We start from the raw sequence: 144,179 nt of genomic DNA, 5'->3' as shown, positions 1-144,179 counted from the left end.
AGTGTGTTTTGAGTGATGGAAATCAAAGTGAGTAAGAAAACAAGGTGTCTACATAGCTCTAGCGCTCTTATTTATGGGTGGGCTTGATAGGGTTGTATGTTTGGTTTTTAGCTGTCCTCGCCAGCTTATAGGGTTTTTCGTTGCGCTATGCCATTCAGCTTGCTCAGGGTCAATATGGGGTGTTACAACCAACCCACAGCACCAGACACACCAAGTTTGTGGAAACGCATTGCTGCACGATTCTTGACTATTCGACAGCCATGATTTCTAGGTCTGTAACTACCTGTGAGGCATTCGGTGGGTTCTTCCGATGCGGGTCACACGCTTCATTGATCGGGTTTTGTCAAATTTTTAGATTTTCTCTCTCAGGCTATGTTCGATTTACCAGTGTCTGATTCTAGGAATTAGATAGGTTGTCACAATCGGACAAGGTATGTCCGATCGGACAACATGGGTTGGTCCAATTTGGCTATTGTCTGATTTCCAAAATTGGACAAGGGAGCTTGGTCCAATTTGGATAGGTGTCCAATGGGACAGGTCACTGGGTTTGATTCCATGGTTCGATTGTCGCGATTGGATAGTCAAGCGTTCGATCGAACGAGGTGATGTGTCTGATATCTTCTTGTTCAATTCTCGGAATCAGACGAAAGTGGGGTGTCCTATTGGACATGTCCAATTTTCGTACATCTAATTCCCAGGCAGTCCGATTTTGAGTGTTTGCACCATGTTCAGGTATGTTTTACAACGGCAAACCCTAAGCTTTCCACTCTGATTTCTCCATCCTATCCTACTCTAAATGCAACAAATATCAAAATCAAAGTATTGAAATGGTTTCTCCTACTCAACTCATCATCAAAAACCAAAAATACTTACTTGAAGCACAGATTAAAAACCCAAAACCTCCTATCTATCTCAAGCTCCATTTTGGAAATGAAACCCTTACTTCGACGCTTGATTTAAGTGTGCAAGCACTCCAGCTTGAATCCATTAGTCCTCGCATCAAAACCAAAATGTAGAGGCAAGCTCAAGCTCAACTGCCACCCAAGACCCACGGACTGCTTACCTTCAAGTGTTTCAAACGAACACTAATGGCTACCTCTCACATAGTCGACGCGCTATCCCTCTCTAGGAGTGTAGTGAGCTTACCTTGATGCCCGATTGAGTTGCTTCCTCTCTCAAGCACTCTAATAGCTCCATGATTCGTAATGCAAGCTCAAGAATCCTCAAACCTCTTCCTCCAAGCTCCATCCTCCATACCTACATGCAAGACAAGAGAAGAGAAGAAAAGAAGAAGACTCAAGTACTCAGAAGCAAGCAAGTAAGAGAAGAGAAGGAAATAATAAGAAGAGTCCACTTTGCTACACACCAAAGAATAAGCTCTCATTCACTTTTTGAATTTTATATACAAAACCCTAAATCCCTTTTGGGTGGTCATCCCCTTATCCCCTTTTTTACATGACCGGCCATTGTGGCAAGGTCCTTTTTCCCATTCCCCTTTACTTGGTCTCTTTCTTTGATTTATGCTTGTCTATCCTTTTACAATTTGTACATGAGGGAACCTGGCGCTCCTTTTTAAGAATTGTGGGATGCCTTCTACTTAAAATTGTGCTTTTGCCTTTAGCTTGATTTTAGAGGCCATCCTTGGGCCTTCGCTAGTTCTCCGTCCTGCTTCTTCTATTCCTTCGTATTTTACTTCTTTTTCTTTCATCTCGAGTTGGGGTTAACATGGCTGAAAATCGAGTGAAACTCATTCAAACATGCAGACACAATCGTCCCTTTCTTCATGCGAAGGTCCATGAGTTATTTCAACTAGTACATCTGTAAAGCGCGACTTTGCTTATCATAAAGATTACATATCTTCTCCCTATTGGTGGGGGTAAAGGCACCTCCACCTAGCCACCCATGTATTACTACATTGACAATACCCACCACTGCACACTGCAGGTGGTAAAGGAATGCATGGCCACACACTGTGGTTGTTGGAGTTCCCACTTTTGAGTCTCTCTCTCTCTTAGCTCTTGCTCTCTCCATCTGCCATAGCTCTCACCTCCAAGCTTCTTCCTCTTGGGTTCCACTTCCCTTTCACTCCCATAACTGCCAAGCATTATCTTCAAGTGCCACAACATTGAAATAAATCAGTTTGATAATGTCAATATAATAGTGGATTTATATAGCTCATCCAATTTATCCCAAGTATCCTCATCAATGCCTTTGAACTTTACACTCTTGGTTTTTAAAGACCTAGCCTACTTTTTTTTGAATGAGTACCTGCCATATCTACGTCTTCCAATAGGTGGAGTTTATACCATCAAGCTTTTCAAGATTAAAAATAGCACTGTCATTTAAAGAACTAGCCATAATGATAGTATACCAATGTAAAATCCAAGAGAATGGATTGCTGCAAAGAGAGAGAGAGAGAGAGAGAGAGAGAGAGAGAGATATTGTATGTGGGAACTCCAACAGTCATGATGTGTAACTGGTCTTCCCCTATTCAAGTCACTGAAATAATAAAGAATAAAGTGATAGTGGTGAGTGCCTGGCACTTGCAGTATACACGTGTGCAGTCCTAATGTGTAAAATACAGGGCAACGTAGGCATAGGTGCCTTTACCCCCAACAATGCAAAGTAAACAATGTAATTTTTGTGATAAGACACATAATTCACAAGATTGCACAAAAGGCTAGACATAAAACCCCCTTTTTCGAAATTGTAAGTTGCAAGCAAGAGTAAACACATAATAAACAATTTTATTTTCAAAATGTAAGAGTTGGTATAGTGCTTACCTTTACCTACATGGCCTGGCCAAATGACACCAAATTGGAATGCCATTATATGGTTATTTGAAGTGCTTTTCTTGACATTGATTGTGTGTGAAGTGGTATGGCTAACCCCTAAAAAATTGATACATTTATTATAAAAAATGCTACTATATTTTGGTTAATGATCATTTACATGTATTTGAAAAACATGCTTTCTATATGCAATGATGAAGAAGATGACAATGTTGATGAAATGGAACCAAGTGCCTAGTCCAACACAACTTGTTTAGACATTTCAATGCATGCAACACATATTGTGTCATGCTAATTTTTAGGGTAGTGCAAAATGTGGCCATGGCAAGATGTGTAGATTTTCACTTTTTGATTATGCAAATCCTCAATTTCTTAATTGGTGGAATTTCTATGTGTGTGACAAGAGGAGATAGTGCACACTTTGGATAAGTTTTTTGCTTCTAGCACATGCATGATTAATCATATCTTCATTATCAAGACAAATGTTATTGAATGCATAGCATGCAATGATGCACTTGGCCAAGAATTTTAAGGAGGGCGTTGATAGCTTCCCATTGAAACATTTCCACCCTTGTTTCAAATGGCCAAAAGCATGGTCAATAACACTCCTATTAGAACTGACGAGGTAGTTATATTCTATTTTCAAATCATTTTGTGCCAGTCTATAAGGTGTCATTAGCTAGTCATGGAGAGCAAAACCACCATATACAATTATGTATTCCCTAATACTAAAATTACCTTCTATAAACTATGTTCCAAACAAATTTTACCCACTAAGTGCTCTTGTGTAGAAACCTAAATTTCTAAAAATATGACTAGTATGTGTTGCCCTTGGTCATATTGCATATACATATGAGAAACACAAGTCCATGCCCACAACACACTATAGTAACATAGATTAATTCTTGTTTCTATCAAACCACTTCACTACACTAATGTCTCTTAGCTCTTCCATGTTAATGTGCATAACCTCAAGTGCCTCATAGCAATTCAATAAGCCCCTAAACAAAAGGAATCCATCCTTGACTTTCCTAATCCTTTCAACATCCCTTGGCTAGTGCATAAGCAAGATCTATGCATCAATACAACATCCACAAACCTATGAACTGTCATTGGCACTATTGACTTTCCCACTTCAAAATGCTTCCAATTTCAATGTATCATGTCCCACTAGTGAGATGAAAAATAGAAATGGCTACCATCTTCTCAACAATGATAACTCTTCCACAAATAATTCTTAGAGAGAAGGAAATATTTGCTTCATATGGTTGTGTAATATGTTTGACAAGTGCATGACAAGGGATATTGGTCCTACATGGTGCAAAGAACAACTTGAAGTAAAGTGACATGAATACATTTTGGTTTGCCTTGTTGTCTCTTTCGGAAAGGTTTGTTGGGATGCTTGGCCTTATTTGGAACCATATTAATGCAATTTTTCTATTAATAAGGACATTATGACCCACTTCGTATTTTTAATTGGTTGTGGGAAAACTTCCACCTTTAAGCTAGTTACAATATACTATAATGTTTGTGAATATCAATATTTTTGGAAAAAAGAAAGATAACTTTGATTTCAAATAATGCATTATAAAAAAATTTGAATTAAACACGAGAAAGGTTACAAAGCTTTAAAGGAGATGAATAATCTATGGTGGGCATCTGTGGGGAGAGGATGGCACTAACTCGTAAAGGAGTCAAATGGATGCTACAAGCTCATGTATCACCTCATTTGTCTCCCTTTCATTTTGCCTACAGACTCGATCATTCTCAATTTTATGATTTAGTTGTTCTATTTGTATGGCAAGAGTCACCTTTAGGAATTCGTTCTAACTATCTAGTGAGGCTTGGAACGCCTCTCACTCCCATGTCATGTCTCTCCTCTACCTCAAATCAACAAGTCATCAATTAACGGGTCATCTCCTCTAAATCTCTTCCAAGGGTAGTCTAATGGGGCTCACGATCCTTGTAGCTTGTGAGTCAAAGTGTCTAGAGTAGGTGGCTCATCAGCAATATTGTCTCCTCCTTCGACAAGTGTCAAAGAAGCATTCTACACATTGTTTGGTGTCTCTTGTCTTGGTGAGGATGCTAGCACACAAAGGAAATATATGGAAATATGTTCTATAAGATTTGATGAAGTAAATGGTAATGCATGCTAATGTTCTTAGTAAAGGAAGAGACCCTAAATTTAAAAAGGTAAATGCAAAATTTTAAGGTCCCAACATGGTGCATTCGAGGAAGTGTCAATGATAGCATCATTGGGATCAATAATGTGCTCAATGGCATCATCGATGGTCTCCCCAAAAGATAAGGGTAGCTTTTTGGACTTTTCTCTAATGGTCATCTACTAGTATGAAGGATGACCAGATGGAATATGGTGCCCATAATTCTGAATGGTCTTCCACTCCTTGTTAATGGGATTCCATCTTATCTTACATTACTTAACCAATGGATGCAACTTGTGTAATATAAACTTCCATCTTTGACTTATTTGTTTGATTTTGTGGGGTAGTCTCCTAGTCTTGATCATGTTCTCTAGGTCGAGCTTGTTTGCAGTCAGTACTATAGTCTCCCTAGCATCCCATGGATCTAAGTTGGAAGCATGAGGGTGTTTGGACAAAGGACTATTTCTAGGCTCATTCATGCTACTTGAATACCTTTTTGCTGAAGCACTATCATCTACAAATTCATTGTTTCATTTTCATGAACACCTTGTATGTTTGATGTAGGCAGAATATGTTTCGAATTCAAACCTGTACTAGGGATAGAACTAAGGGCCAACACTAAAGACTAGGCACTATGTCGCCAAGCATGCATAAGCACCTTATTGCTAGCCTATGGGGGGAAACCCAATTAGAGGAGGGTTGACCATTTAATTTTTCACAGTAAGAACTGGATGAAGATATGTCTAATCCAATCTGTGTGAAGGGGAATTTGTACGTCCATGATAACTCGAAAATAGTGTGCATTTGCCTTGTATGTATAATGTGACCCATTTGTACAAAGGAAGGTAAAACTGCTTACACCATTAGGCTGACATGCAATGTAGTATTGGAAAAGCATCACCACAATTGGGGTGGATTCATTGGAGAGGGCCCAACAAAGAAAGGCACTGCAAAGAATCCAATATCAAATGGTCAAACTATAGAAAATGCAATGTTGCTTTGGCACAACAGTGCAAGGTGTACATTAGTATGGAAGGGCATAACAGATATGTAAGGAGAGGTGTTTGTCTCCTCTTGTAGTTGAGATGATGGCAAAGTCATCACCTTATGACCAGTCATGAATGCATTCTATGCACATAAAGTTCATTGGTGTTAAAGATTGGATATTAGTAATCTGAGATGCAATATATTTCTTGTATCAAAAAATGTATACACATAAGCTAAGAATACGATCACTACACAAAAAACAAAATTCTAATCTTGTGTACTCAATACATGAAGATGATCACATGATATACAAAAGGAAATATCATTAGAGGCCAATGCTAAATCAATATTTCAAGTACATGTAGTGGTCTTCAATTACACCAAACTATAAAGGCAAATCCAAGCAATACATGATATTGAAAACAAATATGAATAACATATTGAGATTACACCTTGCATTGCATTCTAAATGCAACTTGCTTTCATGGAAGTAGCAAAAATTTATTTATGTCCACAAGCACATAAGTTATTGTATAATGCACATTACTACAGTGATTATAATTGGAAGTCATAGCATTTGAACGGGTGAGTGGTTGTGTATGGAAGTCCACATGAGATTCTAGAAAATACAAGCCCTTTTATTTCTATCGCTAGGCTTCATTATACAACAAATATAAATTGAAAGAAAATAGTAGTTGAATAAATTGCAAGGAAGAACACAAAATCCACAAAGCTTGCATGATATAAGATTGGGTACAATCTCCCACATGCATGCATGAGCGCCTCCTCTATGCATGTATTTATTAATTTTATTACGCTTATGTGCTCAAAATGCATTTAAGGCATCTTTTTGTGTTCTTGCTTTTCCTTTTCTTGCAACTATTGCTTTTGGAAAAATAAATCTAACTACCCTATTCTAAATATTTTTACATCTAAAAATAATATTTTAATCCTTCTAATAAATACATCCAAAATAAATCAAGTACGCATATGTGCATGCAAAGTCCTTGCGCTGCACCTATAAAAATATAATATTTTCACAGTGTGTGTAGTATACAAATTTCAATAATATTTCCACACTATAAAGCATATAATTTTCATGCATTAAAATGTGCATCCCAAAATAATAATTCCACATAACTCCATCTAATAATCTACTCACCATAACATAAAACACATTAGTATCCTTATGTCTATCTACCAAGCATAATGTGACCAATATTACACGTGTCTTGTGTGATAATTCACAGATCATGCAGCAAATAAACAAAATTGATAATAAATAAAATAAAATAAACTTATTTTCATAGTGAGTTTTGATAGAACATCATGACTATAATAATTTAATAACATTTTCTAGGGGTTAAACACAACTGTCTTTAGTTGATTTAAAAAAAAAAAAACTGTAAGGGTGGCCAACCCCATGCTGGTGTTGCCTCATGCAACAAATCTCTACCTTCCTATGGAAATTCCATGGAGTTTACACAAGGCTATCACCTTCATATCATACCATCAAGATGAATGAGTTCTTTTCCTTGTGCTAGCTAGGATTAAGCCCAAAGACCTATTATTCTCAATTCATGACACTTAAAAAATATTCACTATCTATGAATATCACCCAACAAGTGACCAAAATTTGCCAAGGATTGAATCAACCATTAAACACTCATCTAGAGTTCCTAAGCCAATTGACTTACAAGACACTCTTATAGGAGCCAAAGCTTCGATTGGGCCTAATATAGATCAACTTCTTGAAGATAAGTACTTTCTATTGACTACCAAAGAAGACTATGATGGCTCAAAGGACCAAGGAAAGAAGTGTCATGAGTGCGCTGAGATGGGGGTGAGATAGGGCACATCCAAAAGAGATGATCTAATTGCCGATTCTTTCTTTGCAACAATGAGCTAGGACATATACAAGCCAATTACCTTGAATTGAATCGAGAAAAGGAGGAATCGGTAACAAAGCAAAGTTGCACAAGTTCAACATTTAGCTTCCTCAAGAATTGGGTAATGATGAAGATCTAGAGCCCACTAAAATCTTTGAGGATGATTAGAAATCCTAAAAAAACTATTCATGAGATGTAAAAAGCCACATACTTGTAATGATCCCCTATTATTACAATAACAGTTGACTTGTAATATGTTGCAATAAATTTGTCTTTGATTTCATTGAGCTATCTCAACATTTAAGCACTTATGCATAACCAAAGTAGTGCTGTGGCGGGTCCTAACCCACAGATTCTACCAAAGTAGTGTAGTAGAAGCTTGGCAGGTCCTATCGCATAGATTCTACAATCCAACTTACTTAGAATGCTTGTGTAGGAGAAGCTTGACAATTCCTAACCCACAGGTTCTACAATACAACTTACTTAAAAGATGATAAACCCTAAGTTCATGAGTCGAGGACATCTCGATTCCTCTAAGGGGAAGAGGATGTGATATCTTTGGCCCCTCCCCATGCAATTAGGGGCTTGAGGGAAAAAAGTTTATTGTAATTATTATATAAGCCTTAACCTTACCTTTAACTGGTCGTCGCCTACCAACCTGCTACCACCAACACGTCCAATCCATGGCACCCGCTCTCTAGTGATCACCGTCGTAGTCATCATTCACATCTCAATCCTCCCCCAATTTACTTTTACTTTGCAGACCTCACTCTTCTCTCCACTATGCAGCCTCACATAGGCAACCTCATAATCCACAAAGAGAGAGAGATAGAGAATGGCCCATTCTTTCACATAGAGAGAGAGAGAGAGAGAGAGAGAGAGAGAGAGAGAGAGAGAGAGAGAGAGAGAGAGAGAGAGAGAGAGAGAGAGAGAGAGAGAGAGAGAGAGAGAGAGAGAGGAGGGAGGAGTAAGAATACCCCTCTAAGGCTATAATAACCTCAACAATTAAGGCACTTGAGGGAATATTGATCCAAAGTGCTAAAGAGAGAGAGAGAGATAGAGAGAGAGAGAGAGAGAGAGAGAGAGAGAGAGAGAGAGAGAGAGAGAGAGAGAGAGAGAGAGAGAGAGAGAGAGAGAGAGAAGGGAGAGGTAGAAATAGAAAAAGAGAGAGAGAGGTGGAGAGTATAGAGAGAAAGAGAAGGCCTTAAGTTTATTTTCAAAGTACTTGAGACCTGATGGTTAAGGAATGAAGCTTTGGAAGATGGGAGTATTGAGCCAAGCTAGAGAAGTGCTTTGGGTCCAAAGTATCCAACTACAAATATGATAACTTCCTGGTTGTAATGAAACCCCAAGTGCTCCCTATAAAGTTTGACTTTCATTTACTTAAGTAAATTATTAGAAGGATAAGTGGTCCAAGCAAATGCTAGGCTAGATAGTACAATTTACTCAAATAGTAACTTAATATGCATTTACAAGGTATAACTGCTAGAGGAATTTACCTTAATGAGTAACACTAGGAAAAGTTACAAGTATCACTTTGAGATTGCACTCCAAGGAAGAATAAGTTATTGTGGATTGCATCTTCTTTGCAAAGAATCCAAAGGACATTATTTTAGTTTGTAAACTTTGACTTTTTAAGATAAGGCTTATTGATTTGGGAAAGGGATGGTTTCCCTAGCCAAAGATAAATTAGTTGAATCTTATAAAATAGTTAAAGTGATTGTTTGGTTGATAATATGGAAAAGTGATGTTTTCCTAGTTGTTGATGATCAACTGATTGTGTTGGTTGTGTATTTGTACAAAAGTTATTGTGTCCTCATGGACGGATTTCTAGTTACACATTAAACCTCCCTCAAGATTAGCGGTGGAAGCCCTTCGCCAATGGGATGATTTGACCATGCTAGAGACTAGGACTTGCCCCAAATGTGAGAGGTCTCTCTATAGGGAGGATGCTAGGCAAGTTTAGAAGGGTGCCAAGGGGGATCTAGCCCCCATAAATCCCTTGGGTTTGTTGAGGACCGGCCTAACCCCTACAAGCCCAAGATGGACTTCCTAAAAGGCCTCGATGCTAGATAAGGGTGGATTGGTGGATCATGTCCCATGAGATTTGGATACCAATCCTAGATTAGGGGATGGAATGCTAGGTTGGTATTGCATCTTGGAGAAGGTGTAGACAAATATTCTTATTTTACAACTATTTTCAAAAATGTTGTGAAATAATTTACTTGAAGGAGCCTAGTGCCCTAAAAAGTTAATTAAGGAATCCACCTTTACATGTGGAAACATATGCATGATAGGTAATTAAATAACTAAAGTTGATCCAAAGAGGAAAGCGGAAGGGCGGAACCCCCGGATGGAACCCTCGACATGTTCATCCTATAGATGGGTGGTCTCAGTGAGCTAGAAATTTTTCTTCAAGGCGCTAGGATTAGGAAAAGGATGAATGCTTGAGTGTTTAGTGTGTTGTCTTAGATACCAATCAATGTCATTTTAGGGGACTAGAATCAAGACTATACCCTATGGATAGAGAGGTCAACACGTATCACTCCCCCTCATTTCTATATACTATAAACCAAGTGCAGCATTGATTTGCTTCAGTTCAAGTTGACTTACAAAATGCAATGACTTGTAACTTATGCTAACTAAACCCTAAGTGACCTCAATCTACTCTAGGAATCTAGATTTAGGTCAATCCTTGTAGGCTATAGCTGGAACCTTTCATTATGAAGTGGACTCAAGTGAATCTAGCTGACAAACCTTATCTTATTCTAAGGAGTGATGGGAGGCATCACTTATGAATATCTCTTGATGGACCACTAATAAAATCACGTTTCTCTTTGTATGCATGCATAGAAATTCTAACCATTTGATTTTTGTGTTACATTAGATCTAATGGGTTGAAATGTAGATTTAACATTGTACAATGAAGGACTAGTTTCTAGTTGTAACCTTCTAACCAAATTTTTTGAAATAAAATCATGAGAACTGCCATTATCATGCAAAATAGTAACATCAAATCATTCACAAAACCTTTCATATTCCAATAAAGCATGTATAAAAATAGGCATACCTAGTTTCTCTTCACTCATTACTTCTTGCTACAATGTATCCATAATCTAATTAGGAGCGTAATTAAGTACTTTCTTTTGATATTGTGCAACAGAGCTGTGTTCTGATTGTTGTTTTCCACAATCGAATTGAAAATATCTAGGTTTTCCACAATGATGACGATTAAACTTGAGCTTTTTATTTTGAACATTAATATTTGCAGTTTGAGGTTTTACTTTGTTGTTTACATAACTTTGCACATTGCCACTTCTTGGTTGAAAGTTGGAAGACATGCTAGGTGGGAAAGAATTGGGATGATGAGACATTAAAAGTTTCTTTTGGTTGCGCTTGCTATTGAAAGGTTGAGATGGATGGGACCATTGACCAATGAAGCATTTGAGCAATGGATTGAAATTATTTTTCAGTATCATGCACATAAAAAATACCTTCATGAAAGAAAGTGGATTTAAGATAATTCACTTTAGCTTGGATGTTGGATTGAAGAAAATTATCGTATTTGCGTTGCAATGTCCTCTCAAGAACTTCCTTAAGCATGCATAACAACAAAAGTCTTTACCAAAATATTTCGGTAGCCACATTATCACCTTTTTGCCTAAATAAATTAAACCAATTACGTCATTCTTAAAGATGCCACTAAGACAAAAAGAAAATTAATTAAATTTTCTTGAAAATCAGACCACATCTTTAGCTCTTAGGTATTATGGTGAAGATGTTCCACCAAAGTGATGCTTTATTCGTCAAATAATTGGTTGCATACTTGATTTTATCCTTCTGAGAAAAAGTTTCTTTATCAAAATAATCATTGAATTGGCTCAACCAAGATTCCCAAAAAAGTTTTTAATCCTTTTTTCCATCAAATTCAAAAAATTGAAAAATACTTATAGCTTTTTTTTTGTCTTGCTTGGTTTATTGTGTGTCGAAAACACCTTTCAAAATTCAAGCAATTCGATTGTCTTCATCCAATACTATAGAATTTTGTTGTCATTCATACTCTTGAAGCACCTTCATAACTTCGTTTCAAATTATGTTGAAGAAGATCAATTTATTGTCACAAAGTAATTTTCGAGAGAGGCTATTCCATATTTTCCATATTTACTTCATCCATGTTCGATGGTATGGACATGGTGGTAGAAAATATTCGGTGCATAGGGATACCCCTTTAGAAGTCCCCCAAGAATAAATTCCTTGTGTGTGAATAGAAACTTGAGTTCCAAATATAAGCTGCAAATTTCGTGTGTGAAAATAGGGGCTTTGAAGAATCTTCTCGAGCTTAGAAAATAATGTTTTAGAATATCCACATAGGAACGATCTTGAAATCATAAGTAGAGAGATTAAAAACTTGTGTGAGAAGGGTGTTATGTGGAGTTGTGTGTATGTAGGGAGGGCTCTTTATAAGGATTAATAATTGCCCCCCCCCCCCCCCCCCCCCCCCCCCCCCCCCTCTCCCGACACTTAACAAAAATGACCATAAGATAAAAAAATAATAAGCTTCTAAAGCTTAAAAGCTTTGGTTTTAAAACGAACTATCACCCCTCCTAGATGATGAGGATAACACAAAATCGATGACAGCCATCCGTTTGTGATGACGGCACACATGGCAAATTTGGTGGCGAATTGAGGAAGTTTTGGAGAGGTGGGAGTAGTGGGATTAGATCAATGGCCTCTGATTAGCTGGATTCCTTCATGAATTCAAAACCACTCTCTATAAGTATATGGGTTTGATGAATGTTGTTGTGGTTTTGATAGTAAGGAGAAAGAAAGGGACTTTAAATGAACCTTTGTTAAGTCACGTTCACCCTTTGTTTTCTTGGAAGAATCATCCTTCAAAGTACTAAACTTAAGGCCTTAATCAACTGGGTAAAGCTTTCAATCAATAATTCTTTGATCGAGCCTTGTTGTTGATAATGGAGTAGCCTTACAAGATGGATGCATGCCTTCTCTATAATGTTGATGCATCCATTAATCAATGTGCTCTGATACCAATGTTGCTAGCCTTAGTCATACAACAAGCATAAATTGAAAGAAAATAGTAGTTGAAAAATTGCAAGGAAGAAGAGAAATTTCACAAAGCTTACACAATATAAGATTGGGTATAATCTCCCCCCATTTATGAGTGAGCATCTCCCCCATGTATGTATTTATTGATTGTATTAAGCTCTTGTGCTCAAAATACATTCGTGTTTTTGCTTTTCCTTTTCATGCAAAACTTGCTTTTGGCAAAATAAATCTAGAGTTGCCTAAATTCTAAATAGCTTTGCATCCACATTCATCCATGGCTTTGAACTTCTACATCTTTGGGATGAAGTAATCATTCAACTCTTCTTGTAGTTCCTCCCATGAGAAGATGGACCAACCTTGTTCTTTCTCTAATATGTACCGATTGGCTGTGTCCTCTTTGAGGTACATACTTGCTACTTCTTCCTACCTCTCTTTTGGCATTTCGGAATACTTCAAATGCTTATCTACCTTTACTATCCACTTCTTCAAAGCCAACCCATCTCTTTTTCCTTGTACTTGGTGGGTTGTGGCAACTTGAATCTCCCATACTGGTCTACAAAACCTCAAACCACTCCATCTCTCTTTTTCTCTAGGCCTTTTCCACACACACACATGCACACACACACACACACACACACACACACACTCTCTCTCTCTCTCTCTCTCTCTCTCTCTCTCTCTCTCTCTCTCTCTCTCTCTCTCTCTCTCTCTCTCTCTCTCTCTCTCTCTCCCCTTTTGTCTCTCCCTCTCATACTTTGTTGTAGCCAACACACCTACAAATTTTCATATCAGATTTCAAAGCAATTAGAGATATCAGTTTAGCTCAATCCATCAAACACACACATACCACATTCATATACTCACACACACTCTCTCTCCTCGTTGCCACATATGGATTACAAGGATGAAATTCATCATCTAACCTCAATCCTATAGCTATCAGAGGCAGAAAGTGCACCCTCAAGAGCAGTTTTTTTGTGGTTTTTTATATACTCCTTCCTTCTTCTTCCATGTGCTGCACAAGCCGCAATTGGTGCAAGGAATTACTTTTGAGATTGATGGGTGTTCCCTAAGCAATGCACATGCTGGTTTGAGCTACAGTAAAATATATGGATCTAGAAAATTGATGTCCGTGATGAGCTTTTTCTTAAGTGCTTTTAAATGCCATATGCAACATTCCAGCACCTTCTTTGCCTAGTTCTATCATATTGGTTTGTGAAAGGTGATGGTAACAAGGTCTAACCACCAATCAAACTAAAAAGAGCTCTAAGTTGCACATTGCTTTGATTGGCTCACAATGATTTTAGCTATCATATAGCTAACACCTTTGGCATTGGTGATGCAACAGTTACTATCACATCATTGTTGAGATCTTAGCTACCAATATTATATCAAGCTTCATTTTTGTTCCACTAGATGAGCATCTCAGAAAGATTATTGATGCTATGCGATTGATGATAGCCACATTAAGCTTGCCAAAAAGTCTAATATTGAGGACATTCTTGCCAAGTACTGGTGTAGGCACCATTTTCATTCTATGCTCCTCCAAGCTAAATGTGATGCACATAGATGGATTTGGGATGTCTATGTGGTGGCTTCAGGTGATGCAAATGATATTGGCCATCAGAAAGCCTCATACCAAATTGTAGACTTTGGGTATGGGGCTTGCAGGCATCTTATCACACCCTTCAAGGAGTTCCACCCTCTCGCTAGTGGTGATTAGAAGCTTTTTAATAAACACATATCTAGATGTTGTGTGTGCATTGAAAATACTTTTAGGATATTGAAGAACCGTTGGCACATTCTCAAAGGCATAGGTGTTGATCTATATTGAGTGCCCCATTGTCCATTGTGGCATTAGACAACTAAGAGTCCAATTGAGAAAATTTAGAATTAGGAATTTGGGACCACTTCATTATCCATTGTCGCATCAGACAACTGAGAGTTCAACTGTGAAAAGTAAGAATTGGGCATTTAAGGAGCCTAGAATGCGGAGAGAAGGCATGAGGGTGGAAGGAGGAGTTGTTTATGTCCATTCTACAAGTAAGCATGACGAACACGAACAAATTACATGAATAAAGTACTTAATACACAAATCTCATCATGAGTAACCGAGTACTTTTAGGATTATTAATACATGCCATGAGAAACTTGAACAAATAAGACGTGGCAAGAACATGAAAGAAATATTAGAATGAACAAGACTACATGAAGTTATTGTCTTGAACAAAGTTGCGATACCATGAGCATGGACTACACAATAACAACGGTTAAATAAACAATATTGGCTTTGTGATAAAATTAATTTCAATATAAATTGTTGAAGACTACATCTTCAATTGCATGATATATCAACCTTATTTGTTTCTGTTTTCTTAGAAATTGCAAATTATTTCATAGACTTAGGATCCATCTATCACCCATCTATTTCTGTTCCAATAATAGTAGGTGTTATCCCCCACAGAAGGGAGCCATCTACAATCCACATCAACTAGTAGAATTGAAATGATATTGATAGAGCTAGATCCTTTGTCATTGTAGGGATTGCAATAACAATAGTCATGTAATGTAATCTTCTGAATAGCTAACACTGTACAACTCACTAAGCTATCTTGGATCTTTCATGAAATTAATAATAACATATACCATTTAGGAGTATACTATAGAAACACTTATTATTAGCTTGATCTTGAATTGGATGATATGTTAAGTTTATTTCCCTCATTTTTGACAAAATGTGAAGTGACTGTAGTCTTGAGATAGAGAATAAACACACGATGACTAAAACAAATGAAGTTTTTCCATGCATATTCCAGTGATAGTGCATGTAATCTCCACTTGAGAGAAGGGATGCATCTATCAGCCCCATTGTAGAATTTCAGAAGGAATGAAATCAAATTTGAACCCTTCAAAACTTCATATCAATCCATAATTCATAAAGCTCATCCCATCACATCTTATACACAACTTAGTAAGCATCGATAGATAGTCTAAACAACAAACAAGAAGATGCAATGCAGTGAATGGAAATTGCAATTCCAGCAGTGAACAATAGTGTCCAAATCTATGTGGAGATGCTGATGTTGACAGGTTCAAAATGCCCAATTGCGTTAGTAAAATGTGGAGTTTGCAAGATGATCCAACATTGCCAATTGCAACCTACAAACAGTTTGAGAAGATCAACAACAAATTGAATTCTTTGTTGTATATTTGTCATTAACATACAGGGAACATGCATTTTCATTCTTGTGCAATATATCCTAGAGAATAGTGTATATCCTTGAGAGCCAGCCCCTCTCCTCGAGCTAAGAGAGATGATAGAAAATCTCATGAGGTTAGTACGCCTCTCTAGTATTAATCAACCACACCCAAGACTTGGTAGGATGATAAGTGATTGATTGATTTATGTTGTACCTCATGCACTCATGAACAATAGTTCACAACCTAGGATTTCATATATTGTTAGGGCCTTAATGGCCATATTACTTGACGAGGGCCAACTTCTGATATATGTTGCTAATGGCTAATCAATGCCTAGAACACCCTCGAGCCAATCAAAACTTGCAAATGGCTAGTGTACAGTGTTAGCAAGAACACAAGGAACAATAATGACAGCAAAAATAGGAGTGTTATCCACAATAGGCAATTGCAACATGCAACCTACAAATAAGAATGCTAAGATCAGTCCCAAGAGCAACAAACATAGAGCATTGTCCACATCAACAATTGCAATTTGTAGGATAAGACAACAAGTAAATGACTCTATTGAAGAGAATGGTTAGCGGTCCTCTCATGAAGGCAGAAAGGTAGAATGAAAGAGGACAAAGGGTGTGGTGTGATCTCTTGTGATGAGTTGCTTGTTAATGACAGTAACACAGGATGAACAATTTGTTGTGGCAATCACTTTTTCCGATTTCATAGCACACAAAACAGCCTTGGGGGGTGATCATCATCAGCAGAATCCCAATTGTAAAACCGCTGTGACATAGAGGCGACGGAGGTGCTACATACGGTGATGATATGTGGTAGCCTTATGGTGATCACTTTTCCGATGTGGCAGCCAAACTTCAGTTGAACTATTCAGTCCCCTATAACCATGGAGAAATCTTATGTTTGTCCTCAAACCATGATTCAATCGCCATGGTAAAAGAACTTGTTGGATTTTGGTTGGTTGTGGATTCATGACAGTCTATGATGAGGTTGACGTTTTTCTTTGTTCATGTGCGCAAACTCCCTTTGCGATTAGACTTTCTTGCCTCTACTGTGGTTGATCCTGAACACGTGATGTGCAAGGCACATGGGGGGAGGAAATTTGGTGATTGTGGTAGACTGGAATACCTATAGGCCAAAAGTTTCTCATTGTGCTAGATTATCATCTAGTGGAAATCTACCACGGTTACCTTTATGGGCCCAAAGTCGCTCATTTGCGAAGCTATCATATAGTGCATATGGAATATTTCCAGGGGAAAGAAGACTACATGGAAGGAAGGTTGGACTTAATAATGGCGTCACGGGCTTAAAGTCTCGAGGCAGTCCATGGCCATGCTCAGGCGAGCCGTAGGCTCACGGCCTTGGCTGGATCGTGTCAGAGGAGAAGGCCTTCTTAGAAGAGCCACTGCATCGCCATTGCTCCTAGATATCCAGCATTCGAGAAGTTTCTCTTCCTTGATCCCTTCAAACGGAGGAATTAGGGTTCCCGCATCACAGAATTACTGGCTTCCCATCGCTCCCGCCTTTCCTTACGCGCCCCGGCAAGTCCGCCATGTCTATGTCACGGTAGAAAACAATGATATAGATGCGGCCATCAAAGTCTACAAGAGGAAGATGAAAAACTGTAAGATTGAAGAGAAGCTCAGGGAAAAGCGGTTCTACAGTAAGCCTTCTGAGCAGCGGAAGCTTGCCAAGCATTTCAAGAAGCTCAACCGTGCCAAAAGAGAGCTCGGTGAGAAGGTCAGGATTGTGAAAGCCAAGATGGAGAAGATCAAGGAAGAGCGGAAACTTGCGAAGGAACAGCAGCGTGCAAAAGGTAAGTCTTTTGTTTTACTTGTTTCATCTAAGTGCGGTCTACTGCTATATGAATTGTGCAGTGATTTGTGTTTGAATGGGGATGCTGGATGCATTATACCCCAAGAAGTTTTAGACAAATTTCCACTATAATTTCCACATTGTGGATTATTTATGACATCATGAGTTCCTGCGAGGGAGGGATCACATACCTATCTAGGGGTGGCTGGGGCAGGGGTATACAGGCCTGTGGCAGTCCCCCTGCCCTCAAGTGCAACTATCCATCTAAATATCAAAGTATGAGCACACTTATAGCATATATGGCATTAGCATTTTAGCTACTAGAAGGCTGTCACAGGACACATGAGACAGTCCAAAGTACATCCATTGATTCATGAACCCACGAGACATTCCGTATCACTTCAATTTTTTTCATAAACATGTTGATTTTAGATGAAGTACAAGTTAATCACCGTCATGGGTCCTGCATAGAGACTTCTTTATATGACACTTTGTATGTTGCATCACAGTGCAACATCACAACATACTTTGTGTCAATGTACAATCGGGTTGGCGCTTTCGACTCACATTAGGGGATAGGGAACAATTGATGTGTACACTACATAAGATCTTATATGGTTTGAAATAGGCTCTCATGGAATGGTGTCATAAGTTTGATGCCTTTATGTGATCTTAGCAAAACATTAAATGTGAGACTGACTATCATCTATACATTAGGAAGGCTAGGGATAGCAGTCTTTTGATTTTAATCCTCTATGTAGATGACATACTAATTTTTGAGAAGTCAAATGCACTCAAGAAAAGCTTGTATGAAACCTTTGACATGAAGGACTTAGGGAATGTTGGTCACATTATTGGCATGTTCATTATGTAGAATAGAGATAAAAGGAATGCTCTATTTGTCTCAAGAGGATACATTGGGAAGGTATTGGAGCATTTCAAAATGGAGAGTGGAAAGGAAATCAATGTTTCCTCAACACTTGAAACTTATTTGAGAGTACAACTTTAATTCGGATGAGAAATAGATTAAAATGGATAAGGCTCCTTATGTGTCTACAATTGGTAACTTGATGTATACTATGGTTGCTACACATTTAAACATTGCTTATGTAGTAAAAGTGGTTGGCATATATATAGTAGACCTTAGTAAGAAGCATTGGGAGATAGTTAAGTGTCACTAGGTGGTGATACCTTTTGCAGGTGCTTTCCTTATTTATTTATATAAATATTTTATTTTTCTTTTCTTTAGTTGCTGTTGCTTTTTATCCCCAGAGTTATCTTGGATTAAATCAGGATCTTTGCATGGCCTGAAGAGGCAGCCATTGGGACAAATTGAAGTAATGGTTTGTCTGAGCCTTGGGACTGGTTCCATATTGAATGGGCAATGAAGAATAGAATGCCAGTGGTTTGGGATTGTGTGCTTAGTCACTGGAGATGGTGTAGGACAATGAGCCTGGCCAAGACATGAGATGCACATGTGAGAATGCTCACGGAATAAAAGTCACCGTAACTGAGCCACATTATACTTTTTGTCATTTGATGTGGTTGCAATGATAAAAGTTGCTTAGAACAACTTGAGGAATGCAAGGGTCACTATCTCTAAAATTTATGGAGTTACTATTTTTGGACCCTAGAATCTATTCACGTCATTATTATCGTTTTTGCACGAGGATTAATTCTCTAGTTTGTGTTGAGGTCAAATTTTGCACCGATCATGGAGAATTTTAGACCGGAAGGTTTAAATGGGAAAATTGTGACATGTATGCCATGTGGCACAAATTTCCGAGAGAGAGAGAGAGAGAGAGAGAGAGAGAGAGAGAGAGAGAGAGAGAGAGAGAATTAAAAAAAACGTAATAGGCATAAGGAGTAGATCTGAGAATGAAGTTTTGGGGAGCCGAGGGCAGATTGCCGCAAATTTATCAGCTATGGAGAGTACTTGGGATGTTGTTCTTGACATGCTGGACAGGAAGAACAGTGAATTTAGAGATCTGCAGCTGTAATTCTGCACATGAATCATTGAGTTTTGGTCATAGAAAATGCTTTCCTAAAAGGGATGTTGATCCGGTCATGCTGAATTGTCCTTTACTCAAAAAAGATGAAACCAATTGTTCACAGGTTATGTATTTTGGAACATTTCATTTTTTTTGTAAATTTTTATCTTTTAATTGATAAAGAAATACCGAGAGGGGCGCTGGTCTTTGGGGCCAATTTGGTGTTGAGCGAGGGAGTGAGGTCTTTGTTTGTGTGTGTGTGTGTGAAAAGACCAGGTATTAATTGAAGGAACTACCACTTTATGTGAGTCATAGACCAGTTTCATCAAGAGTATGCTGAGATACTTGAATGACACAAGAACTATGTGTATATGCTTTGGAAGGAAAGATGCATCTATTTTTTGACATATAGATGCTGATTTTACATATAGTTTCTCATTTTTATACAAAAGTTCTGATACACCCTAGTTCATACATAGTAAACCCTAATGCATGTCATACTTGAAAATATGGCAAACTATATTTCATACACTGTTAACTCCTAATGTATATCTTGCCAAAAACTACCTCTTATTGCATCCTAAATTAGGAGGCTGCAGCAATACATGACCATGCATCTTTTGCTTCCTTGTGTAGACCTTTGTAGGTAGCAATGTATTGGCAAATTGGCTTATGGACCAGCCTTGTACACATTGTAGCTGCTGTAAAACAATATATATGTCTCTTTTACATCCTTTTGATCTACTTAGTGGCAATAAAGTAGTGGTTTGAGAATGGTATTCTGCAACTAGCTCTTGGAGTTTGTACTTTAGTGTTGCTGTTTGTGGCTACAGTTTTATGTTATCATCAGTGGAATGGACTAGAATTTGAGCATATTTGACTTGGACCTTGCCAAGTCAGTTTCTTTTGCATTGGACAATGGCATTATTTAGGTGGATTGGTTCAATGCTCATAAGATATATAGGGTTTGAAGGTGTGTTGAGTGGAGGATTCTTGCAAAGTTTTGGGTGGAAACTATTGGTGGTTGCTTTTTCATGCTGTTGCTTCTATTACTTCAGGTTGGCACTCAAAGACCATAGAGTCTTGTTTGTAGGATTCATTTTTCACTTGTGTGTGCCTTTTGACATGGTTTGATCACCAAAATATGTAATTATTGTCACTTAAAAAACAATCTATGCTGTTCATACTGCGTTTTCAGCTTGGCAAGCCCCAAACTATTGTATTTGGTAATTTGATCAGGCAAACTTTATGGGCATTTGTGTTGCTAGGTGACCTATTGTTGACACCCATTTGCATGCCAAATCTGGTGCCCAATTTCACAAGTTGTTCTATGGTATCAAAAGGGTTTCAGTTAGTTGGGATTTTGCAGTTGGATGTGTGTTTTTTACCCTAGAAGCAACTAGTTGACCAGTGACTCCATTGAGTGAGCCACATATTTGTGTCTTAGCCACAAACGTTTCAAGACTACTCATTTTGGAGGCTTGGTCAATGCTCAAGTAGTGGCAAAATACCTACTTGTCTTTGGGTACATGGCCATTTAATTTTGAAGCTAGAAGCGACCAATTGACCAATGACTCTAGTGAGTGAGCCATATCATCGTGTTTCAATCACAAAGGTTTCACGACTTATCACGGGGAAGGTTGCCACGTGGCAAAATTGCCCCATGCAAGTGGGAAAAAAGTTTTTAAGTACTGGTGGAAGTCTATTCCAGCCATTGTGAGAGAGGAGGTTGTTAGAGAGCAAGGAGGGATTGCTGATGTGATTTGCAACCACTAGGGATTACTCTTACAGCATGTGATAGCAATCCGGGAGTAGGTGATAGTAGCCCATAGTATCTTAAAACACCGTTTCAGCAGCCTTGAAACGGACCGGCCGTTTCGGACCTTCGGGTAAGTTACTCATGAATATATCTGTGCATGACGTGGGTTCAAAATAAGGTATTTTTAAAATACAAATTTTATACATTTTTTACATACAAAAGGGTGTAATATAAAGGGGTTACTTACAGATTGAATAGAAAAGGGTTATGTTTTATGCAATAAAATTTTACAAATAAAGATATTTATAAAGAGGCCTTGAACGCACATGATGTAGAGGATATACATATAGTAACTTTCGTGAGTTCGGACCTGAACAGAAACGTCTGTCCATCATTTCGTGATCTTGCGGTTCGTTTCGGAGTTGGTTATCCAACACGTTAGATTCGCGATTTGAGTGCGGTTCAGAGACTCTAGGTCCTAGCAGGCAGCAGCGCGTTCACTCCAGCTCGAGTCCCGCGACACACTCTAGCTCCCGCCTCCTCTTCTTCTTTCTCTTATTCTTTTTCTTTATTTTCCTTCTTTTCTTTTTCTTCTTATTCTTATTCTTTTTTCCATAATCCATTATCTTCCTCTTCCTCTTCCTCTTCCTCTTCCTCTTCTTCTTCTTCCTCTTCTTCTTCTTCTTCTTCTTTTTTCCATAATCCATTATCTTCTTCTTCTTTTTTCTCTTGCTCTTGCTCTTGCTCTTGCTCTTCTCCTCCTCCTCCTCCTTGCTGCTGCTGCTTCTTCTTCTTCTTCTTCTTCTTCTTCTTCTTCGCATAATCCATTATCTAAAGGCTAATCATCATATTATGGCATCGGATTGGGATATGAGGGCTTTGGCGGATCAAAGAAGTGACAGTGCAACTATTGTGGATTGGAGAAATCGAGAAGTGTAACGTGCGTGAAAGACCACTTGGCATGCGTTTCCAACAAAGACATCGGGCTTTGTGCAAATGTGCTGGCAGAAGTAATAGTAAGTCTCCATCTTTGGCGTTGAAAGCGTATGGGTATTGAGCTAGAAGAGGATGAATTCTCTCATTCAACATATCGGGCTAATGAAGCAAAAGTGGAGTAAGGAGAGGCTAGTGGGTCTAGTGGCGCTAGCCAAATTGGAGGTGCCAGTGGCCCATAAAAAAGAAGTGCATTCATATTCGTATTGGATCCAAATATAAAAAGAACCCCGTTGCCATCTTATAGTGGTGGTGGGCAAAAGGGCTCCTTGCATGGTGCAAGTGTTCATGTTGCAGGACTTCAGAGGCAGGCAATTGTGGAGGCAACTAGAGAACTCAGACGCTTATTTATTTGGTGTGCTATCCCTTTCAATGTGGCCACTACACATTAGTGAAAGAAGACAATCAAGGCATGGAGTTGCATAGGGTGTGAGTGGGAATGTCTATCAGCATATGCATTTCCACACACGAGAGCTTCAAAGGAGAAAGTATCCATATAGGCTCAATTGGAGCCCTTGAAGAAGACCTGGGTGAAATATGGATGCACAATATTATGTGATGGATGGTCGGATATGTGCCGAATGAATGTTTACAATGTTTTAGTGTCTTCATGTAAAGGCACCATGTTCATTAAGGCCATCAATGCCTCTGTCTCAGGTCTTACCATCACAGGAGCTTTCATTTGGGAGCACATGCGATAGATCATCATGGACGTAGGAGTCCAAAATGTGGTGTAGGTGGTGACAGATAATGGAAGCAATTGTGTGTCTATGGGACGTATACTTAATGAGGAGATTCCTAGCATAGTATGGACTCCATGTGCATCCCATTGCCTTGACTTGCTTATTAAAGATGTTGGGCAAATATCTTGGGTGGATGACATTTTCAAGACAGTAACAAGCATGGTAAGATTTGTGAAAAATAGGCCATTTGTCACAAGCATGTTTCGAGCCAATAATATACTTGAGCTATTGAAGTTCTCTACCACTAGATTTGCTTATATGTTTATTGTATTGGAGGAGTTGGTACGGGTCCGTTCAAATTTGATACGGACCATTGCATGTCAGGAATGGCTCACATGGAGTGAGAGAGAGTCTTTAAAGGCTCTTGCTTTTAGGCGCAATATTTTAAATGAGAGTTAGTGGATTGAGGTAGAGGCATTGGTGAACAGTCTCACTCCTATTTACACTGTATTGCATATCACTGATATGGAGGGAAATACTTTGAGGCTTCTACATGAGTATATGGATAAAATTGACGAGGCCTTGCTTCGCAACAGCTTTTTGCTTCAAGACAAGTAAGTTTTGGTTTAACTTTTACGCATGTAATTATTTGGTATTAATGACTCCTTGATGATTGATCATTATTCCAACTTCTAAGTTTTTAACTTATTTTATCTATGATCCATCATTCTTTGCTTTGGAGAGTTGATGAGATTCGTGTAGTGTGGAATGCACAATGGGATTGATTCCATAAACCAATCTCTGCTGTCGCACAGATCTTGCATCCCCTTTAGTGCAGCGAGTAGTACACTAGTGAGGAGTTAGAGGAGGGCTTCATGGAGTACACGAGGCACCTCACGGAGGATGATATAGACATGAGGAGAGTAGAGGATGATTTGCTGGCATTCCTCCACAATCATTCTCTTCATTTTGACCGACCCACAGCTAGGCTTCAAGAGACAAAGCTTCAGCTTCTGTCTCTTGGTGGGAGAAATACGGCAATTGTGCCTCTACTTTGGTATGTGATTGGTGACTTTTATATTTTGAATCTTGATTATCTAATGCATTATGCAACCTAGGTAACAGGTTTTATAATCTATTGTCCACTCGAATGTTGATATTGCGGCTTGGATATTAGCAATTGCCAATTATTTAATCTCAATCTCTTAAATTTGAATAGAAACGCATTGCCATTTGGGTTTTCTCGCAAGATTGTAGTTTAGGGGTTGCCGAGAGGAACTGGAGTACATGGGTCCTCTTTCACATCAAAAAGTGAAACAAGCTCACAACTGCCCAGTTGGAGCGTTTAGTGTTTTGCCATTGCAATCTCCAGCTTCTTGAGAGGACCGCTTTGTCCCCCTGAACCTTCACAGGTAAATTGTATTGATTAGTATTCTGTATAATTAACTATTTAACCTTGAGTCCTTGACACTTGACATTGCTAATTTGCTTGGAAGTTGGATTGTAAATTGTGATATGTATGAACATTGAACATGCTGAATCTTCTCTCATATGATATATCTTTGTCTTGTTCACCTTTACAAGTGAATGTTGACGAGATTGATATAGAGAAGGTGTGTGATATTCCGCAGATACCATAGGAGGAGTGGGATATCTACTCTATGCTTTATGAGGAGCTATTGGCATTGGTGTATAAGACTCGTGCACAGAGGAGGGTTAGAGCGAGGGCCACATGTGGTCATGCATCACAGGCAGAGTCAGAGCTAGAGTCTGAGGTTGAGGTTGAGGTTGAGGCTGAGGCTATTTCATCAACTTCTCGTTCAAGGTTCTCGGAGTCGGACGAGATGGTACATAAATCCTCAGAGTCCGGATGAGTCATGAGTCATGACTCGTTCAGTAGTGTAGAGTCCAGACTACAGTTGCCATTTGTTCATTGATGTTGATACTTATAGCCTCACTGGACTTTGGAGTTTTGACAGATTATTCACATGACATAGTTACATGTATCATTATATCTTGATTTCACTTATTATGCATCTTGATTCTTGTTTCATTGTTCTTGATGTCAATCTCCACTGTTCTTGATGTCAGTCCTCATTGCTCTTGAGATCATAGATTATTCATGAGTCATAAATTATAATTCATTTTGTTGCCTTAAGTTTTGAAATTGAGTTTTAATTGTATTAAGCCATCTTAAGTTTTAACCATTGAGTCCTCAGTCTTGACTCCTCAATCTTCACTCACGAGTCGTGACATGTGTAATGAATCATGATTTCAATCATATGACATGAAGACTCAAGTTTTGTATGAAATTTGGGTACATGTTGTCATAGGCATTGATATATTTATATACCCACATAATACTGTATTTATTTTAGTGTACAATACAAAACGTCGTTTCCTCGTTTTCAAAATTTAGCAGAACCTCTAAAACTCCGGTTTTTCATGTTTCCGTCTCCCCTGTTTTTGAAACTATCCCGTACTATGATAACAACATAGTATTGGAGTTACTCATTGTTGTCCTAGAAGTGTCCCAACTTTCAAGCAAAGTGCATAGCAAAAATGTGCCTTGAACTCCTCATCAATGTGAAACTCCAAAGCAATCAGCTGGTTGAAAATAGAGTTAAACTCATTCAAATGTACAGACATCGTTGTACCTTCCTTCATACGAAGGTCCATAAAAAATTTCAACGAATAAACCTTGCTTGGTGCACTTTTTTGAGCATATAACTCCTCAAGTCTTTGCCACATATCATAGGTAGATTTCAATTTCTCTATGTTGTTGAAACTGAAAGAACACAACTGAGAGAGTTTGAGATCGAGCAAGAGTGAGCGTGAGAGTGTGACGGCTGGAGAGAGTGTGAGCAGAGTGAAAAGTCCGAGGCGATAAGAGTGTACCAACAATGTGTTGGTACACAAAGAATAAAATGTATTTATACTTAGAGCACGTAAAGGGTACGTTTACATCCACAATGTGCATGTACTATATACACAGAGGTTACCGGGCCTTTATATCCCAACAATCTCCCACTTAAAGGTCCGATATGAACCTCTAGCTAACCAACTTCCTCTAGTCGAATGCAATGCTCATGTTGAGCTCTGCTTAGACTTTTAGTGAGAACATGTGCAGGGTTATCTTGTGTTTTAATCTTGATCAATGTGATTTGACCATCTTCCAGAATCTGTCTGATGAAGTGATATCGTACATCTATATGCTTTGTGCATGAATGATACATGGCATTCTTAGCCAGATACACAGCACTCTGGCTATCACATTTTAAAACTGCAGTACCCATAGACATGGCGAGATCATCTGTAAGTCTGCTCAACCATATAGCTTCCTTAGAAGCTTCAGTAGCTGATATGTATTCAGCTTCAGTGGTACTCAATGCAACAATATTTTGCAACTTGGAATACCAAGAAACAGTCCCACCAGCAACTGTAAAGACATACGCGTTGGTGAACCTACGAGTGTCCAAGTCACCTGCCATGTCTGCATCACAATAACCCTGCAAACTAAGTGCATCCTACCCATAGCAAATGCTTTTTCTTTGTGTACCCTTAAGATATCGAAGAATACACTTGACAGCCTCCCAATGTGCTTTGCCAGGATTTGACATAAACCTGCTACAACTCCCACTGCATGAGCAATGTCTGGACGAGTAGCAACCATAGCATATATAAGAGAGCCACAAGCTGATGCATAAGGAACTCCCTTCATAGCATTTGCTTCCACGTCATCTTTCGGGCTGTTCAGCCATGTTAAATCTGTCCAGTACCTTTCCAATGTACTTTTCTTGAGATAAAAACAGCAATTCTGCATTCTATCTCTACGAATCCTCATGCCCAAAATATGCTATGCATTCCCCAAATCTTTCATGGAGAAAGCTGATTTCAGCTGATTTTTGAGAGCATCCAAGCTAGTCTTTCTTTTCCCAGCTAGTAACATATCATCCACATACAAAACAAGTATTATGGGGCTGCCATCTATATCCTTTTTCATGTACAAGCAATGATCTGCATGGCTGCGTGTAAACTCATGAGATAGCATAAAAGTATCAAACTTTTTGTACCACTGCCGTGGTGCTTGCTTCAGCCCATACAGGTTGCGTTTTAGCTTACACACCATCTGTTCTTTTCCATGAACTACAAAGCCCTCGGGCTGTTTCATGTATATTTCCTCATCAATGTCACCATGCAAGAAAGCTGTTTTTTCCATTTGATACAGCTCTAAATCCAAAACAGCAGTAAGAGCAAAAAGCACACGTAAAGTGGTCATCTTCACAACAGGTGAGAAGACCTCTTGGAAGTCAATCCCTTCCTTTTGTGCATAACCTTTGGCAACTAGCCTTGCCTTGTACTTGGGTTTCCCATCAACTGTCTTGACTTTGTACACCCATTTGTTTGGAAGTGGCTTTCTTCCCTTTGGTAATGACACAAGATCCCAAGTATCATTTGCATATAGAGATTTAATCTCTTCCTGCATAGCTAGCTCTCACTTATTTCTGAACTCACAAGACTTGGCCTCTTTGTATGTAAGAGGCTCACCCTCATGTGTAAGCGTCATATAATGCAAGGAGGGGTCAAACCTATGTGGTTGCCTTTTTATGCGTGTAGACCTGCGTACCCAATGATCAACATTGTCAGGAATTGGGTCTACATCAGGAGGTATATTATTTTCAGCATTCATTTGCTACTGTAAACCATTTTCAGCATGCTGTTAAAGCTGTACAGCACCTTCATTTTCATTTCCAGCACTTGCATTTTCATAATCAGCAAGCCTATCTTGCTGTCCATGACCTCCTTGTGCTTCTATTTGCTGTCCATCATCATCAGGCTCAAAAGTAACCGGCTGATCATCAGTTTCAGCTTGTGGTACAGTACCTTGAGGCTCATTTTCTGAAGTAATGGGTGGCTGCAAACTCTGAAATTTTACCTTTTTTAGATCTTCATTAGAGGCTAGAGTGCCTTTCAGCAATTTTGCCTCATTAAACACAACATTGCAGCTGCGAATAATTTTCTTGGACTGAGGTAACCACACTTTGTAGCCAAATTCACCCTCATCACCATAGCCCATGAAGATGCCTTTGGTAGATTTTGGGTCAAGTTTATTCCTCATTTCATTCCTAACATGCACAAAGGCATCACAGCCAAAAATGCGTAAATGGTCATATGAGGTCGATTTGCCAAACTAAACCTCCTTAGGGATTCCATTATTTAAGGACCTGTTTGGAGAGCGGTTGCAAATGTGAACCACGGTTTTGAGTGCCTCTCCCCAAAATGCATGAGGGAGATTAGCAGTGGATAGCATGCACCAGACTCTTTCACATAAAGTCCTGTTATATCTTTCAGCCACCCCATTTGAAGAAGGGCTGTAAGGGGCTGTAAGCTCCCTCTTAATACCATACAAGTCACAAAAGGACTTGAATTCAGTAGATGTGAATTCAGTCGATGTGTACGGTACCAATCCCATCAATGCTGCAAGCATGGTTATTTCCAAGGTACACCTTTCCATAACTGCCTGCATTGAACATAGCAAAACACTCCAAGCAAGGAGTTACATGGAAAGAGGCACCAGAGTCTACAATCCAAGTGTGAGTGACACCATCATCAATAGAGAAGAGTGCATAAATCACATCAGCCTTGGTAATCTGCATATTCTGCATGTGACATACAAGGGCATCATAATCAACTGCACATAATACATCAGCCTCTGTATGTGAAAGCTCCTCTATGACCACACTAGAGGCCACATTGGCCTTTTCTTTGCCTTTGGATGTCTCCAATGCATCTGTCTTTTCTTCTTTCTTTTTTTTTATCTCCTGCATTCTTCTTTCTCTCTTATTCCTTCTTGTAGTACCTGCAATTAGGTTTCTTGTGGCCCTTCCGACCACAATGATAGCAAGTAATGTCACTCTTATCCTTTCCTTTGCTCTTGCTCTTGTTTCTCTACCCTGCATGTGCATTTTTCTTTTCAGCCCTGTCTCTTACATTATAAGCTGAGCTGTTGCCTTCTTCACTAGACATACGTTTGATTTCTTCATTCAAGATAGAACCCCTCACCCCATCATATGAGAGATTGGGGTTATTGCTGAGTGAAACCACCAAGGTTTCCCACGAGTCCGGCAGTGTCATGATAAAAAAGATCGCCCTCAACTTATCATCAAAGTCCAAGTTTACATCTTTGAGCTGATTTAGAATCCTTGTAAATGCACTCAAGTGCTCAGCTACAGGCTTTGACTCATTGAGTCACATATTCACCAACTTGCGTATTAAATGCACCTGATTAACAGGTGTGGTGATCTCATAAGTAGTCTTCAGCTTCTCCATATTGCATAACCTGTGTCTAAACCCTTAATGTCTGTCAGAATGTCATCAGTGACACCCATCTTTATGTAAGCCACAACCTTTTTATTCACTCTGGCCCAATCTGCATCAGACATTAGTGCGGGTTTATCTTCCTGCAAAGCATCCTCACAATCCTTCAGGAACAAAATGCCCTGCATACGGTCTTTCCAAAGGTCAAAGCCATGACCATCAAACCGTTTGATCTCCATCAAACTCTTGATGTTTGAACTGGAAGAAGTTGCAGCCATTTTATCACGAACACAAGAGTAAATGCACTAATCTGCGGAAGCACAAGCTGAACTAGCAAAATACCTGCTGTTTTTCCTCAACCAGAAATAAATCTCTGCTGTTTGTACATTAACCAGCCACGGCACGGGCAAAAGATGCAGAAATTTACCAAATTCTGTGCAAATCCCCAAAATTTCAAGTCCAAAAATTGCATGAATGTCAGTCAATCTGACCCAGCTGAGTAAAGCTTTGCCAATACATGAAAAGCCCCATATTTCTGGGATTCAATGTCAGGAAATTTTACCCAAAAAGGCAAAATTTCAACAAAATTTGCAAAATCCCCAATTTAATTGAGATCACCGCTCGCGATGTCTGCAATTTCTGACTCAAAAGTCACTGACAGGCATGAATGATGTCAAATCTGGGAAAAGCCCCAAATTCTGTGGCCCGATTTGCACAAATTTTGAAACTGTGCCTTCAGTGTGTGAACACCTGCCAAGGCAAGTGGTAATGAGGGGATTAGAGAAAAATTTGATTTGTTTTTGAAAAAAAAAATGAAGGAACTAACCCGGGGGAGGGGGGGGGGGGGGTGTGTTGACCCCCGTCGTGTCACGTCGCCTGCCTGTCCATGTCGCGAACCGTCACACGACCTCGTCACATCTGACTGACACTTGCCCGCCGGCGCCGCCTGCCTGTCGCCCGTCACGCAAACCGCCCGCAGAGGCCATCTGCACGTCGTGTCGTTCTAATTGTCGCCTGCACGTCCCGCGCAGTAGCAGACGCCTGATCCATGCCCGCTGCCCAGTGCCGCTTGGTCTTGTCTGCACGTTTGCTACCAGTCGACTCTGCCTATCGCCCGCCTGCTGGAGGTCGCGTTCGAGTTGGGAAGCGTACACAGAACCTTAAGCTCTGATACCAGTTGTTGAAACTGGAAGGACACAACTGAGAGAGTTTGAGATTGAGCAGGAGTGAGCGTGAGAGTGTGACGGTTGGAGAGAGAGTGAGCAGAATGAAAAGTTCGAGACGATAAGAGTGTACCAACAATGTGTTGGTACACAAAGAATAAAATGTATTTATACTTAGGGCGCGTAAAGGGTGCGTTCACATCTACAATGTGTGTGTACTATATACACGGAGGTTACCGGGCCTTTATATCCCAACATATGTTGAAGAGCAAAGTATCTGACACAGAAAGTTCTATGGTAGAGCATGCAAGCTTATCTAACTCATCCCACTCATCTGGATCCATGGTTGCTGGTTTTACCCCTTTTGTCTTTATGGGCTTTACTTGTTTCTTTGGCACCAATACATTATAGCACTTCTTCTGCCATATAGCAAAGTTGTGTGCACCCTCAAGCTTCTTAATGTGCAAAAGATTGTTGGTATCACTGCTTCCAGCCATGATTTATTACTCAGACGTGACTCAAATGTCAACAAATGTGAGCCCAATTGTCACACAAATGACCAAGGTACAAAGCAAGTACCAACCAGCAATGAAAAAACAAGTAATTGTAGAAATTTCATATCTGCAAATCAATTTTCAGAGGCATAGAATGTGTGCTATAGCACACCACAAGCAATTACAGCTGTGCCATGGGCTAATACATCAATTTCATGAGAAAGCCCCGAATTTTAGCTGCAATTTCTGCTCCAAATGCATTTACGGGCACAAATTTGACTCACACGGTCAAAAGCCCCAAAGTTTCTCTGCTAAAACTGCTCAAATTATATCAAACATTAATCTTGAGAAGATTGCACAAGCCAATTTTGCCAAAATTTCACAAATTTTGCAAAAGCCCCAAATTTGTTGGGGTCCAATGTTCTCAATCTGCGTAGAAATGCACTACAAGTATATACCAAGACCAAATTTGACCCAAATTTTGCAAGTTTTGCAAAAGCCCTAAATTGTGAGGGGTCCAATGTGTCAAAATTTTAAGAAATTGTACCTGTCCCACTGCAATTTCCACAATTACATGAAAAGCCCCAATTTCTAAGACCCAAGAGAGTGCAAATTCCACAAATTTTACTTAGCTGAGTAAAATCTTCAAGCATACACCAAAAGCCCCAATTTTGGGGTGTAAATGCATACCCAATATTTCAGATTTGTCAAATTGTGCTTGTACACGTGTGACAGCCCGTAGACTTTACCAAGGATAAACCCCTTTAAAAAAACATGATTTCCCTTAGAAAAAGGAAAAGTTGATTGTTGACAGGTCGACGGCTGCACACGACTTGTGTTGACCTAGCCTGACTACCCCATAGCTTGTGCTGAACTGCACTGTAGCCTGTGCCGAATTGCCCTGTAACCTGCACAACACTTGCGCCGATGTGTCGCTCGACTGTCCAGCTGCACGCAACCTGCATTGGCTGCAACTGGTTGAAAGATTGTCGCCTGCCTGCCTCGTAACCTGTGACCTGTTGTGACTTGTGCTTGCACCTTGCAAGCCTGATTCATACTGATGACTTCATGTTGGCACAACTTGGACTAGCTCCGGAAGCGCGGTTGCGATAACTTTCAGCTCTAATACCAGTTTGTAGAGATGAGTGCGTAGTGGAGATGTGATGTTCAACCATGGCAATGGCACAGAGAGAGAGAGAGAGAGAGAGAGAGAGAGAGAGAGAGAGAGAGAGAGATGCATGATGTGTGGGTACAATGAGTTGTATCTCTTTTAGGTCTTTTTTGTGATAGTTATTTGTAAAGTACAAGTGCTAAGGGTGTGTTCACACCCAAGTACGTATAAAAGGCACGATGGCCCTTTATTCCCAACAACTTGTGCCTTGGCTCGTTTATCGAAAGGTGATTGGAGTCAAGTGGGTCTTCAAGACCAAGTATCATAATGATGACACTCTGGATAAGCACAAGATACGGCTTGTTGCAAAAGGATTCATATAGTGGCTAGGAGTGGATTTGCATGATACCTTTGTACCTACTGCCCGGATGGCTACCATCAGGACCGTTCTACACTTGGATGTGATGTGTATTTATAAGGCATGTATAGGATACATGGATGATATGTAATGTACATTTGCAGGTGATGCATGAGAAGTACATTTGCATGAGTTACATGTGGTTTGTAAATAATGTATGTTTTACATAAGTTTCATGTGGTACATCATTGTTGTGAGGCACTATTTATACTCAATGTATGCATTACCTTGCCTTGGTGGTCGGAAGAGTATTGGGTTTTGGCATGTGGATGCATCCCTTTTGGTTTTGATAGTGGTTGTGATTCATGTGTGTGGATCGTAACTAGTTTAAGTGATTGGAATTTTGACATGCAGAGGGCATGAGCATGGTTAAGCATTAGGTATACATGTTGTTTGACTATGATGCCCGCATGTATTTCCAATAGTAATTGATGCCTTTGTCTCACTGTAGTGCAATCAAGGACAATTGTAAGGATAAAGTGGGAGGTCTATCGCAGGGACATAAATATTGGACTTGATACTCTTTGGACACTTAATTTGGGACACTTAATTGTGCACATGTGAGCTCCACGAGAGATTAAGTTAATTGTTGGTCACGGTGACAAATAATCCTAGTCTTTGTAGTAGAGGACATTGGGAGAAGTTTTTGTGGATAGGTGTGAGTGGGATACCTAGGGCAAATCTTGGTCAAGGACATTGAATTTCCCCTTGGAAATGACTTTGGGTGTCATGGGGATTAGAGATTTAAATGATCTAATGTCCTAGATTGAGGTTTGTAGAAAGTTTCAACTCAACACTTTCAAGTTCAAGGAGGTTAGGAATTTAAAGTCAAGGTTGGGTAGCCCTCAATGTTATTTTAATGAGGACAAGGGCAAAGGGCTATGCAACTCATTTTGCCATGTGGAGGTCCCAATGAAAATTGAAATTTGCCAAATGTTAAGTTTGGATCACTTTTGGGCTACATGCAAGTGTATCTTCCATGGTGGGCTGTTAACCTTTTAAGTGCATTGCCATGCTTCTCAAGATTGCATCCAAGCACTTTTGAACAAGGTGAGCATGTGATAGATGATAGATAACATTTAAAATTGGAAGATAAGAGTCAATGAAAATAACTTAGATTGTTTAAAGAGGAGTGGTAACATTATCAAATGGCAGTAGCTTTTGTGTTGATATTTTGTTGCATTTTCTTACTTGCAAGAAGAGATTCTAAGAAGACATTACGCTGGAAAAACTCTGTCCATGTTTCACTCCTAGATTGATTATTCTCCGCACAAAAGAATGTGGTTGTTGATGCCTTGTCTTGACAACAGCAAGTAATTGCCAGTAGTATAATGCATTAGTATATTGTACTAGTGATTTGACTCAAAATGAAGGACCTTAGAAAAGTAATGTGGATTTTCAGCAGCTTCGGCAGAATGTGCAGCATAGAGTCCTAATTCCATTAAAGGTGAAATTTTGAAAAAGCAAAAGCAACTTTGTGCTAAAGACTTCTGGGAAAAAGTTGTGAAGGAATGCCATGCAATTCCTTGTGCGTGTGATATGGGAATCTCACCTACTACAATGATGTTGGACATACATTTTCTCTTAGCCTACTTTTTGGAACTATGTTTGGGGCACTTTCACTTGGCCTACTTTTTGGAGCAATGTTTGGGGCATTTGTCTGTGAATGTTTGGTTTTTTCAAAATTGTCGTCAGAGAGAGGTGAGCTGTTTCAGATATAAAAGGTTGCTAGTTTGCCCTCAGCATGCACATGATTCACGCTCAATGCATGGAGTAAAATGAACACTCATGCCTGCACACTTGTCCCTAACCTGCTCCAACAAGAGTTTTTGGCTTGCTTGATGTACACTAGACTCTAATTCTCAGATATAAGCTTTTTCAAATCCCTGTTTTGCCTATTACTACATGCAGGCTGTTATATGCTTACCCATGTGTGCACATGCACTTTTAAGGTATAAGAAGCTAACTGGACTTCGAGATTGCTGAATATGTATTGTATATGAGACTTTGAGAGAATGTTTGTCCAGTATTGTATATTGAAAGGTCGTTAGGTGGTGTTTGTCTTTTGTTTTTTGTAAAAATTATCACTTTATCTGATAATTACTAATAAATCTTTGGCGTCTTTGCCTCAAACCAGCTGCTGTAGAAGCATTGAAGCCTCAGTCACCTTCTCCTTCAACTAGGTTTCCATGGAGTTAAGTGAGAGAACAATTACTGGCAAACAGGAAAAATCAGTTGTCCTTGTGCTTTCAAAGATAAAATCTTGCAGTCTAGTTTTCTTCTCTTATATTTGCATTGTGAGTCTGATGTTGTGAATACCCTCTTGCAATCTTCTGATGCAAGTGACATGCAGTTTTTTGTGTGCTTGAGGGTTCACATGGATCCATAGAATAATGCGTCATGATTAGAGAGTAGTCTATTTCGATTAGTCATTCACGAGAATTTATGTGAAACAAACTATTTTGTCTGAAGAGCACAAATAGTTCAAGTATAGCAATACTTCATCCAAACAAAGAAAAGTGGCTGATCTTCCTGCTAAAAGGATTTTAGATTGATGTAAATGACTTGCTTAGTTGCTTGTCATCATGTGATGTTCAGTTCTTTGTGGACTTGGTTAACCTAGGATGAATTGTGAGGGAAGCAATGTGTGCTTTCGTTCTATTGATAGGGTGACAGATTACAATACTCACTTAAATGTAATGTAATAGAACATGTTTAGTGTAAAGATGCTGAAAATCAGTCATGGCGTATTTAAATAAGGGCATTTTCTGTTAACAGTGTTGTGTCAAAGAGGAGGTTTCATGAAATCGTGTGGAAGGTTGTAATTCAATTTCGTTCATGGTAGATATCCACGCTATGCTCTTTTGACGTGCCATAGGATGGCCTAAGTTGTTCTAGTAGGGCGTGTCATTCAGAAAACTGATCACTCTCGTTTTGGTCTAATGTCTCAAACTGCTTTTGCTCCTGATGACCTCTAGCATGACCCCCTCCCCCTCCCCCCCATTTTTTTTTTTTTTGGAAAACTGAAAAAAATCCCAAAATACCAAATGGTCCTTGAGCTGCAATTGCAAAAAAAACTTATTTGTACAATCAATAGTTGCTGTGGAACATAAAATAATTTTAAGTATTGTTTTGTCATGAGGTTTATGATGATGATGTGGGCCAAGGCAATTAAAACTCAAAAAGGTCATAAAGAAATGCCTAGTGTCATGCTATTGGAATGTTGCGACATTCTCTCGGCAATGGATGGTTGGGCTTTTTAATGAGGAGGGCCTCCTAATACGATTGTATTTTCATGATATAGTATTGAAAGGAAACTTTGGAAATGACTTCTTGGTATTAGAGAATAATACTATTATCATGGAAGATTGGAACATTGTTCATACTTCTACGGATACATCTAATGTGTGGCATTTTGTCTTACAATGGAACATGGGCTTGGGACAAGCTTCTGGGCTTGCATGAGCTGCTTGATTCTACAATGCAGAGGTGGGAAGATCAATAGGTTTATGTGGTGTTGAGAGTTGGAAAGCAACATGATTTTGTAGAATCTACTTTGTTTGGCTTAGTGCATGCAACCCTCTTCCACCTTTGATACCTTGCTTGATGAGACAATTCTGTCTACTTCCAATTGTTTTTCCAATTGTTTTGTACATAGCATGAAGATGATCCTAATTATTATTTCTTGCTATTCTCTTGCAAGGCGTTGAACATCGCTTGGCAAAGCAAAGAGAGTTTTAAGAGTTCAGGCAATAGGAACTTACTCTTGAATTCAATGTCATAGTTAGGAGATTGTTCCTCCTATTTGTTCTTTAAAGCTATTGATAAACTAGTAGCGTTGCAATGTCTTCTTTAATTAGCTTAAGCATTGTTGTGTCAACATTCGTTTATGATAAGAAAATTAAATGGTGTATGGAGGATCTGTTTTACACCGTCCATGGCAAACCATAAAGGAGAGCATTGATCTTGGACACCAACTTTTTCCTTCACTAAAAAAAAAAGTGGCTATAGCTATGAAGAAGAATAAAGGTCTTGATGGGTGCTCTTAGTGGAAATAAATGGAGGTCTCTTATTAGTCTATTTCATTGTTGAGCTTATCAAAATCATTTCCAAAAACCATTGGAGGAAGGAATGCAAGGGTTGAAGGTGAATTGAACATTGAATGTAACATTCAAGGTTTTTGTCAAGGCATTGTCTCTTTTTGTTAAGAATGCATTCTTAGAAGTGGTTCATGAGAAGCAATTTGTTTTTGTTCATAACAAAGAAATACATGGTTACTCTCAATGTAACTTCGTTGTAACTTGGAGAAAAAGTTTTGTAATGTTCAACCTTGATTTAGGAAGGTTAAGACTTCATCCTATTGAGATTGTTGAGAAGGAGGGATTTGGTCTTGTATTTTGCAAGATGGTTGGGGCCTTGTCCCTTGATGCATTTGCAAGGGTTTCTATTGTTGGGTATGTACAAAGCTTATCTTCCCTAAAAAGCTTAAAGAGGTAGGGTTATTTGTTTGCATCTTTGCTCTTTATTGTTTTGGATTCTCTATTGGGAACATGCATCATTTGATTTTGTTGTTAGTCAATAAAGGTCTTTTGCTTTTAGATATTGATTCCATTTTCTTTTTTGGAGGGCATATATGTTTGTAAATATCGAGGGAAATAGTGATGAGGAAGATGGTAGATATTGCTAATTTGCTTGGTCTCTATGATAGGTTCCTTGAAGTATGGGAAGACCCAACTTAGTTTCTATGATAGATTCCTTGAGTATGGGAAGTCCCACACTAAGGTAAAGTAAAATGGATGTACTTGGACTCATTTTTGAGGAGAATGCTCTTGTATTTGATAACTTTTAGTAAAGGATTTTGGGCAAGACAAGACTAAGAGATACCTTTGTTGACTAGTTGAACTAGGTTTTCCAAAAAGAAAAGGTTTGGTTTGTTGTAGAGGCCAATGATAAAGTTGAAGGTTGGAAGAATGCATGAGTGCCATTTGTTGGAAAGTTGATGGTGTTGAAGCATAACATGCAAATAGTTTTTGTGGTTTTCACTTTTACATTCTCTAGGTTAAAACCTTCAAGACTTCTTTGGAACAAGGATAGTAATGCTAGATGGTGTTCTAGTAGTTGGAACCAAGTCAATGCCTACAAAGGACTTGGGGCTTTTCTAAATCTTTATTAGATAGAGCTTTGCATTAGCTAAAAAATGGTTGAGACGTAGGGATTTGATCAACCATGGGAAAGTCTCTTATGGGATTGACAATGTACTCTTCAAATATGAAGATGAACAATTTATATCAATTTTGCGCGACCTCTAACTCAATGTCCATGATTGTTTGAGGATATTGTTAAGTATGAGGAGATGGGTCTCTGTACAAAATGGGAGTTTGAAAAGCTTAAAGATAGGCTTGGGATTTAGCACATGGAATGACTTCTCAACATTGAGCATTATTGAGTTCTCATGAAAATGACAAGATCAATTGTAAAACCTATCCTTATTTGCCATGATTCTAATGCCTTTGCACCCTATGACTCATCAACTTTTTTCTTGTGAGCTATATGCCTTTAAGGACTATTTTTTCCCATCATGGCAAAGGCAAACACTTACTTAGGTTTGGAAAGGATTTAGTAGTCATACAATAAAACTATTTCAAACACCAAGGGGCTATAAATTTTCACATGAATTTTCCTAAACAAAATGCATTTTCCCCTTTAATTGCCATCCAAATATTATTACATTATCTTCATGTGGCCATCCGTTTAGGTTGAATAATGACAAGGTAATATGCTAGAGAAGAATACATCTTTGGAAATTTTTGGCAAGAACCATCCACCCATGCACTTCAAAGCTCTTATGACCTATCCTATGTAGCATGGATATTGTCAAAGCAAGTGTGGGATCTAATAGTGGTAATGGAGCATTGAAAGCACACCTTACTTAGAGAGATAAGAAAGAGGCTTGATTTAAGTCAACTTGAGAATGATGTAGGTGATGATGATCATGGGTCATCAAAACAATTAAAGATCAATAGTGAGATTGATCCTCCTAAAGGGCCCTAGAGTCTTATAAACACTTTACAAATTAGTGTGACCCTTAATAAAAGGGAACTATTCAAGCCTATATAGGAACATACATAACTTTTTGGAAAAGAAAATAAAGTCATTGGTATTTTATGATAGAGTAGATTTTGAAGCTACCCTAAATTAGGTATAAGATAACCAATGCATTCATGCCCTTCATTTTAAAAACTTCATACGCACGATCAATTGTCACTTTGATACTTCTAAGTAAGACTCGATTAATTGTCATCTTGCTAGTTTTAAGAAATTTTAATTTGGGAGCTCTCCCTCTTAACGCACCCTTGTTTCTGTTGCTTTATGTGATGCCATATGAAACCTTGGTAATTGTGATTTTGAAGAAGCAACCGTACTCTATAAAAGTAGTAATTGGGTATCATGCTTTTGTGACCAACAAGCAAAGATGAAACAAAATTAGATCGATGAACCAAAGGAGTAAATATTTAAATAAAGCAAATCTTCTCTTTTTGGCTTATAGTGAAGTAAAGCAGATGATGTTGCTTGTTGTTGTGTTATGCACTTTTTAAAGCTTATCATGCCTTCAAACTTCTTCCCCATTATGACTTGATTTTTTGTTAGAATGGGGTTAGTACTTGTTGTAAGCTCCATCCTACCCATATATATGGTTTTGGTGTACTGAGAACATCAAGCACTAGGTGGTTTACATCACTTTGCATTACATCCTAAAAGTTTGGTACTGTTTGATATTAAGGGCCAAGATGGGAAGTGGATTTTCATTATTGTGCAATAAAATGTTATTGGAGATGTGTTGTCCAAATAGAAGAATGAGAAAACAAAGGCACCTTTGCTACATAGACATAGCCAAAGAACATAACATTAAAAAATCCTCACTATTTAATAACATTTTTAAAAAAATAATGTTCAAGAAGGTCAAATTTGAGTTGCACTGCATGACAAACAATTGATTATGATTAATAACATAGATAAATCCTTTGAAGTTGTTCCAATGGTCCAACCTAATCTTTTGGCATGTCACCACCCTCCATATCACTTCTTTCCTCCTTAAAAAGACTTTTCTTCAACATCTCAAAGGGATGGTATGCAAAGCCCTTAGGCTAACATGTACAAAAATAGACAAAGTTAGCAATAATATCCACTACATACACTATCAAATGCAAAAATTTAGAAATAGTATCCATTATACGCACTATAAAAGTTGTATTAATTTACTTTCTTTAGTGTTTGTATGCCTTTCAAGGATATAAGGACCTCAATAACACACCATGTTTTTGTCTTTACCATCAATTTTACTTTTGTGATTTTCCAATAGTTAAAAAACTAGTGAAACTTGATTTTTGTAGCCTTTTGTGTGAGAATTGTATCCCCTAAATTTGGTTTAAAATCTCTCATATTTCAACAAATAAAAATTTACCATGCTTATGTAGCCTTAGAGAAGATAGAGGTTGTGTAGGGCTAGTGATTAGGCATCACTAGGAATCTTTTCACAAACAATGGAACGTAGATAGAAGATATCATTAATCAAAGCTTCTAGCTATATTTGAATCAATCAATTGGCAATAGCACATGTTTAAAAAAAAAACTTCACCTAGAGGTGTTTAAATCAATGCATGGAGCTTGAGTCACCAAATTCTATTTTGAAGTGACACTAGTAGGATGTTGCACATGATAACAAGCACTTGGTCTTAATGACACTAGTAGGATGCTGCACAAATTCTATTTTGAAGTGACACCAGTAGGATGTTGCACATGGCAACAAGCACTTGATCTTAATGACATCAACAATGGCATAGAAAATTCCCCTCTTTATATTCTTAACATATTTATAAGAATCCCAATCTTTATGTAAAACTTGGCAACACTTCATTGACATCTTGAAGCTCTTAAACCTTTGTTCTAGCAACAAGCATCTAGCTAATTTATCGCTCTTTAAACTTGTTCTAATTCCTCTCATTTATCTTTTGAACACTTTAGCTAACTTATCCTCACTAAACCTCTTCTATTGATACTATATGCTTTTCATATATGAGAATCTTTGTTTGACATCTTGAAGATCTTAAGCCTTCACTCTAGCCACAAACCTCTCATGAAATCTATTCTATTCTAAACATCTTGAATGTCACCCAAGCTCCTTCCAATCTCAAACCAGGATGAAAAATTTGGAAATAACCCTCTTTTTCAAGCTCTAATAATCTAAAAAATATAGTTCCACACATAATTTCAACCTTGACATAAGCTTTTAGCTTTGATGATGTCTTATATGCCTGGGCATACCCACATATCCCACACCTAGGCAATAGTTTGTAGGCATGTTCAAGTGGAGGTATATTTTTAGTTGAGATTTTATGTTACTACATTTTTAATATGGAGTATTTTCGGACCTATAGATTACTTGTTTAATAATCAAAAAATAAGGTTGTAAAATGTTCATAGAGACTAGTTTACTTATTGATTTTAGGAGTTTAAGCTCTAGTTTTCCTAAGGTCATTGGATAGCTATTTATTAGGAAAAACATAGGTAACATGGGCCACATATAAAGAGACAAAGTGAGCAAGATGACCTCCTGAAAGCATTACACTAGGAAACACTCTCATAGGATGACTGGGTCTTGACCACTAAACATGGGTTATTTTCAAGGGTGCCATAGAGGGGAAATCCTTTGGGTAAGCACCCCATGCCACTATGGGAGGCGGCAAAATTGAATTGGGTGAAAAAGGAGGCCATGAATAGGTGGAGGTCTCATGATTTCTACAATTGTTGGCACAATGATATTTAGAGAGATTGCAAGCTTAGAGTAAAGACATGGTTACAACACAAAGAGTGTTAGACTCATGGATGAAATCTTTGACAACCTTGTTATCTTGTGAAGATTAAGGAATCTTTGATAACCTTATCATATTGTGAAGATTATGGCCATTAAGGCAAGTCAAACCTTTCTAGTAGAATATTTTTTAATGTCTTCTCTTGCATCTCATATGTACTTTATGTGGTATGCTAGAATAGAATAGAATTTATGTACAATAGTATTGGGTGGAAAAGGAGGCCATGACTAGGTGGATGTCTCATGATTTTTGACAATGTTTTGGCACAATGGTATTCAAATAAATTGTAACCTTGGAGCAAAGACATGGTCACAACCAAAAGAGTGTTGGGCTCATGGATGAAATCTTTGACAATATTGTCCTCGTGAAGATTATAGCCACTTAAGGCAATATGAAAACTTTCTAGTATATAATTTTTAAATGCCTTCTCTTGCATGTCATCCATATTTTATGTGCTACCCTCCTCGTTCTACAAAAATTCACATGTGCCATTGCCATGGAGGAGGGAAATGGCACATACCATTCCTTTTCTACCATCAACATCAATTAGTGCTATTCTTTGTAAGTGTCATCACTACCACCAAAGATACTCCTCTCGTGATGGTAGATACAAAAAGCAGATAACCAACAAGAACTCTCAATTGTTCCTTGGCTTTTTCATCTGTGGAGAGGAGGGGCCAGCTTCCAATGAAAATCTAAGTTCCTTTTTTGCTTCAAAAATGATGTGCTCCCCCTTCAGCTCTTTCTCCAAGAGAAGCGGATCTGACACTTTAGCGAGGTTACCTAATGTAGCAAGCACACACATTGCTCCACCACGCGTTTGGTCAAACAAGTAAAGAAGCTTTGACCGCTTGATTAGCACCACCTTCTCCAAGCTAGATGTCACAGGTATCGCTCGAAAAGGTCCAAACTTGGTCAAAGCTCTAATTTTCATGATTATTTCTTGCCCTCCTGGTGAGCACTTCTTATGGAAGACCACCAAATCTACAACAAGGTTACCAATATACTCCTTCAGAGCTGAATTCTTTCATCGATTCGTATGTCGAGCTCCTCCTTGCCTTGATGCAAACTCATCTATATACAGTATGTACTGAATGACAAAGTCATCCCCCATAGCAAGCCGACCAACATGGTTGCAATGCCACATGGTTAGCCATCCACTTAGGGGCTCAAAAAGGAGCATATCCATACATAACCGACAATGTCAAGTATATATATGATTAAAGAGCATTCTTGAATGGTATGAAAATAGACTGCATTGACATTCAAAGCATATGCTTGATGTCTAGTGTTTATGATATCAAAATTCATTCCAATGATTGAGAAAAATGAGCTTTAATGAATCCGTAGAGCATCCCCAAGTATCAATACATCATCCTAGCATAAAAACTTCAGTGAATAAGCATCAATGAAGCATAAACATTCAACAATTGCTTGCTCTACCAAGATAACCACTATGGCAATCTCAACCAAAATGATTTACATTGTTTACAAGCTGCACCATTTGAATTATAAGCAATAGAAGGAAAAGTTTGACTTACAACCATGTTGGTCAGTCATCTACTTAAAGTTGACCACCAAGATAACCATTGTGGCAATCCCAACTACCACAATGATTTGTGTACAAGCTACACCATTTGAATTGTAGGTGATAGAAGTAAAAATCTATGACTTGGAACTAAGTTTAAAAATAATAGATCTAGATTATTTAAAGGCTGAATACTTGAATTATCCAAAGCCAAAATTAGTATAGTGTTGAGACCTTACTTGGGAAAGTTTGTTGGATGACATGCTTATTTTAAAATGTGATCTTAACATCAAAAGTGAGATATTTACATCGCTATTGTAGCAAAAAAGTAACTCATAATGAGCTTGTTAAGCTGAGAAACAAGTATATTTTACCGTCTTTCTCATAATAACTCTCAAAAGCATTGCTTATCTAACCATGCAAATTATCGAACTTATCCAGTGGGCTTACAACAAGCTATGAAATTGATTTGAAAATTATTATACTTGGCATCTCATATTGCCATCAATATGAGACCAACAATATTTCGTATTGGGAAAAGTTGCAGGTGCATTCTTCCTTTGCATCCTAAGAAAGCTTGTTTCCAAGAAATCTTGTCATGAGTTCCAATTTGTCCTAGCCATTTTTGAGTTTTATTCCATAAACCTTTGATCATCCTACAACCCCATAACACATGATTGATTCATTCCCTATATCCTAGGCACATTGAGGGGACTGCTGCCCACTTCCTCAATCTATCTCTTAGGTAGCTTAACCAAGACCATCATAACTTGCCAAAACATGAAGTCGATTCTATTAACAATGTATCCTCCCAAAATTTGGAAACTACAATCTCATTGCTCATATGAACCAAACTACCTCCAATAATTCCCTGATTTAAGGCACTAATATCTTATTTAAGCATTGCTTTAGCCTTAACAGTCCAAAATTTGCATTTCAAATGAGTGACTAATCTAAGAGAAATAGGTCATTTAGTCAACTCTCAAAAGAGATTGTTATATCCACCAACTTACTTTTCTAAGATGGAATTGTTCTTTGATGTTCTCTAAAGGAAGCTAGTCCAACGAACCCTTATCCCAAACATCTAACCAATAAGAAATCCCTTTCTTCACAAATTTTTAAGAAAGATTTGTATTAAGCTTCACTAAAGAAATACAATTAGAATAAGTAGCTCAGTTGAGCCAACTACCAAATAACATGACACATTGCATGTCATTCTTTCCTAATCATCATGCATTAAAATAGGACCCCTCCAAACATTAATAGAATCTTGAAATATCCAATTTCTCATCAACTTTGCCCATAGTTGAGTAGTATCTAAGTTTTTCAAGATCTAGCAAATCAAAACCTCCATCCTCTTTTCAAGACTTAAATAAGTTCCATCCTATAAAAATTGAATTGATTCCATTGTACAAGTCTTTAATCAGTTCCATCTATTGCATGCTCTAAATTTTGTTTGGAGTTATGCCAAAGAAAGTTCCCAATAAAATTTCCATATCAATAGAGTAAAGGAGCTAATCATGAAAAAAAGACATCACACCTAAGACATTATGATCTTACATTTACGTATTGGTTTCATATTGGCATTTACTTACCATGTTTGACATTATTGAACTCCTATGCAAATGGCATCTTTACTTTATGTCATGAGCATTTTTGAACGTCACTACCATGGGGTTGGTTTGTTTTTGTTTAAACCCCCACCCTCAATTAAACCCTTGTCTTCCTTCTTATGAGTTCCCTTTATTGTCTCATAAACCTCACACTTGTATATGTTGTTCCCATGTTGCTCTCTCTTTATTGAACCTATTTAAGCCATTGTCTTCTCTACCATGGCTCCCCTCCAAATGTTTCATAAACCTCACAGTTGTAGATGATGTTCACACGCACGCACGCACACACACACGCACACACGCACACACACACACACAAACCCTTATTCTATTTCTCCTAAAGATATGAGGATTGAGAGAGACCATAAGAAGGAGAGCACCAGCTTGTTGAGGGCCTATCCAAAGACGACTCATAGATTTCTTCACGAGGAGCACCCAAACAACCTTAGTCTTGCATCCATGCGGAGTATCAAGGAGTGTCTCACACAACCTTAGCTTACATCTATCCAAGGACATTGATTGATTGAATAGTTCAACTAGATCCATCTAGGCATAGCCACATGTATTGCATGCTTTGGGAACATCAAACACTGCAGCTCATGCTTGGAATTTTGGCCATAGATTGGAGTAAGAGGTGAGGATATCATAGCTTGAGATAGGATATGCATGTATACCCATAGTTGAGGGAAGCATCATCATGGTCACCAAGTATAATTGAGTATAGATGTCATCATGAAATACCACATAATACCATACACATACCCGAAACATGATAAAGACTACCTTAGCATAGATAATAGTTCACCATATTACATTATTGAATGAACAAAGAACATTGAAAGAAAATAAATGAATGAATACATTATCAATGCAAATGAATGAATACCTTAGAAGACATTGCGATTAAAGGCACATTGCCAATTAATAGATCCAAATAAACATGACCATTGATACATGACTATTCATGACATTGTAACCACCATAAACCATCCACTTGAACAATCCTACATGTAGTGCACATTAGTATGGTGGTGGTCTCTAGAGATCCACAACTTGGAGGTGCTTGGGACTTGATTGATGGAAGGGTAATGTATAGGATAGGAACCGTTGATAAGGAATGTTAAGGATATTGAAGCTGATGGCTTTCCCAATCGGTCTTCACATGCACTTGCATAAGAGTGTGCTCCCCTTGGGGGTGTGCCTACCTAAATGTGTAGTGGAGTTGGCGAAAGAGCAAACAAAATTCGGAGATGGATCTAGTGGTGGAATGGGTGAATGGTGTAGTGCAATTCAAGGTGATGTGTATTGAGCAAGCTCAAGATGTCCTACATTGGATTTGCTCTAGTAGTTCCAAGGGTTATGAAAAGAGAAGGAACACTCAAAGATGGAGCCATGCTATTGCAACTTGGCCAATCTTGGCATTGGCATTTAAGAACAATAGTGATCGTGTGTCTTCATTGTGTCTTCATACAATATGGGCTTCTACTTTAGTTTGATGAGGAGCCTTGGATAGTTGTTGGTGCTGATGAAGGATGGATATGGGCAATTTTTTGATTTTTAGTGGTTTTGAAACCGCTATACTTTAGAACCTTCTTCGCACTCTTCTAATGTTGGGAGGTATGCTAGTAGTGGTACAATATGCACGTTGTGTCTTCACCCTCTTAATCTTAACCATCCTTTGGTACTGCTCTTGAGCATACATGGATGTATCCAATTCTTTCTATGGCACTTTTTCATGGTGTGCGTAAGATTCCTCATCATTCCCTTCTAGGAGTGACTTATGGGTCTTCATGTTAGGGTAACAGTGATGGCACACTTGGTGGTTCTAATGCTTCTACGACAACTCTTCATGTGGATTGGTTGGATGCTTGATGCCAAAGCTTATTGAGAGAAAGTAGTCATCCAAAACCCCATCTCCTTAAGTTCATGGTTACCATACCCTACAACCTTTAGTTGCTCCACTAAGCTTGCATTAGCTTTCTATGTAGGTTCTTTGATCTCTTGGCGAATTCTCTATCTATTGCCCCTTTCATGTTTCCTCTTCTATACTCTTAAGTGCTCCTACAAAGGCTATATCAATGGTGCTTTGTAGCTCAAAGACGGTTGCCTTTGGTTGTTGCTATGCTTAGTAAGTATCATCCAATTTTTTACAATTTTGATGACTTGGCCTTCTCTTGTTCCAAAAGAACAATGAGCTTATCCGTTGTGTTTCTTGCTGCTTCATATCTTATAGATCCACTTATTCCATTGTATTCTTCATTGCTTCTATCGTTTCCTATGCCATTTAGAGCTCTTGATGGTATTCTTCATTGCTTTTATCTTCTCCTACCCATCAAGAGCTCTCAATTATTCTTGGGTTGATGCGTGGCCTTCTCCTCCCCTAGATAGAGCTTCAACTCTTATCACTCTCTTATTGCTCCTTATTTCCTTGGCCTTAATACTTACCTTGCTTGATTTCATCACAAAGATTCTCTAAGGTCAATACACTTCTAGGAGTGCAACTCAATTTTGTGGATTGATCCAAGGACCTAGCAACAACTAACTCAATAGGTTGCATGGTCAAGGATATGGAAGTGATTGCCATAACCATCTTCCTAATATGTGTCATCTCTTCAACTCTTGTATGATTGTGAGCAATCATAATAAGTAGGTACATGCAACTATTGAAGGCTATTAGGTGACTTTCACAACTTGTTCCCTATCCTTGTTGCTAGGACACTCAACTATATTTTCTTTGGATAACACAACCTATAATTTTGTCCTCTGAGGACTCTTTTTGTCTCACCATGTCCTCTTCGAAAGGTAAGAGAGAGAGACTCCACATCAAGCAACGGATTTGGTTGACATAGGGAACAAAAGAAAGATCAGACGAGCAAATGGAAAAGCAAGCATTGAATTTAAGACATCAACATGATATTCCAACAAGGAATATCTAATTTTTTAGCATCAATCTCTAATCGCTCAACTACATAAACAAAGTGAACACGTTGCCTATTGTCTATGAATAGAGAGCATGTCAAGAAAAAGAGGAGACACTCGGCCACATATCTCTGCTTCAAAGTGACACCTTGTTTCAAGTGAATCCGTTTTCTTTTCATCACCTTATTTTCTAATTCAGATGTCAACTTTCCATCATTGATCTAATATCAAGTGAACTCCCTTGGCTCTTTACCAAAGCTCACCTTCTTATCTCATTTTTGATTCATTCTCCTTGTTATATGCATGCAATGTATCTACTTCTCTCTTATGATACTAGTGGCTAGTTTTTTTTAATTATCAACAAAGAAATGAACCAATGGCAAGCAACATGTGAGCCTAAAGGCTATGATTACAACAATTGTCTTTATTCAAAATCCTCAAAACCAAAGAGTTCAAAATTATGAAATTATAAAACAATTTTTGTTTCTCCAGCTATACAACAATTGTTTGCAAGAGCTTTGTATCAGGAAAAGCAAGCTAGTTGCTAGGCAATTGATGTGTCGTAGCAATGCTAGTAAATGTTAAAGGTCACATACAAATCGAGATTGATAATGCTGCCAAGTGCTTGGGAAAAATCGGTAAATAAAGCTCAATCAAGGCCTGAATGCAAGTTTAGAGCAATACAACATTCAAAGAAAACATTTTTGGTAGCACATACAAAACAAGGATTTTTGAATCAAAGCACACTTGTTTACCATTTTTATAACTAAGAAATACTTCTTTAAATGTTGAAGGTTTTTTTGTTTTGAAATTTTGGCTGTTCATTTTACATTTTACATGAAACCCCGGGCTTTTTAGTGAACAGTGGTTCAGTATGGAAGAGGTTGGGCATCACAGAGAATCAGTTTGCTTTGAAGGTTCTTCTGAATCTCTGATTTTTGCGAAGCACTTTGAAAAACTGCCAGGTAGCTTCAATTTTACAGCTTGGCTTGCAAATGATAACCATGCCAGCATGTAACAATAAAGACTCCGAGACCCATGGCTTCTTAGGCCTTCATCCATGGATCTTGCATTAACCTCTGAAAGGATGATACCCATTAACTTGCTTGTCCCACATGGATGCAGTGCCATCCAAGGCATGTGCAAGTATGGATGCTCCTGAAAAAGGCATTCAATATCAATGGAGAGCCACTAGCTACCTTTGCATACTCATTTTCCTTCAACTTTCAAGAGAATCACAAGTATAGAAATCACATAATTCTGCATAAGAACACACTAGCTCTTCCTCCTCCACACTAAACTTTTTGAACGGAAAGGTAAACTGTAAGAAAGGAATTAGAAGAAAAATGAATCCATCTAAGGGTTCAAAGAGAATAAGAGTATAGAAATCACATACATAAGAAGACACGTTCTTTTTCCCTCCACACTACTTGACTTTTTGAAAGGAAAGATTAACAATTATAAGAAAGGAATTAGAAGACAGATGAATCCATCTGAGGAACAGAGATGCATTTAAACTACATTGGGTGAAGGTAGGCTTCAGGACCTGCACTGGCTACAATTGAACTGTGAGAATAAAACAATTTAATCACATGCATGCCTTAGCACGAACCTGCCTTACAAAATCAAACCTAATCTGATGGTTGATCCACAAGCAGGGACAGTATTCACTATCAAGGATGCTAGCACTAAACTGGTGCACAGTGGGACAGTAGGTCTGAGCAGAGACAGCTCACAATCAGTCAAAACCCAGCAGTTTCTGGTCCAGACAGTAGCTGAAAGTGAGTCACAGCAATCAGGCAAGACACCAATATAGATAAAGAAATACCAGGAGGGGCACCAGTTCTTGGGGCCAATCAAGATGTCAGCTGTCCAAGATTAAGTGATAAAGTGTGTATTTCCAAATTCGAGTACTTAATGCCTTCTGCAATTTGAGTTAAATCAGGTTATCACCACCATTGCCAAAAAGGAAGGCTGGCTGCATGGTTTCATTGCAGGGACGCATCAACTCCCCTGAGTAGGTTGGACCGAAGCACTTGTGTGCAAGTCAATGAAGTTGCATATTGCTGAAATTGTGACTAACTTCTGTGCATTACAGCAAGCATGTCATCATATAGTGGTCAAGTCATGACGATGCTTCACCCTCTAAAGGTACACAAACCATTAAGGGAAATGCAATGCCTAACCTTGGAACAAGCACACAACATTGGCAGCAAGGAGGAAATGTGGGTTTAGAGCAAGAAGTGGGTCCCTCTACACCACAAGATGCTTATGACCAACAAGGAGATGAAGAATATGATGACCAGTTCAAGGCTCGGTTGAGGACAATAGCATACATCTTTGCTTAGTTGGCCAAGGATCCTTTGTTTACGCGATTCACTTACCAACGGACATCAAGGGTAAGAAAAAGATACCATCCTCTAAACCTTCTGGACAGTAAGAAGCTCCCAAAGAAGAACCACCGCAACCTCAAGATGCACCAAAATTTGGTGATGAGCAAAAGCAACTACTACGAGTGGAGCTCCAAAGAATGAAAGATAACGAATTAACTAATTGAAGCACAATAACTCAATCACAAAATAAGAGGCAATGTATTAATGAGCAAGAGAGAATACAACACTCAAGGCGATCAAAATGAATAATGCCACACTTATTTGCTAATGAGGCAAAAAGTTCTATTTATAGTAATAATGAAACCTTAATGGCTTAACCATCATAGCAAACCCCAAGTGAAACCCTAACCCTTATGTCACTTAGTGCCTAGGACACTAGGGACAACAACTACATTTAATAACAATTTAAATGCCTAGGGAGCTTGGATCATGGATCAAAGGGCATCAACATGTAGCCCATGAGATGGCCTATTAAACCCCTTCATAAATGGGCAGATTGATCTAGGAAGAATAACAAAATCCTAGAAAAAATGATATATATAGTCATGGTTACACGTTCATTCTAACGGATATTCCAACTATGACAATACAATGAATGACAGATCATGTTTTACAAGGTATCATGAGTAGAAATAGCTGAATAGCTAGAAACTCTAATGGAGAAATACCCTTCATAAAAAGATTTGTCAAAATGTCTTGTGAGAATAACCAACCCAATCACAATCCATGAATCCATGCATAAGTGAAGAAATAGCCTTGAAAAAAGCTTAAATCCTTGGTGTCCTTGAGGTAAGTGAAGACGCTTCACTATTTGCCAATGATTCACAAGAGGGCTGCCAATTATGATGCTTGATTGGGCAATTGAATACATTGTTGGTGATGGAAATATGCATCCCTCAATGGTGACAAATTGGGAAGCTACAGGTGAGTGAAAGACGCCAACATAAATGACAAGAAGTGGTTACCGGAAATGATGTTGTAATGCTCGAACATTGATCCCAATAATAAGCAAATCGTCAATATATGCAATAAAAATTAACAAATCTGAAATATGTAGCACTGAAGGAACATGTGCTGTAAAAAGATCACTCGCTGAAGAAGCACGATGAAGAGAAATTTCAACATGCTGTTGATCATGAGTATCAAGACAATAAAGTCTTGATGTGAGAGTGCCAATCAATACAATAGAAGAAGATACTCATAGTATCTTGGTTGCCCATAATTGTCCATAGTTGCTAGTAACTATGGGTAATTGCACACCGAGAGCCATCAAAGAGGGCACGGAAGCCTAAATTAGCAATGATTGAGATGGAAAGAAGGTTTTTCTTAATGCTTGGCACATAGAGAACATTCTATAATGTCATGAAGTGCAAGAAATAGTATTAACTTGCACAATACCAATGCCTTCAATTGCATAAGAGGCATAGTTTGCACACACGACAATCCCCCCTTAGATATATGAGAAATGGATGAGAATAATTTTCAACAAGATGTGATGTGCATAAAAGCACCATTGTCGAAATACCAAGTAGAAGCCACATCAATGATAAAAGAACAAGCATCATGAATAGAAGGGTTATGTTGACACTCCATGAAGAAAGTATATCCCTTTGCTTGGCAAGGTTTGCAGTCTCATTGGTGACAACAAAACCAAATTCCTTCTTTTTCTTCTCTCATGCAATGCACTTACGACATTCTGTGATATCATGCCTTGTCTTTTGATAGTAATTGTACCTCTTTGGTTTGTTGGATGTACCTTTGGAAGGGTTGTAAGATAATGGACTAGCGTGGGAAGGTATCTTAGAGGAATGATTTGATGAAGAAGATGAATGGCTAGCTTGGGTATTTGCTGGTTTTTGACCAGCGTGCTTGTTCTTCACTTGATTTTGACATTTTCCACACTGGTGGATAAAAAAGGCTTGTTCACCATGGTAGCATTGTGGTTGAGACGGCTTCGTTCTTCCTACAATAAAAGAGACACAAGTTGGTCGTAACTGTAGTAACTTGGTTGCCCATAGTTACCAACCATAGAGTGGTAGCAAAACTTTGATATGACTCCGGTAGGCCCTTTAGAGTGATAGAAACAAGTTGATTATCTACGATTTCTTTATCAATATTTAATAATTGTTCAATAAGATCTTTGGTGCCGGTGAGATAGACATCCATGTAACATCATGAGAGTCACCTCTCGATGTGGAGGCGGAAGGTGATGCCGGTGTTGGAGAACCCGCTTGATGCCGTCGATGGTATGCCATAAAATCTTCATAACAAGAACATGTCCCATCATATAAGCCCACATGGGGTAATTGGTGCCGTCAAGCCACAGCAATCTCAAATTAATGGCAACTGCTACTCTTGATGGTGACACAATGGCAGCACAATGATGTATAGCTATTAGCAGCCACAAGTAAAGGAGACAAGAGCCAGCGTAATAGCAATGGTTTTGTGTGGCAACCGACTGAGGTGCAGCCCTCAATGGCAATGGCTGCAAGAAAGATGGTTGCGAGCGATGGTGTAGGTGAAGAAGATAGAGTGAAAGAGAATACAATGCTCAAGGCGATTAAAATTAATAATGCCACACTTACCTCCTAGTGAGGCACAAAGTGTTTTTTTATAATAAAAATGAAACCCTAATGGTTTAACCGTCATGGGAAACACTAACTCTAGTGTCACTTACTACCTAGGGCACTAGGGGCAACAACCATATTCAGTGACAATTTTAGCAATCCATGCATAGAAAGCAAAACCTAGTGTATTTGGGCATAGCAAGTGGAATGCAAAACCCGATGTATGGTAGTATGGGCATGATGCCTACGGCACAAAATGGTATGTATGGTAAAACATCTACACCCCTTGATATGTATGAGGCTCAAGGAATGAATGTTGGTCATGCAAATGCTTCACACATTGTTGGTTATAATCCAAATACAGCAAATGCGCCCTTTTTGCAACCACCAATTTATGATAACTTCACTCCAAAAGGGTCAGTAAAAGACTATGATGAACTTGGTAAAGGGGTGAAGTTTGAGGCCTTTAGTGGTGCACAAATTAGATTGAAAGCCTTGACTTTCATTCAGTAGTTTGCATCTTACTTGGGAGGCAACTTCACCAAATCCTCTAAGATTCTAAAGGCAACCGCCTTTTTGAAGGGAAATGCATTGAACTAGCAGAGAACCCTCAAGATGGATACAATTTAAGCAAATTTTTGCTTCTAATTGGTTACTGAGCACCCTTGAAGTGGATATTATGAGTACTTTCAGTAAGTTGGATACATCACAATGCAAAAATATGGAGCAATATAATAAGTTTTGGGAGGCATTGTTGCCTCTTACTTCTTATCATGTTGGCTCCCTTCATGAGCAAACTGAGAAGTATTGTTGTGGCTGCCTAAAGGAATCAAGAATTTTGCATAAAAACCACCATGACTAGCATGCCACAACTCTCGAGACAACGAGTGCAGCCGATGCTTTGCTGCATGGAAAATATTCAGGTTTCCAAGTCGATGATGAGAGGCCGTCTAAGAAGTTTTCCAAGACTGAGTAAAGGGGCAGATCTGAAAATAGAGCTGAGACAAGTCAAAAACAGTAAGGAAAGACTTGGAAATCGGTTGCACAACACAAATAATTAATGGCTGCAAATAGATGCTTTGCATGTGAATAGGAGGGGCACTTGGCAAGGGGCTGTCCCAATAGGCAGCAAGCTGAAAAAGCTGAAATAAGAGAGATTGCAAAGGGAAAAAACCCAAAACTTTGGCTGGATTGGCTCCTAATATAGTGCCAAGCCAACCCAATGCTGATGCTACCAAGCTTTATAGAGCATGGGGCAAAATTAGATATTAGCATACATTGGTCTTCTTTGATCTGTTCAAACTTCATCTCTACCGACTTGGCTACCTGTCTTGGCATCAGAGGATGAGATGGGCCCATAGGTGAGATTGGTATGGCATGCAAGGGGCATACAGAGCCTGTCACTCCTATCATTGAAAAGCTGCACTTGCACATTTAGAGTTATGTGGATATCGAAGAGTTCTTCATAGAACCATTAGAAGAATGTCATGTATAGTACTTGCAATGCCTTGGTGCCATCACATGCATGTAGTGGTTGACACCCATGACAAAGTTGTAACTCTTCATCATAGGGGCAAAGCTCATACTTTGGATATAAAGTGAAAGGGGAATACTCCATGTTGTATCATCTTCAGCTTTAAAGTAACGAAAAATCATCAAGCACACTTAGTTTTTGCTAAGGATAAAGATAATAATGAAAATGTTGGCAATGTGTCTAAGTTGGATAAGGATCACATTTTATTTCCAAAAATGTATGCTGGTTGCTTTTTTCAACCACTTCTGGGGCAATTTTCAGCCATTTCCGGCTTGAGGTGAAGAGCAATTGAAGAAAATGTTGCTCAAACCCTAATTTAGGGTAGAACCATTTCCACAACCACATCAGGATCTATGCCCAAACTAAAGACCTAGGTACTTGGTGTAGCAGCTCAAGGCATTAATGTGCACCTAATCAGAGGGGTAGCCCTTTCTCAAATTATTGTGGCCCACATGCAAGAGATTGACAACTCAAATTGAGCTTGGATTGTTGTACAATCAAGGGGCAATTTGTTCCCAAGAGGTGCAAGTCATTTATTATAGCTGTTGCATTGAAGATTGAAGGAGATCAACTCATATCTCAATATACTTCAATCTTATAGCCATACAAATAAAGAAATAATGCAAGAGGTACCAATTGTTGGGGAAAATCGGATGTGTCAATTGTCCAAGATAAGTGGTAAAGTGTGCATTTCTGGATTTGTATATTTAATGCTTGTTGTAATTTGAGTTAAATCACGTTATCACCACCCTTGCCAAGAAGCCCAAGAAGAAAAGCTGGTTGCACCCACCTCTACCCCCACCTCCATCCCTTGACTTGACACACCACCCTCCCCCTACTATTGCAATTGAGATAGATTACCATTAGCTTTAATTAAACAACCCCAAAACTCAAGTTAATTAATGAATGTTATTCAACCATTCCTTATGCCCAACACATGCTGAAAATTACCAACCAACATAACATAACATAAGACTCACAAAGAATCTCAAAGGCATTGCTAGATTATCATTTGCCACGCCTAATTCTCATGAGCCCAACTCATTTGGCAAAACCAAGCCATAGCATAGTATGAACGAAATATAAACCATGGCTAAAATATCAATGGCATCATAACATATTCTATTGTGCACAAAACCAACTAAATACCACTGAATATTAATGATCAAAAACTGAAAACCAACATTCATTAATCAATCCCCGATGATCATTAACAATGCAAATGTACAGTTTCAAAGCTGCAATGAAAACCATGCCCATCCGTATACCAAACATAGTGACTAGTACACTGTTATAGATAACTGTATAGAGAGAGGATCTGAACAAGGATAGTCTCCTGCCATCCCGTCTTTGTTGCCTCCGTCCCCGTTCAAACTGCCACCATGCCAATCCTCCCCTCCCCCCGCCTTGCGCGCCAGCCATCCTCCCTCTCGTTCAACAACCCTCCCCCCCCCCCCCCCCCCCCCCGTTCGCCAGTCCCCCCCTTCCCTCTTGCCAACCCTCCCCCCCCCCCGCCATGCGGCCGCTTGCTCGTCCGCCGCCTGCCCTGCGCTCCCCCCTTTTTTCCCATAGCCGTATGCTATCCCCCCGCTGCACGTGCTCCCTCCCTAGGGGCTGGCCAGGCGGTCACACCACCGTTTGAAACACAAGATTTTCCCCTCCCCCCCCAGCCTCCAATTGCTCCCTCCCCCTGCAACAACTTCCCCCCCCAGTAGCAGCATGATAGGCAAGTTCCCAACAAGGACACACAATGGAAACCTTTGGTCAAACGCCGGCACATTCTGCGAGTGCCCCCCAGTCAAACGCCTTGCGCATCATCCTCTCTCACGAACAACTCTTGGCCGTCCGGGCCACAGAGCTGGAGTTGAAAAAAACAATGATCTTTGGTTAAGTCGTAGGGCACTCCCCATCGAGGGCCCAGCTGCGGGATTAGCTCCACTCCACACTGCGCATTGGCACAGTGCAGATCGTGGAGGCAGTCCTCATGGACCAAAGGATTTTCATGGTTCGACTTCTTTGCACATGTAGCTTGTGAGTTAGTGGAGAGCTCACCCTACGCCTCCACAAAGGGGATCATCTACATGGTTCCCTGGTATAACAGCTTCACAATGGAGACATTTGCGCTCCACAACAGATTTCTCAAACACCCAATCAACTTACTATTCCCCGGACTGGCGGTAGAGTACCGCCAGTTAGTGGAGGACTTTTGGATGGCTCTTCGGCACAATTCTTCCTACCTCCTTCGCTGATGCAGTGACAGCTGCAGGAGTCCCAAAGGTACGAGTGGCCATGAAAGAAACAAAGTGTATACCAAAGTTCATGGAGATCAAGGCAAGAGGTCACTACTTTAGGCAGGAGGTCATTGTGACTGGGCAACTAGGGCAGTGCTTCGGAGCCAAGACGGCTCCGCCGATAGGCCCGCAGGTGGACGCTAACGGCTTCACATGGGTCCAAAGATGACAAAGAGGGAGACGACAGGGGGGGCCGCAGCTAGCTCCTCAGATGCAATCTCGACAACAGAAAGCAAGAGGGCGAGCAACGCCCCCTCAGTAGAGCACTCCACAGCCCCCCCTATCCCCTCCCCACCCGGCAGGACCGCAATCTCCCACATCCACCACTCGGGCCACAAACTACCTCACATGAGGTCCCACAATCCCCACACCCGCCCCCCCATTGACCCTGGTGCACAACCCCCCCTTTCCAAGGCCACCAGCCTCCCCTCCACACCCGCCACATATCTCTGACCATCTCACCACCGCTTGATCCTCTTCCCCCCGAGCACCCCCCCTTATCCGCATCCGGTTCAAGTGATCCCCCCCAGACCCTAACCCCCTTCTCCCACAGGAGGTGACGAGCTATACACGCCTTCATCCTCCTCGCACCAGCAGTTTTTTCCCTCCCACACAACCACCAGCTCATCTGTCCCTACTACCTATCACACTTTCCCAAGACAGGCATAGCTGTTGCCACAGGATTTCTTCCACAGTGGCCCATGGTCCTATCTGAGAGTTGCAGAGCACGGAGAGTTCCCACTACCTCTAGAGGTGGGGATCTTCGTGGTTCGCAAGCCAAGGAGGGGCAAGATCCATCTACTAGCACCACCAGATGGACCAAACTACACTTTTTTTCTTTAGTTCTCTCACTCAGGGGATTGGACATCGACATAGATAGAGGAGTTGAAAAGTCAAGTAGCGCGCCAATCTCGCAATGGATGGGAGAAGAAGGACTAGCATTGTTTACACAGCAGTGGCCTGGTTGCATGATGCACATTAACTGGTGGGCTGGTGCCGAGGTCCCACACTTAAGCATTATCTTCGGAGCCCCTCCACAGTGGTGTGCTCCCAAGGATGTGATTGAGTGCCCCCTGCAACAGGCGACCCGTTTCTACCATTGCACAGAGGCACGACTCTAGGCATGGCTCATAGATGCATTGATAGTACCACCTAGAGCATCTATCATCCCTATGGTCCCAACCAAGAACCACCATGGGAGACTGGAGTTCGTCGTCCAAACCTAGACAAAGCGTACTTGCATGCCCCATAGTTTTTCCTCTTCATCAGTAGCCTCCACACCGAACATATGCATGTTCCGTCAGTCGCAAGTTTCCCGATGAGCTTACACCTTGCATCCTGAAATCTGAATAGCCTCCACTATAGTGGGGCACGTGGTTCTAGGAAGTTGATTGTTCAGCAAGAGCTACAACCTACCCTTGCCGGATGGATCGACATCTTACTTCTATAGGAGCACAAGCTCACTCCCACTCAAGCCCAGCAGGTAGGAAAGGTACTCACGGGCAGCTTGCATACTTACTGGGAGCATGCCATAGGTGCCCACGGCAAGAGTGGAGACGTATACACCTCTATTGGTCTGAGTCTCGTCGTCTATGTACGAGACCACGGGACGATAGTGGTAGAGAGGGTTCTATGGATGAGATTGGATATTGGGAACTCATGCCTTGAGAGTCCTCAATGTCTATGCCCGTACGGAGGTTAGGGCATGCAACAGGTTCTGGGTGGAGATCACGGAGGGACTCCCAGAGGTGGACTCCTGGATCGTTGGAGACTTCAACAACCTAGAGGCTTTATAGGACCAGCAGGGCAAAGGCAGAAACTACCAAGGCATGGCCGAGGAGGAGCAGGAGGCATGGGAGGTCTTTCTACTGGCAGTAGGAGCACGCGATGCCTGGAGAGACACTGCCTTCCACAGGATGGAGAGATCATTGGACTTCTCTTGGGGATACAAGCGGCTAGGTGAAGTCCTACAGGAGCGATTGGATGGGTTTTATGTGGAAGAGTGGGGAGGCTCTCGAAGAGGCCAGATTGGACAGTTGGCGAACACCACCTTGTCCGATCATTGCCCGGTTCTCCTGACACTAGACCCCCCCAATATTTGCCCTAGACACGCGATCTTGTCGGATCCCTGACTCGATCTATAGGAGGGAGGAGGTGATGAGACAGATAGAGCAGATTTGGACCAGGGAATGTTGCAGGAGGGACCGGATCGCAGAGGAGGTTGCGGAGGTCCTGGCCGAATCAAGCAGAATCTGCTAAGAGGTAGCTATACAGGCCAGGCAGTAGAGTTGGGAGAAGGAGAGAGCACTCTGACGGGACTTTGCAACCACACAGAGATTGTTACAGGAGGCACCAGGGGATCCCACCCTCCACGCACAAGAGATGCGCCCGAGCAGCCATTGCTGGCCTAGAGGATAGGCGCTCAGAGTTCTCTTTCCGCACCTCAGCAGCTTTCTGGGCACGGAAGGGGAACACAATATGTAAGGAGTTTTACCATGCGCACCAGCCTCGCACCTCACGAGAGCAGATATGCAACCTTCGAGATCAGTATGGAAGGACCCGTTCTAGCCTAGACAAGGTAATGGAGATTGCCACCGACTACTACATACACCTTTTCCAGCAGAAGACACTCTCAACTAGAGGATAGCGATGTAGGCAACAGGTCTGGGATCACATTTCGTCCCTCATCACAAAGAAGATGGGATGCTCCCTCCTAGTCTCCCTTCACAGAGAAGGAATCAGAGGAGACTTTCCATACACAGGATGGGCAGAAATGCCTGGGAGAGGATGGCCTCTCTAAGGCCTTCTTCACTACCTACTAGAAAGTGGTGAAGGACCCTCTACTAATGGCCTTCCAAGAGATTTTCACTTCAGGACAGATGCCGAGGAGCCTTTCGGCAAGCCTTATCAGTCTTTTCCCCAAAGGAGGAGACCGGTTGGAGCTTTCTCAATGGAGACCGATCACCTTATTATCAGTGGCCTATAAGGCACTAGCAAAGATGATTGGTAACCGACTACGCCCCATGCTTCCAATCATCATCCACGACACACAGACAGGCTTTGTCCAGGATAGGAGCATCCTAGACAATGTATTTATTTTCTTTGAGGCAACAGAGTGGGCTCAGCACAGTGGACAGAGATTGGCCGTACTACTCTTGGACTTCGAGAAAGCTTATGAGAGGGTAGACTCGGATTTCCTAGAGGGCACCAATGGTGAGGTTGGGTTTCCCCCAAGCTTGGATTCGCAAAGTCTCCGCACTTTATAGATCGGCCCCCAGTAGCGTCCTCATAGGTGGTAGGCGAGGGGAGGAGTTTCAGCTGGAGAGATCAGTCCGCCAGGGCTGCCCCTTGGCCCCATACCTGTTTCTACTCTTTGTAGAGGCGATGTCTCACTTCCTTAGGTCACATGTGAGCGGATTACGCGACCTTCGACTTCCAGTGAGAGAGGAGACTAAGTTGCTAGACTCCAAGCATGCAGATGATACAACACTCTACATTGAGGACCATGAGTTGATGCTAGAGAGAGTGAGGCTGGCTCTTCAGGTGTTCTATTCTGCAACGAGAGTGAAAATCAACTTGCGAAAGTCGGTTGGTTTTCTCATAGACCCAAACTCTAGCACGGAGTGGGACATCTAACTGGGATTTAGATGGGTGAGCAGAGGGCAGACCGTTCGGTACCTAGGGTTCCAGGTGGAACTCGACATCACTCCCGCCCAACAATTTCTTCCAGTCCTCGACTCTATTCAGAGGAAGCTGACCTACTGGAGCACGACTCGCCTCTCATTAGCCGGTTGAGCCCTGGTGGTTAACCAAGTCCTCCTAGCGACGGCCTAGTACATTGCCTCGTATTGGCACTTCTCCTCATCCTGCGTAGTGCAGCTTCGCCACCTAATGCAGAACTTCATTTGGTCTGAGTCAGACGGCTCCAAGGATTTCAGGGCCAAGGTGGCGTGGGCGACCATCATACAGCATCTGTCAAAGGGAGAGCTTGGGAACATAGACCCAAAGTATCAAAGTGTGGCTCTTCTGGGCAAGCTAGTTGTCCGCGGCCTTACACCAGGAGGACAGACCTATATGTCCTATTGTAGGAGGGTCTTCAATATTATAGACCGAGGCTTGGCGATGAGTGGAGGTCGTCCTTGAGATGGATCTTCACGTCAGCCCAGACCACCCCCCCAGATCACCTTTCCTACGCAACTTGCTCCGCGTGTGGCAAGGCCTCTGTAAGGCCCTAATCCAGAGCCCCCTAGGCTGCCAGGAGGAAATAGGCCATCAGTCGGTTATCTGGAACGCCCAGGTCAAGGATCGGAAAGGGGCGCAAATTGGCGAGCACCTCCATATCCAGTGGGCTGGTTGGGAGACTGGCTTGGCTCGTACCATCAGGACATGGTGGAAGGTATACAAGATGGTAGACGAGAAGGTGCTGCAGTGAGTATCACGCTGCCAGAGAGGAGTGGAGTTGAGGAGAAGGGAGATAGATGCAGCTATACCTCAAGAGTGGCTTGCTCCCTCAATATGAGAGCTGATAGAGCCCGGAGAGATATAGGCCGCTAGGTTCTCACCAGCAGGCATCCCCCTACAAGTGGCAGGTAGAGTGGGCGGCGCTCCACCTGGGACCTTCTTCATGGTACAGAAGGGGGAGCCTTTCGCTCTTAACAAAGGGCAGTAGAACGAGGGGATAGTTGTCCTTTCATGAAAGAGGATCCGGGTGATTGGCCTTCAGGAGAAGACATGGCAGCTAGCCCTTTTGTCTTTTGGTAGGAGCTCAGAGAGTGGCACCTCTAGATCTGGGAAGGCATGCCACTTGATGAGCTGGAGTGGGATCCGGGAGAGTGACTATGGCCGGCCATTGCGGTCGCCAAGAAGCCACCGAGGTTCCTGGAGTACACCGCCAAGATTGACAGACACGTACTGATGCAAGAGGATATGGATTGAACGCCATCACGTGCAGGCATTGGGCAGAGCACAGCATCATAGGGCCTTTCCTACGAACCTTCTAGTGCCGCCTATGGGATAGTTGGAGGCCCAAGAGAATATCATATTTTCTATGGCTGGTGGCGTATGGAGACTTGGCGGTGGGAAGCTGGCTTGCCCAGATGCAAGAGAGAGGTTGTAAGCGCTGGACACAACAGCCTCTGGAACCCCAAAGCACTGCCTTTGGGCATGTGAGGCGGCGCAACTCGTGTAGAGAGGTGCATGCTGCATCCTTCACTGTATAGCACCCAGCCTTAGATGTATCTCATCGGGAGCTTTCTACTGGCAGGCGGTCAACCAGAGCCGTCACCTTCTATATGAGGCCGGGATGCAGGGCATGATATTATTGAGGCAGGTTCATGCGCAGTAGTCGGTTTAGAGACTCTATCCATCCGCCAGGTTCTGGAGCCCACAACAAGCTGCTCTGAGGTATGGGGGATCATAGAGAGTCTTACTAGTTGGCATATCTGGAAGGCACAGTGTCAAGAGGCTTTCGACGAAGAGAGACTTTCAACATAGGCGACCTTAGCAAAGCTCAGGACCTTCATCATCCACTCCCTCCGTGGCCGATGGGATCAGGTGCAGGACGAGTCCAAGGCTCATCAGGAGCTTCGATGTCATTTCATATGCACTTGGGGTGGCCATGACCTGTTTTTTGTTATGCAAACAAGCAGCCCCAGATGGCAATACACCCCCCCCCCCTCCCTCCATGGCTTCTTACCTCCATCCCCCCCCAGACCACCTTGAGAGGCTTGTATACATGTACTTGTGACTTTCGTCGGCTCCAGCTAGTCTGTTGAGCATGAGCACTCCGTTGTAATTAGTTTTTTTAAGTAATATAATCAGCCCCATTTTAATTGCAAAAAAAAAAGTGACTAGTACATTGAATAGTGATCTCCTGGAAAGCATACTATCAACTACAATACCTTGAATGTATGTTGAACACATTTGAGATCCATTACATCTAGAGTTGTCCACCACTGAGGAGCGAAGGTGCTAGCTCCCTCATGAGCATCAGATAATACTCTGAACCCCTACTTTGCTAACCCTGATTGAGTCCGAACTAAAGTTAGCTCTAACTGGAAAGCATTAAGGTAAAGCTACAACAACTGAGGATGGTCTAGCAAGTCATCCTCCATCCATTTTGGCATCCATTGGTGAATAATTATGAAACTTCACGGAGTACCTTCTGGAAATCTTACCCCTTATCTTCCGCTCTTTGTGTGCCAAAATCTGCTCTTTCCAGTCTATTTCAGATCTGCATTGATTTTCAGCTTTATTTTCAGATTTACCCTTTATCTTAGCCTTGGACTCAGTGGCATGCGCCTTAGTATCACTATCTTGGAATCCTGCATCCTTTCCACACAGCAATGTGTCAGCTATAGTAGCAATTTCTATAAGCTGAGGTATGCCAGAAAGAGTGGACTTAATGCAAAAATCCCGAATACCTTTGGCAAACCACAAATATACTTCTCCACCTACTCATGGAGGAATACTATGCGATAAGTAGTAACCAGCAACAATGCATTCCAAAACTTCTTATTATACTAATCCAAGTTCTTGCAATCTTTGAAGTTCAATTGATTCCAAGCTATCATAATGTCTACTTCAAAGTACTTGTCAACCAATTTGAAGCAAACATTTGCTTGAACTAGACCCAAGTGGCATAGTAGCCAGAAACGTTTAGAAACGACACGTTAGAAAGTATTTCATAAGTTTCTTCCAAGAGGGGGTTAAATAAGAAACGCGGGTTTTTTTATATAGGGATTTTTAATAGTTTTGACTAGGGAAAGAGGTGTCGAACCTCTATGGAACTCTCTTAAACAAAGAATGGCCAATTGAGCTTGAGTGATAATAGCCTACCTACAAGATGGACCGAGTCAAGTTACAACATCATGATTCTCATTTCAAAACAAACTGACAAAATATCAAAATCGAGAATGCATCATAATCATAATATATCATAAATGAGACTAAAGTTGTATAATATTCAACTCTCAAGACAAGAATAGATACTAGATTGACAAAGTCCAATAACTAAACAAAATCATTGAAAAATCAATCTCTCGTCCAAAATCTTGAGCCTTCATGAGTCATTACACATCATCATTATCATGTTTAACATTGCCCAATAGTTTTTGTCAAAAAAACCATGTTTTAGATTCTTACCCAAAAAAAGGAAAAAAAAAACCCCACGTTTTTTACTCTCAGAAACGTTTCGTACTTTAAGAAACGTTTCGTAAGTTTCAAATTCAAAGAAACGCGTTTCTTAGTTGCTATGCCAAGTGGTAGGTGACTTCCCTTGAATAAGAAGTGTAGACCACCATTGCAATGCATTTCCCTTCAAAAATATGGTTGCCTTTCGTATCTTAGATGCCTCTTGTCCTCACAAAAATAATCTGACTGGCCAATAATTAAATGGGCTAGCTAAGTTTCATTCTCGAGTGTCCCTGTGCCATCTTTGACCATTAGATTGGTATTGGGTACCATTAAATGTCACTTCTCTAGTGTCACCAATTGACACTTCTGGCCAAATGAATTACCTAAACGACCAACAACTGGCACCAAATACCATCAAGTACATGTGCAGCATAACTAATAATAACTTTTGCCTTTGACATCCCGTGATTTCCTCGAGTCCTAGGATTGTAAATTTACTCTAACCCTAGTTACACCTCACATGTGCAACATTTACTTAATCATGTGATTAAAATTAATCCACATGTTAATTGGGGTTTTAAAAAAGCATGTCTTCATAACACTTGAAACTTATTTTCTCTCCAACTTTCTCATCTGAACTCAGAATATTATTGTCTAAATACTTAAATTGAACAGAACAAATCTAATCTACAAGCCAACGTAAACAAAATTACGAAAATCCTCTCAGAATATTAAAAACGTCGCTTTTTATAAAATGTATTGTTTTTTTATATTTTTAAACCTAGCCGCCTCGTAGCACTTAAGATAACTCTTTGCATGTGTTTTAATCCACCCAAAATTCTCATTAAGTTATAATAGGATTCTAAACTTAGAAAACCTATCAAGAACATGATTAAGTATCCCATAGGCATATATCTCGAAAACTTATATAGATGTCTTTTTCTCATTTTTCCTTCATTAAACATGTAACCACACGACATTCGCTCCCTTCAAACCTACACATCCTCGAATATATACCACTGCTAACTATCATTATCTTGAAGATCAACTGTCAATTCAAACTCTTCTTCTTCTACTCCAAGTTTCTCATCTTCTGCAAGCTCTTTTTCTTGTTGCTTTGCAATGTCATCCTATGGTGTCTCGTATGTTAGCTCTTTTGCTATATGTTTTTCTACTTTTCTTCTCTTAAATATCTTTTTATCTACAATTGGGATTCTCAACTTTGTATCTTCTTACTTACAAGTAGCATTTTCATTCAAATATCGATCCTAATTTATCACCTTTTACTCTAAAAACTGTCAATCAGGAGCACCCTATAGAAAACTACTCTTAACTTTTAATTTGTAGCTCGGATCGCCAATCTTTCTCAAGAAAAACTATAGCCCCACTTTTGATCTATAACTTTAATGAAGACACCAAGATCAAACTCAGAAAACTTTAACCCCAAAAAAATTCTGCGTAGCTTGTAACTCTCTTTTCTTGCATACAGTCCCGATCAACAAATATCAACCTTCTAGAGTATATAACTCCCGCATACTAACTCGGATGACTATTAAACTTGGTGGGTCTATTCCTTGAGTATTAAAGCCCATCTTGGAAGTATCACCCACCATCAGACCTCTCTAATTTAGAATAAATTTTTTAAATCATCAAATTTGTCCTAAACTTTCTACTGCAATAGAATACATCTATATCCTCCTCCTTGCTCAAATGACCACCTGATAATCATCCAAAAAATCATATATACAATCCAAACAACCCACATATCACACTTCGTAACACACCAAGTCTACCAAGATCAAAGGTCCACTTCATTATCTTACATAAGTCATCCACTTGAAAGCAGTCACATGGATCGTAGACCTGAATATATGTTGCATAGTGTCGTAAGGACATGTATTTTTGAAACCTTACTTAACATGTGCATTAATTTTTAATCACATGATTAGGTAAATGTTGTACATGTGAGGTGCAACTGGGATTAAAATAAATTTACAAGCTCAAGACCCGAAAAAATTATAGGATGTCAAAGGCAAAAGTTGCTATAAGTTATGCCACATAGGTACTTGGTGGTATCTGGTGCCAATTGTTGGCCTAGGTCATCCATTTGGTCATAAGTGTCATTTGGTCACACTAGAGAAGTGACATTTAATGATACCTAACGCCAATCTGATGGTCAAAGATAGTGTAGAGACATTTGGGAATGGAAGCTACTTAGTCAATTTAATTATTGGCTAGAATGATTATTTTTTAGGGCACCGAAATAATTATTAGATTAATTTTTAGTACTTAAAGGCTGAAAATCAATATTTCATTCTAAAAAATGCTGAAAAAACCATTTGGAAAGGCTACTACTTGTCAAAAATGCCCATGCAAGACTGAAAAACGTCTTTAGAGACTGGAGAGAGGCATTTTTTATCAATTCAGCCTGCAAGAGAGAGGGAGAGAAGGCTGCTGGTCTGATTTGCAGCCATTGGACAACCTTCTAAGGCTGCCAAGGGCAGAAGAAGACTAATCAATAGTAGGAGACAGCATCTACAGACTATTGAAACGCAGCAACAACAATAAATGACTGATTTTCTTCAATTCTTTGCATCTACAAGCTGTTGTGGCAAGGCAGCAGCTGCATTTGACTGATTTTCAGTCATTCTTCCCGACAAAACTCTAAATTCTCTCTCTCTACAGCCTTCCCTCTCATCTCCCAGCCATTTCACAGCCTTGCTTTGAAGATCTCAGCATTTGGACCCCTGGAGATTGAGAAATTTCAGATTTCTCTGTTATAAACCCTAATTTGGCAGAAATTAGGTTTTAGCAACAGCCTCGGAAAGCGTGCCAAAAATTGGAAGCTCCAAGACTTGGATTCAACAAGGCAAGCTGTTTTTAGTCTATTCAAGTGGAGGGACCAACAAATAATTGAATTTGGGGCATTTTCCATCTCCATCAAAGCGGGTGAAGGCCAATTGATTACCCGAATCAAGGGAAAAATCTTACGATCTCTTGCGAACTTTTTGATATCTCACCATCAGTAACCAATTCATCATCATCATCAATCAAAGCGTTCATTTTCTTTGCATCCTAAGTTGCTATTTCCACTACATTCACTACTTTTATTATCGAAGCAAAGGTAAAAAACATATCAATGTCATTAGACAAAGCATGTACATTATCCTCAAGCAATACATCCTCTATTGCCGCTGTACCTATAATATCTTTAAGTAAAGCATCCACAATCATGATCATTGTATCCTCTACATTCACTATCCAAGCATAGTCATCAAACAAAGCATATGTAACCTCACACAATACAGTATCTACATACATGATCATTGTTTCATCTGCATTCACAAGCGTTGTAACATTTACACTGATAGTCACAACATCATCAGTATACATTTGCATCATCTCTAGCATATCCGCATTCTCATATAAAGCATGTGTATCATACTTTGCTAATATATCTGCAATACCCTCTGTCAAAGCATCTTTTTTTTTGCTTGTGTTTTTACTCTTTCTATTCGTCTTTTTGCTCCTTTTGATCTTCTTTTTGCTCTTTTTGCTGTACACTCTCCATGTATTGCTCTAGTCTAGGTCTAGCAAGAGATGCAAACTACTCACCCTCTAGTTAGCTCTTTCTGTTCTTCTTTTTGCTCTTTTTGTTGTACACCTCCATATACTGCTCTGGTCTAGCTCTAGCAAGAGGTGCAGACTGCTCACTCCCTCTAGTTACTCTCTTTGAAGTGCCAAGATTCCCATCATCTCTTTTCACTTCTCCTCTACCATAACTTCTATATTTTAAAGTTTTAGCTAAGTAGACATAAACTGAGTAGCTATCAATAAGGGCATCTCACCCAATTTGTACTCTAATAGTCTTACCTACACTAGCCAAATCTGTTTGAGGCACCTTGCCCTTAGCTGCAGTCTACAAGACATAGATCCAAAGCTCTATCTTTTTACCTTTTGGCTTTTTCTCAATTTGCAGCCCATAAGCTACACCATCTACAACGGCATATGTAGTCCATACAGACAAATCCTCTAAAATCTTATTTATTCCATCCTTTGCAAAGTTTGTGGCAATGGGCAAGCCTTCACTGACACATGTTTTCCCATTCTTTCAAAAAATCAATTTTTTTCTCATAGCATCTCTATAGGCTTCATAGTCCCTATGGTCATGCTCAACGACATCACACCATATACATCTGCAAACAAATTCACTCCTAGACAGAGTTTGCAAAGAAGCAGCTCTCCCAGGATCTTCTTGCTTTACCAATTTCATTTGTAGATCTCTCATATTTTTCACAATCTCTTCCATGACATCATCATTTGTTGGTGCAAAAGCGGGTACAAGAGGTTGTGGCCTAGGCAAAGGCTCAAGCCATGCAAGGGTAACCATAGTCCGCGGACCTATCTACTAATCATGTCCTCTTTGCCTCCACCAATTTTAAAAGTGCTCCTTGGATATCCGTCCAATCAGTCTTCAAGCAACTCTCTATAGCGTAATCATCAAGCTCTTCTGATTCCATCGTCAACGGATGATCTATTCCCTATAAGAAAAGCAAGACTTTCTCTATCTCAAGTTTTAATTGCTTTATAGTACTCATCTCCTTATACATTTACTAAAAACCCTCTATAGCTCTATATTGAGAAACCACATTATTCAATATAGTTCCCCTTCTTCATTCCCATTTTTCGTTTCTGTTTCCAATCCCAAGGGCTTTTTGGGTGCTCCCAAGAGAGTCGAGGTGCCACCCGAGACTTCAATGAGTGAGGCTTGAGACTATTTGTGCCCATATATACAGCATCACCCATTCATTCACTTGACACCTACATACACTTCCGCTCGTCTCTTCTCTCCTTCGACCATAAACACACTTCTGCTTTAGGCGCCCTATCTCTTCAGCATTAGGCCTATGTTTGAAGCCTCTCCCACACCTCGCGTCAACATCCACACCCTGGTGATAGCTCTCCACCACTTGGCATCAGGTCCTCCTCCAAGCATCATCTCCTCTTTCTGTTTGACTGTCTGTGAGGCTGTTATCCACCTAGTGTCAATACCTTCTGCTTCTGGCGTCTTCTCCTGCTTGTGTTTGGCAGTGCAGGATCTTCCCCCCTATCAACCTTTCTCTTCAGCAGTCATCAGCTCCAAAGGCTGTCCTGATTTGCATTTTGCCATCTGTGGCCTCCTGGCTTCTCCTCCACCACTTGTGTCACTCCACAGCAGCTGGCATCAGTGTTCCTACCCTGATTCAGAGGCTCCTCTCTATCAAACGGCAGTCTCCCTGCTCCAAGCGTCATCCTGATACCTGTGTTTGGCAGTCTGGTACTCTTCCTGGCTTCGACATCAGTCTCCGACAGCTGGTGATCTTCTTCCCACAACTTCTGAGGACTGCATTCTGCTGCCTCAACAGATGTCCTCCACTTCCAATTTTAACTTCAACAGGTTTCGCTCCCTTCACAATGAAAATTCTCCTTCAGATACTGCCGCCTAATTTAGTCGGGACTTTCAGGGATGAAAATCAGCCCAAAGGTCCTTTCAACTTGATAGTTAACATTGTAAAAATATGTTTTTACAGTTGTTACCACCTTACAAGCTGATGCTTAGAGAGTTTTAGCAAGTACGATGCTCTATCACTATATCATCTAATCATTTTTCACTATACCCTTGAGGAAGATTCATATTTTTAAGCTTTGATGTGTCTATTGAGATAGGGGTTCAACTACCAGAATAGAGAATCCAACCAGAGAAAATAACTTACCTCATAAGTAAGAAATGTCCACATGGTAGAGTCCTCAGCCACTCCAATAGAAAAAAGTTTCTGTGCATCCTGCAAGCAAAGTGGTTGTCCATCTATACCAAATATAAATCAGTGAATATTGAATACTCTAACTTTCGCTTCAAAATAATGGAACACAAAATAAAACATTTACCAGCAAACCTTCCTTTCAAATAGAGCTTAGGTACTCTAAACACTTCACTATATATGGCATGATACGTAAAGAAGTGGCCTTTGGTTCCAAGTGACACTGCCTGTCCAAAAAACCGGGAAAATATGTCATTGCCACTAATAATTTGAGGTGAATCCAAGACAAAAAACAGGCTTCACATTTGAACTTTCAACTTGCCATCGATGCTGTATCCAGAGTTTCATCATCTTCAGCAGCAACATGTCCATTTTCACTGGAACACTTTAAGAGGAAAAAGATCCATGTACCTCAGCCACCTTAAAATCCCATAACTCCCAGGAAGTAGACCACCATGAGAAGAAAAGGCTAGAAAGATCACCAAAATCATACCTCTGTTAACCCTAATGCATCCTCCAAAAATACGTCTTCAAGTACAAGATAACCATCTGGCTGTTAACATTAAGAGAAAAAGTCATCTCAGCTCTCACAAATCTGGAGAGTTAAGATTTATCATCTGAAAGGATTACATATTGGGACCTAACACAGGATGAACACACTGTTTTTGCCAGTGCCATGTGGTAACTCAGAGCAGTGGGTTGCCTAGAGATCAATCAAATAAAAGCATGGACAGTTAAGCTTTATCACTTCAAAGGACTTACGAGGTTGGAGGCTAAAACAGGATGAAGACCATGTTTTTGCCAGTGCCACGGTGGTAATTCAGAGCAGTAGGTTGCCCAAAGATCAATCAAATAAAAGCATGACAATTTGAAGTCATTTGCACTGAGAGTTCCATCCATGCATACCTCATAATATGACACCTGGAAATCACATCAACTTCTCAATATTATGGCGTCTTCTAGCAAAAAAATCAAGAGTTTAACAATACATTGAAGTAAACAATAAGACAACATTGTCCTTAAATAACTTCAAGGTGTCCTTTCCAACTCTCATTCTCACTCAAACTTTTACATAGTATGAAGCCCACTTATGAACTTGAGAATGCATGTTATTCCCCTGATTGGTATCTACATGACGTTTAGGATCCACAAGAGATGAGATGGAATGATTAGCTAGACCTGCATCAGTAGTACGGTTGCAACCAGGGATACATCAATGTCCTTAATGATGGACAGCTACAGGCAGACATTGGATAGGAGTCTCAAATATACTCCAAATAATGTGTGAGAATGACCAGGTAACAAAGCAGAAAGTAGTTCATACATCCAGCCCAGTCATGGTACAGCATTCCCAGCACTCTGATTGCACGCAAAATGAATATGACCTGTTGGTGAAGGAGCTCACGAGTGAAGAGCTGTGCCTAATGCAGATGGAACTCCATGGCAGAGAGAGTGAGTGAGAGAGAGAAAACGAGAGAATTCTTGCAAGTACACAAGCTGAAGATGAATGAAAAATGACTGAATGATTGTACATACAAAGGTAGGGCCTTCTTTCATGGGCCTAGGATTGACGCCAAACTCTAATCCTCAACTCACATGCACTAAGGCGTGTTCACATGCTAACACACTGATGTGTGCACACACACGAAGATAGTATAACTAACAAACCCCCCTTCAGGTCATGGTTGACTGAACACATACATGAAACATAGTAAACAGAAAATGGGTGCTAGAGATTGTCATCCCTTGGACTGGCATTCTCGGGCTACAGCATGATCAGTGGACGAACTCGCCATAATGCAAGCTGGAAGACTGTAGACAGTTCAAAACTGCTTGCTGTTTACTGCAGAAAATAACCAAAAAATCACCAAAATCGAGAGAAAATGGCAAGAAAAGTGTAACCAAAGCTACTGCCCACCAAGTACTAGTGAAAATACACCATTTCAGAATATTTCAAAATGAAAAATCTATGTCAGTCTGGAGTTATATGCTTGTTGTAATAAATGACAGCAGGGTACTGTGAGAATCAATTGCTGACCAAATCATTACACCAAGTCAATAAATGACAGCCAAGATATGACCAGCCATAAACGGGCATAAATCAGTACCAAATAGTCATCAAGAACCTGAGCAAACACCCAAACATGTCACCAAAGCATCCGTCAATGAGTAGGCATACCCCCTGGACAATAGGGCAAAGTATACATAACACTGATAAGACCTGACACCAATAGGTGTATGCTCACAAGAGTGCAAAGCCCAAGCTCAAGTCAAAAGCAACTCCAAGATATCAGTGCATGAACCATGCAACATTTAAGTAATAAGAGATCCCAAAGTCTCAAGTATCTGCAAAATGCTCAAAATAGCATAAACCTCCTGCTCAATGTCGGTCCCACTGGCACAAAAGGCAGATAAACGAGCTCAACAGCTCAATCAAACCAAGTCAGAGTACCAAAGACAAGTAACCAAGACAATGCCTCTGACAACCAAAATGACATCCAATACAAAATTCCGGAATAGCAAATGAGAATCCAAGCCAAGTCTTCAGAGAGCACTGAAGCTCAACAAGTACATGGTACACTGTGCCAAGAAAAATGCATCAAGTCGTAGGCGTCGGGTAAGCATGTACCGAAAGAGCATATAACTGTCAAAGCACTGACCATTGTCAAGCATAAACCGATGTCAATAAGTGCGGGTTGAAATAAGCTCAAGCTTCCAAAAGCATCCGGATCCAATGACAAGCTCGAAGTCGTCCCTCGATGATCAATACATCATAGCGTAACCCAAAACATACACCCGGAACCAAAAGGCATATGTCAAAGCATGAAAGATAGCTTCAGCCCAAGAGTATTCAGCATGCATTTATTGTTATACACTGAGTATTTCCAGCCCTACAATCAAGCCAAAATCATAGCATTACATGTAGCTTCAATCCCCCAATCAATCAGGATGCAATAGGCATCAAACCAGTTATGTAGTCATGCCCAAACAAACATAGGTATAAACTGTGAATGTAGCACTAGCATCAAATGTCTATGGACTGTTTATAACAGTCCTGAAACACTGTTTTCAGCCACCAACCAATACCTAATCCCAAAGGATCATTGCCAAGCATCAATACATGTGCAAAAGGCCTGAAATGGAGCCCCAAACAAGTGCTTAATGCCAAGCTGAAGCTGGGGCCGGAGTGAATGATGTGATGCTGTCCACAAAACAGGCGCAAATCTGCGTGGAGTTGCTATTGGTCCTGCTGGTCCACGCGGCAACTCTGGAGTGGTTGGAGGACTCAAACATGAGCCAAGAGGGCCTGGAAACAAGCCTCTAGCAGCCCACAACCGGTAGCAAAGAGATATGAAGGTTGGAAGCTTCAATGGTGACTGCCCTGTTTGCCTAGATCTGTGGACTGAAATAAAACTCTGAAATAATGAAGCAATAACTCAATGCCAATGCCTTGATGGTGCCTCAATAGGCTGAGAAAAAGCTCGGGAAGCCGGGGAGTGACAGGAGCTCAAGAGAATGAGCTATGGCTATGGGGAAGGAGACCCAATGCGAGTGGGGAGTCAATGGGAAGCTGAGAATGCCACGAGCCATGCTCAAGAGTCGGGAAGCCGTGCTCTGATACCAGTTGAAAGATGAGAAGGATCGAAGCTTGCACTCGAGAGCTATGGCGGGAGAGCAAGAGCAAGAAAGAGAGAGACAAGAAATGGGAACTCCAACAATCACAATGTGTGATTGGGCCTTCCTTTATTCAAACTGTCACTAAAAGAATAAAGAATAAAGTAACGATGACGGACGCCCACCACCTGCAGTGTGCAGTGGCGATGACTGTCAGTGTAGTAATACACGGGCGGCTAGGCGGAGGTGCCTTTACCCCCCAACAAAATGGAACCATGAGCTAGACTTGAGCTGACCTGAGGTTAAGAGGGACTGAGAGACCAAAGACGGGAATTATGCCATGCTCAGCTGAGCTCTAATACTATCTAAAAATGTCGGATCTAGAGCATAGTAGGAGCTATGGAGGTTGGAAGATGAAGACTAAATTCATGTTGACATGGACAATGAGTAGACAACTGTTACACAAGTGAATTAGGTTCCAAGATGGAAGCTTGGACTCATAAAGATAATCTTGTGTATTGGACCGACAATGATAATAACACTAACTGAAGGAGAAAAGAATCATGATATTGTATTCATCATTGTGAAAGCACAATGCTTTATAGTAGTTGGATTGTTCCATTCTCCTCACTGTGCATATGGGATTCAGGACATCTCTTCTTGGAGCATACATCATTTGTCTATTTCTCAAACGAGGGGGGTCAAGAAACATCCAACTGAAGAAGGTCCATCACAGAAAGTGTTTGAGATAAGATTCTCATAAAACATAATATCCTGGCTTACCACCATTGTGCTAGTATCAGATTCCTCGAGTTTGTAACCTTTGGTTATTTGACTATAACTAACAAAGATATGGCAGTTGGACTTGGCATTAACTTTTCCTCTATTTTACTTGTCAACATATACATAGAAATTGCATCTAAAGATGTGGAAGTGGGCAACGCAAGGCTTCTTGTCAAATAAGGCATGATAGAGAGTCGTATCATTCAAAGCAACAGTCGATGACATGTTGTGGTTATGCATCACGGTAGAAATAGGTTCCCAAGGGTTTGAGAAAGCCCTCACTGTTGTTTAAGCATACAATGGCCATCTTCAACATGATTTGATTCTATTACTCCACAATACCATTTTATGATGGGATGGCGAGGTGTATGATACAAGCTTTATTATCAAGGCAGACTCGTATGTCATGGTAGTCTTGGAGTTGAATGTTTCCATAAAGTGTCGGTGGAGGTGGAGGTGGAGGTGGAGGTGGAGGTGGAGGTGGAGGCACTGAGACACGTAAGCCTTGTCCAAGAGACGACTGGGATATAGCAAAAGGATTAGAAGGCCCACTAGATAATGCCATGGAGGCAAATTGTGGTACCAGCTGATCCACACTCCATGGTAGCTAGATGGCATTCCCAAGCCATGGAAAACCCAAAAGTATAGAGATGGGAGGATAAACTTCCATCATGGAGACACTACTTGATGGGGAAAATATGAGGTCCTAAAAGGCATGCCTAAGGGTGCAGGACCCCTCGGTGTTATGTTTAAAGATATATAATGGAGGCTGAAAGAAAATGCAATGAAGCTAGTGGGTGGGATGGATAGGAGATTAAATGGATTTGTCATTTGAGGAGTTATGGGAAATCTGTTAGGTTCCTTTTGTCCATTAAATGCAAATGAAGAAATAGATGAATCACCAAAATTATATTGACCATGAGATGTAAAAGTAGAAGGAAAAGATGAAGAAGCACTCACCGTAGATTCTTGCAACTTTTGCTTACCTTTTCTTGAGTTCAAAAAGAAAAATTTGTCCTCTTTAGTGCTTATGAACCAATACTTGGTATGAAGAGTTCCTTCATCATGAGTAATATCTTTCAGAAAAGAAGTAGACTCAAAAGATTGAGAAGTAGTAGCATGCTTACTTTACATAAGAGTGAATGAAGGTGGAAAAGTGCATGAAAAAGATGAAAGAGATAGAGATGGAGATGACTGTGGTAGAGAGAAAAATGGTTTGTACTCCATGCTAGTTTTTACATCAAGGTGATCAATCCTTTGTGGAGCTTCCGTTCTTCTTGCAAAATCATTAGACCAGTGCACCGAATCTAAAGGGAAAAACTCAAATTTACCTTCAATCTGCTATTGAGCTTGATACACAAGGATGAGATCATATTCAGCTTGTGAGATCTCGTATGGTCGGTGGACTCCATGGCAGCTTGAAGACTCTCTTGCCATGTCGAATGGAGGAGCAAATTGTGAAGCCCACTCTATCACATGTCTCAATGTGCTAGGCTTGGGGGCATCATGATGATGAGGAGAAGATGTGTTTGAAGTCATCTTGCCCTCCTATTGTTCTTACTTCTTGCGTGTCTTTCAAATCAACGGTCGAGGTTTTCATGGAAGAGAACCTTGCTTTGATACCATGTGAAGAAATACCCTAACGCAAAAACATAAATGAAAACATACGACAAAGTATAAACTTAAGAGAACACAGTTAGGATTTGAACGAATGACTGAATACTGAGTATACAATGCTCATGCAACAAACAAACCGTGTAAGAATGAAAATCGTACCCCCAACTCTCGTGTCTCGAGGACTGAGGCAAAGGTGCTGAGTGGAAGAGTGTGTCGTTTTGTCAATAGATCCTGAAACGTAGCAAAGGCAACTTCCAAGAGTTGAACACCAGCAAATGCACTATAGAAGTTGGATCTGATGTAGACAGGAAACAAGAGAGAAAACTGCAAACGCAACAAGGTGATGGTGACGTGGCAAGCTGACAGCAGCAAAAATTCTGGTATGATATTGTGGCAAGCTAATAGAGTAAGAACAGAGGTATGATGATGTGGCAGTCTAAATAGCAACTACAGATCACAAACACAATAGTTCAAGAGTTTGCCAGCTGTAGACAATGTGGCTAATTAGCAATTGCAGTAGAAATCGATGTAGATTGTGCAATGGAGACTAAAAGCAAGCATGTGATGGATGTAGACAGCAATGGGCAACTTCAGCTGAGATTTCCTTCGCGAATGGGATGTGGGCTATGAAGCTAGAGGACTTGAAACTTGGAAAAACGAGATTGGATTGAATGGAGGGCAGCATGCCTATTTATAGAAAGTTTTAGGACCTCATATTGCACATCGTTTTAAAACTCTCTCAAACCATGCAGCATTGTAGGGTTTCATTAATTAAGCATTTTTACGGTTGTTTAAGTCGCTAATTCAACATGTAATGCTTATGTTAGCTTAACATAGTCTCGGTCATGAGCTCTGCCAAATCATAAGACTCAAGTATGGCAAGTATCATTACGTGCCAAATGCGGTAATTCTCCCCGTGGAGCTTCTAATCTAAAGGAAGAGCTAGCAACACAAGGACCTTATGGTCCATAATAGCTTGAAACTCCGCGTCCAATTCGACAGACATTGCAAATAGAATAACTTGCACAAAAACAAGGGGAGTCCCCCTTCGACTCCACGCATGGTGCCAATGCTTGCCAAGGCTTCCTTCGTTTGTCCTCAAAGAGTTTCACTCACCAGAGGCGATGAAAACTCAAGATTTGCTCAAAAGGTTGAAAACGTAGCCTTTTCTCCTTCATCAACAGAAAAAACCTGCAAAAGACAGTAACTTCGCTCCTCCCTGCTTCACATGTTTGTCTCAAACTTCGAATGCTGAAAACGCAAACTTTTGTCGTTAAGAATCCTCCCGATCAGGTTTGCCCACGATCAATCAGCCCTTCTACACTGCTCTAATACCATGTCAAAGTGCAACGAATGCGGAAGCGTATGGACAAGACTAAAAGACAATGAACACGAGAGAAGAGGGAGAGAGAAAAGAGATAGAAGAACGCAGAATTTGCAATCAATGAATGCTGAAATGGAGAAGGCTGATATACAAACAGGCCGTTGAAGCATCTCCTCAAGCCAATCTCTCTCTCCACCACCTAAAATGACAAGTGAGATGGGCAAGCAGCCAGCCAGCTATAAATAGCTGAAAATAATGCAATAACATAAGTAGGGTGGCTAGCAAACTAGCCAACTAGCTGAAAAAGCTGCCGATCAACATGGTGATTGCAAAAAATGCTCAAAAAAGTGACAGGAAAATGCAGAATTGTGCTCGAGAGGACTGACCGAACCAATTGTAGCTCGAGAATGTCAGTCCAAGGGATGGCAATCTCTAGCACCCATTTCCTTTTAACTACGTTTCATGTCATGTGTTCAATCAACCATGACCTGAAGGGGGGTTTGTTAGTTATACTACCTTCATGTGTGTGCACACATCAATGTGTGTTAGCATGTGAACACGCCTTAGTGCATGTGAGTTTAGGATTAGAGTTTGGCGTTAATCAGCCCATGAAAGAAGGCCCTACCTTTGTATGTACAATCATTCAGTCATTTTTCATCCAGCTTCAACTTGTGTACTTGCAAGAGTTCTCTTCTTTTCTCTCTCTCTCTTGCTCTCTCTGCCATGGAGTTCCATCTGCACTAGGCACAGCTCTTCACTCGTAAGCTCCTTCACCAAAAGGTCATATTCATTTTGCATGCAATCAGAGTGTTGGGAATGTTATACCATGACTAGGTTGGATGTATGAACTATTTTCTACTTTGTTACCTAGTCAGTCTCACACATTATTTGGAGTATATTTGAGACTCCTACCCAACGTGCCTGCAACTGTCCATCATTAAGGACATTGAAATATCCCTGGTTGCAACTGTACTACTGCTGCAGATCTAGCTAATCATTCCATCTCATCTTTTGTGGATCCTTAATGTCATGTAGACAGCCAATCAAGGGAATAACATGGATTCTCAAGTTCATAAGTGAACTTTGAACTTCATACCATGTAAAAGTTTGAGTGAGAATGAGAGTTGGAAAGGACATCTTGAAGTTATTTAAGGACGATGATGTCTTACTGTTTACTTCAATGTATTGTTAAGCTCTTGATTTTTTTGCTAGAAGACGCCATAATATTGAGAGGTTTATGTGTAAGATGATGTGATTTCTAGGTGTCATATTATGAGGTATGCATGGACGAAACTCTCAATGCAAATGACTTGAAATTGTCATGCTTTTATTTGATTAATCTCTGGGTAACCCACTGCTCTGAATTACCACCGTGGCACTGGCAAAAACACGGTCTTCATCCTGTTTTAGCCTCCAACCTCATAAGTCCTTTGAAGTGATAAAGCTTAGCTATCCATGCTTTTATTTGACTGATCTCTAGGCAACCCACTGCTTTGAGTTACCACCATGGCACTGGCAAAAAGAGTGTGTTCATCCTCTTTTCAATCCACATAGAGAGTAACGACCCTCCTGGTGGAAGGAGCCTCATACATCAACAACAACTTTAACCATATGTCTAAAGCTGTCCTACAGGAGGTGACCGCCGGTAGGACTTCTTTGAGAATACACCGAAGTAAGGCTGAATAAGCAAGGGCATCATCCGAATCCCATGTAAGCACAGCTTCCTCATGGTTGTCATCATCAAAATCTATTGGAACAGAAGAAGGTTGTTGAGGGCATGCAAGAGCTCTGCCAACCACGTACCCTAACCGCTTCTGGATAAACCAGGCCTTCATCACCGCACTCCACGTGTAACAATCAAGTCCATGGAACTTGTCATCAGTGGATGTGCATGGAGGAGCCATATGTAGAGGATTTAGAAGAGAAGTAGAGAGGAGAAGGTATTTGGAGAGGGAACATGGCCAAAACACAAGCACAAATGGCAAAAAACAAGAGTTCACATACAGTATAACCCAAAATCTGACCAAAAGAAGACAAAAGCTGCTACAAAAAGTCAAAAAATCAATCAAAAACTACCAAAAACAGTAAAAACGGCCTGAAGGTACAGTCACCTAGCCAGGAAGGAGGCACGAACACCAAAACGCAAGCTGAGTACTACCACAAATAGGCTGAAAAACTGTCACAGCAGCCTGGAAACTGAAAACCCAGGCAGCAAAGGGGCTGTAGACAGCAGGCGATGGCAAATCTGCAGAAAACGCAGGTAAAAGAAGTCACCTGTATGGAGCAACAGTCACCTGATCAGCAAGGGTGAAAACAATACTGAAATCAGCAAGAAAACACAGCAGAGGCACAAATCCTGAAATCTAATACCATGTCAGAAGTGGTGCAGCAATGGAAGCGTAAACATAAGCTGTCATAAACTGTTGAAACACAAGACAAAAGAAAGGGAAAGAAAGACTCCACGGAAACTCCAGGTGGTGAGCTGAACAACTAAGAAGGAGAAGCCCAAAATAAATAGGCAATAATGCCATAAAATATGACTGGCCGACCAACAATAAATGCCCAATATAACCATAAAATGACACAATAAAAAATCCCTAAATAACTTAAATAATGTGCCCAAGCCTCTGCAGCTCAGACTCACACATGAGCTGACATATCTGCTAACAGTAGATTGTTGAAGTAAAAATTCAAAGTGGAGGACAGCTGTCGAGGCAACAGAATGCAACCCTTAGAAGTCATCAAAAGAAGATCACCAATTGTCAGAGACTGCTGTCGAAGCCAAGAAGAGTGCCAAACTGCCAAAACGCAGCTAGCAGGATGACACTTGGAGCAGGGAGACTGCCGTTTGATAGAGAGAAGCCTCTGAATCAGGGTAGGAACACTAATGCCAGCTGCTGTGGAGTAACACTAGTGGTGGAGGAGAAGCCAAGAGGCCACAAATTGCAAAATGCAAATCAAGTCAACCTTTGGAGCTGATGACTGCTGAAGAGAGCTTGCTAGGGTGGAAGGTCCTGCACTATCAAACGCAATAAGAAGGAGACGCCAAAAGCAGAAGGTTTGACAACAGGTAGCCAAGGGCAGGAGAAAGGTTGCTAGGGTTTTTTTTTTTTTTTTTTTTTTGGGTAAGGGGGAGGGGAGGAGGGAAGATGTGGATCTTCTGAGGCAATCAAGGGCAAGAAAAGACCAATGAACAGCAAGTGACAGCATCTACAGCCTGTTGAGACAGGGCAATTGCAGTAAATGACTGATTTCCCTCAGTTCTTTGCATTTACAAGCTGTTAAGACAGGGCAACAGCAATAAATGACAAATTTTTTTCGATTTTTCGTGAAGAAAGTCCGAATTTTCTCTCTTCAGTATTCTCTCTCAGCTCTCAACCTTTCTACAGCCTTGCTCTGAATATTACAGCATTGAAATCACTAGAGGCTGAAAAATTTCAGATTTCTCTGCTGTAAACCCTAATTTGTAGCAAAAATTAGGGCTTAGCAGCAACCTCAAGAAACGTGCCTGAAATTGGAAGCCCCAAGACTTGGATTCAACAAGGCTAAAGCTAGTTTTAGTCAAATTCAAGTGGAGGGACCAGAAATCAATGAATTTGGGGCATTTTCCATCTCCATCAAAGCAAGTGAAGGCCAATTGATTGCCGAATTAAGGGACAAATCAGATTGAAGACTTGCTGGTATTTTGGACAGCAAGGGGAGTTGGAATATCGAAAGGGATTGGAAGAATCCCATTGTACATCAACTTCTTCTTCAATTAAGTTAAATAAATACCAAAAGGAGCGCCAATTTTGGGGCCAACAGGGTGTCCAATGTCCAAGATTATATGGTGAAGTGTGCATTTCAGTTTTATAAATTTGCTAATTGCTGTAAATAGTGTTTAATCAGGTTATTTACCACCCTATCCGAGGAGGAAGACTAGTTACACGGAGCATGGACACCATTTCATTCATGGGTGGCTAGTTTCCTGTAGGCACCAGCATACGTCTAGACAAGTCAGCATGACAGCATGTTTCATGCTCCCTTGCTTATCTACAGGAAGCCACTCACATACCTCTAGATGCACATTCATCCAACCATCATTCCTCCTCATCACCCTCAGAGATTCTCATCTTCTGCCATCAGTCTAGCTCCCTCATTAACATGATATTCCCACATGCAAAGGCTAACTGTTTGCAGCCTTGGTACTGCGTTCAGATCAGTGTGTTTTCCTTATATTTCTTTTGCATTTCATTTGAGCTTCTCCTCCCAATGTTCCTTTGCTTCTGTTGTGCACTCCCACACTTGCGCCCAAGGACAACTGCAATGGAGCACGAAGGTATGACTAATCCCACAAAGGGGAAGAGGCACATGTCTATAGGCACAACCCAAGTATGTACACCCCCGTGAGAGGACTCAAGACTCCAAGCCCCAAAGAGCGGCCATCCAATCATTCAGAGGTGGACACACATGGGAAGCAATAATGACATTAACAAATATTTGCCATTTCATTGGCTGTTTTAAGCAGATATTGCATGCAGCCCCACAACCTGCCACATGTTACACAACATATGTCCTCCTTCTCAGCCATAGAGGACTGAACTACAACTTTGTTCCTGCATTATACATACCATACAAATGAAAAAGCAAAACATTCTTCACCATTCTACTGTCAACAATGTGAATCTGAAGCAAACCTTGTTTTGACAGAATTAGTGTCATTTGGGGCCGTTAGTGTATACTAAGCAGGTATCCTCTATGTGACAACTCTCAAAGCTACGAATCTAATTAGCTGCAAACCACAAAGTTCTGTATGTATGCTTGTCCAAATTCTACATCAACTTGTGAAAGCCATTCCACAATCATTCTCAACCATTTTTCATCAAATATAGGCAGTGGCCCTGTATCCTCTCATGTTAGCCTGTAGCAAGAGCTCTGCATTTTCTTATGTTAGCCTGCAGAATGAGCCTCACTACTACATGTCTCAACCTCACAGATCTAAACTGAGATGTCACTCATTGCTTACTTTACTTTCCCTGCCAGAATTCAGCTACCAGTCGAATAGCTCTTTGAAAGCCTTGCTAGTTCCAAATACCTCTATTATAGTTGCAACAATATAGACAATGTATTTCACCAAGACTGCATTTATAGCCAGGTATCATCAAGATTCAGCCCACAAATTGATGATAGCCAAGCAAGGGCCAACACAACCTAGAATAGAACAGCCCAGCCAGCTGCGCTGCTGCCCTGATCGTCTAGACTCTAACACTACTCAACCAAAATGAATATGCTATCTAGATCGTATTTTTTAATATTCCCCTTCTAGATCCTCATTTTCAGACTCCATTGTGTCAACATACCAAACTTTACCCGGTAGCAAGAAATCAAGGAGGCCCGCTACCATAGTGATTGGCCATGGCAGCCCATAGCCCAGGGTACACTCTTCTCCAGGTACTCACATAACACAACACAAATTGATGGCTCCCTCTTCATATGGCAGGTCAGACCTCACAAAGTTACAACCCCCAATTTCATGGCTGTTTTGACCCATGGAACAAACTCATAATGGATGGTGGTGATTATGATGATGATGACAACGATGATGCTTCAATGCTGCTCAAGCCTCAGCACTGCCTAATAGTTCATAAAGAGGATAAAAAGGCCTATAATCACAAGTGCTAAAATATACTCAAAAACATTAGGGGTGAGCTCTTGCAATGATAGCAATTACAGAATGCAAGCTCACCCTACCCTTCCTCCCTCTTTCCTCTTGCTTTTCCAATAAAACTCTTACCTCCTTTTATTGAAGCATATAAGGTCTGCCTTTTTCTGATTTCCTATTCAGCAAGTATAGAGATACATAGGGCTACATGCGAGAGAGCTTTTACTACAAAAATATTTTCCCTTCTGACTGCTTCTTCTAAGTCCAACTGGCTTCTTTGCTGAGAGAAAAACAAAAAAAGCTCTAGAAGGTTGCCCTTTCTTTACATGCAACCTTATTTCCAGAAAGAAGGCCAAAATCAAAAATAGATTGTTTTATGTTAAGTAGATGGATTTCTTTTTAAGAATTGTTCAAGACAAGCATGTTAGAAGTGGATGCAGCAATGGAAGCATAAACATGTGCTGAAATAAACTGTTGAACACAAGCCAAAAGAGGAAGGAAGGAAGGACACTAAAGAACACAATACATATGAGAACTCAAATGTATGCTCGGGAAATGGAATCCATGTATCCAACACGAGACAGTCGCATACAACGGTGAGTCACTGGCTGTGTGGGCACCAGCACTTGCTCCTCTCTCCAGCAAAAGATCCACAAGTGCGATGGTGACTGACTAACTGATTGAGGAGAAGAAGCCTAATAAATAAGACAAAAATATGTCCTCAATATGATCAGGTCGGCCAACAATAAATGCTAAAAATGACAAATGCTAAAATAATCTAAATAATGCCCAACCCTAAAGCATGCACACTCACACATGAGCTGACATATCTGCTAACACCCTCTCTCAGATCATGGGTGATCTAATACAATACAATGGTACAATGATAATGAATCATAAAACATAGAACCAGCAAGTAGAACCATGGATACCCAAGCAATGGGTGCGCAAGCCACCACCAAGGTGCCTCAAAGAAAACCTGAGATCAATGTCGATCAGTAGCACCTGAAAATAAAAAAGATCATAGCATATCTCTGTGTTTGTCACAATGTCTCTCAATAGCATACATGAACATCCTGTCAAAAATGCCTCTTGAACATACATGACCATGGATTCCTCGCCTTTCACCAAACCACCAAAGTGTCCCCTCAAGAGAGCTCATGACTAGGAAATAATCCTATTCTCTTTCAGACAGTCCATCATCAACCTAGATGTCAATCCTAGCTCCAAGATTTGAACCTCCCAGACTTCCATCAACGCGTCAAGAAAGTCCCTCTTGGGATCCTCTGCATCTATATAGATGTATAGATGAGACGCAATTGCCCCATCTCTCCATGCTCTCACACTCCCTCTTTGGCACTAGAGAGTCGTGAGGCATGCCGTCATCACCACCACTAGTAAGCAGCAAAGAAAGAAGCCATCAATCCCTTCCTGCGACCCGAAGAAGCTGATCCTTTCCACGCCTTGGCCTGCACTTTGGTTGGAGGATCAGAGTTTGAGTCTGAGGCAAATGATAACTCATCGGAGGAGTCTGCATCCCGCTTCGTCTTCGTCTCCTGCTTCTTGGAAGCCACTAACTCTTTGCAATTCTTTCATAAATGACCTTTCTTCCTAGAATGGTAACATTGGGGCCTCTTCTTCGAACCCCTCTCTAAAGCTACAAAAGCCTCATTGGAACCTCCATAAGATGACAAAAATTGCCCCTATAACCACAAAGACGCCTCATGCTCAAGTAGCATCAAGATTATACGTGTAAAACTGACAAGATTGGATGATATCTGCACCCTCAAAGCATTCACCACTCCATCAAACACCGGAGGGAGTTTGGAGAGGACAAGTCCAATAAGATGAGCCTCTAGAAATGCAAACTACATTTACCGAAGATGGTCTTGGATCTAGGTCACACAAAGTAGAAAAGATTGGATAGATGTTGATGCCAACAAACGCAACATTAACTACAAGAAAAACAAGTCGCCTTTGGCAAAACATTAGTTGCATGATCAATAATGGTCAAAAAGAGTTTTAAAATCAACAAAGAAAACATAACAAGAGCACAGAACCTGAAATCTCAATACCATATCAAAAGTGGATACAGCGAAGCATAGACATGTGCTGAAATAAACTATTAAACACAAACAAAAGAGGAAGGAAAGAAGAAACACTGAAAAACACAATACAAATGAGAACTCGGATGTATGCTCGGGAAATGAAATCCATATATCCAACACGAGACAATCGCATACAACGGGGAGTCATTGGCTGTGTGGCCACCAGCACCTGCTCCTCTCTCCAGCAAAAGATCCACAAGTGTGATGGTGACTGACTGACTGACTAACTACGGAGGAGGAGCCTGAATAAATAGGACAAAAATATGTCCTCAATATGATCAGGTCGGCAAGCCATAAATGCTAAATATGACCAAAATGAAGACCATTAAAAAATCTAAATAATGCCCAGCCCTAAAGCATGCATAGACTCACACATGAGTTGACATATCTCCTAACAAAGTAATCAACTCTAATGCATAAGCCCTTCTTAGCAATGCTACAATACCTAGTTGAACGGTCAATACCTAGGTGATCAGTGGAAGACCAGACTGTCTTTGCTGGTGTTAAATCTTAGAAACAACCTCATGAACTCATCCTACTCCTCGCACTGCTGCTGTAGAATTAAATCTGAAAATAATAGCCTTTTGACACATCCCATATTGTTCCTCTATATCGAACAGATCTGGATTGATGCCGGGAGTACCTTGATATAAGCAAGGTATTGACAAAATTTGGTGGGGAATAGAGATTTAGTTTGAGCTTCTTCAAAAGGCTGTTGCAAGATTTAGGTACATTTACAAGAGAGTATATGTACTTGGGATGATTATAAAGATCACAAGTGGGTAGAAGGGCACTCAAATCTAACTTGAAGCTGTGATGCCAGCCAAAGTGCTTACAAGCCTACATCCTGATCTAAAGAGAGTTAATGGATTAGTTTGGGGCCACTTGAAAGCAACCAATTAAGTCCATCGTGCTAAGTGATTCCAATAATAGTTAAGAGCAAGGGTAAGGCAGATTGAGCAAATGATTGCTGCAAGCAAAGTCTATTCAGTGCCTTAAATAGCAAAAATAGCATTCATGTCAATCCAATATGAATTGCACCATATCTCCACCAATGAATATACTTGTCCTGAATATCTCTCACATTGCAATGGTCATCTCCTAAAGAGTAGCCACACTCTGATGATGAGGTTTTAAAGCGCCTTCATGTATTAAAATCATGTTAATCAAAAATGTAAACAATGTGACCTGCAGGCTGCAGTTACGGTTACATGACAATTAATCAATAATTTCTCTAAATGCCACCCTCACCACTTCAAGTTATCAACCCAAAGGCAGTGCCAGCAATTTAAAATGCCACAGAATGTTGATCCGACAGCAAGCATTTAGGGAAAATCCCAGTATAACCCAGACTTTCTCTAAAACAAACCCAGGAATCAAAGATATCTCAAAGGTATTTTCATGTCAACTCAAAAACCATGAATGGAGTCCCTGCAGAGACAACAGTAACAGGTTTATTGAGACTGACATACTTGTAACAGGCTGATCTTAACCATCAGCTTGCTAGCAGGCACATAAGCAGTTGCTTCCCAGTAAACATAACAGTACCCCCCCCCAACCCCCAAAAAAAAAATTCGAGCAAAATACTCAATGCAATCGCCCAGGAATTTCTCTCTCCAGGGATCCCGCTGATACTTCAGTGCTCATCCAGTTTGATCTGTGCATGTTACACAAGAATGGATAGTGTTGCCAATATTACTTTATCGATATATACTGCAAATATGGCCCAGGCCAGTGCACCACTGGCATGTTGTCTTCCTCTTGGGAGCAGCCATCGGATGTAACTTCAGCCCTCGTAACACCAGTTACAAAGGCCTAAATATCACAATGACACCTGGAGTGATAAAACAATGTGGAAGAGCCCTCAAAGACCCCATTAATGCTAGCAAGATAGATGGAGGGCCTCATTGCACCTGTTATAAGATCAAAACCTGAAAATTGTCCCCTTTCTCCCTGTAATTCGCCTTTCTCTGGGCATCAGGCAGTGTGTAAGAGCCCTAAGTTCTTGTAGAAGAAGTGAACATCCCAGGAAACTCCTAGTAAACTCACTCGAGGATTATGCACATTCCAAACACCAACTACACAATTCTCATAAATAACCTACAACAAATTAACTCTAAGCTTTAATATATTCTAGACTTTTCTAGAACGTTATTTGACCTCCACCTCACACAAGGAACCACATTAATGGTGGCAATCCCCGGTTTTCAGCGCAATAGAATGGAGGCACTATGATATCTGAGTTGCCATGTAAATGGCATTGCAACATCAAATCCCGAGATGTTATCTGAATTGTCATGTAAGTTGCATTGCAAGATCGAAATCCTACTTGCTACGCTTTGAAAAATGTTATCTGCTCTTCTCAATGAGACGGTGCCATTCTCAATACAGGGGAAAAAACCGATCCAGGGGCGAAAAGAAAGACCAAGTAATATCACAGAGATATGGGTTCCCACAGGTCCAAGCATGCGGATGATTCAAGTCGCGGACGGATCATTGCAAGGGATCGTGGAACTAGTTGAGGCAGACAACGCAGATATGCTTTTTTCTCTTTTACACAAAGCCATTGTGGGCAAGGACTGCATGAAAAGGAAGGAAAGTACCGGGCAGAGAAGAAAACCTAGAATCAAAACAACAAATACACAGGAAAAGGGGGGACCGTGGCATAAAGATCAGAGTGGCGAGGACAAGGCACTTACTATTCAGTGCTCATGGTTGCAGGCGGCAGCAGAACGCGTGCAGGATCCCAGTGAGCTCCCTCTCTCCAAATGGCGACAGACAAAACGCACAGACGGACGGACGGAGAGAGAGAGAGAGAGAGAGAGAGGGAGGGAGGGAGCGAGCGAGCGACTCCGAATTTTGACTGAGCATGTCAAGATGAGAGGGAAAACTCGATCTTGAACTTGTATTTTGACAAGGCATTTTTGAAGAGGCTTGTTTTGACAGGCAAAATAGCCTTCGACAGGAAAAACACCCGTCAGTGTCATCTTGACATGCTCTCTCAAAATACATCTATCATTTGACATGTCAACATTTACAAGTTACTTTTCATTTTTATCGGTTAACTATTAATAATTACTATAGTTATTAATTTATTTACCTTATTTATAACTAAAACCTAGAATTTGAGAATCAACAGTGGAGAATTGATGGTGAAGAATGGAGAATCGAGATCTATCGATATCAAAACTGTGATAGTACACTGTACGATGATCGATTCACGAAGTTCGAATTTCGATGAAGATAGAGTTCTGAGTAACTGTAGACTGGTCACTGTAGTGCTGTTGCCTGCACGTCGCGGCCTGCTAGAGTTCACAATCGAGTGGCCATTGGCCAATAGGTAGTAGCCTCAGGCCTGTAGGTACATCGGCAACCCGTAGGCTGCGGCAAGTGCCAACTGCCGCAGTGCGAAGGACTCAGGACGTCTCGACTCTGAGTGCACTGTGCGACGGAAGACTGGAGGCTGGAGGGAAGTTGCAGGCAGCGCAGGGCTTGGGCAGCTAGGCTGCAACCCACAAGAGGCAATACGCAGGCTGCGGCAGCCTGCAGGTGCCAAGTTTCGATTATATCCCTATTCCTGCCTCCTGTCTATCGTGATTTGTCAGTGGTCACTGGTCACTCGGGTCCCGATTCACATTGTAATTTGTATGAGTCTCCTGTTGTTCGTCCCACTCATCGACATGCCCGAGGTGCCGTGAGACTTGGTTCCAACTACCAAGGAGTCAAAACTCTCAAGTCTCCAGAGTCCACAACACAACGTAAGCCTGGAGGGTGGAGCCGGGAGGGAACTTGGAACTTTGGAAGTTGCAGATTGCAGCGGGGCTGAGAGTCATGACTCAGGAGTCGTGAAGTAGCTCGTGATTGTGACTAGCAATTGGCGAGTCTACAGAGTGCAACTGGCATTCAGTGTGCCTGAGAAGGCTGGAGATTCGACTAGATAGGTACCTACTACTACCATGTACCACTTGTGAATCATGATACAATGGATTTTTTTGTTGTATCAATTGATTGATTTATCAAGAGTTTAAGGATGAATCGTGATTAATCATAGCTATTAGCTATCACGCTTTAGCATTGTGCAAGTTAGCAACCTTTCAAAGATTTATAGCTTGCATGTTCCTTTAATCATCTTCAAAGTAGCCAAAGAGATAGAAACTAGTTCTTTTGTTGAGGATTTGTTTTGGGATTCTTGCTGTAACTTCATACGTGTGTCCTTAGGAGCCATACCTTATCCAACTTGAGTGATTGATGTATGCACATCATCCCCCTTAGTAGTGACTCACCTAATTTGCTTAGTTGCTCACTGTGATCACAAAGAATCACAAGTTAAAAGTAGGCTACTTATACTATCTCTTATTATAAGTTTTCCCTAGCCACTCACCAAACCTAACATACCTAATATATAGCACACACCCCAAAATCCCAAGAGGAAAATTTTTTATTTAGAAAACGGAGAGCAACTTACTTCTATATGTGTTGTGTTGTGTGTGTGTGTGTGTGTGTGTGTGCACGTGCATGCATGTGTGTGTATATGCACATGTTGTTTCTAGACTTTTTCTCTCTCTCTCTCTCTATGGCTCATGATGTTTATGTGGTCCAGATGGGTTGCATCAAAGGCGCCTCTTAGTCTCAAAGCTCTCCCCCTGTGTGTGTGTGTGTGTGTGTGTGTGTGTGTGTGTGTGTGTGTGTGTGTGTGTGTGTGTGTGTGTGTGTGTGTGTGTGTGTGTGTGTGTGTGTGTGTGTGTGTGTGTGTGTGTGTGTGTGTGTGTGTGTGTGTGTGCACCATTAATCACCACTTACAATTGGATTTTCCTCTCCCACATGCTACTCATCAGTAATCTCTTAGATGCTATTGATGGTTAAGAATGATCGGTGATGAGTATATGGAGTCCTGGCATTTTTAGTCCACATACCTATGGTGCATATTTATTCATTGCATCATAGCTCTTTCTCCTAGCCTTGCCACTCATAGTAGTACATTTCAATAGTTTTTGTATTTACCCACCCATCCCCTAATATTACCTAATGCAGCTAGTAACAATAGCTCATGCGTTCTCCCTCACATTCCTCATTTGATGATTGATTTGGACATTGTGATCTACCTTAGAGATTGCATGCATTACGAGGTCAAATGACTTGGTGTCTAAGTAGCCAAGTAGGGGGTCTTCCACATCCTGTCAACTTCCATGGAAAATACATGATGAAAGTGAAAGGTAGAGCTTGAGTGGAAGCACATAAATGGAAGCAATAGCAAAGCAAGAGCTATGGTGGATGGAGCAAGAGAGCAAGAGAGCAAGAGAGAGACACACCGTATGTGGAAACTCTAACAATCACAATGTGTGATTAGCCTTCCCTTATTTAAATGTCACTAAATGAATAAAGAATGAAGTGACAATGATTGACACCTATCACCTATAATGTACATGTGTGTGAGTATTGTTAGTGTAATGAATACACATGTGGTTAAGTAGAGGTACCTCTACTCTTAACAATCTCCCATTAAAGGTGAATGAAAGTGACAAAGTATAAATGTACATATAGTATAACAAGATGAGGAAAAGACATCATCTCATCCTACGCCCATCATCTTCTTAAGGAAGGCAAAATATTCTGCCAAGAGACTTTTAGTGAGCAGATTTGTAGGATTCTCGTTAGTCGAGATCTTAAAAAAGTTTAATAGTTTTGTCCTGTAGTACCTTCCTAATGAAGTGATAGCACATCTCAATGTGATTTGCCTTCATATAGAATACTAGATTCTTGACCAACTAAATGGCACTCATAGAATCCAAATACAATATAGGAACCACATTAGTAATACCAAGGTCTGCAACGACTAGATAGCCTAACCAGAGAGCCTCCTTGCAAGCCTCAAGGGCTGCAATATACTTTGCCTTTGTGGTAGATAGGGCCTTGCATTTTTGCACCCTGGACATCCAAGAAATAGTGCCTCCAACAAAGATAAAGACATAGCTAGAGATGGACTTTCTACTACTGTTTGCATAATCATAGTTAGTGTACCCCCCACGACTCTTGTATGTTGGCTACCATAACATATACACATATATGCAGTGCCCTTAAAATACATCGTGATACCCTTCACAACATCACAATGCCGCCTACTAGGTATAGCCATTTAGCATACCATAACTCCCATTGCAAATGCTATGTCAGGACTGTTTTGCATAAGAAAGTAAAGGATAGCCAATAGGCTTAACATCTTGCATATGAAATCACTCAAGGACCTTTTGGATATACTTATTCTATGACAAGTAAAGGAGTCCCTTAGAGAAATTATGCATGATGTGCATCCCAATAAAATGCGAGGTCTATCCCATGTCCTTCATCTCAAAGCTCTTCTTGAGCTGACCTTTCAAGGCATCTAGCTCATCATGAGTACTCCCAACAATTAGCATATCATCCACATAGAGTATCAAAATGATTAAGGCTACTATCACAGGGCCTGCTTTGTGTATAAACATGGATCCATATCATTGCAGATATATCCTTGTGAGTGCATGAAAGCATCAAACTTGTGGTACCATTCCCTAGGTGCCTACTTAAGGCCATAAAAACTCTTTCTCAACTTGTACACCAAGTGTTTCCTATTTTTTTCTCAAAAATACCATATTAGAGAATTTGGGAATCTCCCAAGTTCCACTTTCAAATAAGGGGTAAAGATTTGACCAAGTGGCTAAATCTTAACCCTATATTTGAGAGTGGGACTTGGGGGGATTGCTTATATCTAGGGAAAATTTCACCTTCAAGTAAGGGGATAAGATTTGACCATGTGTCCAAATATTAATCACATTAGGAATTCCCAAACTTTATGAAAATTTTCAAATTTTTAAATATGTGTTTCTTGAAAGCCATTAAGTTGCTGCATATAAATCTCATTACGTAAGTCCGTATGTAAGAAAGCCATCTTGACATCCATCTGACATAGGTCTAGATCTAGCTGTGCAACCAAAGCTGTTAACCTCAATTCAAGATGGCAAAAAAATGAAGCAAAAAGCTGGAAAAGAACATAAAAAGAGCAAAGATGCAGGGGCAAAAGCACAATTTTAAATAGAAGGCGCCTCTAAAAACTCTAAAAACCCTTGTAAAAGAGCATCAGTCTCCCTCTTGTACCATTTGTAAAGGAATAGACGGGTGTAGGCTAAGGCATAAGGCAAGAAAAGGGAAATAGGAAAAATGACCTTACCACAAAGGCTGGTCATGTAAAAAGGGATGGGCACCCATGGAATTTTAGGGCTTGTATATAAAGTTCAAAAAGTGAATGGAAGCTCATTCTTTGGTGTGTGGCCAACAAGAGACCTCTCTTCTTCTCTTCTCCTCTTCTCTTTGCTTGTGTGTGTGCTCTTGAGAGAGGGAGTGTGAGAGTGTGAGGGAGTGAGTGTGTGGGAGTGAGGGATCAAGAGGGTGAAGCTCTTCACCATCTCCTCTTTTCTTCTTCTCTTCTCTTCCTTTTTCTCACGTGCATATGACTATGGTGGATGGAGCTTGATGGAGGAGGCTTGAGCTAGCATCTAGGATCGTGGAGCTATCGGTATGCGTGAAGGAGGAGCCAACTCATTTTGGCATCGAGGTAATCTCACTACATTCATAGGTTTGAAAGCGTGTCGGCTATGTGAGAGGTAGCCATTAGAGGTCGCTTGGAACACTTGAACAATAAGCGATTCGTGGGTCTTGCTGGTTGAGCGAGAGCTCCCACATTTTGGTTCCATTGCCAGGATACACGACTTCAAGCTTGAGCACTTGCATGCCTCATATCGAGCATCAAAATAAGGGATTCGTCCCTGAACCAGAGCTTGAGATAGGTAGGAAGTTGGGGCTTTTGATCTTCGATACAAGTAAGTATTATGGTTGTTTAATGATTGGGAAAGAAGGGGATATCATTTCAATTATTTGCTTTTGATTCTTGTTGCATTTAGCATAGGTTAGGATTACGAAATCAAATTGGAGAAGCATAGGGTTTATTGCTATAAAACATAGTAAAACATGCACAAATCGGGATAAATGGGAAAAAAGAGTGGTTGGAATGATTAATGCCGGCAAGGGAGTGATTGGGGATAGCAAGACTTGCTCGGGAAGGGGTTTAAGAGCCACGAGACCAAAGAAGAGCTCATTTTTCACCCTAGCAATGAGAGAGAGAGAGAGAGGGGAGAGAGAGAGAGAGAGAGAGAGAGAGAGAGAGAGAGAGAGAGAGTTTCCAACATGGATTCGGTTCGATCTTGCCATCGGGGAGTTCTTCACACGATTTAGGTATATCAGAACCTCCTTGCTATGTATTTGTCGTGATCTGGAAGTCGGTGTGCCTAGTGATCGTGTGGATCATTGGATTCAATGAGATTATCCTCTGCGCGGCTGTCGCCGTGCGCAACTTGACCCATCCGAGTGGCTTGGTTTTGGGCCGAGTCCTAGAATTGGAACATTCGACCCTTGGGCCACCCATTCCATTCGGACCTCAAATAACTCAGACCACTCGACTCGGACACATATTGCTCGGCCTGTTTGAGTCAACCCCTTGGACCACTTGGCTAACTTGACTTGGCCCTTTTTCAACTCGATCCACTATTGTCACTCAGTCCTTGGACCACTCGGCCCTCGACCACATCTGTTCAGCAGTCCGAGCTACAAGTTCTATCGGTGTCCCTATTCAACCATTCGGCCCGTCCAAGTCTACCACTCGGCCCCTGTAATTTGGATGAGTTAGGACGAGTTAGAGTTTTGCAAATTTTGCACTAGACCCAGCTAGATCTCAACGACGCCAATCTTTGTGAGCCATTCCGACGCTTGTAACTCGATTCAGGCGCAAGGAATAGGCAAATTCACAAGACGCAATAGCTTGGCAGCTTGAGTAGGTTGTCGAGAGAGTCAATGTCTTAACCATAGTTAATGGAGACACAGACCCCAAACAAACCCAAACCGAGTAAGATGGCACAGCAAGAAACCCTAAAACCTACAAGACAGCCAGAAATTGACTGAACAAGCTTATTAGACGAGAGTACGCAAGCCGCTTAGACACTAGCTCTTCGCACTCACCTTGACTTCCAGCACTCAAAGTGTACATAAGAATGGCCGAAAGCCTGATTGAGCACAAGTGCACGAGAAAGAATACACTCATGAGTGGAGGTAACTTGAGGATTGTATGCAATTATTAAGGAACTCACTCAGATAAAGAAACTTGAAGGAACCCACCAATAAGAGGAGATCCCAAGACATAGACATGCAATTGGAGTCTAGCATAGGACTAAGCGAATAGCAATAGAGACGTGGATCTACCCGACCTCCTTAACCTTATTGATAGCTTGGTGGAGCAAGAGAATACAACCATGTTGGAGGAAAGCTCAGACCGCAGGGAGAACGAGGGCTTTGACTTAGAAGTTTTTCCAAAAGCGATCTAGCAGTTGGTGAGTAGCTACGACTCTCATGCTTGGTATGAGCACCGCGGTAGAGCGGCAAAAGCCATCATAGCTGACCTAGAGGAGGAAAGAAAACTAGCCCACAAAGCACTGCAAGGTATAGTGAAATACAACCGAGACCAGCAGACTAGGAGCCTAAGGCAGAACGCAGAGATGCGAGAGATACAACGAGTACTGAACCTAGCAGGCGGAAATCAAACTAACCATGAGAGAGCGCTAGAAGGAGACTTGACGCTAAGTGAGCTTCTCACAAAGCGATTGCTAGATGTGGGAGCTTTCGCTCAACCGCCAAGACCCACGGACCGCTTATTGTTTCAAGCGTTCCAAGCCGAGCACTAATGACTACCTCTTACATAATCGACGCGCCATCCATACCTACGGGTGTAGTGAGCTTACCTCCGTGCCACTCGAGTTACCTCCTCTCCCGCGCATTCCGGTAGCTCCACGATCCAAGTGCAAGCTTCAAGCAAGCTCGACCCTCCCGCTCCAAGCTCCAAGCTCCATTGCCGCAAGCAAGAGAAGAGAAGAGAAGAGAAGAGAAGAAGAGAGGAGAAGATGGAGAGCTTCTCCTCCTCGGTCCCTCACCCTCACACACTCACTCCCTCACACTCTCACACTCCCTCTCTCAAGCACAAGCTCAAGCAAGCAAGAAGAAGAAAAAGAAGAAGAAGAGGAGAGCTACTTTTGGCCACACACAAGAATGAGGTTTTCATTCACTTTTCAACTTTATATACAAAACCCTAAATCCCTTTTGGGTGGTCATCCCCTTTTCCCCTTTCTTTACATGGCCGTAGCCTAGGCCCCTTTTTCCCATTGTCCTTCTATCTTCCTAGCTTCCTTTCCACCGCACGTCTACATTTATAAATTGCATGAGTGAGAGCCCGCCGGCGCTCCTTGAATTAAACCATGATGCGCTTGTGCTCGTTTACAAAAGTTTTGACTTGCGCTTTTCCTTGTGCACCTTTCTCCCTTATTTAGGACTCTTCTTCTTGTGCATCTTTATTTTCCGTTTCTCTTTGCCTTGGCCTTTGTCTTTGTCTTCTACTTTAGCTTTTCCGGATTTTTCACCTTCGTTCGTTTGAGGGTTAACATTACCCCCCTCCTAGACGAGTGCCAGTCCCATGGCACTCACTGTCGTAGGTAGCAAGCGTTTAGCATGTACCGAAGACATGGGTGACAAGGACGCCTGTGGTTTCCGTGGAGGAGTGTTGGTGGTGGTGTGGCAGAAGGTCTTGGGGCCCTGTTGGTGGCCAAGGTGGCTGGTGGAAGGTTGTTGGAGTTGGTGGTAGGGCTATTCTGTGTTGGGGATTGCATTGATGGTGAGCACAAGTGTTGGTTTGTTGGGGATTGTTAACCCCAACACGAAGAAAGCAAAAAGAAGTGGAAAAGACGCATGGCAAAGGCGGAAAAAAGGTAGCCCGACTGAAGAAAGAAAAGGGGAAAAGGCCAAAAGCGCAAGGGCAACCTTAAAAGTCCAAGGCAAAGGCAAAAGGGGAAAGAAGCATTTTAAAATAAAAAGGCGCACCCTGAAATCTTGTAAAAGAGCGCTGGGCTCCTCTCACCCGGGCAATTTGTAAATGTAGACGGGCGGTGGAAAGGAAGCTATGAAGATGGAAGGACAATAGGAAAAAGGGCCTAGGCTATGGCCGACCATGTAAAAAAGGGGAAAAGGGGATGACCGCCCAAAAGGGATTTAGAGTTTTGTATATAAAGTTGAAAAGTGAATGAGAAGCTTATTCTTGTGTGTGGCCAAAAGTAGCTCTCCTCTTCTTCTTCTTCTTCTTCTTCTTGCTTGCTTGAGCTTGTGCTTGAGAGAGGGAGTGTGAGAGTGTGAGGGAGTGAGTGTGTGAGGGTGAGGGACCGAGGAGGAGAAGCTCTCCATCGTCTCCTCTCTTCTTCTCTTCTCTTCTCTTCTCTTCTCTTGTCTTGCTCGCGGCAATGGAGCTTGGAGCGTGGAGCTTGCTTGAAGCTTGTACTTGGATCGTGGAGCTACCGGAGTGCGCGGGAGAGGAGGTAACTCGAACGGCATCAAGGTAAGCTCACTACACCCTTAGATATGGATGGCGCGTCGGCTATGTGAGAGGTAGCCATTAGTGCTCGGCTTGGAACGCTTGAATAATAAGCGGTCCGTGGGTCTTGGCGGTTGAGCGAAAGCTCCCACATTTTGGTTCCGTTGCCGGGACCAACGGATTCAAGCCTTGAGCACTTGCGCGCTTCGAATCGAGCATCAAAGTAAGGGGTTTCCCACGAACCGGTGCTTGAGGTAGATAGGTAGGAAGCGAGTGGGTTGAAGATGGTATTCGATCTCCTTGGCAAGTAGGTTTGCTGCTTTCTGAGATTTATGTTGTGGAATGGAGTAGTATAGGTATTTATTTTGTGATTTGGATGCATTTAGGATAGGAAAAAATAAAGAAAAAGAAACAAACAGTACGGTTCTCTGTTGCTGTATAACATGCTAAAACAGGGAAACAGGGGACCAGATTCAAGTTCTGGGTAAGATAGGGACAGGGAACTAGCTGTAAGGTTCTGCAGTGCTGGGAAAGGACCTTAAGAGGCCTGGGAGACCAGGACAGACCTCATTTCCTTGGTTTGCCTTGTGTGTGTGTGAGAGAGAGAGAACTTCTGGTTCACAGGACGAAGGAGCGCTACCCCCATCTCTGGGCGCCGGCGATTCGTGCTGCTCCAGGTAAGTCTGGTGTTTTTCAACAAGTGCTCTAATAAGATCTAGAAAGTCGGTGGTGATTGCGTGGAGCAGACAGTAAGGAGGGGTCAAACGCACGGGAATCGCTCCCGCCGCCGACGCACTCGGACCAACTCGCAGTGGTCCGATTCCCAGAATCGGACCACCCGAGTTCGGGAGTCAGACCGTCCGATTCCTAGAATCGGACTAGCTCAGAATTGGACGTGCCACGTGGCACTCGGACCACTCTAATTCGGACCAACCCGTCTGTTAACCTCAAACACGACAAGAGTGAAAGAAGGCAGAGAAGACGCATGGCAAAGGCGATAAGAAGGTAGCCAACGGAAGGAAAAGAAGGAGAAAAGCCCAAAAAGCGCAAGGACAACCGTCAAAGACCAAGGCAACCATAAAAAGGGAAAGGCGCACAAAAAGTGCACTCTAAAATCTTGTAAAAGAGTGCCGGGATCTCACCCGTGCTATTTGTAAAGATAAAAGGGTAGTGAAAAGAAAGCAAGGAAGAGAAAAGAACAATGGGAAATAGGGCCTTGGCTATGACCGGCCATGTAAAAGAAGGAAAAAGGGAATGACCGCCCAAAAAGGGAAGTAGGGTTTTGTATAAAAAGTGGAAAAGTGAATGAAGAGCTCATTCTTTGGTGTGGCAAACTAGTCTTCTCTCTTCCTCTCTTCTTCTTTTCTTCTTCTTGCTTGTGTGTGTGCTCTTGAGAGAGGGAGTGTGAGAGATTGAGGGAGTGAGCACGTGAGAGAGTGAGGAATCAAGAGGGTGAAGCTCTCCACCATCTCCTTCTTCCTTCTCCTCTTCTTCTTCCTTCTCTTCTCTTGCGCGCGCGGCTATGGAGGATGAGGCTTGGAGAAGGAGGAGGCTTGAGGATGCTTGAGCTAGCATCAAGAATCGTGGAGCTACCTAAGTGTGAGAGAGAGGAGGGCACTCGATCGAGCATCAAGGTAAGTTCACTGCATTCATAGGATCGGCGGCGTGACGGCTAGGTGAGAGATAGCCATGAGAGCTCGCTTGGAACGCTTGATCAATAAGCGGTCCGTGGGTCTTGGCGGTTGAGCGAAAGCTCCCACATTTTGGTTCCGTTGCCGGGACCACGGATTCAAGCTCGAGCACTCTCGCGCCCCATATCGAGCACCGAAGTAGGGCATTCACCCTGAAAACGGAGCTTGAGATAGGTAGGAAGTCTGGTGTTTTGATCTTCAGAACAGGTAAGTGTTTTTGAACAATCTGGTTAATAATGACTGGACAACATGGAGAAATTGGTTCAGTTTTTTGTTTTCGATTCAGGATGTATTTAGGATAGATTAGCAGTAGGAAATCACACACGGAGAGGCAGAGGGCTGGTGCTGTGAAACAAGGGAGAGATCACAGGAACAAAGGGAAAAAATGGAGTAGATGCAAGGTAACGGCATAAGGAACACTAGGGACAGAACCTGGAGGGTGTAGGGCAGAACTAGCAGAATATAAAACTCTGAGGGGGGGGGGGGGGGGGCAGGAGGACCCCATTTTCAACCAACAGAGAGTGAAAGAGAGAGAGGGAGAGAGTGAGCGAGCTTGGTGGCTATTCGATCGTCTGGAGCTAGGAGGACATTGCATTCGGCGACTTCAGGTAATCGATCTTGTCCACCCCACTCCAACTCTGTCGAGGGGTATTCGCATGACCAATAGGATAATACATCTAGTGAAAATCAAGCGAGTCGGCGTGCGCGACCCATTAGACCGGCGGAATCGGACCGCCGGCCCAGTGTCCGATCCCCAGAATCGGACACTTGGACAATCGTCCGATCGGACCTCCCACTCAATCACTAGCTCGGACTAACTGGTCCGATCGGACGTGCCACGTGGCACGCGGACCGACCAGACCCTTTTGTTAAAATCGGACGCTCGGACCAACTCGTCCGATCTAACCGCTCGGACGCCCCGACTCGGACCCACCGGTTCGATCGGATAGAGTAATACACATCATCACTCGGACCTCCTAGAATCGGACCCCCTAGAATCGGACCCCCTAGAATCGGACCTCCTAGAATCGGACCGATTCCTCGCACACCCGCCCATCCGATTCTTGAGAATTGGACACACGGACCCTAAGACCCCCACTTCGCCCTGACATACCTGGTCCGATCCCCATAATCGGACCACTGGTAAATCGGACGTCTGATTCCCAGAGTCAACCCAGAACTAAACCTGACCCATTTAGGAGCACACTGGGGCACTCCCCCGGTGGTCCACCCCCCCACGTGCGCAACAGGAAGCAGCATGAGGCCCTGCGACCCATGAGGCGGCCAGGAATAGAGTAGTAAAGCCTGTTAGGCCCAAAACAAACAAGAGTGAGCAAGACACAGGGAGAGCACTCACAGCACTTTGATCGAATTTCTGCACTTGAAGGACACTTAGGAAAGTCGAAAGCCTGTTTGAGCACGAGTGCACAAGGATAACACAATTACGAGTGGCCCTAAGTTGAGCACTGCATTCAAAAATTAAAAAGAACTCACTCAGATAAATTGCCGAAAAAACCTACCACTAGGAGAAGACCCAAGCGTGACAGACGCACAGAGCGTAGGGTAGGATCAAGCAAGGAGTAACAACGACAAGGATTTGACGGACAACCAGGCGTAAGGATTTCACCATGACAGAGGGAGTTCCAGATCATCGGTTTGCGGGGGAGCTAGATGTTAGCACGTTTCCGGAAGCCATACAACAAATGGTGAGCAATTACGATGCACACGCCCGGTACGAACACCATGGAAGGATAGCGGAGGCAATTATTGCAGACCTAGAGGAGGAGAGGAGGCTAGCCCGCAAGGCATTGCAGGGCATAGCAGACTATAATAGGGACCAACAAGCCAGGAGCCTAAGGCAAAGCATGGAGCTGCATGAGGTGCAGCGAGTACTGAACCTGGCTGGCCGAACCCGAACAGACCAGGAGAGAGCACTCGAGGGAGACCTGACGCTAGGCGAGCTCCTCATGAAACGGCTGTTCGATAACACCGCGATGGAGCAAAATGCCGCTGCGCTAGTAACCTCGCTACTTGCAGGACTAGGGGCAACCCAGGGCTCAAAGAGCCAGGCCAAAATACCTATTGTCGCTAAGCAACTCGACAAGTACCAACCACCGGACGACCCGTACAGCTTCGTCGAGCAGTTCGAGCAGGTTTGCGAAGCAAATGGCCTCAATGACCAAACCCAGCGTTCGCAAGCGTTCGGACTTTGCTTAAGCGATAAGGGTAGGACGTGGTATACAAGTCTAGATAATGTAGAACGGGCCAATTTCAATAACCTCAAGGATCTCTTTGTTAAGAGATTTGCCGAACCTGGATACTCTGACAACCTGCTAGTGCGTCTGATGAACGTCAAGCAGAAGGAGGGCATCCACGACTACGTCACCCACGTTAGAAGCCTCCTCAAGAGAATCCCCTTGGGCGAAAGACCGACCGACAGGGCGGTGTCAACCGTGTTCATCAGCGGGATTCGGGATGAAGAGTTGTACAAAGCACTAGCGGGCAACTCGAGCTTGCAAAGGGACGTGGTGGCTAGAGTTTTCGAGGAGGCCATTAGGGTCGATGACCAGCTGAGGGAGCGGAGCTCGAACCCGGAAGAACTCAACCCACGGAGTTTAGAACGAACTCCAACCTCTAGCGAACGACCCAACACGTCATCCCATGATAAAGGGAAGTCCGCCGAGGCAGACCACGGCTTGGCCGAGGTGAAGACAGAATTGGCCAAAATACAGGACATGTTACGACGACCTGCGCGTCAGCATACCCAGTGCGTGTACTGCGGAGGAAACCACTTGCCAGCAGAATGTCAGGACCCTAGGTCGAGACCCTGCACCAACTGCGGAAGGTTCGGCCATGATGTCGCACACTGCAGATTACCACGACGACTGCCTACACGCAGCCCTACGGCCAGCTCTATCCGGCTAACAGGCCACAGCCATTCTACGGAAGGGGAGCTCCTCTTGCCCTACCAGCACCTAACTATGCGAAGCCAGCGGTCCCTAGGATGGACATCAACCCTACTGGCATCCCTAGGCCGCCTAGTCCCTATGTGACCCACCCGGCGAGTGATGCCCCTGTGCATTACGTAGAGGAGCCCAGTGACGAAGAAACCTACATGTACCCTTACATCTCGCACGATGACGAGGGTAATGCAATCCTCATGGACTATCGACCAGTACCAGTGATGGCACTAGGACGAGGACGGGGTAGAGGCCTGGGAGGGCAGCCACCGAATCCAGTCACTTGTTGGACATGTGGGCATCCCGGCCACGTCTCGTCAAGGTGCCCAGAGAGAGAGCAGCAAAATAGGGACAAAGCCGACCAAAGGTATGCGGAGTGCGGAATCACTCATCTTTTTATAGATTGCCCAAAGTGGAAGCCGCCTTCTGGGACGGCCAATTTGCCGTCCGTCCCTCTGGGACTGTTTGGGGTTGAAAACCCCGATGGGGAGGCCACACCTATCCCTCTACGAGTGATGACCCGAGCACAAATGAGGCAGGCCTACGTCTCTCTGCTAGGACCTAGCAATCTCGACGCTGCCTCTGTAGGAAAGAAAAGCTGAAGGCGGAAAAAGAAAAGGTCAGAGGCTAAGGTCGCACTAAAAACCGATAGCATCACGACCTTGCCCCCGGCAAGAAGGTCTCAGACGCAGAGGCAGAAACTTCAGCCCCTAGAACTGCGCAACCGGAGAGCGCTAAGGTGGGGGAATACCCACATCCCAAGCGGCAGTTGGAAGCCATAGAAAAGGTAAAGGAATGGGTGAGGGAGGCTCAACAGCACCTCAAGGACGTCGAGCCTATTACAGAGGATGAGATTGAGGACCTCTCCAGCATGAGTGCACCATCATCGCTACCCCACCCTAAGTCTGCCGAGGCGACTACGCCACTAGCAGTACCGACAAGGGCAAGGCCAGGCCTAGACGTAACAGAACCACAGGACAGCCCTGGCCGTTGGCCCGGACAGTCTGAACATAGACCAGGACAGGGGGTTAGCAATCTCCTAACCACATTAGTAACCACCCCTGTAACGGTTGCGCTGGGAGAGCTGCTCAGGCAGCACTTGACCCTGTGGCAGGATCTCAAGCGGTGGATCGACAGACCGCACGAGCAAGCGCCAGGAAATGCTCAAGACCAGGATGCAGAAACACATTTGCCAAGCTTGACGCTGCACTCAAGCCCTAAGTCCTTGCACATCAACGCCTTCTGGGAGGGCTCAGAAATGCACGCAGTCCTGCCAATCCTAGCCCTAGGGGACACAACGAGAAGGGGGATCGTGGACACTGGCGCAGGGGTCAGTGTGCTCAACCATGCAGTGCTACAGAAGTGGGGAAACCCACCCGTTGAAACTGCCCGGTTTAATGTCACACTAGTAAATGGCATGCGAGTGAGACCATTCGGGGTATTGAAGAATTGGCCAGTGAAGATTGCAGGAATTCAGTTCTCTATCGACTTCATCGTCATGAAGGGAGTAGACTATGACATCTTATTGGGTCGACCCTGGATGCGCAATGCCAGAGTTATCGAAGACTGGGGTAACAACCTGATCTTCTTGGGCAACTGAGCTGACGCTGTGAGAATAGAGATGGACACTTGGAAGACCTCACCAGTCGACCTAGATACCATCTCCACTCTACTCAAAGGCACCGACCAGAACAAGGAATCCCGCAGGTCCTTGACGAGGTATATCCCTTGCCCGGAGGACGAGCGGGATTGGATGCACGTTCTCGCTACGCTCGATTTGCCATTCTCGGATCAGGAAGCGTACGAGCAGGCTGTTCAAACAGTTGGCAAGCCAAGAGAAACACAGCCCGCGCCAGTCTACATGATGGTAGCAAGCCTCCATGACGGACCTAAACCTGTCACCTTCCAAGTGCCAACCAATAGGAGACAACTTCAAGGGATACTGGGACACCTAACGAACCGACTGGAGCTCAACGCAGCCGCCAATCTCAAGCCGCTCCAAGACCTCTTGGAACAACCCGAATGGAAGTGGACCAGAGTGCACGAACTAAATCTCAGATACAACTGGGCATTGGTCTCCGACCAACAAAATGAGGCAAAACAGGCCCTGGAGATCGACGTGCAGTCCAGCGAGGCGGATTCTAGCGACGAATATGAAGATTGCCAACCCTTCGATGAAGAAAGTGAGGGTGAGATGGACACGGTAGAATATGATACCGAAGGGCGAGAGATCGAACAAATCCGAGCGGATGCAAAACCACAGCTGAGGCCGGCCATTTGGATGGACCAAGGGGTCATGTGTGCAAAATGCGATCGTGCGTGGTTGGAACAAATGGGGGCTGTGGATTTTAAGCAGGCCGGCCTGACCCAACCAAGAGCGGCAACCCTGCTTAGAACTGAGTTGTCCTCCGAACTGAGGCCGCCAGGAGAGACCACCTCCCCTAGTGAAAATGAGGAATTCGACTCTGAATCTGAAGTTACTTCAGAGGATGACCCGGAAATCCCCAGGCCACCCACGGCCAGACGCACTAGGGGAGATCTGCCCATCCACCTGAGGCACCGACGACTCCGACAGAATAACACAGAGCGCTCCAATGGCGTGCGATCGGAAGAACAACGAAAGCTGCAGGACCTCCCTAAGCGCTTTTCGAAATTCAAAAAAGGGGATAGGGTGGTGGTTCTGCTAAGCGCCAAACGCCAAGGGCGAATCCGCGAACCCATCGAAGGGCCAGCCAAGGTCAAGGAGATAAACCTTGCCCTGGAACGGGAAACACCCCAACCGGTGTTCATTACCGAGGACCTGACCACGGAGGAGGAATCCAACCTCATCACTCTTTTGCGGGAGTATCGGGATGTGTTTGGTTGGCCCCTAGACGAGCTACGAGGAGTGGACCCGAGTGTTGTGACTCACAACATACCCATGACGACGGATGCAATGCCGGTCAAGCAGCGACCATATCCCATGAATCCCAAGCACGCCCATGCTGTCAAGGAGGAAATTGACAAGTTAATGTGAGCTAGGTTCATTTACGAAATTGAGCACACGGACTGGGTATCACCCATAGTCATTGTGATGAAGAAAAACGACAAGATTCGAGTGTGCGTCAATTATAAGAAAGTAAACGCAGCAACAAAGAGAGACAACTACCCCTTACCATACACTGAGCACATGCTGGAGAGGGTGGCAGGTGAGGAAGCCTACAGTTTCCTGGATGGCTTCTCGGGATACAATCAGGTGCAAGTGCACCCTGCAGATAGGCACAAGACCGCCTTCGCCACTGAGTGGGGCGTCTTCGCCTATGTAGTCATGCCATTCGGGCTAACCAATGCCCTCGCCACCTTTCAGCGCCTCATGTGCACCATATTCAAGGATATGCTTCGCAAGGAGTTGGAGGTCTTCGTCGATGACCTGTGTGTCCATTCAGCTTGGAACCAGCATCTCGAAAAACTCCGGACGGTCTTTGAACGGTGCCGTTTATACCGTCTCTCCCTCAACCCCCTGAAATGTCAATTTTGGGTAAAGCACGGTTGCATCCTGGGACACGTGGTGTCCAAGAACGGCATTGCCACGGACTTCTCAAAGGTCAAGGTTATCGTGGACCTCCCACCCCCAAGCAATTATAGGGGGGTTCAATGCTTCTTAGGTCACACAGGATACTACAGGCGGTTCGTACTGAACTACGCGCTCATCGCTAGGCCATTGTACAAACTGCTAGTTGCCTTCGAGTGGACCGAGGCCTGCCAGCAAGCCTACGAGGAACTGAAAAAAGCCCTAATGACAGCACCTATCCTACGACCCCCAGATTGGACCATGCCATTCCATGTACACATCGACGCTTCTAAGTTCGCCGTGGGGGCGGTGCTGTGCCAACCAGGCGAGCATAACTTAGATTACCCAGTAAGTTTTGCAAGTAGGTAGCTTACTGAAACAGAGATGAACTATTCAACAACGGAAAGAGAAGGACTAGCTATGGTGTTCGCCGTGAAGAAGTTCCGGCATTACCTGCTTGCCACCCCCTTCACCTTCTTTGTCGACCATCAAGTCCTGCTCTACCTAGTCAACAAACCTTGTGCTACCGGGCGTATAGCACGATGGCTTCTCCTGCTCCTAGAGTTCGACTTCTCAGTGGTAGTACGGAAGGGGAAACAACACTATATGGCTGATCATCTGTCCCGAATACCCACAGGAGAAGCTACGGGACAAGGCATAGTGGACGAATTACCAGACAGCCACTTATTCCGCATGACCAGCGGAAAAGACCTATTCAGGGCCGACCTAACACCATATTGGGCGGACGACATAGTCCAAGTACTCGAGCATGGGCTGCCCAAACAACCAATGGAACGGGCACGACTCAGGCGGTTAATCCTGAAGATCCAGCCTTATCAGTTGATTGCAGGCCAGCTCTATAGGCTGGGGCAAGACGGTCTGCTACGTAGATGGGTATGTGAGCATGAGATGCACGATGTGCTCTCAGAGGCGCACAGTGGCATTGCAGGAGGACACTTTAGCGGGGATACAACAGCTCGGAAGGTGTTGCAGTCCCAGCTATGGTGGCCCACGCTCTTCTGGGATGCCTCACAATTTGTCAAACACTGCGATGCGTGCCAACGAACGAGGGTCCCAATCCGTAAAGATCAGATGGAGTTAACCCCGGTCATCGCTCGCCAACCTTTCGAAAAGTGGGGTATTGACTTCATAGGACCCATCAGCCCTGCGGCACAATATTCACAGGCTAGATATATCATGGTAGCCACCGACTACCTCACCAAATGGGCGGAGGCGAGAGCCACGCGGAAAAACGACGCTAGGCCAACTGCCAAGTTTTTGTGGGAACAAGTGATCTCACATTTTGGGTGCCCCATCGAATTGGTCAGCGACCAGGGAACGCACTTCATCAACGAAGTGATAGCCCATCTCCTATCCACATTCCTCATCATCCATCGCAAATCCTCACCATACTACCCTCAAGCTAACGGCCAGGCTGAGTCAACCAACAAAATTCTTATCACCGTCCTGACCAAAGTTGTCTCAACCTCACGAAGTGACTGGGATAACAAGTTGATGGCAGCCCTGTGGGCCTACCGAACAGCTTATAAGACGGCCGTCGGGCAAACGCCTTTCAGGCTAACCTATGGGACCGAAGCTATTCTCCCCCTAGAATTCTTTGTCCCCAGCCTGAGGATAGCACTACAAGAACGATGGGAGGGGAGGGAGGCATGGACGCAACGCTTAGTCGAGCTAGAACGCCTGTCGGAGGTACGTCTGCTAGCCACCCATGCGCTTATTTGTGAGAAAGCTAGACGCAAAACCTGGTTTGACATGCACGTCAAGCAACGAGAGTTTGAGCAAGGCGACCTAGTACTCCTCTGTTCAGTTAAAGGACACAAACAGAAGATGAAATTCAAAGGTCTTGGGCCCTTTAAGGTCCACGCAATCAGTCGTACTGGTAATGTCGAGCTAGAAACCCTGGATGGAGAGGGCATCGGCTTCTTTAACGGCAGTCGAATCAAAAAGTATTACCCGCCCACGCACCCACTGCATGAACAACCAATGGTGGAACCGCTTGTTAAAATACGAGTAGCCACACTTATAGAAATCGAAGAAGATGAGGACGAGCTTGTCGAACCCGCCTACCTCCGCATCACAATCACGGCCAAGCAAACGTGCTCCATCAACGCCCTGATCGACGAGGGGGCGGATTTTAACATCTTAGCACACGAGCATTGGACCCAACTGGGCGCTCCAACACTTCACCCCACAGCAGCCAGATTGAACCCATATGGGGCCCAATCCTACCCTCTCCTTGGCATGTGCAGGGTTGCAGTTTCTATCGAGACTGAAACTATCCCCGTGTTGTTCTACGTCCTACCCGATGCTAGGGAGGCAGGCGCAGAGTCACTGCTCGGGCGAACTTTTAAAAAGCAGACCCACTGCAATGTTGATTATGCGTTACAACGCATCCACCTAACAATCGGGAATGTGACAATTACCACGACCTCCAACCAGCGCCTCGTAACCCCAACCATGCTCAACGAACCACCATTAGAAATAGTTGCACGAAGGACCAAGAAAGAAGGCCGTACATATCTACTACCCCCAGATCCCCATGCACCGCAACCCGCCATACCTAAGGCAAAACCCCAACAGACTCGCTTGCGCTGGGTGCTGAAAAAGCCGCGGGATCAGTCTACAACTAGACGTGCGGATCCGCGAAACACATACAAACCTAAACCTAGAAGACCAAGATGCCATCATCACAAGCGCCGCGTGGTCAAGAAAATATGGGTCCCTAAAACCCTGCTGCAGGCACAAGGCTACTATGAAGGGAATGCCTTGCTATGGATCCCCAAGGTCCCCACTGACACAGGTCCAGCTCCTACGTCAATCGCAACGTTCGGTCCTCGGCCACTTCAAGACCACGAACCGCGCAATCCATCCCAATCATCCGACTTCCTTGATAGGCATTCCACAGGCGTCATACACGCCCAACTGCCCAAGCACCGGCCACTACTGCCGGCGGTCTCACCCAACCACCCTGGCCCGCAACCCAGCAGCCCTGCCGACCACCCGAGCACGGTCCCTCAGACCAACCTCGACCCGTCCCTTCAACCGTTGGCCGAGCCGCTGACTCAAACAGGCCCCCACCGGCAGCCCTGTGCCGACCGAACTTCTAGCCCCAACAAACCTCAACCACCCAACGGCCTTAAGCCTTCCTATGAACGGAAGTCATTCCTAACGCTGGCCGCGGACCTCGCCGAGGACACAGGGATTGACGTTGTGGACTGCATCAAACAACTCGATGCCACTTTTGTGGCAATGGCCCTTAGCTATGACCGCCTAGACTTGGGACTGTTAGCAGAACCCCTTGCAACGGACGTACGCACTATGCCTTGCTCTTGGGAGACTTTCGAATTCGCCTTCGCACAAGCTTCACACTCTGCCGCTGAGCTACTTGCTCGCGAGGTCTCCGAAGAGCAAGCCATTAGGCAATGCCTCATCCCATCGTTTGACCTGCGAACGGTGTCCAGCCTCACCAACCAAGAAACAGCAAGGTTGTCCCACCTCGCGGACACCGAATCTCCCTTCTTGAAGCAATGGTACACTCTTCGATTAAGGTGGGCAACAGAAGGATGCCGCACAATGACCAACGCCGAACAACGCCGAGCCATCAAGACGGCCGAGTATGATCCCACATACGTCGCGCCCACCTCGTATCGAGTGTTAACCACTCTTCGAGGTCGAACCATGGACGATCATATCTTAGGACACCCCTATCTCGATCGTATCCTGACCGAGGAAGAGCTCCATATCGCAAGTCGGACCAACTCCGGAGATTTCCTTACCGATGTCCTCACATACATCACCCACGTAGGCATCCGACCCTGTGACCTGGACCACACTGCACACCTCGAATATAACCCCAACTTCTACAATTGGCTCCTCCTTAAAACAACCTGACCACCTACAGCCCACACCCCAATCCTGGGACGGATTTTTCTTTTCTCCAGGGAAAGGGCAGGAAATAGTGGGGCAGTAAATCAATATAAATAGTGGGGCAGTAAATCAGTAAATCTAAACAATGGGGCAGTAAATCTAAAAAGCAAACCAAGCATGAAAGTTAAAAAAGTGAACCACGCATGAAAAAGCTCCAAATTAAAATGATATGCAGGAACAGGTGATAGAAGTTGAAAAATAATAATAATTTTTTATTATAAAATGATGAAATCTGTTATGGTTGTCCCACAAATTGGTTGCCAAAATACTAAGGGGCGAGTTGACTGGATGTACAGGTAGTGACCATGGCAGGCCAAGACAAGGTGAGCAAACTCCCTTTTTCGGAGGAGGAACAGGCGCGGTACGGCCTCACGGTGGAAACCAGAGCATTCAATCAGGTGAAGTTCCGCCATATATTCAATTTGGAGGATGTAGTTATTGAGGAGCCAGCAGTGCGACGAATCATGGAGCAATGCCACTTGCAAGGGTACCTGGAAGTAGTAGGCTGGAGAATAGACTATGCCATGTGCGCAGAGTTCCTACGCACCTTCAACAAAAACAGAGGCACCATCACAGTACGGGACACAGGAGCCGCCAAACAGGTGCAGGTTGAGCTAACCCCAGAACTGGTAGAACGAGCTCTGGAACTTCCAAACAAGGTGGAGAAGAAGCCGAAAAGGGACGTCTACGCCATGTTGGGAATGGACAAGGTGAGAGTCCACACCAACGACGGAGTCAACTTGGCAGACATCCCTGATCCAGAGATCCAGCTGCAGGCAAAAATGATGCATGCCCTATTTTCTAGCCAACGGTACAATAGCATCATGTCCAGGATAAATGTACCTTTACTCGAAAGCATCGCGGCTCAGGCATTGGATGAGGTAAACCTCAATGGCTTCGTAAGAAGGACGATCGAGGCCTCAGCAAAGGCCCTGGCAACGGCAGGAAGGGCCGGGGCAGGAGAATCCCTCTCGCCTTGATCGACCAAGGCCTCCACCGTAGGGTTTGGAGGTGTTCTCACTGCAATCCTCCACGAGGCAATAGGGCAGGGACGTGCTGAAGAGGACAAACAGGGAGGCGGCGGAAAAGGAGGCGAATCGCCATCGCAGTCCCAGCCCCGGCTGGACGAACAGTCGGATGAAACAGAGACGGACACCGACAAGGAGGAGGAGTGCCAGGCGGCACCAAAAAGGGAAGCAGAGCAACGAACCAAAGCCCTGCATGGAAAGAGAGAGGAGGAGCGAAGAAGAAAAGAGCGGGAGGAGCTCGATGGGCCCGAAGAGAGTCGGTGAGAGAAGAAGAGGAAAGAAGAAAAAGAGCTAAGGAGGAGAGAAGAAGAAGAATTGGAGCTGGCAACGCGTCGCTCCATTGAGGAACAGCGTAGGAAAGAAATAGAGGGAGCGGGCAGGGCATACCAACCCGAATCTGAAGCGCCAGGCCCCAGCACTGGTGCACCGGAACCCGTGCCGCCGCCTCCTACAGAAGGGAAGGCAAAAGAACCAATCAGACCCTCCTCCCCTTCCCCCGCACCAGCCGCACAAGCCACTCCCCTCAAGATGACGCCCCCTGACACGGCCACCCTGGTGCACATCGCAAAGGTAGATGAAAGTAATATAGTTACCTGGCTACAATTCTTAGTGGAACGAGAATTAGCAAGGGACGCAGCCAAGGCCACCCCAGTCTCAGGGGCCAAAAGGGCAGCAACGACCGAGCTAGAGCAGGAGTCAGACGAGAAAAGACAGAAGGTGGAGGAGACCGCCACTACTACGATCCGGCCCCACTCTCCATCCCCAGCAGGCCACTATGATGACTATGTAAAGGAGCTGCTCGCGCAGTTGCAAACAGCCAGGCAGGAAAGGCGGGTGGCAGTGGAAGAGCTGGCAGCGGAGCGTGAATCGCAAGCGGTCCTCCAACTAGACAGAGTGAGACAAATAACAGAATATCAAAAAGAAATTGCTGCGCTTAAGGAGGAAGCCAGCACCAAGGAGGTGGAGGAGCTGAAAGCCCTGAAGGAGCGCGATGCTACTTGGGAAGGACGAAGGAAAATTCTGATGGAGCGTCTCACCAGGGAAAGGGAGACAAATGCCCACCTTCAGTGCAGAAATGACCAGCTATCTGCAACTAACTTGGAAGCACAGAGCTAACTCGAAAAAATCAGAGAAGACGTTGCAGAGCTGGATCAATTGCGGGCAGAACAGGTGCGCCGGTTACAGGCGACGCGGGACCAACTCAACGAGCAGATTGTAGAACAACAACAAGAGCAGTCCCGTTTGCACCAGGAGCTCGAAGCCCAACAACAGCAGCTCAGGGCAATGACCCTCCGACAAGGAGAGAGCCTGGAGGACATGGAAAGCGGGCAAAGGAGTGGGCAATTCACAACGAGCAGAGAGTGCGAGACCTAGCGCGCCGGCTGGCCAAGGCTGAAGGTGACAAAGTGATGGCGGAAAACCAAGCAGAGGCAGCTCAACTTGCTATGATGGCTCAGCAGCACACTTTCATCAGCACGCTACTCCACACCACCCACTCAGAAACAGGAGAGACCAATGATCAGTTGCAGAAAAAGCTAACCACTGCACGCCAGGCCCTTATGGCAGGCCTGCACGTACCACTGCAACTGGGAGGTCCTCCGGAGAGCCTGGAGGAACAAAGGAAATGTCTGGCACAAGCAGGACTCACAACACAGGAAATGGATGATCTGGGGTTTACTGAAGAAAAAACACAGGAGGAGGAGCAAGCGGAAGGGGGTGAGCACGAGCTTGAATTAGGGCCTCAGGACGAGGAATATGCCCCGCCACCCCCTCAACCCCAACAAACCGAAGTGCCACCCCATGATGCACCCGCCGAACGAAGAGCAGCCCACACCACTCGAAGGAAGGAACTAGTGGAGAAGGCAAGGAGAAAACTCAAGGCCAGACCCGCCCTGAAACAGCCCGTCCCGTTCCCGCTGCACACCCAAGACTCACCCGCTGAGTACCGTGCTGAGATGATCATCTGGGAGCAGCAGGAGTATAGCCGAGTCCCCTTCAACCTACGCTTCGAATTGCCCACCGCTCTGAATAGGGTGCTGCCCATTCAGTTGGTGGAGGATGTCATTGCCATGGGGGCCCGGCTCAAAGCTAGATGGTCAGAAGAGCGTGAGGCCCACCCAACTTCTTGGGGGGTCGAGGACCGCGAATTTTGGCAGGACAAAGTCCTCCAGGTACCCCGCACCGTGGAAGGATATAGTTCCCAACCTACCTGGAGGCAACACATTTTTTACGTCAACCTGGAGGCGTGGATGGCGTTTTGCAACACCCTCCCTTCGGAAAGGAACGACCCCACCTATATGCCGTTTCCTCGAAGGGTAGGCATGGATTTTAACCCGTCCATCCACGGCAGGTTTGACTTTCCCATTATTTACAATGTCAACTCCACGTCCCATAGGAGCGCCCTTCTCTTCACCCTACCCGATTTGTACAGCTCAAGTGTTGGTTTGTTGGGGATTGTTAACCCCAACACGAAGAAAGCAAAAAGAAGTGGAAAAGACGCATGGCAAAGGCGGAAAAAAGGTAGCCCGATTGAAGAAAGAAAAGGAGAAAAGGCCAAAAGCGCAAGGGCAACCTTAAAAGTCCAAGGCAAAGGCAAAAGGGGAAAGAAGCATTTTAAAATAAAAAGGCGCACCCTGAAATCTTGTAAAAGAGCGCTGGGCTCTCACCCGGGCAATTTGTAAATGTAGACGGGCGGTGGAAAGGAAGCTATGAAGATGGAAGGACAATAGGAAAAAGGGCCTAGGCTATGGCCGACCATGTAAAAAAGGGGAAAAGGGGATGACCGCCCAAAAGGGATTTAGAGTTTTGTATATAAAGTTGAAAAGTGAATGAGAAGCTTATTCTTGTGTGTGGCCAAAAGTAGCTCTCCTCTTCTTCTTCTTCTTCTTCTTCTTGCTTGCTTGAGCTTGTGCTTGAGAGAGGGAGTGTGAGAGTGTGAGGGAGTGAGTGTGTGAGGGTGAGGGACCGAGGAGGAGAAGCTCTCCATCGTCTCCTCTCTTCTTCTCTTCTCTTCTCTTCTCTTGTCTTGCTCGCGGCAATGGAGCTTGGAGCGTGGAGCTTGCTTGAAGCTTGCACTTGGATCGTGGAGCTACCGGAGTGCGCGGGAGAGGAGGTAACTCGAACGGCATCAAGGTAAGCTCACTACACCCTTAGATATGGATGGCGCGTCGGCTATGTGAGAGGTAGCCATTAGTGCTCGGCTTGGAACGCTTGAATAATAAGCGGTCCGTGGGTCTTGGCGGTTGAGCGAAAGCTCCCACATTTTGGTTCCGTTGCCGGGACCAACGGATTCAAGCCTTGAGCACTTGCGCGCTTCGAATCGAGCATCAAAGTAAGGGGTTTCCCCCGAACCGGTGCTTGAGGTAGATAGGTAGGAAGCGAGTGGGTTGAAGATGGTATTCGATCTCCTTGGCAAGTAGGTTTGCTGCTTTCTGAGATTTATGTTGTGGAATGGAGTAGTATAGGTATTTATTTTGTGATTTGGATGCATTTAGGATAGGAAAAAACAAAGAAAAAGAAACAAACAGTACGGTTCTCTGTTGCTGTATAACATGCTAAAACAGGGAAACAGGGGACCAGATTCAAGTTCTGGGTAAGATAGGGACAGGGAACTAGCTGTAAGGTTCTGCAGTGCTGGGAAAGGACCTTAAGAGGCATGGGAGACCAGGACAGACCTCATTTCCTTGGTTTGCCTTGTGTGTGTAAGAGAGAGAGAGAACTTCTGGTTCACAGGACGAAGGAGCGCTACCCCGATCTCTGGGCGCCGGCAATTCGTGCTGCTCCAGGTGAGTCTGGTGTTTTCCAACAAGTGTTCTAATCAGATCTAGAAAGTCGGTGGTGATTGCGTGCAGCAGACAGTAAGGAGGGGTCAAACGCGCGGGAATCGCTCCCGCCGCCGACGCACTCGGACCAACTCGCAGTGGTCCGATTCCCAGAATCGGACCACCCGAGTTCAGGAGTCAGACCGTCCGATTCCTAGAATCGGACTAGCTCAGAATTGGACGTGCCACGTGGCACTCGGACCACTCTAATTCGGACCAACCCGTCTGTTAACCTCAAACACGACAAGAGCGAAAGAAGGCAGAGAAGACGCAGGGCAAAGGCGATAAGAAGGTAGCCGACGGAAGGAAAAGAAGGAGAAAAGCCCAAAAAGCGCAAGGACAACCGTCAAAGACCAAGGCAACCATAAAAAGGGAAAGGCGCACAAAAAGCGCACTCTAAAATCTTGTAAAAGAGTGCCGGGCTCTCACCCGTGCTATTTGTAAAGATAAAAGGGTAGTGAAAAGAAAGCAAGGAAGAGAAAAGAACAATGGGAAACAGGGCCTGGGCTATGACCGGCCATGTAAAAGAAGGAAAAAGGGAATGACTGCCCAAAAAGGGAAGTAGGGTTTTGTATAAAAAGTGAAAAAGTGAATGAAGAGCTCATTCTTTGGTGTGGCAAACTAGTCTTCTCTCTTCCTCTCTTCTTCTTTTCTTCTTCTTGCTTGTGTGTGTGCTCTTGAGAGAGGGAGTGTGAGAGATTGAGGGAGTGAGCACGTGAGAGAGTGAGGAATCAAGAGGGTGAAGCTCTCCACCATCTCCTCCTCCCTTCTCCTCTTCTTCTTCCTTCTCTTCTCTTGCGCGCGCGGCTATGGAGGATGAGGCTTGGAGAAGGAGGAGGCTTGAGGATGCTTGAGCTAGCATCAAGAATCATGGAGCTACCTAGTGTGAGAGAGAGGAGGGCACTCGATCGAGCATCAAGGTAAGTTCACTGCATTCATAGGATCGGCGGCGTGACGGCTAGGTGAGAGATAGCCATGAGAGCTCGCTTGGAACGCTTGATCAATAAGCGGTCCGTGGGTCTTGGCGGTTGAGCGAAAGCTCCCACACCGTCCGACTCGGACACTCGGACCACTCAGACCAACCCGTCCGATTTTGAGAATCGGACGCTCGGACCAATCCATCAGACTCGGACACTTGGACGAGTCCATAATCAGACCACTCACAATCGGACCAGGCTGTCCGAGTCCCAGAATCGGACCACCCTATTCGATCCGATTCCCAGAATCGGACCACTTTTGATTAGATCAAACGTGACCAAAATCGGACCACTGGTCCGATCGGACCCACCCAAAATCGGACGTCCGATTCTGATAATCGGACTCCTGAAAATCGGACATCTGAGAATCGGACAAAAAACTGTCAAAATTGGATACGTGTCTAGAACACAAATTCTGATACATCTAAACCCCGAGATTGACCCCAAAGGCTACGTAGAGCTAAAGGCACATCACAGATCCATCACTGGGCTAAAATTTAGAGCACGTAGTTCAAAATTTGGCTATAAACAGTCCTCCAAATTGCATATGGCGTCGATTGTAACGGCCCTGCGGGCCGAGGGGGACTGCCCCCTCGGACCCCCGCAGAGGGGGCACTGCCCCCTCCGCACCTCCCCCGAGTAGGTTGGAGAGAAAACGCGCGATGTGACAGGCCTTCCAAATTGGACCCCAGTGAAGTAATGGCTCTACACCAACATGGAGTCTCACTTGCAATAGAGCAACCAAAAGCCCATACCTGAACAGAGAGAAACAGAGACCCTAGAACATCAATGGGCCAATCTAGCCATCAAGGGCAAGAAGGCCACACCATGAGAACGCAAAGACATTGTGTTTAAACCATATCTAGTCAGAGCAAAATGCAACTTCAGCAAGCTACAAATGCGAAGATGACTAGACATGACACTCTTGACGAGAGATGTACCTTGAATAGCACTACACTGACAATCCAAGACAGCAATGAAGAATCCACATCTGGTCATGCAGTCGAGAACTCAAGGGCATCTGTCAGAAGGCTTAAATTTACAAGCCAAGACCCGGAAGATGAAGACATAGTACCACTTGCTTATCTTAGGGTCAAACTCACCGCGAAAAGAAAGCATACTATTGATGCTCTAATTGATGAGGGAGCAGATTTTAATATCTTGACCTATGAATCATGGACCCTACTAGGCCAACCAGAGCTCACACCGACTAGTGCAACTCTTAGCCCTTATGGGGGACACCCACAAGCACCCATAGGGAAGTGCAAAATCCTTGCGACAATTGAAACGAAAAGCTTGCCTATCCTATTTCATGTTCCTCCAAAAAGTGCTAGCTGCAGGAAAGAAACCCTCCTAGGAAGACCCTTCAAAAGGGCGACCAAATGTGAGGCTGACTATGTAGCACAGAGGATACTCCTGACACTACCGGGTGTGAGGATAGTCACCACCTTTAGCAAGGGTGACCTCATCGAACCTCAAGGGAAAGGTAAGGAAGGTGATGACATAACAGTCAAGCCTACAAACGAGGGCAAGGACTTATTGGAAGAGTTGATACAAGCACAGGTCGAACAACAAGAACCAGTGAGTGAGGCCATGCTGGAAACAAGAAGGTCAAGAGACAAGGCCAAGGACAGGGTTTGGACTCACAAATACCGTAGATGACCACGAAAGGAGCCCAAGCCTTATAGGCGAAGGCATCAATAGAGAGCTAGCATAATGCCGCGATGGATATCCAAAGCATTGCTTCGTGCTCTAGGGTATTATGCAGGCAACCAATGGATTTGGGTACCAAAACCCCCTGCTAAACCGCCTCTATCAGCTGAAGACCAGAGTGCGTCAAAAGCACGGCACAGGAGGAAATCTAAGAGAAACTCTAGGTCTCAGGCAAGAAACCAGACATGATTGTTCGAAAGAAAGAGCCTCAACCTAGCATGCTGAATAAGCAGATGTCATATATTGAGCGTGCATAAACGCCATTAGTGCCCAATGAGCCTCTGATTTCCCAAGGGGAGAACAAACATCATAGGCACAACACTGCTCATGGCAAGGCTACTCGCTCAACAAAGCAAATGGCACAATCATCTAATAGCCTTGAGAAAATCATTTAGCTAGTGCCACATCCACCTAGGAGTCCTAGATCTGCTACACCCTCTTCTCCCAAACAGACACAGGAAGCACTACAGCAGTTGTCAAGGGCGACTGCTCAATTTCAATCTCTAACTCCATCTAAGCTTCCAATCGTCAAAGAGGTGGGACATGATGCCATCTGTAGCTCTCGACCCAAGGATATGCATGAGCCACCTAATGCGACTAGATCAGCTCATGTTCGATCTACACAAATGAGTGCTCAAAGGCCAACGAAAGACACAACCACTTCTGATCGCCCTAGGGACTTGGCACCACAATCCACCAAGGGTAGCTAGCTCACTGAACTAGTTGCTACTACTTCCAATCCGGGATCACAGCAATCACAGCCCTTGGCCGTGACAATGCCCCTTGTGGAACGTGTCCTTAGTAGTTTACCTGTGGAGGAGGTGTCGCAACCAAATCCCTCAACAACTCCAGCACTTTCAAAGTGCCTAAAGCCTAGGACGGAGGAGTCGAACACAAGGGAGTTGGTTGAAAAGCTAGACTCTTCGAAAAGAGCGGTAGTTGTGCCCTCACAACCGGGCAAGGCTATTTAGCAAACCACGGCTATGTCCCATAAGGACACACTAGAGAAGGGAAATGCTGAGGCCCGACCAAGCACATCAACGGTCGATATAGCCCAGGGTCCTGAGTCATTGAGAAAGGCACCTTCATTGACCAAGAAAAAGAGGAGAAAGCAGAGAAAACAGCAACAGATGCAGGTGGTTGTGGACCCGAATAACATTGAGACGAAGGGCGCTGGAGAGTGGATGAATAAAGCATCGAGTCCATCCACCAATGAACCCACTGATGCCTCTCCTAATAGCGGTGAAACCCCAGACACATCCGTGTGTTCTGAGAAACCAAAGCAACCGTTTCCATCAACAGTTGCTTGCAACACTCTATCCACTGACAATAGAACTCACATTGATCAATCAAGAGTGGATACAACGCTGTCACAATAGACAAATCTATACCAGTCATATCCGAGAAGAACCATGACGAAATAACAGCAAAACCTCAGGAGAAATGTGAGAACCCCAATAGCATAAGAAAACCTAGCATGGACCAATCTTGCTCATCTAGGCCTGAGCCCCCAGCCATGCTAAAGCCTAAGGGAACTCTTAGAACTTTGCATGAGATAGCAACCGAGCAAGCCCTCGTTGAACATAGAAGTGTCGTAGAATGCTTAACTGAGCTGGAGGCTAAGCTCAAAGTGGTCGCGCGTGTCTACGTCCTTACGGACATGGGCACAATCCCCAAGGAGCAGCTTGGAGATTACTTGACCTTTCCTCTATCATGGGAAGAACAAGAACATCTTAACGGGCACTACGACAAGCTCCTGCATGAACACATGCGACTCATCCCGGACGAGGAGGCCGACGAACTACGCTTAACCGTCACGTTCAATGAAGTGCTCTGTCGACCGAATCTCATAGACATAGAGCTACTAAAGCGACTCTCAGCAGGCCAGAGTCAATTTGAGCAGCGTTGGTGCGAAAGCCGCGTTGTAATGGCCAAACTAGGGGCTCAGATCATGACAGTCTCTGAGGAGCGATTGGCCAAATGGCAATCCCAAAGGGACCCAACCTACGTGGCACCAACTTCCCTTCGAGTGCTCACTGACATTCGGGGTACGGGCTTAGCTGGGACTAGGCTACTGGGCCCTTTGATTGATAAGGTCCTCACTAAGGAGGAGTTACATATTGCCAATAGACTCAGTCAAGGTTCCATGCTACTCGACGTGGCAAAGTATCTATCAGTATTAAGTCAGCTGGCACGAATACTAGATGCGTGTGCCACGCTCGGGTACAACCCCGAGTTCTACACTTGGTTCTTATCCTCGTGAAGTGACATGGATTCATAGATATGTATACAAATAAACACTGATTTTTGTGTCACCATGTATAAACAATATCAACACACACAAGCAATGATAGTCAAGTGCAGGGAGAAGAGTCGGGTTGGACAGGCTAAGCTCATCAGGTCCTCCTCACATCACACTTTTAAAAGTCGTGTGATCAGCCCCACCTCCAAGTGAAGGGAATGCAACCCATATTGCCGCCAAACATGTGGCCTTGACCAACAACTCTGATGGTGTAGACAGGGTGTAGTCCCTTCCTATACACCTTCTTCCCTTTTTGGTCTATCCTCCCAAAGATGTACCCTGTCCCACTCCACGACAACCAGTCCACGCGACTTAGCATAAACTAATATCGCTAATGACTGGAGGCAACGCGAACATCAGCATGGGGACCATTCCCCTACAACAAACACCGCATGCCTCACCCCTCCCCTTCTTGTCATATGCGCTTCATAAAGCACACTAAAATCCCTTCCATGCAAATAGTTGTCTCCTGTATCAAGGTCTAACCCTTGGTTCGCACCTTGTAGGTTTCCTTTTTTAGCGGAACGCATGGAGAATCATGGAGATTTGGCTTGCAAAGATGCTCTTCGCAAGAGATGGGAGCATATGGCACGCGCCCCTCCACTGGAGCGCTACGTGCCCACCATCAAGAGGTATGCCAAGAAGCGAGGCCCTAAGCGACATTGCCCAGGGCGAAGGCCGAAGAACCCTCGAGTCAAGAAAGTCGAGACTCGAAACCCGCAACAGGCCGCAGCACTAGTAGTACGCACTCCCAGCTCCTGCTCGGGCCCCAGACGCTCAAAGACAGAAAGGGCAGCTCGGGAAAGAGAATAATTTAATGAATTATTTAAAGAAATTCTGGAGACGGTAGCGAGCCGGGATTACACCATTCATATCCCGGCCGACATGTTCCCTGCTCACCCCCACGAGAGTCCCACACCAGCAGAGCCCCAATCACCCGGCCATCCAGACTCGCCCCGCCTCGTACAAATTGAGTAGCCCAGAATGCATAAGGGGCTTATCAAATGATAACTGGCCAGGCCTTTTTGTTTTTAAATGGTTAAGTGTTCCCGACTTATTAAGTGTTGACATGTTCTTGACTTGTATAAACTTATCATATTTGCATTTAATATATGCTACGCCTTTAGCAAAAGAAAAAGCTAATCAAGCGCAGGTGATAAATGTCTAGTCAACACCATAGAATTCAAATAAGTGATGTCTCCTTGCATTGCACTGGTTTATTATACTTGCGGCATACACAATGCATATGCTCTCATGAAGCGACAAGTGGATGCAGGATAATACAGGTCCTTGTGCGAAAATGTCCAATGCCCAATCACCGCAACACCCACAACCCCACAATGAGCCGCGGCAAAGCCACGCTGCCGAAAGCACCCTTGTCATTCATGGGACACGCTCTCTTTCTGGGTAAAATTCTATAGTTGGCTCACGACAGTCTTTACCTCACTTGTACCAACATCGGGTGTGTCGCAAGGAGGTTTGCAAAATCTCAAGTGTATCTCTTCATCTCAACAACAGTTCCTCTAGCATCAAGGCTGGTGACACAATCATCTCTGTAATATCCATCCTTCATAGCCTTTGGATCCCAACATTTCTCAATCCAAATGAAAGGCTAACAGCCTTAATGTATGGCATTGATTGTATTCATTTTTCCCACCAAAAAAAAGAGAGAGAGAGAGAGAGAGAAAGAAAGAAAGAAAAAAAAAGGGGGAAAAAAGAAAAAAGAAAAAGAAAAAGAAAAAAGAGCACACACGATCACGGCACCGCACCTAGGGGTCCTCAAATTAGGTACGTCTAATGACCTTGGTCGGCTGGCTCCGTCCCTAATCCCCTAGCCCTTTGTACATCCCCCACAATTGTTCAGGGCACATTAAGGGCAAGACATACCTAGGGAGCTTGCCTCGCCTATGGTTAGACCTGTCACCCTGAACCACTTGCACAATTCTTTTGCACTAATCCCAATGTCATTACAATCCACAGTGGTAAGCAAGGCATGAAAAACAATGGAAAAGTACACCATACCTTTCACGCACTATAGGTAGTCACTAGCTACCAAGCGCTAGACATCAAGGAGCTCACTTATGCTACATGGCCTTGACAAGACCATAATGATGTCTCAAGCAATCTTCAAGTGTACTACCCGTCTTCGTCGACAAATTTTTCCATCAACTTAGCCCCTTGCTTCACTGATTGCTATACAAGGAACTAGGCCGATAGTCTTCTAACTAAGTAATACCTAAATATGCACGTGTACACACTTAATATTCACACTATAACCTATACACGGTTTGGGTCCTCAAGTGCAGGACAATACTCTAAGCTTACTTAGCGTTCGACCTGTCTCCCAAACTAATCAAAATATGTCTTATGCACGATGAGAAGCCTAGCACTACCCCTTAAGGAGAGATCACAGGTGAGGTTTTCCCATTGCAGGTATAAGGTGTTGTTTGCTCTTCATCAACACTCAACTTGATACTTGTCCCTTACCATCCAACGAGCCCGCAAAGAATCGTCATGTGCAAAATCCCCAACAAACCAACACTTGTGCTGGCCATCCATGCAATCCCCAACACAGCATAGCCCTACCACCAACTCCAACAATGTTCCACCAACCACCTTGGCCACCAACAGGCCCCCAGGACCTTCTGCCACACCACCACCAACACTCCCCCACGGACACCACAGGCGTCCTTGTCACCCACGTCTTCGGTGCATGCTACAGCCTGCTACCTACGACGGTGAGTGCCATGGGACTGACACTCGTCTAGGAGGGGGGTAAGGTTAACCCCAACACGAAGAAAGCAAAAACAAGTGGAAAAGACGCAGGGCAAAGGCGGAAAAAAGATAGCCCGACTGAAGAAAAAAAAGGAGAAAAAGCCAAAAGCGCAAGGGTAACCTTAAAAGTCCAAGGCAAAGGCAAAAGGGGAAAGAAGCATTTTAAAATAAAAAGGCGCACCTTGAAATCTTGTAAAAGAGCGCCGGGGCAATTTGTAAATGTAGACGGGCGGTGAAAAGGAAGCTAGGAAGATGGAAGGACAATAGGAAAAAGGGCCTAGGCTACGGCCGGCCATGTAAAAAAGGGGAAAAGGAGATGACCGCCCAAAAGGGATTTAGGGTTTTTTTAGGTTGACTTATGGAACTCAAGTAATTCTACATGTAGAGTTCTTCATTCCTAGCTTGAGGATTGCACTTCACGAAAGATGAGAAGAGAAGGAAGCATGGACGAAACGTTTAATTGAACTCAAACGCCTCTCTGAAACTCGCCTCCTAGCTACCCATGCACTCATACGCAAGAAAGCACGTTGCAAAAGCTGGTTTGACAAGCACGTCAAGCAGTGTGGCTTTGAACAAGGCGACTTAGTGCTCCTGTACTCCATTAAGGGGCATAGACAGAAAATGAAGTTTAAAGGTCTGGGGCCCTTCAAGGTTCGTGTCATCAGCCGAACCGGTAATTTCGAACTCGAGACTTTGGAAGGCAAGGGCGTAGGCTTCTTCAATGGCAGTCACATCAATAAGTATTATCCCCCCACTCACCCCTTGCATGAGCCACCAATGTTAATCACTTGTCAAAGTGCGGGTAGCCACAATCACGGAGATTGACGATGAAAATGAGGAAACCGTAGAACCTGTCTACCTCCGCATCACAGTCACTGCCAAGCAAACATGCACTGTCAACGCCTTAGTCGATGAGGGAGTAGACTCCTATGTCTTGACCCATGATCATTAGACCCATATTGGCAAGCCACAACTACATCCCACTACCGCCAAACTGAGCCCATATGTGGGTTGATCATATACACTCATAGGGAAATGTAGGCCCACAGTTTCTATGGAGTCTACGAGCATACCAATGACATTTTATGTGTTGCTAAACACTGAAAATGTAGGCACTGAATCACTACTGGGTCGAACCTCTAAAAAGCAAGCTCACTGCAGTATCGATTATGAGTCGTAGTGTATCCACTTAGCCATTGGCAATATCCACATAGTGGCGGCTTTCAACAAGGGCTGCGCAACTCCCACCAGACCTACAACACCACCAATAAACGTGCATTCAGCCAAGTCGAAGGAGCAGGGTTGTGATTTGTTACACCCTCCCAAGCCTCTATGCTAGCAACCTGCTAAAACTAAGGTCAAGGCCCATGAACACCAGTTAAGGTGGGTGCCTAAACATTAACAACACAACATCAAAACGTAGGAGGCCAAAACAAAGCTACAAACAATGTCAGGTGGTCAAGCCGCGATGGGTTCCTAAGACCCTATTGCAAGCACAAGGCTATTATGAGGGTAATGCCTAGATATGGATCCCTAAGCCTAACGTAGCCAAGAGCACCGATCAAGTGCCACCCTCACACGTAACCATACCCCACCATATAATGTGTCAAGGCCTAACGCCGCAGAAGACTCGATACACCAAGCACATTGACTCGCAATTGATTATGTACATGAAGAATGACCAGGTCTACCGGCCCAAACCTCAGCATGTTGTTCCCGAACTAATCCCACGCAACTCAACCAAGACTTCGGAAGCTGCATCCACAAGTAGGGACACCCCATTCGCACTCTAGTCGTCCAGGCCTGCTAGGTAAGCGACCCAACCACAATCTCAGGGACAACTGAGCCCGCAACTATCTGCTGCCAAACTCTCTAGTTTTGTCAAACCTTAACCACCTGCATGCCTTAGACCCTCCTATGAGCAGAAATCATTCTTGTCATTGGCCGTAGATCTAGCCGAAGACACGGGGGATGATGTCATTCCTTGCCTCATACGCTTAGATGCCACATTCATATCGCTGGCTCTGAGCTACGACCACTTGGACTTGGGCCTATTACAAGAGTCCTTGCCTCAGACGCTTAGATGCCACATTCATGTTGCTGGCTCTAAGCTACGACCACTTGGACTTGGGCCTATTGCAAGAGTCCTTGCCTCAAACGCTTAGATGCCACATTCATGTCGCTGGCTCTGAGCTACGACCACTTGGACTTGGGCCAATTGCAAGAGTCCTTTGCCGACTGAAGTTCCTACAATGCCTTGTTCATGGGACACACTGGAATTTGCATTCGTCAAAGCATCCCACTCAGCTGCATAGTTGCTCCCCACTAAGATATCTATAGAGTAAACCATCAAATAGCGGCTCATCATGTCATACGATAAGCAAGCCTCTTTTGCCATCATTGATCGAGAATTAGAGGAGTTAAAAAAGCTTGCTGAAACAAAATCCCCATTCTTACGAAGCTGGTATGCTCTTCGATTGCAATGGAAACTCAAGGGATGCCAAATAATGACCAACGTAGAGCAAAGACATCGGAATACGACCCAACTTATGTCGCTTCAACTTCATATAGGGTGTTAACAACTATTCATGACCGACCCCTAGAAGAGTACATCAAAGGCCACCCTTACCTTAAACCGCCTCCTAACGAAGGAAGAGTTACATATTGCTAGTCGCATTGACTCCGGTGACATCCTGACAGATGTCCTTACTTACATCACACACATAGGCAGCCAATCCTTCAGTCTGGACCGCGACGCTCAATTGGAATACAATCCAGACTTCTATGCTTGGCTCATGCAAAAGTAAAACACTCGGCCGTAAGCTGACAGCCCTGGGCCTACTAGCTCAGAATCCTAGGAAGGATTCTCCCCAAATTCGGAAGGGAAAGGGGATAAGGCAAGGTGGGTGAGTCAAATCGAAACCAATCAAAATCAAGCAAATGCATAAATACATAAGGGAAAAACACACCACTGTGAAAACCTCAGTCAATGCAGGAAAAAAAGAAACACATTAAATTACGAGTGAGGAAAAATGTCATGAAAATGTTGAATTAAAGGGTGGAAAAGTCTGAAATGAAAATTTATGTTGGAGCTCAAATGTTTTCATTCAACAAACACGAAGCCTTTCTTTTCAGCAAATAACTCTTTTGCAAGCACTAATGGAAATGATGGTTCATGACAGGAATGAAAGATATCGCAGCGAGATCGCACTCACCGACTCCCTTTCACAGAGGAGGAGAGAACGCAGTACGGCATCAACTTAGAAAACCGTGCTTATAGTCAACTAAAATTCCACAATAGTCGCAACCTTTAGAAGGTGGTAGCCAAGGAGCAGGCCGCAAGGCAATAATGTGGAACGGTGACTGTGGGAAGAGGGGACAATGCTCGACATGTACAGGTGCCATTAAACCAGGCCTTGGTGGAGAAGGCACTGAGACTGGAACCTAAGGTGGAGAAAAAATGTAAGAGAGATGTGTATGTTATGCTAAAGATGAAGAGGGAAGATGTTTTGACAAATGACGGCATCAGCATATAGGATATCCCCAATGCTAAGATCCACATGCAGGAAAAGTTGGTGCATTCACTTTTCTCCAGCCAACTCTATAACTCCCTCATGCACCGGATTTGTATGCCTGTGCTGGAGAATGTGGCAGCCCACACCTTGGATGAGGTGGATTGGAATGGCTATGTGTGCAAGATGATAAACCAAGCAGCCAAAGCACTAGCCCTGGGCAGCAAAGAGGCAAGCAAAGAATCCCTAGCCTCTAAGGGTACAGAAAGGAAGAAACCTTCCTCGAAAGCCTCCTTCATCGGGTATGGAAGTGTGCTGAGACGGCCATCATCCAGGAGGCTGTAAAAGAAGCCCAACAAGGAAACGAAGGAGCGGATGAGACGGTCACTGACCCACCAAGGGAAAGAGCCATCGAGTGACAAAACAAAAACTGAGACAAAGACGGAGAAGGAAGAGGCTCAATCTAGAAGAAAAAAATCAAAGAAGCCCATTGGAAAGATAGCTCAAAAGAAGAAACAGAATGGCGGCATGAAAAAGGAAAAAGAAGATCTAGAGAGAGCCAAAAGGGAATCCCTAAGAGAGGCGGTGGAGAGGAAAAAGAAGGAGAAGGAAGAAGCTAAAAAGTTGGCAGAAGAATCAAGGAAAATAGAAAAAGAGAGAGAAAGAAGAGTCGTGGAAAAGGAGGCGAAGTTGAGGAGACAGGAGGAGGAAGACATGACCAAAGCAACTCACACACGTAACCATACCCCACCATATAATGTGTCAAGGCCTAACGCCGCAGAAGACTCGATACACCAAGCACATTGACTCGCAATTGATTATGTACATGAAGAATGACCAGGTCTACCGGCCCAAACCTCAGCCTGTTGTTCCCGAACTAATCCCACGCAACTCAATCAAGACTTCGGAAGCTGCATCCACAAGTAGGGACACCCCATTCGCAGTCTAGTCGTCCAGGCCTGCTAGGTAAGCGACCCAACCACAATCTCAGGGACAACTGAGCCCGCAACTATCTGCTGCCAAACTCTCTAGTTTTGTCAAACCTTAACCACCTGCATGCCTTAGACCCTCCTATGAGCAGAAATCATTCTTGTCATTGGCCGTAGATCTAGCCGAAGACACGGGGGATGATGTCATTCCTTGCCTCATACGCTTAGATGCCACATTCATATCGCTGGCTCTGAGCTACGACCACTTGGACTTGGGCCTATTACAAGAGTCCTTGCCTCAGACGCTTAGATGCCACATTCATGTTGCTGGCTCTAAGCTACGACCACTTGGACTTGGGCCTATTGCAAGAGTCCTTGCCTCAAACGCTTAGATGCCACATTCATGTCGCTGGCTCTGAGCAACGACCACTTGGACTTGGGCCAATTGCAAGAGTCCTTTGCCGACTGAAGTTCCTACAATGCCTTGTTCATGGGACACACTGGAATTTGCATTCGTCAAAGCATCCCACTCAGCTGCATAGTTGCTCCCCACTAAGATATCTATAGAGTAAACCATCAAATAGCGGCTCATCATGTCATACGATAAGCAAGCCTCTTTTTCCATCATTGATCGAGAATTAGAGGAGTTAAAAAAGCTTGCTGAAACAAAATCCCCATTCTTACGAAGCTGGTATGCTCTTCGATTGCAATGGAAACTCAAGGGATGCCAAATAATGACCAACGTAGAGCAAAGACATCGGAATACGACCCAACTTATGTCGCTTCAACTTCATATAGGGTGTTAACAACTATTCATGACCGACCCCTAGAAGAGTACATCAAAGGCCACCCTTACCTTAAACCGCCTCCTAACGAAGGAAGAGTTACATATTGCTAGTCGCATTGACTCCGGTGACATCCTGACAGATGTCCTTACTTACATCACACACATAGGCAGCCAATCCTTCAGTCTGGACCGCGACGCTCAATTGGAATACAATCCAGACTTCTATGCTTGGCTCATGCAAAAGTAAAACACTCGGCCGTAAGCTGACAGCCCTGGGCCTACTAGCTTAGAATCCTAGGAAGGATTCTCCCCAAATTCGGAAGGGAAAGGGGATAAGGCAAGGTGGGTGAGTCAAATCGAAGGCTGGCTCTGAGCTACGACCACTTGGACTTGGGCCTATTACAAGAGTCCTTGCCTCAGACGCTTAGATGCCACATTCATGTTGCTGGCTCTAAGCTACGACCACTTGGACTTGGGCCTATTGCAAGAGTCCTTGCCTCAAACGCTTAGATGCCACATTCATGTCGCTGGCTCTGAGCTACGACCACTTGGACTTGGGCCTATTGCAAGAGTCCTTTGCCGACTGAAGTTCCTACAATGCCTTGTTCATGGGACACACTGGAATTTGCATTCGTCAAAGCATCCCACTCAGCTGCATAGTTGCTCCCCACTAAGATATCTATAGAGTAAACCATCAAATAGCGGCTCATCATGTCATACGATAAGCAAGCCTCTTTTGCCATCATTGATCGAGAATTAGAGGAGTTAAAAAAGCTTGCTGAAACAAAATCCCCATTCTTACGAAGCTGGTATGCTCTTCGATTGCAATGGAAACTCAAGGGATGCCAAATAATGACCAACGTAGAGCAAAGACATCGGAATACGACCCAACTTATGTCGCTTCAACTTCATATAGGGTGTTAACAACTATTCATGACCGACCCCTAGAAGAGTACATCAAAGGCCACCCTTACCTTAAACCGCCTCCTAACGAAGGAAGAGTTACATATTGCTAGTCGCATTGACTCCGGTGACATCCTGACAGATGTCCTTACTTACATCACACACATAGGCAGCCAATCCTTCAGTCTGGACCGCGACGCTCAATTGGAATACAATCCAGACTTCTATGCTTGGCTCATGCAAAAGTAAAACACTCGGCCGTAAGCTGACAGCCCTGGGCCTACTAGCTCAGAATCCTAGGAAGGATTCTCCCCAAATTCGGAAGGGAAAGGGGATAAGGCAAGGTGGGTGAGTCAAATCGAAACCAATCAAAATCAAGCAAATGCATAAATACATAAGGGAAAAACACACCACTGTGAAAACCTCAGTCAATGCAGGAAAAAAAGAAACACATTAAATTACGAGTGAGGAAAAATGTCATGAAAATGTTGAATTAAAGGGTGGAAAAGTCTGAAATGAAAATTTATGTTGGAGCTCAAATGTTTTCATTCAACAAACACGAAGCCTTTCTTTTCAGCAAATAACTCTTTTGCAAGCACTAATGGAAATGATGGTTCATGACAGGAATGAAAGATATCGCAGCGAGATCGCACTCACCGACTCCCTTTCACAGAGGAGGAGAGAACGCAGTACGGCATCAACTTAGAAAACCGTGCTTATAGTCAACTAAAATTCCACAATAGTCGCAACCTTTAGAAGGTGGTAGCCAAGGAGCAGGCCGCAAGGCAATAATGTGGAACGGTGACTGTGGGAAGAGGGGACAATGCTCGACATGTACAGGTGCCATTAAACCAGGCCTTGGTGGAGAAGGCACTGAGACTGGAACCTAAGGTGGAGAAAAAATGTAAGAGAGATGTGTATGTTATGCTAAAGATGAAGAGGGAAGATGTTTTGACAAATGACGGCATCAGCATATAGGATATCCCCAATGCTAAGATCCACATGCAGGAAAAGTTGGTGCATTCACTTTTCTCCAGCCAACTCTATAACTCCCTCATGCACCGGATTTGTATGCCTGTGCTGGAGAATGTGGCAGCCCACACCTTGGATGAGGTGGATTGGAATGGCTATGTGTGCAAGATGATAAACCAAGCAGCCAAAGCACTAGCCCTGGGCAGCAAAGAGGCAAGCAAAGAATCCCTAGCCTCTAAGGGTACAGAAAGGAAGAAACCTTCCTCGAAAGCCTCCTTCATCGGGTATGGAAGTGTGCTGAGACGGCCATCATCCAGGAGGCTGTAAAAGAAGCCCAACAAGGAAACGAAGGAGCGGATGAGACGGTCACTGACCCACCAAGGGAAAGAGCCATCGAGTGACAAAACAAAAACTGAGACAAAGACGGAGAAGGAAGAGGCTCAATCTAGAAGAAAAAAATCAAAGAAGCCCATTGGAAAGATAGCTCAAAAGAAGAAACAGAATGGCGGCATGAAAAAGGAAAAAGAAGATCTGGAGAGAGCCAAAAGGGAATCCCTAAGAGAGGCGGTGGAGAGGAAAAAGAAGGAGAAGGAAGAAGCTAAAAAGTTGGCAGAAGAATCAAGGAAAATAGAAAAAGAGAGAGAAAGAAGAGTTGTGGAAAAGGAGGCGAAGTTGAGGAGACAGGAGGAGGAAGACATGACCAAAGCAACTCACACACGTAACCATACCCCACCATATAATGTGTCAAGGCCTAACGCCGCAGAAGACTCGATACACCAAGCACATTGACTCGCAATTGATTATGTACATGAAGAATGACCAGGTCTACCGGCCCAAACCTCAGCCTGTTGTTCCCGAACTAATCCCACGCAACTCAATCAAGACTTCGGAAGCTGCATCCACAAGTAGGGACACCCCATTCGCAGTCTAGTCGTCCAGGCCTGCTAGGTAAGCGACCCAACCACAATCTCAGGGACAACTGAGCCCGCAACTATCTGCTGCCAAACTCTCTAGTTTTGTCAAACCTTAACCACCTGCATGCCTTAGACCCTCCTATGAGCAGAAATCATTCTTGTCATTGGCCGTAGATCTAGCCGAAGACACGGGGGATGATGTCATTCCTTGCCTCATACGCTTAGATGCCACATTCATATCGCTGGCTCTGAGCTACGACCACTTGGACTTGGGCCTATTACAAGAGTCCTTGCCTCAGACGCTTAGATGCCACATTCATGTTGCTGGCTCTAAGCTACGACCACTTGGACTTGGGCCTATTGCAAGAGTCCTTGCCTCAAACGCTTAGATGCCACATTCATGTCGCTGGCTCTGAGCTACGACCACTTGGACTTGGGCCTATTGCAAGAGTCCTTTGCCGACTGAAGTTCCTACAATGCCTTGTTCATGGGACACACTGGAATTTGCATTCGTCAAAGCATCCCACTCAGCTGCATAGTTGCTCCCCACTAAGATATCTATAGAGTAAACCATCAAATAGCGGCTCATCATGTCATACGATAAGCAAGCCTCTTTTGCCATCATTGATCGAGAATTAGAGGAGTTAAAAAAGCTTGCTGAAACAAAATCCCCATTCTTACGAAGCTGGTATGCTCTTCGATTGCAATGGAAACTCAAGGGATGCCAAATAATGACCAACGTAGAGCAAAGACATCGGAATACGACCCAACTTATGTCGCTTCAACTTCATATAGGGTGTTAACAACTATTCATGACCGACCCCTAGAAGAGTACATCAAAGGCCACCCTTACCTTAAACCGCCTCCTAACGAAGGAAGAGTTACATATTGCTAGTCGCATTGACTCCGGTGACATCCTGACAGATGTCCTTACTGACATCACACACATAGGCAGCCAATCCTTCAGTCTGGACCGCGACGCTCAATTGGAATACAATCCAGACTTCTATGCTTGGCTCATGCAAAAGTAAAACACTCGGCCGTAAGCTGACAGCCCTGGGCCTACTAGCTCAGAATCCTAGGAAGGATTCTCCCCAAATTCGGAAGGGAAAGGGGATAAGGCAAGGTGGGTGAGTCAAATCGAAACCAATCAAAATCAAGCAAATGCATAAATACATAAGGGAAAAACACACCACTGTGAAAACCTCAGTCAATGCAGGAAAAAAAGAAACACATTAAATTACGAGTGAGGAAAAATGTCATGAAAATGTTGAATTAAAGGGTGGAAAAGTCTGAAATGAAAATTTATGTTGGAGCTCAAATGTTTTCATTCAACAAACACGAAGCCTTTCTTTTCAGCAAATAACTCTTTTGCAAGCACTAATGGAAATGATGGTTCATGACAGGAATGAAAGATATCGCAGCGAGATCGCACTCACCGACTCCCTTTCACAGAGGAGGAGAGAACGCAGTACGGCATCAACTTAGAAAACCGTGCTTATAGTCAACTAAAATTCCACAATAGTCGCAACCTTTAGAAGGTGGTAGCCAAGGAGCAGGCCGCAAGGCAATAATGTGGAACGGTGACTGTGGGAAGAGGGGACAATGCTCGACATGTACAGGTGCCATTAAACCAGGCCTTGGTGGAGAAGGCACTGAGACTGGAACCTAAGGTGGAGAAAAAATGTAAGAGAGATGTGTATGTTATGCTAAAGATGAAGAGGGAAGATGTTTTGACAAATGACGGCATCAGCATATAGGATATCCCCAATGCTAAGATCCACATGCAGGAAAAGTTGGTGCATTCACTTTTCTCCAGCCAACTCTATAACTCCCTCATGCACCGGATTTGTATGCCTGTGCTGGAGAATGTGGCAGCCCACACCTTGGATGAGGTGGATTGGAATGGCTATGTGTGCAAGATGATAAACCAAGCAGCCAAAGCACTAGCCCTGGGCAGCAAAGAGGCAAGCAAAGAATCCCTAGCCTCTAAGGGTACAGAAAGGAAGAAACCTTCCTCGAAAGCCTCCTTCATCGGGTATGGAAGTGTGCTGAGACGGCCATCATCCAGGAGGCTGTAAAAGAAGCCCAACAAGGAAACGAAGGAGCGGATGAGACGGTCACTGACCCACCAAGGGAAAGAGCCATCGAGTGACAAAACAAAAACTGAGACAAAGACGGAGAAGGAAGAGGCTCAATCTAGAAGAAAAAAATCAAAGAAGCCCATTGGAAAGATAGCTCAAAAGAAGAAACAGAATGGCGGCATGAAAAAGGAAAAAGAAGATCTGGAGAGAGCCAAAAGGGAATCCCTAAGAGAGGCGGTGGAGAGGAAAAAGAAGGAGAAGGAAGAAGCTAAAAAGTTGGCAGAAGAATCAAGGAAAATAGAAAAAGAGAGAGAAAGAAGAGTTGTGGAAAAGGAGGCGAAGTTGAGGAGACAGGAGGAGGAAGACATGACCAAAGCAACTCACACACGTAACCATACCCCACCATATAATGTGTCAAGGCCTAACGCCGCAGAAGACTCGATACACCAAGCACATTGACTCGCAATTGATTATGTACATGAAGAATGACCAGGTCTACCGGCCCAAACCTCAGCCTGTTGTTCCCGAACTAATCCCACGCAACTCAATCAAGACTTCGGAAGCTGCATCCACAAGTAGGGACACCCCATTCGCAGTCTAGTCGTCCAGGCCTGCTAGGTAAGCGACCCAACCACAATCTCAGGGACAACTGAGCCCGCAACTATCTGCTGCCAAACTCTCTAGTTTTGTCAAACCTTAACCACCTGCATGCCTTAGACCCTCCTATGAGCAGAAATCATTCTTGTCATTGGCCGTAGATCTAGCCGAAGACACGGGGGATGATGTCATTCCTTGCCTCATACGCTTAGATGCCACATTCATATCGCTGGCTCTGAGCTACGACCACTTGGACTTGGGCCTATTACAAGAGTCCTTGCCTCAGACGCTTAGATGCCACATTCATGTTGCTGGCTCTAAGCTACGACCACTTGGACTTGGGCCTATTGCAAGAGTCCTTGCCTCAAACGCTTAGATGCCACATTCATGTCGCTGGCTCTGAGCTACGACCACTTGGACTTGGGCCTATTGCAAGAGTCCTTTGCCGACTGAAGTTCCTACAATGCCTTGTTCATGGGACACACTGGAATTTGCATTCGTCAAAGCATCCCACTCAGCTGCATAGTTGCTCCCCACTAAGATATCTATAGAGTAAACCATCAAATAGCGGCTCATCATGTCATACGATAAGCAAGCCTCTTTTGCCATCATTGATCGAGAATTAGAGGAGTTAAAAAAGCTTGCTGAAACAAAATCCCCATTCTTACGAAGCTGGTATGCTCTTCGATTGCAATGGAAACTCAAGGGATGCCAAATAATGACCAACGTAGAGCAAAGACATCGGAATACGACCCAACTTATGTCGCTTCAACTTCATATAGGGTGTTAACAACTATTCATGACCGACCCCTAGAAGAGTACATCAAAGGCCACCCTTACCTTAAACCGCCTCCTAACGAAGGAAGAGTTACATATTGCTAGTCGCATTGACTCCGGTGACATCCTGACAGATGTCCTTACTGACATCACACACATAGGCAGCCAATCCTTCAGTCTGGACCGCGACGCTCAATTGGAATACAATCCAGACTTCTATGCTTGGCTCATGCAAAAGTAAAACACTCGGCCGTAAGCTGACAGCCCTGGGCCTACTAGCTCAGAATCCTAGGAAGGATTCTCCCCAAATTCGGAAGGGAAAGGGGATAAGGCAAGGTGGGTGAGTCAAATCGAAACCAATCAAAATCAAGCAAATGCATAAATACATAAGGGAAAAACACACCACTGTGAAAACCTCAGTCAATGCAGGAAAAAAAGAAACACATTAAATTACGAGTGAGGAAAAATGTCATGAAAATGTTGAATTAAAGGGTGGAAAAGTCTGAAATGAAAATTTATGTTGGAGCTCAAATGTTTTCATTCAACAAACACGAAGCCTTTCTTTTCAGCAAATAACTCTTTTGCAAGCACTAATGGAAATGATGGTTCATGACAGGAATGAAAGATATCGCAGCGAGATCGCACTCACCGACTCCCTTTCACAGAGGAGGAGAGAACGCAGTACGGCATCAACTTAGAAAACCGTGCTTATAGTCAACTAAAATTCCACAATAGTCGCAACCTTTAGAAGGTGGTAGCCAAGGAGCAGGCCGCAAGGCAATAATGTGGAACGGTGACTGTGGGAAGAGGGGACAATGCTCGACATGTACAGGTGCCATTAAACCAGGCCTTGGTGGAGAAGGCACTGAGACTGGAACCTAAGGTGGAGAAAAAATGTAAGAGAGATGTGTATGTTATGCTAAAGATGAAGAGGGAAGATGTTTTGACAAATGACGGCATCAGCATATAGGATATCCCCAATGCTAAGATCCACATGCAGGAAAAGTTGGTGCATTCACTTTTCTCCAGCCAACTCTATAACTCCCTCATGCACCGGATTTGTATGCCTGTGCTGGAGAATGTGGCAGCCCACACCTTGGATGAGGTGGATTGGAATGGCTATGTGTGCAAGATGATAAACCAAGCAGCCAAAGCACTAGCCCTGGGCAGCAAAGAGGCAAGCAAAGAATCCCTAGCCTCTAAGGGTACAGAAAGGAAGAAACCTTCCTCGAAAGCCTCCTTCATCGGGTATGGAAGTGTGCTGAGACGGCCATCATCCAGGAGGCTGTAAAAGAAGCCCAACAAGGAAACGAAGGAGCGGATGAGACGGTCACTGACCCACCAAGGGAAAGAGCCATCGAGTGACAAAACAAAAACTGAGACAAAGACGGAGAAGGAAGAGGCTCAATCTAGAAGAAAAAAATCAAAGAAGCCCATTGGAAAGATAGCTCAAAAGAAGAAACAGAATGGCGGCATGAAAAAGGAAAAAGAAGATCTGGAGAGAGCCAAAAGGGAATCCCTAAGAGAGGCGGTGGAGAGGAAAAAGAAGGAGAAGGAAGAAGCTAAAAAGTTGGCAGAAGAATCAAGGAAAATAGAAAAAGAGAGAGAAAGAAGAGTTGTGGAAAAGGAGGCGAAGTTGAGGAGACAGGAGGAGGAAGACATGACCAAAGCAACTCACACACGTAACCATACCCCACCATATAATGTGTCAAGGCCTAACGCCGCAGAAGACTCGATACACCAAGCACATTGACTCGCAATTGATTATGTACATGAAGAATGACCAGGTCTACCGGCCCAAACCTCAGCCTGTTGTTCCCGAACTAATCCCACGCAACTCAATCAAGACTTCGGAAGCTGCATCCACAAGTAGGGACACCCCATTCGCAGTCTAGTCGTCCAGGCCTGCTAGGTAAGCGACCCAACCACAATCTCAGGGACAACTGAGCCCGCAACTATCTGCTGCCAAACTCTCTAGTTTTGTCAAACCTTAACCACCTGCATGCCTTAGACCCTCCTATGAGCAGAAATCATTCTTGTCATTGGCCGTAGATCTAGCCGAAGACACGGGGGATGATGTCATTCCTTGCCTCATACGCTTAGATGCCACATTCATATCGCTGGCTCTGAGCTACGACCACTTGGACTTGGGCCTATTACAAGAGTCCTTGCCTCAGACGCTTAGATGCCACATTCATGTTGCTGGCTCTAAGCTACGACCACTTGGACTTGGGCCTATTGCAAGAGTCCTTGCCTCAAACGCTTAGATGCCACATTCATGTCGCTGGCTCTGAGCTACGACCACTTGGACTTGGGCCTATTGCAAGAGTCCTTTGCCGACTGAAGTTCCTACAATGCCTTGTTCATGGGACACACTGGAATTTGCATTCGTCAAAGCATCCCACTCAGCTGCATAGTTGCTCCCCACTAAGATATCTATAGAGTAAACCATCAAATAGCGGCTCATCATGTCATACGATAAGCAAGCCTCTTTTGCCATCATTGATCGAGAATTAGAGGAGTTAAAAAAGCTTGCTGAAACAAAATCCCCATTCTTACGAAGCTGGTATGCTCTTCGATTGCAATGGAAACTCAAGGGATGCCAAATAATGACCAACGTAGAGCAAAGACATCGGAATACGACCCAACTTATGTCGCTTCAACTTCATATAGGGTGTTAACAACTATTCATGACCGACCCCTAGAAGAGTACATCAAAGGCCACCCTTACCTTAAACCGCCTCCTAACGAAGGAAGAGTTACATATTGCTAGTCGCATTGACTCCGGTGACATCCTGACAGATGTCCTTACTGACATCACACACATAGGCAGCCAATCCTTCAGTCTGGACCGCGACGCTCAATTGGAATACAATCCAGACTTCTATGCTTGGCTCATGCAAAAGTAAAACACTCGGCCGTAAGCTGACAGCCCTGGGCCTACTAGCTCAGAATCCTAGGAAGGATTCTCCCCAAATTCGGAAGGGAAAGGGGATAAGGCAAGGTGGGTGAGTCAAATCGAAACCAATCAAAATCAAGCAAATGCATAAATACATAAGGGAAAAACACACCACTGTGAAAACCTCAGTCAATGCAGGAAAAAAAGAAACACATTAAATTACGAGTGAGGAAAAATGTCATGAAAATGTTGAATTAAAGGGTGGAAAAGTCTGAAATGAAAATTTATGTTGGAGCTCAAATGTTTTCATTCAACAAACACGAAGCCTTTCTTTTCAGCAAATAACTCTTTTGCAAGCACTAATGGAAATGATGGTTCATGACAGGAATGAAAGATATCGCAGCGAGATCGCACTCACCGACTCCCTTTCACAGAGGAGGAGAGAACGCAGTACGGCATCAACTTAGAAAACCGTGCTTATAGTCAACTAAAATTCCACAATAGTCGCAACCTTTAGAAGGTGGTAGCCAAGGAGCAGGCCGCAAGGCAATAATGTGGAACGGTGACTGTGGGAAGAGGGGACAATGCTCGACATGTACAGGTGCCATTAAACCAGGCCTTGGTGGAGAAGGCACTGAGACTGGAACCTAAGGTGGAGAAAAAATGTAAGAGAGATGTGTATGTTATGCTAAAGATGAAGAGGGAAGATGTTTTGACAAATGACGGCATCAGCATATAGGATATCCCCAATGCTAAGATCCACATGCAGGAAAAGTTGGTGCATTCACTTTTCTCCAGCCAACTCTATAACTCCCTCATGCACCGGATTTGTATGCCTGTGCTGGAGAATGTGGCAGCCCACACCTTGGATGAGGTGGATTGGAATGGCTATGTGTGCAAGATGATAAACCAAGCAGCCAAAGCACTAGCCCTGGGCAGCAAAGAGGCAAGCAAAGAATCCCTAGCCTCTAAGGGTACAGAAAGGAAGAAACCTTCCTCGAAAGCCTCCTTCATCGGGTATGGAAGTGTGCTGAGACGGCCATCATCCAGGAGGCTGTAAAAGAAGCCCAACAAGGAAACGAAGGAGCGGATGAGACGGTCACTGACCCACCAAGGGAAAGAGCCATCGAGTGACAAAACAAAAACTGAGACAAAGACGGAGAAGGAAGAGGCTCAATCTAGAAGAAAAAAATCAAAGAAGCCCATTGGAAAGATAGCTCAAAAGAAGAAACAGAATGGCGGCATGAAAAAGGAAAAAGAAGATCTGGAGAGAGCCAAAAGGGAATCCCTAAGAGAGGCGGTGGAGAGGAAAAAGAAGGAGAAGGAAGAAGCTAAAAAGTTGGCAGAAGAATCAAGGAAAATAGAAAAAGAGAGAGAAAGAAGAGTTGTGGAAAAGGAGGCGAAGTTGAGGAGACAGGAGGAGGAAGACATGACCAAAGCAACTCACACACGTAACCATACCCCACCATATAATGTGTCAAGGCCTAACGCCGCAGAAGACTCGATACACCAAGCACATTGACTCGCAATTGATTATGTACATGAAGAATGACCAGGTCTACCGGCCCAAACCTCAGCCTGTTGTTCCCGAACTAATCCCACGCAACTCAATCAAGACTTCGGAAGCTGCATCCACAAGTAGGGACACCCCATTCGCAGTCTAGTCGTCCAGGCCTGCTAGGTAAGCGACCCAACCACAATCTCAGGGACAACTGAGCCCGCAACTATCTGCTGCCAAACTCTCTAGTTTTGTCAAACCTTAACCACCTGCATGCCTTAGACCCTCCTATGAGCAGAAATCATTCTTGTCATTGGCCGTAGATCTAGCCGAAGACACGGGGGATGATGTCATTCCTTGCCTCATACGCTTAGATGCCACATTCATATCGCTGGCTCTGAGCTACGACCACTTGGACTTGGGCCTATTACAAGAGTCCTTGCCTCAGACGCTTAGATGCCACATTCATGTTGCTGGCTCTAAGCTACGACCACTTGGACTTGGGCCTATTGCAAGAGTCCTTGCCTCAAACGCTTAGATGCCACATTCATGTCGCTGGCTCTGAGCTACGACCACTTGGACTTGGGCCTATTGCAAGAGTCCTTTGCCGACTGAAGTTCCTACAATGCCTTGTTCATGGGACACACTGGAATTTGCATTCGTCAAAGCATCCCACTCAGCTGCATAGTTGCTCCCCACTAAGATATCTATAGAGTAAACCATCAAATAGCGGCTCATCATGTCATACGATAAGCAAGCCTCTTTTGCCATCATTGATCGAGAATTAGAGGAGTTAAAAAAGCTTGCTGAAACAAAATCCCCATTCTTACGAAGCTGGTATGCTCTTCGATTGCAATGGAAACTCAAGGGATGCCAAATAATGACCAACGTAGAGCAAAGACATCGGAATACGACCCAACTTATGTCGCTTCAACTTCATATAGGGTGTTAACAACTATTCATGACCGACCCCTAGAAGAGTACATCAAAGGCCACCCTTACCTTAAACCGCCTCCTAACGAAGGAAGAGTTACATATTGCTAGTCGCATTGACTCCGGTGACATCCTGACAGATGTCCTTACTGACATCACACACATAGGCAGCCAATCCTTCAGTCTGGACCGCGACGCTCAATTGGAATACAATCCAGACTTCTATGCTTGGCTCATGCAAAAGTAAAACACTCGGCCGTAAGCTGACAGCCCTGGGCCTACTAGCTCAGAATCCTAGGAAGGATTCTCCCCAAATTCGGAAGGGAAAGGGGATAAGGCAAGGTGGGTGAGTCAAATCGAAACCAATCAAAATCAAGCAAATGCATAAATACATAAGGGAAAAACACACCACTGTGAAAACCTCAGTCAATGCAGGAAAAAAAGAAACACATTAAATTACGAGTGAGGAAAAATGTCATGAAAATGTTGAATTAAAGGGTGGAAAAGTCTGAAATGAAAATTTATGTTGGAGCTCAAATGTTTTCATTCAACAAACACGAAGCCTTTCTTTTCAGCAAATAACTCTTTTGCAAGCACTAATGGAAATGATGGTTCATGACAGGAATGAAAGATATCGCAGCGAGATCGCACTCACCGACTCCCTTTCACAGAGGAGGAGAGAACGCAGTACGGCATCAACTTAGAAAACCGTGCTTATAGTCAACTAAAATTCCACAATAGTCGCAACCTTTAGAAGGTGGTAGCCAAGGAGCAGGCCGCAAGGCAATAATGTGGAACGGTGACTGTGGGAAGAGGGGACAATGCTCGACATGTACAGGTGCCATTAAACCAGGCCTTGGTGGAGAAGGCACTGAGACTGGAACCTAAGGTGGAGAAAAAATGTAAGAGAGATGTGTATGTTATGCTAAAGATGAAGAGGGAAGATGTTTTGACAAATGACGGCATCAGCATATAGGATATCCCCAATGCTAAGATCCACATGCAGGAAAAGTTGGTGCATTCACTTTTCTCCAGCCAACTCTATAACTCCCTCATGCACCGGATTTGTATGCCTGTGCTGGAGAATGTGGCAGCCCACACCTTGGATGAGGTGGATTGGAATGGCTATGTGTGCAAGATGATAAACCAAGCAGCCAAAGCACTAGCCCTGGGCAGCAAAGAGGCAAGCAAAGAATCCCTAGCCTCTAAGGGTACAGAAAGGAAGAAACCTTCCTCGAAAGCCTCCTTCATCGGGTATGGAAGTGTGCTGAGACGGCCATCATCCAGGAGGCTGTAAAAGAAGCCCAACAAGGAAACGAAGGAGCGGATGAGACGGTCACTGACCCACCAAGGGAAAGAGCCATCGAGTGACAAAACAAAAACTGAGACAAAGACGGAGAAGGAAGAGGCTCAATCTAGAAGAAAAAAATCAAAGAAGCCCATTGGAAAGATAGCTCAAAAGAAGAAACAGAATGGCGGCATGAAAAAGGAAAAAGAAGATCTGGAGAGAGCCAAAAGGGAATCCCTAAGAGAGGCGGTGGAGAGGAAAAAGAAGGAGAAGGAAGAAGCTAAAAAGTTGGCAGAAGAATCAAGGAAAATAGAAAAAGAGAGAGAAAGAAGAGTTGTGGAAAAGGAGGCGAAGTTGAGGAGACAGGAGGAGGAAGACATGACCAAAGCAACTCACACACGTAACCATACCCCACCATATAATGTGTCAAGGCCTAACGCCGCAGAAGACTCGATACACCAAGCACATTGACTCGCAATTGATTATGTACATGAAGAATGACCAGGTCTACCGGCCCAAACCTCAGCCTGTTGTTCCCGAACTAATCCCACGCAACTCAATCAAGACTTCGGAAGCTGCATCCACAAGTAGGGACACCCCATTCGCAGTCTAGTCGTCCAGGCCTGCTAGGTAAGCGACCCAACCACAATCTCAGGGACAACTGAGCCCGCAACTATCTGCTGCCAAACTCTCTAGTTTTGTCAAACCTTAACCACCTGCATGCCTTAGACCCTCCTATGAGCAGAAATCATTCTTGTCATTGGCCGTAGATCTAGCCGAAGACACGGGGGATGATGTCATTCCTTGCCTCATACGCTTAGATGCCACATTCATATCGCTGGCTCTGAGCTACGACCACTTGGACTTGGGCCTATTACAAGAGTCCTTGCCTCAGACGCTTAGATGCCACATTCATGTTGCTGGCTCTAAGCTACGACCACTTGGACTTGGGCCTATTGCAAGAGTCCTTGCCTCAAACGCTTAGATGCCACATTCATGTCGCTGGCTCTGAGCTACGACCACTTGGACTTGGGCCTATTGCAAGAGTCCTTTGCCGACTGAAGTTCCTACAATGCCTTGTTCATGGGACACACTGGAATTTGCATTCGTCAAAGCATCCCACTCAGCTGCATAGTTGCTCCCCACTAAGATATCTATAGAGTAAACCATCAAATAGCGGCTCATCATGTCATACGATAAGCAAGCCTCTTTTGCCATCATTGATCGAGAATTAGAGGAGTTAAAAAAGCTTGCTGAAACAAAATCCCCATTCTTACGAAGCTGGTATGCTCTTCGATTGCAATGGAAACTCAAGGGATGCCAAATAATGACCAACGTAGAGCAAAGACATCGGAATACGACCCAACTTATGTCGCTTCAACTTCATATAGGGTGTTAACAACTATTCATGACCGACCCCTAGAAGAGTACATCAAAGGCCACCCTTACCTTAAACCGCCTCCTAACGAAGGAAGAGTTACATATTGCTAGTCGCATTGACTCCGGTGACATCCTGACAGATGTCCTTACTGACATCACACACATAGGCAGCCAATCCTTCAGTCTGGACCGCGACGCTCAATTGGAATACAATCCAGACTTCTATGCTTGGCTCATGCAAAAGTAAAACACTCGGCCGTAAGCTGACAGCCCTGGGCCTACTAGCTCAGAATCCTAGGAAGGATTCTCCCCAAATTCGGAAGGGAAAGGGGATAAGGCAAGGTGGGTGAGTCAAATCGAAACCAATCAAAATCAAGCAAATGCATAAATACATAAGGGAAAAACACACCACTGTGAAAACCTCAGTCAATGCAGGAAAAAAAGAAACACATTAAATTACGAGTGAGGAAAAATGTCATGAAAATGTTGAATTAAAGGGTGGAAAAGTCTGAAATGAAAATTTATGTTGGAGCTCAAATGTTTTCATTCAACAAACACGAAGCCTTTCTTTTCAGCAAATAACTCTTTTGCAAGCACTAATGGAAATGATGGTTCATGACAGGAATGAAAGATATCGCAGCGAGATCGCACTCACCGACTCCCTTTCACAGAGGAGGAGAGAACGCAGTACGGCATCAACTTAGAAAACCGTGCTTATAGTCAACTAAAATTCCACAATAGTCGCAACCTTTAGAAGGTGGTAGCCAAGGAGCAGGCCGCAAGGCAATAATGTGGAACGGTGACTGTGGGAAGAGGGGACAATGCTCGACATGTACAGGTGCCATTAAACCAGGCCTTGGTGGAGAAGGCACTGAGACTGGAACCTAAGGTGGAGAAAAAATGTAAGAGAGATGTGTATGTTATGCTAAAGATGAAGAGGGAAGATGTTTTGACAAATGACGGCATCAGCATATAGGATATCCCCAATGCTAAGATCCACATGCAGGAAAAGTTGGTGCATTCACTTTTCTCCAGCCAACTCTATAACTCCCTCATGCACCGGATTTGTATGCCTGTGCTGGAGAATGTGGCAGCCCACACCTTGGATGAGGTGGATTGGAATGGCTATGTGTGCAAGATGATAAACCAAGCAGCCAAAGCACTAGCCCTGGGCAGCAAAGAGGCAAGCAAAGAATCCCTAGCCTCTAAGGGTACAGAAAGGAAGAAACCTTCCTCGAAAGCCTCCTTCATCGGGTATGGAAGTGTGCTGAGACGGCCATCATCCAGGAGGCTGTAAAAGAAGCCCAACAAGGAAACGAAGGAGCGGATGAGACGGTCACTGACCCACCAAGGGAAAGAGCCATCGAGTGACAAAACAAAAACTGAGACAAAGACGGAGAAGGAAGAGGCTCAATCTAGAAGAAAAAAATCAAAGAAGCCCATTGGAAAGATAGCTCAAAAGAAGAAACAGAATGGCGGCATGAAAAAGGAAAAAGAAGATCTGGAGAGAGCCAAAAGGGAATCCCTAAGAGAGGCGGTGGAGAGGAAAAAGAAGGAGAAGGAAGAAGCTAAAAAGTTGGCAGAAGAATCAAGGAAAATAGAAAAAGAGAGAGAAAGAAGAGTTGTGGAAAAGGAGGCGAAGTTGAGGAGACAGGAGGAGGAAGACATGACCAAAGCAACTCACACACGTAACCATACCCCACCATATAATGTGTCAAGGCCTAACGCCGCAGAAGACTCGATACACCAAGCACATTGACTCGCAATTGATTATGTACATGAAGAATGACCAGGTCTACCGGCCCAAACCTCAGCCTGTTGTTCCCGAACTAATCCCACGCAACTCAATCAAGACTTCGGAAGCTGCATCCACAAGTAGGGACACCCCATTCGCAGTCTAGTCGTCCAGGCCTGCTAGGTAAGCGACCCAACCACAATCTCAGGGACAACTGAGCCCGCAACTATCTGCTGCCAAACTCTCTAGTTTTGTCAAACCTTAACCACCTGCATGCCTTAGACCCTCCTATGAGCAGAAATCATTCTTGTCATTGGCCGTAGATCTAGCCGAAGACACGGGGGATGATGTCATTCCTTGCCTCATACGCTTAGATGCCACATTCATATCGCTGGCTCTGAGCTACGACCACTTGGACTTGGGCCTATTACAAGAGTCCTTGCCTCAGACGCTTAGATGCCACATTCATGTTGCTGGCTCTAAGCTACGACCACTTGGACTTGGGCCTATTGCAAGAGTCCTTGCCTCAAACGCTTAGATGCCACATTCATGTCGCTGGCTCTGAGCTACGACCACTTGGACTTGGGCCTATTGCAAGAGTCCTTTGCCGACTGAAGTTCCTACAATGCCTTGTTCATGGGACACACTGGAATTTGCATTCGTCAAAGCATCCCACTCAGCTGCATAGTTGCTCCCCACTAAGATATCTATAGAGTAAACCATCAAATAGCGGCTCATCATGTCATACGATAAGCAAGCCTCTTTTGCCATCATTGATCGAGAATTAGAGGAGTTAAAAAAGCTTGCTGAAACAAAATCCCCATTCTTACGAAGCTGGTATGCTCTTCGATTGCAATGGAAACTCAAGGGATGCCAAATAATGACCAACGTAGAGCAAAGACATCGGAATACGACCCAACTTATGTCGCTTCAACTTCATATAGGGTGTTAACAACTATTCATGACCGACCCCTAGAAGAGTACATCAAAGGCCACCCTTACCTTAAACCGCCTCCTAACGAAGGAAGAGTTACATATTGCTAGTCGCATTGACTCCGGTGACATCCTGACAGATGTCCTTACTTACATCACACACATAGGCAGCCAATCCTTCAGTCTGGACCGCGACGCTCAATTGGAATACAATCCAGACTTCTATGCTTGGCTCATGCAAAAGTAAAACACTCGGCCGTAAGCTGACAGCCCTGGGCCTACTAGCTCAGAATCCTAGGAAGGATTCTCCCCAAATTCGGAAGGGAAAGGGGATAAGGCAAGGTGGGTGAGTCAAATCGAAACCAATCAAAATCAAGCAAATGCATAAATACATAAGGGAAAAACACACCACTGTGAAAACCTCAGTCAATGCAGGAAAAAAAGAAACACATTAAATTACGAGTGAGGAAAAATGTCATGAAAATGTTGAATTAAAGGGTGGAAAAGTCTGAAATGAAAATTTATGTTGGAGCTCAAATGTTTTCATTCAACAAACACGAAGCCTTTCTTTTCAGCAAATAACTCTTTTGCAAGCACTAATGGAAATGATGGTTCATGACAGGAATGAAAGATATCGCAGCGAGATCGCACTCACCGACTCCCTTTCACAGAGGAGGAGAGAACGCAGTACGGCATCAACTTAGAAAACCGTGCTTATAGTCAACTAAAATTCCACAATAGTCGCAACCTTTAGAAGGTGGTAGCCAAGGAGCAGGCCGCAAGGCAATAATGTGGAACGGTGACTGTGGGAAGAGGGGACAATGCTCGACATGTACAGGTGCCATTAAACCAGGCCTTGGTGGAGAAGGCACTGAGACTGGAACCTAAGGTGGAGAAAAAATGTAAGAGAGATGTGTATGTTATGCTAAAGATGAAGAGGGAAGATGTTTTGACAAATGACGGCATCAGCATATAGGATATCCCCAATGCTAAGATCCACATGCAGGAAAAGTTGGTGCATTCACTTTTCTCCAGCCAACTCTATAACTCCCTCATGCACCGGATTTGTATGCCTGTGCTGGAGAATGTGGCAGCCCACACCTTGGATGAGGTGGATTGGAATGGCTATGTGTGCAAGATGATAAACCAAGCAGCCAAAGCACTAGCCCTGGGCAGCAAAGAGGCAAGCAAAGAATCCCTAGCCTCTAAGGGTACAGAAAGGAAGAAACCTTCCTCGAAAGCCTCCTTCATCGGG

The 144,179-nt window shown here is 43.4% G+C and overlaps 2 protein-coding genes across 7 annotated transcripts; one reads left to right on the top strand and one right to left on the bottom strand.

Annotated features, from left to right (window-relative positions):
- Positions 1-17,313: 17,313 nt before the first annotated feature.
- On the top strand, positions 17,314-35,630 carry LOC148030045 (uncharacterized). Of its 3 annotated transcripts, none has more exons than XM_087686313.1 (2): positions 17,314-17,923; positions 34,258-34,822. In XM_087686313.1, the coding sequence occupies exons 1-2, from the start codon at positions 17,434-17,436 to the stop codon at positions 34,278-34,280; spliced, it is 513 nt and encodes a 170-aa protein (XP_087542439.1). In that variant the 5' UTR covers positions 17,314-17,433; the 3' UTR covers positions 34,281-34,822. The 3 variants fall into 3 exon arrangements, with proteins under 3 accessions (XP_087542439.1, XP_087542438.1, XP_087542437.1); XM_087686312.1 differs by having other exon boundaries at positions 34,255-34,822; XM_087686311.1 differs by lacking the exon at positions 34,258-34,822 and adding an exon at positions 34,990-35,630 and having other exon boundaries at positions 17,320-17,923.
- A 12,873-nt stretch (positions 35,631-48,503) lies between these two features.
- Positions 48,504-88,214, bottom strand: ATG10 (autophagocytosis-associated family protein). 4 transcript variants are annotated; one of them, XM_087686309.1, is made up of 7 exons: positions 87,688-88,214; positions 70,262-70,420; positions 69,993-70,052; positions 69,818-69,884; positions 69,627-69,722; positions 69,455-69,546; positions 48,504-48,940 (listed from the first exon to the last, which is right to left on the bottom strand). In XM_087686309.1, exons 2-7 carry the CDS (start codon positions 70,397-70,399, stop codon positions 48,674-48,676), a joined length of 720 nt encoding a protein of 239 aa, XP_087542435.1. In that variant the 5' UTR covers positions 70,400-70,420; positions 87,688-88,214; the 3' UTR covers positions 48,504-48,673. The 4 variants fall into 4 exon arrangements, with proteins under 4 accessions (XP_087542435.1, XP_087542436.1, XP_087542434.1 ...); XM_087686310.1 differs by having other exon boundaries at positions 87,796-88,214; XM_087686308.1 differs by lacking the exon at positions 87,688-88,214 and adding an exon at positions 87,287-87,557.
- Positions 88,215-144,179: the final 55,965 nt, after the last annotated feature.

Source organism: Lygodium microphyllum, chromosome 10, assembly GCF_053477565.2.
Source record: "Lygodium microphyllum isolate KBCC chromosome 10, Lygodium_microphyllum_v1.1.10, whole genome shotgun sequence".
In the NCBI taxonomy this organism is placed as follows: domain Eukaryota; kingdom Viridiplantae; phylum Streptophyta; class Polypodiopsida; order Schizaeales; family Lygodiaceae; genus Lygodium; species Lygodium microphyllum.
The sequence above is the reverse complement of the archived record's forward strand: the minus strand, read 5'-3'. Positions and strand labels throughout refer to the sequence as shown.

Coding starts and splice junctions, on each gene's coding strand:
- LOC148030045 (XM_087686311.1), top strand. CDS start 17,434: ATGGCCATGCTCAGGCGAGCCGTAGGCTCACGGCCTTGGCTGGATCGT. Junction 17,924..34,989: donor GGAACAGCAGCGTGCAAAAG/GTAAGTCTTTTG, acceptor GCCTCAAACCAG/CTGCTGTAGAAGCATTGAAG.
- ATG10 (XM_087686307.1), bottom strand. Junction 69,885..69,992: donor ATGCATTAGGGTTAACAGAG/GTATGATTTTGG, acceptor TTCCTCTTAAAG/TGTTCCAGTGAAAATGGACA. Junction 69,547..69,626: donor TTTGAAAGGAAGGTTTGCTG/GTAAATGTTTTA, acceptor TATTTGGTATAG/ATGGACAACCACTTTGCTTG.